General features: G+C 41.4%; 3 protein-coding genes and 3 long non-coding RNA genes across 15 annotated transcripts; 5 read left to right on the forward strand and 1 right to left on the reverse strand.

Moving 5' to 3' along the window:
• The first annotated feature begins 6,846 nt into the window (after positions 1 to 6,846).
• Positions 6,847 to 61,588, forward strand: LOC113526710 (NACHT, LRR and PYD domains-containing protein 12-like). 4 transcript variants are annotated; one of them, XM_053234327.1, is made up of 17 exons: positions 6,847 to 6,920; positions 8,577 to 8,693; positions 9,472 to 9,588; positions 9,833 to 9,872; positions 10,033 to 10,174; positions 10,426 to 12,199; positions 16,840 to 17,013; positions 20,483 to 20,656; positions 20,817 to 20,990; positions 35,969 to 36,142; positions 37,151 to 37,324; positions 37,923 to 38,096; positions 55,830 to 56,003; positions 59,757 to 59,930; positions 60,451 to 60,624; positions 60,745 to 60,921; positions 61,229 to 61,588. In XM_053234327.1, exons 2-17 carry the CDS (start codon positions 8,581 to 8,583, stop codon positions 61,239 to 61,241), a joined length of 3,942 nt encoding a protein of 1,313 aa, XP_053090302.1. In that variant the 5' UTR covers positions 6,847 to 6,920; positions 8,577 to 8,580; the 3' UTR covers positions 61,242 to 61,588. The 4 variants fall into 4 exon arrangements, with proteins under 4 accessions (XP_053090302.1, XP_053090314.1, XP_053090318.1 ...); XM_053234339.1 differs by lacking the exon at positions 16,840 to 17,013; XM_053234332.1 differs by lacking the exon at positions 8,577 to 8,693 and having other exon boundaries at positions 6,867 to 6,920.
• Positions 47,696 to 52,956, forward strand: LOC128318410 (uncharacterized). The gene is made up of 3 exons (XR_008301797.1): positions 47,696 to 47,786; positions 52,690 to 52,744; positions 52,915 to 52,956. It is a non-coding gene; the product is annotated as an uncharacterized LOC128318410 (long non-coding RNA).
• Positions 49,334 to 51,518, forward strand: LOC117595924 (uncharacterized). The gene is made up of 3 exons (XR_004577139.2): positions 49,334 to 49,347; positions 49,654 to 49,770; positions 50,630 to 51,518. It is a non-coding gene; the product is annotated as an uncharacterized LOC117595924 (long non-coding RNA).
• A 12,318-nt stretch (positions 61,589 to 73,906) lies between the features above and the next one.
• LOC128318405 (NACHT, LRR and PYD domains-containing protein 12-like) lies at positions 73,907 to 92,715 on the forward strand. The gene is made up of 13 exons (XM_053234345.1): positions 73,907 to 73,993; positions 74,873 to 74,992; positions 77,509 to 77,625; positions 77,878 to 77,932; positions 82,131 to 82,335; positions 82,535 to 84,311; positions 85,058 to 85,231; positions 89,793 to 89,966; positions 90,393 to 90,566; positions 90,893 to 91,066; positions 91,603 to 91,776; positions 91,897 to 92,073; positions 92,373 to 92,715. Exons 2-13 carry the CDS (start codon positions 74,874 to 74,876, stop codon positions 92,383 to 92,385), a joined length of 3,333 nt encoding a protein of 1,110 aa, XP_053090320.1. The 5' UTR covers positions 73,907 to 73,993; position 74,873; the 3' UTR covers positions 92,386 to 92,715.
• A 12,909-nt stretch (positions 92,716 to 105,624) lies between these two features.
• rbfox1l (RNA binding fox-1 homolog 1, like) lies at positions 105,625 to 124,542 on the forward strand. 6 transcript variants are annotated; one of them, XR_008301017.1, is made up of 13 exons: positions 105,625 to 105,758; positions 112,135 to 112,371; positions 116,202 to 116,381; positions 116,752 to 116,805; positions 116,999 to 117,091; positions 117,660 to 117,717; positions 117,838 to 117,897; positions 118,581 to 118,722; positions 118,841 to 118,880; positions 119,013 to 119,083; positions 119,213 to 119,332; positions 119,943 to 121,094; positions 121,218 to 124,542. XR_008301017.1 is itself a non-coding variant. In XM_026914008.3 (12 exons), the coding sequence occupies exons 1-12, from the start codon at positions 105,675 to 105,677 to the stop codon at positions 120,007 to 120,009; spliced, it is 1,206 nt and encodes a 401-aa protein (XP_026769809.2). In that variant the 5' UTR covers positions 105,625 to 105,674; the 3' UTR covers positions 120,010 to 124,542. The 6 variants fall into 6 exon arrangements, 5 of the variants coding, with proteins under 5 accessions (XP_026769809.2, XP_026769810.2, XP_053085703.1 ...); XM_026914008.3 differs by having other exon boundaries at positions 119,943 to 124,542; XM_026914009.3 differs by having other exon boundaries at positions 119,213 to 119,288; positions 119,943 to 124,542.
• LOC113526720 (uncharacterized) lies at positions 106,129 to 133,153 on the reverse strand. 2 transcript variants are annotated; one of them, XR_003402802.3, is made up of 3 exons: positions 132,220 to 133,153; positions 116,137 to 116,363; positions 106,129 to 107,191 (listed from the first exon to the last, which is right to left on the reverse strand). It is a non-coding gene; the product is annotated as an uncharacterized LOC113526720 (long non-coding RNA). The 2 variants fall into 2 exon arrangements; XR_008301041.1 differs by lacking the exon at positions 106,129 to 107,191 and having other exon boundaries at positions 113,811 to 116,363.
• Between the last annotated feature and the right edge of the window lie 11,026 nt (positions 133,154 to 144,179).

A 144,179-nucleotide genomic window follows, 5' to 3' on the forward strand; every position in this document is an offset into this window, starting at 1 on the left:
AATAAACATTAAAATCTGTAATAAACACTAAGATCTGTAATAAACATTAAAATCTGTAATAAACATTAAAATCTGTAATAAACAGTAAAATCTGTAATAAACACTAAAAGCTGTAATAAACATTAAAATCTGTAATAAACAGTAAAATCTGTAATAAACAGTAAAATCTGTAATACACTTTGACATTTGTAATAACACTGACATGAAACAGTGTCAGTATCAATATGAGTAAACTGCAGGTAAATATGAGCTCATTATCTGTTTACTTTCCTCTTCTGACTCGTCCTGATCTCACCAGAGAGAAAACCACAAGCAACAGGGTGATCTTTGGGTTTTTTTCGGTCTGCTGACTGTGGTGACCTTTACAGGTCTTTACAGATGACCCTCGAATCTAGAACCGTCTGTCTGGGTTCTGCAGGTGAAGTTTAGCTCCTGCAGTGCTGACTCTCAGGACAATTACATTTGGTTTGTTTTAAATTGAGTCATAAATGCTATAAAGCTGTTTCTTTAGCATGTGAGTTTTTCTTCCTCGTGTCGGTGAAAAACCACAGAAATCATAGACAGTTTCTACTCTCATACTGAGCACATTTAACGGCTTAATAATAATAATAATAACAACTTTTATTTATATAGCACCTTTCCAACACCCAAGGTCGCTTTACAAGTCAGATTTAAGGAATACACATAAACATCAATATCAAAGGACAGAACACATTTCAAGAGCTGAAAGTAATACACAGAGGTCGCTTACGAAGCTAGATTAGAGATGCACATACCAGCACATAACACATACCTGTACAGAGCCCACTGACAAAATAGGCTTAGAGATACAGAGAGAATTTAGATGAACGTCCATAACAGGGAACAATTTACAGACTGAGAACTGAAGAGTAATACTCAGAGAAAAAAATGTGTTTTTAAGAGGTTTTTGAAGGAGAGAAGGGAGGATGCTTGACGGATGTCTTGGGGAAGAGACAGATTGCACAATCTGGGAGCCACAACACTGAAAGATCTACAGTCACCAGACGAAACTTAGGAGTGACTAACAATCCCTCACTAGAAGATCGTAAGGAACCGGCAGGAATATAAGGCAGAAGTAAGTCATATAAATATGCAGGACGCAGGTTATGGAGAGCTTTATAAGTGAGGATTAGTATCTTGTAGTTTATGCGCAAGGAGACCGGAAGCCAGTGAAGGTGACAGAGGATTGGGGTAATGGGATCATTCTTTCTCGTGTGGGTGATCAAGCGAGCTGCAGAGTTTTGAACATATTGTAATCGATTGATTTTTTTTTTTTTTGCTTGATGATTGAACACATTCGAAATTATTCTATAAGTTCACAACATGGCTACCACTTTCTGCCATGACTAAAAATACACTTCTTACATGATAATCATAGTTACACAATTCAAACTGTTTTAGCTTTCATAAACTAAAATCGCGTCAGGGCTCCTCCCTACAGATCGCGCTCTAAAATACTTAACCAGTGCAATCAAAATATTCCACCTGAAACCTAATCAGTTAAAATCTGTTAAAGCCGGGCAGATACACCATACTGGTGATCTCAATATCCTGATGTGTCCTGAATGGACGGCAGTCTGTAGAAGAGTAGCTCAGGGGTATTCAGTCTGTGGGGCAGAGCAGCAGGGGGACGCTAATGGAGCTCAAGCTGCCACATGTTTGTTTCTAGATTAAATATGCATTAAGAATAATGTAGTCATAGCTGATGTTAAATGTTTGGTAAGGCAATGGTGTGTATTTAAACTAAAGCAACTATTTTTTCTAGCTAGTTTTTCTTCCCCAAACTTTTCCCACAAAGTCTGATGCACACAATTGTATAGAATGTTTCTGTATGCTGTAGCTTTACAGTTTCCCTTTATTGGAACTAAGAGACTCAAACCTGTTCCAGCATGACAATGCTCCTGTGCACAAAGCGAGCTCCATGAAGACATGGTGTGTGAAGGTTGGAGTGGAAGAACTCGAGTGTCCTGCACAGAGCCCTGACCTCAACCCCACTGAACACCTTTGGGATGAACTGGAACTGGAGACTCCTTACCCAACATCAGCGCCTGACCTCACTAATGCTCTTGTAGCTGAATGAACACAAATCCCCACAGCCACGCTCCAACATCTAGTGGAAAGCTTCCCAGAAGAGTGGAGCTCATTATAACAGCAAAAAGGAATAAATCTGGAATGAGATGTTCAACAAGCACATATGAGTGTGATGGTCAGGGGTGCACAAACTTTTGGCCATATAGAGTATAGATAGGCTAATGTGATTATAACTGATATCAAATAGTTGCTCATGTACTGTACTATATTTACACTAATGACATGATGACAATTATATGATTTTCTTTCTTCTTCCAGAAAAAAGCAAAGCTGCTATAACACAAAACAGCGGTTTGCAGAAAGATGCTATTAAATTTAAGTGGTTGATAATGTCAAAATTTACACACTTATCTTTTGAGCAACACAGAAACAGAAACTTAGAGAATATTTTACTAAGATCAAGAGTTCAAAACAGACAAAGAACTCTCTTTCTGTCTCTCTTTGTCATACTGATTTTCATTTACCAGAAAACCCAAATGTCTGAAGCTGAAACTAACTTTACTGCAGCAAGAAAGACACAAAATCCCCCCGCTTAACCAAATCAAACTTCTACATATCTTACACACTTAACAGCAGCATGGTCATGGAACAAAAGCCAGGATAAAGCTAATTTATCCTGTAATGTCATCAGGATATTCATCATATTTTGTTATTCAACATAATGACAATCAGCCAACTGACATCACAAAAGCCCATGTGACTGTACCTGTGTTCGTAACCCTCTTAAACCAATAAACCACATGACTGATGCACAACTAAACAAATCAAAGCACATATTTCAGCGAGGTGCTGAATGTGGTCTAGTCAGTGGCAATATTTCTGTGACAATGTTCTGATTGCTGGACTGAAAAGAGTTTTTCAGAGGTTGTGGTTATTCTGAGGGCCCTGAGCTACAGAACAGACGTGCTGTGCGTTCTGTAAGTTCAGCTCTGACACGCAGTACTGTTAGGTTTTTGATTAAGACGACGATCTGATCTCGAAGCAGGCGTTCGATTCTTCAGGGGATGTGTTAACTAAGTTGAACATTTTCCTGTGTTTTTGTAGAGTAGACTGTTGAATTTTAAGGTGTAATGCTTCCCCCTACAGCATTTAGAGGAGCTGCACCTCTGTAAATTCACAGTGCACTTCAGCATCAATAGAGTGAATCAGGCCACAACATTGACGTTATAGTTTTATATTTTGGCTCCCTGATTCAGCACCCGGTTTTTCCAAATTTTGCATCAGAAATTGCTATGAAATGTAAATGTTATATTACCTCTTGCTGGAGCACGTTATTTACATCCGTGCCACAGCAGGGCTGAACTCTCGAATCTGATCTCTCAGAATGTACTGATTAATTTCCTGTAACAGCACACCATGTTGTGATGTGTTGTGTTGTGTTGTGTTCCTCACTCATACTTATAAGTAACACATCATCATGCATATAATCAAAAACACACTAGTGAAAACACTTTTAGTTAAAACACACAAACAGGAACAAACAACAACTAAGCATATTAATGTAGCCTCAGTGTTGCAGTAAGATGTCTTTTTAATTGATAGTTAACATTTTTAACTGTTTGTTCTGTTTTTTAGTTTATCTGTGTACAGCACTTTGGTCAACGTTATGTTGTTTTAAATCGACATTGACATTTTAATATGCTCAGAGGTTTGCATGTCTAACTCACTTCCACCTCTCCAAAGCATGTCAGGTTTTCTCTTTTAATTTATTCTAATAAAGATCCAACTCTCTAAGTTTATAACATCTTTCTTTATGTTTTGATTGTTTTGTTGGGTTTTATTTGTATAGTGAGATGCTGTAGATTCCCAGTGGAGAAGAAGAACTTCTGTGATAAGGCCATAGCAACATCTTCCCTTTTGATTCAGTTTTCTTTGCTTTATTAAGTAGAACTTCATTCATCAGAATTTCCAGCTAGACCGTGTGAGGCTACTTCTCAGCACTCGAGCTGGGTGTCGCTATGATCCAGTCAGCATTAGGGGAGAAAAATCTCACTTATAATGAATTATACTCAATAAGAGTTGTCATGATTAACGTGCTAGATGTCTACACAGACCTCTTAATTTATGAGACTTTGTCACATTGTTAGTTTCATTTTTCACCTTTGTGAGACTTTATTCAGCTTAATTCTTTCATTTCTTTGAGTTTGCTGTCACAGTTGTTTTCACCATGGTTACACACTTGTGAATTGTCCTCTGGATATGATGGTTCAGTGAGAACTGCCATTTTACACGTGATTAGCTGATATATCTCCCAACTCATCTCCGGGAGAAAGCGATCAAAACAGCTACAGCTCATAAATATCATGGATGCATATCCAATATATCTGTTAATGTACATGCATTTATATACCTTACCAGATTTTTCTAGAGTCACTCATGATACACTTTTAGACATTGCTGTCAAGTTCAGCTCAGGTTATCAAATTGGACCGAATGTCTACAGAACATTACTTTAAAGGGTTAAAAAGCATCCAGCACATTTTTGCTCTAATGAAATATGAAACTATGCAATGTGTGCTCTGAAAGTGTGAATTTACAGCTGTCTAATGGAAGTGGATCAGTGTTTATCCACATGTTCATCCAATTGGAGCTGCAAGGAAAAGCTTTTTCATGCGGCTCTTCATAACCCCATGTTGCAGCATCTGGGACAGGATAAAACACTCGACTGTCTAATGGCTCGTTTCTATTGAAGTGAAGTGAAGTGAAGTGTGGCCAACTGTGGTGACCCATACTAGGAATTTGTGCTCTGCATTTAACCCATCCAAGTGCACGCACACACACACACACACACACACACACACACGAGAGCAGTGGGCAGCCTTTTTTTGCTGCAGTGCCCGGGGAGCAGTTGGGGGTTCGGTGCCTTGCTCAAGGGTCTCACCTCAGTGGTGGTATTGAGGGTGGGAGAGAGCGCTGGTCATTCACTCCCCCCACCTACAATCCCTGCCGGACCTGAGACTCGAACCCACAACCTTCAGGTTCACCTTCGGGTTGCAAGTCCGAGTCTCTATCCATTAGGCCACGACTGCCCCCAGGTATTGGGGCTATTGGTCGAGTCGTGGTGATGTACGCAGGTGCTTTGTGGCTTGCCGTAAATGTCAGCTGCTGAATCCACCAGCCACCTCAAAAACACCACTGTGCCCATTATCCTTAACCGGCCGTTAACCTTTACTAACCATTACTCTTAACCGACCTTAACCCCTTACTAACCATTATCCTTAACTGGCTGTTACCCTTTACTAACCATTACTCTTAACCGAACTTTAACCTTTACTAACCATTACTCTTAACCGAACTTTAACCTTTACTAACCATTATTCTTAACCGACCATTACTCTTAACTGACCGTAACCCTTTACTGACTGTTACCCTTTACCAACCATTACTCTTAACCGAACTTTAACCTTTACTAACCATTACTCTTAACCAGCCGTTACTGTTAACCAACTGTTACCCTTTACTAACGGTTACCCTTAACCGGCCATTACTCTTAATCAGCCGTTATACTTAATCGAGGTCTCCTTCAAAAGTATTGGCATTAGAAACTCACAATGGCAGATAAAGTGATCATATTATTACCCACACTGTGCTCAGGTGAATGGACAGAGGTGATGCACTGCAAATACACCACCTCAAGCTTTTAAACCATGGAGATGGTTCCTGTGAGTCTGGTGATGGTGGTTCCTGATGTAGAGGAGCTGGGACTGGAGGTGTTGAAAGCACAGGTTGCCAGGTTGCAGGAGGAATTTTCTGATGTGTTTTCACCTCTTCCCAATCTCACAAACCTCACAGAACACCCCATTAAGACTCCTATAGATGTGATGGTATGCGGACGGCCCTACCAGTTACCCGAACACAAGAAAAATGTAGTTCAGGAAGAGCCCAAGGCTATGCTCGACGTGGGAGTAAGCGAGGAGTCTCACAGTGAGTGGAGCAGCCCGGTGGTCTTGGTGTCCAAGGCTGACAGGTCGGTCCATTTTCGTATCGACTTTAGAAAAGTCGATGCGGTGTATAAATTTAATGCATACTCAAAGCCAAGCATTGATGAACTGCTTGATTGTTTAGCTGCGGCTCATCTTCTGACCAATCAGATTCAAGCATTCCACTACACTCTGGTGTAATCAGCATTAATCAGTGTTCTGGAGAAATGTTACACCATGAGCTGGAGTGTTGGAAGAAAATCTCAAAATTCCATTGAACTCATAGAGCAAACTCCAAGAGTCTCCAAAATAAAAATGATTTCATAAAATATATCAGAAAAGCATCAACATAAACCTTTATAACTGGTATTGATGAGCATTTTAGTTGATATCCGAAAACCCGATAAAGAAACGTACACACATGCGAATATGATCAATCTTATAGCAATAATGGATAAATTTCATATTAATAAATGTAAATATTTAGGTAAGATGCCATGTTTTATTTCATTTAAAAGAGAATAATTTTAAAAAGCCTACACTTTCTGATATGATCTAAAAACAGAACAGCGCCTCCTGCTGGACGATGCTGTTAAAACCTTGTGTATGGAGTATATTATAGTAAATACATCAAGTCGATATATTTTTAACACTTATTTACACTTTAAACTTTATTTTTTGTTAAACCTTCACACACGATTAAAGTCAGAGTTGTGACTCGATCAGTAGACTTTGTGTCTCCATAGTGTGTGTGTGTATGTGTGTGTGTGTGTGTGTGTGTGTGTGTCCTTTCCCCACCAAACCAGTCAGATGTTGTAAGTGAAAGTGAAACTCAGCAGCTCCGTTTTGTGTCGATGAGAAAAATAACTCTTCAGGAGTAAAAACACAGTAAGTATCTAAATCTAAAGCTTTAATACAAACCTCTGAAAGGATTGGAACACAAGGCCAGTTCTGTTGTTTCTGACACACTGAAGACATTTGGGTTTGAGATGAAAAGATAAATATGAGACAATAGATCAGAATTTCAGCTTCATTTCCTGGTATTTACATCTAGACGTGTTAAACAACTCAGAACATGGCAGCTTTGGTGGCGGAACAGCCAGTTTTTATTTGAGCAAAAGTATTGGAACAGATAGTCTTACAGTAAATTATATGAGAAAAACAAAAGTATTGGCCTTGCTGTTCTCATGCTTTGAGTTTGTCTGGAAAACTTGACTTACAGAAAGATTCTTTCACCAGCTATAAATACACAGTGTCTCAGGGAAACATGGCTGTGTCTCTGAAAAGTCACCAGTTAACAGGAAGTAAACTTTGGAGCTGTTAAATAATCATCAGAACTATGCCATTCGTTTGTGCTGGTTTGGTGTTTGAGATATTAAACATTATTTTTCTGGCTTGATTTGTGCCATTAAAAGTAAAAATGTGACTTTAATCCCTTCTTAAATGTAACAGAAGAATCATTCGGAGCAGCTGCGTCACTTTCCACTGCATGTGGTCTGAATCCAAACCGGTGCTGTTCGTCTGTGCTCGATGTGACATGGGGCTCTCAACATCCTGTCAACTGTCCTGACCTGCACACATGCTTTTAGTACTTTCTTTAAAGTATTTTATCTCAGAGCACATGCTTACTCTTTTCTCATGTTATTTCCTGTGTTGTTTTCCAGCTGTGCAGTGCTGGGGGTAAATAAAGGTTTTTTTTAGGAGCAGAAAGACTTTAGCTGTTAAAGTATTCAGAGAACTCAAGACACCACACAATTATATTGTTTTTTCATTTTTATTAGACAAAATCAAGTGTCAGTCCCACTACAGTATTAGTACAGCTAGAATAGTTCCAGTAGACTCCATTATTACAGGTAAGATCACATGCATTGATGATTATCTTTATTTATATAATCATTACATGTGATGATATGATAATATATAATATCTGGCACAAATCTAAAGCACAAAATTCCATATCTGAAAAAAACAATGACAGCAGCGGTAACAAACCATCACCACGCGAGCACAACGGAAAGAGACAGGTATTTGGACGAGATGGATGGAGAGCGGCTTGCGTGACGTCACTGCTCTGCCAGAGATATTGTAATGTCTAAGGAATAAGTTCTGATGTTTCTTTCTACGGCACAAATCAGCACAAACGCAGCACAAACGAATGGCATAGTTTTGGTGATTATTTCATTTCATGAGGTGAGGCCCCTGAGTTAGTTGTTGCTTAGAGCCCCAAAATGTTCAGAAATGGACCTGGAGCTACTGAATAAAACACCAAACACTGACTCAGTTAAAAGCAGTCATTGAGTTGCAGAGAACCCTGTGAATGTATTTGTCCACAGTACAACAAATATATTTTGCACATTTTAAACTGAGTTTTAAATGTCTGAGCCTTTGAAACATTTTGGACATAATATAGCTGGTTGAAATGCTAGGCCTTGCCTTTTATTTGTGTGTATTATTTAATTTGCTACAATCATCCATATACAGTCCATATTATATTAGCATGTACAATTCCCTTAATTTCTGGCTGTAATAATATGTGTGTTGTAGAGTGATGGAGGGAAAGAGATCAGACTCACCAGAACCCAGCTGTGTGTCCATGAAGAGTGATGCGTCAAAGAATCCCATAACTAACTTCAGAGACAGAGACAGTTCTACTGATCTGAGGTCAGTATAGTGAGGTGCTTTAGTTCTTTTCTCTCCAACAAAAACTGAATGGACAAATTTGCACTCAGTTACATTTACACAGATATTTACATTGATTGCATGAAATAGTCCACATTAAATATTTAAACAATATCACATGAACAAGAGTGCTGTAATACTGAATATCATCACGGCTGTGATTCAGCTGTAGACATGAAGCTGTAGGGAATCACAGGTAATCACGTCTAATGTTGATTCAGAAGCTCATCATGTGTTGTGCTGGCATAACCAGAAATTAATTATTTATATATAAAAAATAAAATAAAATCACAGTTAATAATAGGGTAATGTTACACCTTATATTATAAATCCTAATCTGTTTTTCTTATGCGGTGAACTCCAGCAGCTACTTCACCTGCTCTCACCTCCATATCTCTGTGTTTATAGTGTAGCTGTTCGGTTAGCAGCTTTCAAACAGAAACAGGAAAAATGCATCATCCTGATTGGTTAATGCTGTTTCTCATCACAGCAGCTTGTATCCAATAAAATGTGATTAAACAGAGGAATGAATTCATAAAAAAACTTTGATTATAATCAGTATAATACATGTTATTACATTTATTATATTGTTTTTACTTTTATTTGTCTGCATTATTTAAGTTGCTGCTTATAAGGCTAAGATTGTTTAAGAGGTTCTGTGCTAATTCAAACCCGATATACAATCATCCATAAACAGTCCATATTATATTAGCATGTACAATTCCCTTAATTTCTGGCTCTAATAATATGTGTGTTGTAGGATGATGGAGGGAAAGAGATCAGACTCACCAGAACCCAGCTGTGTGTCCATGAAGAGTGATGCGTCAAAGAATCCCATAACTAACTTCAGAGACAGAGACAGATCTACTGATCTGAGGTCAGTATAGTGAGCTGTTTTAGTTCTTTTCTCACCAACAAAAACCAGAATGGACAGATTTGTACTCAGTTACATTTACACAGATATTTACATTGATTGCATGAAATAGTCTACATTAATTTATTCATTAAAACAGTTGTTTCTAAACGTTAGTATCAGTTAGGAAATCCTGAAATCCTGTGTGTGTTGTGCAGCTATGAATACATATAGTCCATATTACATGATGTGTTTTATTTGTTCACAGACCACAAAAGAAGAAATCAAACATCAGCAGATGTTTCAAGGTGTGTGTATACAGTTTATCCATGTGCAGGAGGATTATGGGTAATCAGACAGAATATCAGTTGTAACTGTGGTAATAGAAAGAGAATTTTCTTCTTTTCATAAAATAAAAGCATCATATTATTATAATATTTAGATCTGTTCCTGTGTGTTTCTAATCAGGAGCTGGATTACCCAGCATGCACTGAGAGGGAGGTGGAGGATGAGGAGGATCTGCACAGTGTGAATGAGGGAGCGCTGAAGATCACACTGCACGTCCTGAAGAACATGAACCACACAGATCTCGCTAACACACTGCACAACAGTAAGAGCTCTGAGTCATGGCTTTATTTTATCAAGTTAAGTTTAGTTCATACTTAAACACATCATATTAAATTTATCAAACTGAATAAGTCAATGATATTAGTAATCTGAAATTTAATACTTCATAGTGTTTTATTTTGCAATGTGTATGTTTTTACTTCTAAATGTAATAAATTAATTAGGAATGTACATCAATATTTAATTTATATTGTGCTCAGTGATTTTAAAACATGTTATTACTTTGTTCTTTAGAATCAGTGGCCTCTGTGAATCAGCCAAAGCTGAAATCCAACCTGAGAGAGAAGTGTAAAAGAATTAATGAAGGAATCTCACAGCATGGAAGCTCAGCTCTTCTGAATGAGATCTACACAGATCTCTACATCACAGAGGGTTGGAGTGGAGACGTCAATAATGAACATGAGGTGAGACAGATTGAGACAGCATCCAGGAGACCAGCAACACAGGAGACACCCATCAAATGTAATGACCTCTTTAAAGACAAGTCCATCAGAACTGTGCTGACTAAAGGAGTTGCTGGAATTGGAAAAACAGTCTCTGTGCAGAAGTTCATTCTGGACTGGGCTGAAGGAAAAGCAAATCAGGACGTCACCTTCATGTTTCCTCTTCCCATTAGAGAGCTGAATCTGATGAAGCAGCAAAATCTCAGTCTGATGAATCTTCTTCATCACTTTTTCCCAGAAATGAGAAAGCTAGAATTATCAGACTGTAACTCCTATAAAGTCCTCTTTATCTTCGATGGTCTGGATGAGTGTCGACTTCCTCTAAATTTCCAGAAGAATGAGAGATTGTGTGATGTGACAGAGTCAGCCTCAGTGGATGTGCTGCTGACAAACCTCATCAAGGGGAATCTGCTTTCCTCTGCTCTCCTCTGGATAACCTCTCGACCAGGAGCAGCCAATCAGATCCCTTCTGAGTGTGTAGACCAGGTAACAGAGGTACGAGGCTTCAGTGATCCTCAGAAAGAGACGTACTTCAGGAAGAGGATCAGTGATCAGAGCCTGGCCAATAAAATCATCACACACATGAAGTCTTCAAGAAGCCTCTACATCATGTGCCACATCCCAGTCTTCTGCTGGATTTCAGCCACTGTTCTAGAGAGAATGTTGGGTGAAGCAGAGAGTGGAGAGATCCCCAAGACTATGACTCAAATGTTCACACACTTCCTGATCTTTCAGATCAAACACAAGGACCAAAAGTACCATCAGAAATGTGACCCTGATCCTCAGCAGACCAGAGAGAGTATCCTGGCACTGGGAAAACTGGCTTTCCAACAGCTGGAGAAAGGAAACCAGATCTTCTATGAGGAAGACCTGAGAGAGTGTGGTATTGATGTCAGAGAAGCTTCAGTGTACTCAGGAGAGTGTACCCAGATCTTCAGAGAGGAGTTTGGGCTTCACCTGAGGAAGGTGTTCAGCTTTGTACATCTGAGTGTTCAGGAGTTTCTGGCTGCTTTATACGTGTTTCTCTCCTTCATCAGCAGAAATGTAACAGAACAAAAAACGACTGATCTGTCTGATCTTTTCAACAAGTCCAACATATCTGATTTCCTCAGGAGTGCAGTGGACAAGGCCTTACAGAGTGAGAATGGACACCTGGACCTGTTCCTCCGCTTCCTTCTGGGTCTCTCACTGGAGTCCAATCAGACTCTCTTACGAGGCTTAATGCCCCAGACAGGAAGCAGCTCTCACAGCAAACAGGAAACAGTCGAGTACATCAAGAAGAAGATCAGGGAGAATCCATCTCCAGAGAAATCCATCAATCTGTTCCACTGTCTGAATGAACTGAATGATCATTCTCTAGTGCAGGAAGTACAAACTTACCTGAACAGAGGAGGTAACAGGGGTATCAAGGGAATCAGTCTCTCTCCTGCTCAGTGGTCAGCTCTGGTATTTGTGTTACTGAACTCAGAACAGCAGCTGGATGAGTTTAATTTGAATAAATATTACGCATCAGATGAATGTCTTCTGAGGCTGCTGCCAGTGGTCAAAGCCTCCAGAAAAGCTGAGTGAGTATTTTATTTATAAATGTTTTACTGTGTGTTTTGTTATTTTAATGTAACACTAAACTGCACTGATTGGATTAATGCTTGTTAATAGTTACTCTAATCATCTTTAAACAAACCTTTGATATTTTTACAGAAGATTGTTTCCTTTTTACACTAACATGTTTTTTGACATACGTGAACACACCACCTGTACTCGGGTCCACTCCACACACCCGGAAATCAGAGGTGTCTGTATGAGCAGAGAACGATGCACACCAACTGTTTAATTGTCTCTTTGAAATTCAACACATAAGTTTGTGTCAGTACTGAAAAATTTAAATCACTTAATACATTAATTAAATCTAAATCAAAATACATTAATTTCTAGAGCTCATAGATCAGTGCACATGAGACTTGTGAGATGGAGTGTAATATGCCATCGTCCTATCATTCCCCATAACTATCACTGATTGATGATAGTATCACCTGTAGCTCAGAGGAAGGAAAAGACCAAATATATGTAACACGTGTCGTGTACACGTCACTTCATTACAGCATAAAAATCCCCAAAAAACAGAAATAGTTGGCAGGTCAACTCCATCCGTGAACTCAGTTTCCCAGAACACACCTTGGCCTACAGACATGGCCGCCCCTGGACGCTTCCCAGAAACCACCACCGCTAATACGTTCCCAATCCCTAGAATTTTGATTACCCTCTCCTCTTCCCAAACACACACTATAAAAAGGACTCTAACAACACATTGCAAAGCAACGCTCAGTTCTGAGTAGTCTGAACTTACCGAGCCTTTTTGATCACATATCACTAATCTGGTTCTTGACTTCGATTGTTTCCTGGTTTATTCTGGTTTTTGCTGTTTATCACCTGATCTTTGCCTGTTTTTTAACTTCGAACTTGCTTTACGTTTTGGATTTATCTGTTGATTGTTTACTAAACTGCTATAACTGCATTTGCATCCATCTCCGCCTCTCATCTCTGACAATAATTATGAGTCGAGGCCAAAGGAAACACATATTACGAGACACAACACAATTTAGTTTTGTCTCTTAAAGCTGCAGACACCATGTTTTCCAAAAGACATTTAAATCATCCAACTTGAAAGCGGTTGTGATAGTTGGAATCTATTGGTGATTCTAGATACTGTCTTCAATCGTCTTGTGCCTAGTGCACATTGCACATGCATTTATTTTCCTTTAAAAGGAGTAGTTAAGGAATAGTTTAGCCCCATAGTTCTATAATAGTTCTGTTGGCCCAAAGACAGAAAGTGCTGGTAACATCTGCATGGTAATCAGATGTTTAAACATCTGCATGACTGTGTATAACATCAGAGAAATTGATTCATATGTACCTGTTGTTATCTGGTAACTTAGTCTTATAATTCTATATTTTCCTCTAATAAAACACATAAATATAATAATACAATAATGCAAACATATTTCCAAAATGTTGACCTACAGAAGTAAAACAACCCCAATAAGAAGCGTCCATCAAACCACACCCTGACAAATTCCTGACCAATCAGGGAAATCCTTCAGGTACAAACAGTTTGGTGCTCTGGAAAATCAGTGCAGTGTGAAACTAACCAAATCAAATGACAGTAATACAGTGTGTGTGAAAGAGAGAAAGAGAAACAGACAAATAGATAGAGAGAAGGAGAAAAAGACAGGTAGTCAAGTCAAGTGGAGTTTATTGTCATTTCAACCACATTCAGCTAGTTAGTACATAGTGAAATGAAACAAGGTTCCTCCAGGACCAAGGTGCTACATAAGACAAACACAGAACAACACAGAACTACAAGGGACTACATAAATTTATACATAAAGTGCACAAATGCAAACATGTGCAGACAGCACAAGACAGTACAATGACTACTGAGATAGACAATGGGCGCAGTAAGTCCCAGTGCAGCATCGACCAGTACACAGTTCTATTAGAAAGTGAATCCAGTGACAATAGTGCAAAGAGTACAATATAAGTTGCTGTAGGTGTAAACATAAGAAGTAGCAACCGAGTAGAGAGTATAAGATATATGCAGTATAATAAATACAACCCCAAATCAGGAAAAGTTGGGACAATATGGAAAACACAAATAAAAAATTATAATAAATATTTGTAGCAGCATGATGTAATGCGGGAATCTGCAAAGAAATTGCAAAGAGGATGGAGGATGTGCAGTTGTGTGTGTGTGTTTGTTCTTTCAGTCCAGTTTCTGAGTATTGAGGAGTCTGATGGCTTGGGGGAAGAAACTGTTGCACAGTCTGGTCGTGAGGCCCGAATGCTTCGGTACCAATGGCAGGAGGGTAAAGAGTGTGTGAAGGGTGTGTGGGGTCGTGGAGTGTGTGAGAGGGGTGTGTGGGGTCGTCCACAATGCTGGTGGCTTTGCGGATGCAGCATGTGGTGTAAATATCTGTGGTGGAGGGAAGAGAGACCCCGATGATCTTCTCAGCTGTCCTCACTATCCGCTGAAGGGTCTTACGATCCGAGACGGTGCAATTCCCAAACCAGACAGTGATGCAGCTGCTCAGGATGCTCTTGATAGTCCCTCAGTAGAAAATGGTGAGGATGGGGGGTGGGAGATGTGCTTTCCTCAGTCTTCTCAGAAAGTACAGGTGCTGCTGGGCTTTCTTTGTTATGGAGCTGGTGTTGAGAGACCAGGTGAAGTTCTCTGCCAGATGAACACCAAGAAATTTGGTGCTCTTGTCAATCTCCACGGAGAAGCCGCCATTGTTCAGCGGAGAGTGGTCATTCTGTGCTTTTCTGAAGTCAACAACCATCTCTTTAGTTTTGTCCACGTTCAGGGACAGGTTGTTGGCTTTGCACCAGTCCGTTAGCCGCTGCACCTCCTCTCCGTTTGCTGACTCGTCGTTCTTGCTGATGAGACTCACCACGTTTGTGTCATCGGCGAACTTGATGATGTGATTTGAGCTGTGCATTGCTAAACAGTCGTGAGTCAGCAGGGTGAACAGCAATGGGTTGAGCACACAGCCCTGTGGGGCCCCAGTGCACAGTGTGGTGGTGTTGGAGATGCTGTTCCCGATCCGGACTGACTGAGGTCTCCCGGTCAGGAAGTCCAGGATCCAGTTGCAGAGGGAGGTGTTCAGGCCCAGCAGGTTCAGCTTTCCGATCAAGTGCTGAGGAATGATCGAGTTGAATGCTGAACTGAAGTCTATGAACAGCATTCGAACATATGTGTCTTTTATTGTCCAGGTGGGTGAGGGCCAGATGGAGGGTGGTGGTGATGGCATCATCTGTTGAGCAGTTGGGACGATAAGCGAATTGCAGGGGGTCCAGTGAGGGGGGCAGCAGGGTCTTGATGTGCCTCATGACGAGCCTCTCGAAGCACTTCATGATGATGGGTGTAAGTGCAACGGGACGGTAGTCGTTGAGGCAGGACACTGGAGACTTCTTTGGCAAGGGGACGATGGTGGTGGCCTTGAAGCACGTCGAAACAACGGTGCTGCTCAGGGAGGTGTTGAAGATGTCAGTGAAAACATCTGCCAGCTGGTCTGCACATCCCCTGAGCACCCTGCCAGGAATGTTGTCTGGTCCAGCAGCCTTCTGCGGGTTGATTCTGTGTAGAGTCTTCCTCACATCGGCCGTGGTTAGACATGCAGCACCTGGTCATTGGGAGGAGGGGTGGTGGCTCCTCGTCGTCACGCCATTCTGTGCCTCGAACTGAGTGTAGAAGTTGTTCAGCGCATCTGGGAGGGAGGCATCACTCTCACAGGCAGGTGATGTCCTGTAGTTGGTGATGGCCTGGATGCCCTGCCACATGCGCCGCGTGTCTCTGCTGGCCTTAAAGTGGCTGTGGATTGTCTGAGCGTGTGCGCTTTGCCTCTCTGATGGCCCGAGACAGTTTGGCCCTCGCTGTTCTTAAGGCCACATTGTCTCCTGCTCTGAAGGCGGAGTCTCGGGTCCTCAGTAGCGCACGCATCTCTGCAGTCATCCACGGCTTCTGGTTGGAGTGTGTGGTGATGATCAATGCACTTGCTGATATAACTGGACACTGATGTTGCGTATTCCTCCAAGTTGGTGAAGTCGCCGTCAGTTGCCGCCTCCCTGAACATGTGCCAGTCAGTGTGTTCAAAACAGTCCTGAAGAGCAGAGATGGCTCCTGCTGGCCAGGTTTTCACCTGCTTCAGAACCGGTTTGGAGCGTCTGACTAGCGGTCTGTATGCTGGGATTAGCATAACAGAGATGTGGTCTGAGTAGCCGAGGTGGGGGCGGGGCTCCGCCTGGTACGTGCCAGGGATGTTTGTGTAAACAAGATCCAGTGCGTTCTCCCCTCTCGTTGCAAAGTCCACATGCTGATGGAATTTAGGGAGCACTGACTTGAGATTTGCAGCGTTGAAATCTCCACAGAGCGTGTCTTTAGCATTAGATAGAGAGAAAGAAAAATAAACAGACAGATAGATGGAGAGGGGGGATAGAGACTAATGGTGTTATAATAAATTGTAGCTGAGAGATTGTGGAGTGCAGAAAGACGTCGCTGCTCCTGTAAATGTGCTGATGTGGCGTCCTGTCCTCTGATTTCTGTGTGAGAGAAACACACTCATTTCTGTTACTTTCTAAAGTTTAGCTGTATTTTGGCTGTGTGTGTGTTTGAGATCAGTGTTCTGATATTTCATCATTTCTCTTCCAGTCTGTGTGGGTGTGATTTGACAGAGGAAAGCTGTAGAGTTCTGTCCTCAGTTCTCAGCTCAAACTCCTCCAGTCTGAGAGAACTGAACCTGAGTGGAAATAAACTGCAGGATTCAGGAGTGAAGCTGCTCTCTGCTGGACTGGAGAATCCACACTGTACACTGGAGAAACTGAGGTATATATATATATATATATATATACACACACACACACACACACACACTGGGGTCATATAATCACTTTAAAACTGAATTACAAACAGAATTGATTGTGTCTTTATATGTGACTTTTTATCACAGAAACATTATATCCAACGCCCAATCTTTCTTTCTCTCTACTCACTCATGTACCTGTATCATGTACCTTCTTCTACATAGTGAACTAAACTGATTTATGTTGTTTAAACTGTAATGTATTATTCTATAAGAAACTGAAATGTGTAAATGAGAAGCAGATTTACTTTCTGGATTAATTCCATATCATGAATAAATAAAAATTATACTTGTGAATTGTAATTGTGTGTAACAGTGTCCTTTACGTTGTTCTGTTTTGAATTTATTCTCTACTGGTAAAGTAGGATTCTGAAGTTTGTGTACTATCTACTTGACTCAGTTGGATCTAGATTCCTGCCACTTGCTTTTGAATTGATGTATAGTATTGATGATTCTGTAGTGTTGCTTGGAAGTGTCTGTTGGTCTATGCTAATTAGTTCTCTCAGGTTGAAGGTTATCCTCTACAGGCACTGTAGCAGTCAGAAGCATATTCTGCAACAGTTGGAAAAAGCATAAATTTAGATAGAAAGTGTCAAGTTTAGTAGTGTTTATTTCTTCTTGTTCAGTTAAGTGTGATCAGTTCCGTCACAATTAACTGAACAAGTGTGATCAATTCCCTATTTTGATTAACCCCACTCCTGACTAGGCTGCACACATGTGCCCCAAACCCATCTCTGTTGTCACCTCTTTCACATTTCATCTCCATTTCATTTCCATTACTCTCTTGATTTTCTGGCACTAACTGAGACCTGGATATCACCACAGAAATCAGCAACACTGGGTGCTCTATCTTCGGCTTATGCTTTCTCGCACACTCCATAAGAAGCTGGCAGGGGTGGTGGTACAAGTCTGCTGTTGTCTCGGAGATGGTGCTTCACACCACTCTCCTTGTCTCATCTCAACATCTCATCCTTTGAATTCCATGCAGTTACAGTTACCTTCCCGATCAACCTTCTCATCATTGTCATCTACCGCCCTCCTGGTCCCCTAGGAGACTTTCTTCAAGAAATGGACACGCTCCTCAGTCATTTCTCCAGCACCCCTCTTATTGTCCTCGGATGACTTCAGCCTCCCCTCTGACAAGCTCCAGTCCTCTTCCCTTCTCCCTCTTCTGCATTCCTTTTCCTTAACATTCAACAGCTGCCCTCCCACACACAAGGCAGAAAATGCCCTGGACTTGGTCTTCAGCTGCCCCTCTCCAGCTAGAGACATCAGTGCTACCCACTCCACATCTCTGATCGTCACTTGGTATCTTTCACCCTCATGCTCCCTATCCTACCTAAAACCATTTATCAATATTTCTCTCCTACTCATTGAAACCTCCACTTTATCTCCCCTTTCTCCATAGCTTCCTGAACCGTTTCATCCCTTCCAGACTGAATAGTTTTCCTCCCTACCACTGAAGTTAGCTTCAAACACTTTCCTCTCCTCACTTTCCTCATCCATGAACTCCCTCTGCCCTCTATCTTCTAAACCCAGGAAGATTTCTTGCCTTGTTCTGTGGCCATCAGATGTGTTACCCAGCAATCGGAGAGAATTAAGAACAGCAGAGAGAAAGTGAAAGAAATCACTACTTGACACAGATCTTTCCTTTAACCACACTCTCCTGTCCAAATTCAAATCTGAAGTGACTTCTGATAAGACTGCCTTCTACAAGGAAAAGCTGGAAACGTCTGCACAAGATCCTTGCAAACTCCACAACATCTTTTCATCACTACTTATCCCGCCGGCTCCTCCTGCTCTGTCCTCCCTGACTGCTGAAGACTTTGCCACCTTTTATGATGAGAAGATTGAAAAATCTGCCAGACCTTCACTCCTACCCTAACTCCTACACTACACACTGAGGATTCTCCTTCTCCTTCACTGGCACATTTTTCTCATCTAGCAACAGAAAAGATCCTGCAAGTCATCTTGTCCTGCAACCGTGCCACCTGCCCTTTTCCTTCTAAAATCCTCGAACACACTGTCTGCAATCAACTGTCTCTCTCCATCTCTCACAGAACTCTCTCCAAGATCGTACCTGGAAGGTCGGTCATATCAGATGGCATGGAGGGGATCCACATCTGCTCCCCGCAGACTCTCCACTGGTGTCCCACAAGGCTCAGGACTTTGTTCTCTTCTGTTTTCCCTCTATACTAAATCTCTTGGTGAGGTCATATCCTCACATGAGTTTTCATACCACTAGTATGCAGATAACACTCAGCACCTCCTCTCCTCCCCTCCCTCAGACACACATGTTTCTGCTCAGATCTCAGCATGTCTGGCAGACATCTCATCATGGATGGCAGCTCATCAGCTGAAACTTAATAGCAGCAAAACTGAACTGCTGTTCATTCCAGGTGATTCATCTCCATGTCAGGATCTTGCAATCTCCCTAGACAATTCTCTGATCTCGCCTTTGGTCACTGCACACAACCTTGGGGTAACCATGGACAATCAACTGTCCTTTTCCTCTCACATTGCTAATCTGACACACTCCTGTCGATGTCCATTTCTTTCCACAAAAGGCCATTCATGTGCTTGTTCAGTTCCTTGGCATTTCGAGACTGGACTACTGCAACTCACTCCTGGCAGGTCTGCTTCTGAGTGCCATTCATCCTCTGCAACTGATCGAGAATGCAGCTGCACAACTTGTTTTCAACCTTCCTAAGTTCTCCCACACCACCCCATTGCTGCGCTCCCTCCACTGGCTTCCTGTAGCTGCCCACATCAGATTTAAAACATTTATGCTTGCCTACAAAGCCATAAGGCACCACGCTCTCGCCGATCCTCTAGCACTGTTCGACTGGTCCCACCATCTCTCATGGTACAAGGTAGACATGCATCAAGACTCTTCTCTATTCTGGCACTTTGGAATGAACATCCCCTAGATGTCGAAACAGCTGAGTCACTAGCTATCTTCAGACCTACTTCTTCCTAAAGTACTTAAATTAGCACTCAAAAAAATGGGTTGTCTGTATGCTTCTCTTACTATATTACCTCCCAACAAAGTTTTTAGACTGATGGTATTCTTAGTCTGTAACCTAGTGAACCAGTATCAGGATGTATTTATTGATAGAGAATTCAAAGCACTTCTGTATGTCGCTCTGGATAAGGGTGTCTGCCAAATGCAATAAATGTAAATGTAATTATATCTGTTAGACCTTGTGTCTCCACCTCTATCCGTCTCTTTCCCTTTCTTGTTGTTAAATACATCGTCTCATATGAGCTGAGACACGTGGATCTGTCCAAGTACAAATACACAGTCTCTTTATTTTATATTTTTATTGTGACATCAGAACCTTGTGTTCAGGGAGACAGTTTATTTCCCAACTGATGGAACCCTCCTCATTTATCAATTAATTAACAAATAATTAATCATTTCTTTTCCAGTCTGTGCGTGTGTAACCTGACAGAGGAAAGCTGTAGAGTTCTGTCCTCAGTTCTCAGCTCAAACTCCTCCAGTCTGAGAGAACTGGACCTGAGTGACAATAATCTGCAGGATTCAGGAGTGAAGCTGCTCTCTGCTGGACTGGAGAATCCACACTGTACCCTGGAGATACTGAGGTACGTGGATCTGTCCAAGTACAAATACACAGTCTCTTTATTTTATATTTTTATTGTGACATCAGAACCTTGTGTTCAGGGAGACAGTTTATTTCCCAACTGATGGAACACACCTCATTTATCATTTAGATATTCACATATTTCATCATTTCTCTTCCAGGCTGTGTTGGTGTAATCTGACAGAGGAAAGCTGTAGAGTTCTGTCCTCAGTTCTCAGCTCAAACTCCTCCAGTCTGAGAGAACTGGACCTGAGTTACAATAACCTGCAGGAATCAGGAGTGAAGCTGCTCTCTGCTGGACTGGAGAATCCACACTGTACACTGGAGATACTGAGGTACACACACACACACACACACACACACAGAAAGTGTACTGTATATGAAGTTTGTGTATGTTGTGTAGTAAAGCTGAGTGATTTACGCTGTAACTGTGAGATGTTTTTCTCTCTGCAGCTTGTCTTCCTGCAGTATTACAGATGAAGGTTGTGCTGCTCTGGCTTCAGCTCTGAGGTCAAACTCCTCATCACACCTGAGAGAACTGAACCTGAACAACAATAATCCAGGAGAGTCAGGAGTGAAGCTGCTCTCTGATCTACTGAAGGATCCACACTGTACACTGGAGACACTACAGTGAGTTACTGACTTTCTGTCTACACACACACACACGCGCACACACACACACGCACACACACACACACATACTCTGAGTCTCTCAGACAGTTAGCCCTAATCTTACCTTCAGTAACCAAAAGGAAATATTTGGGATCCTTTTTGGTCCTCAAAAAACTGTTAATTATTCTATTATTCTATTAAATATTTAGCATTGTTTGGTGATGTTTGTACATGTGTGTGTGTGTGTGTGTGTGTGCTGGTGTGTGTAAGGACTCTGATGGTTGATGGTGTTTAACATTGTCATTCTGTTCTGTTCTCTGTCTTACAGCATTACGAGCTGAATCATTCACATTCAGATGTAGAAGTTCCACAACAATCACCGTGACTGATCACATCCTTTATCCACTCAGCTCATGCTACTTCAGACTGGAATAATATATTTTATCATGCAAAGTCCTTCACTATTTACACACAACACAATAACATCTTTTCTACTGCATTTTAAATGATAATGTAAACATGTAAAACTGCAACACGCTTCGACTATTAAAGTTATTTACATAATTTTAAAAGCAGAATTAAATTAATTCTTGTACATTTACTGTATGTAAACCTGTTATTCCATACAATTATGTATATATGCTGATATATTTATCTACAGTATGTGTAATACAAAATAAACGGTGACTGGGAACACACAACAATGCAGTGTGTATGTGTGTGTGTGAGAAGTCATTTGAGAATTGCACATGCACTGTAAAAACGAGGTGAAGGTGGTGAGGAAAAACTCCCCGAGACGACGTGAGGAAGAAATCTTTAGAGGAACCAGACTCATAAGGAACCCATCCTCTCCTGGGTGACACCGGATAGTGCGATTATAAATCATTCCTCATCTATAACTGTATACTGTAAAGTGAAACAGTACTGAGTTTGTTGAAAGGATCTTCGTCATGAGAATAAACACATAAAAATTACACACACTAATGTAAAATCATTAAAGATTCAACAGATAATCAGCCATTTCACCTGCTTTATAGCATGAGCTGATGTAAACCTGTACACATGTTTAATGCTTGAGACGTGTTATATGCCATGTGATTAATCAGTAAGAACTTTATGGATAAAAATGTACTTGATCTGGGGAATAGGAGCCACTCATTCACAGTTTAGTGCGAGTCATTTCATTACTGCTGGAATTTTTATTGTTAAACATTTCCATTCAGCTAATGTTAAAAACATGATAAAAATGAAAAATATCTTCATGTCAGTGATGTGTTGAGCCTTACTCTGGATCTGTATAATAAATTATTAGTCTGTAAATTTGTGTTTTGTTTTTACACTGAACTAAAACTTGGTATTTTTATGTCCTTTAAAGATTTTGGACTGAAATAAAATAAATATTAAAATCAAAATACAGTGTCATTAAAAACATCGGTGTCTGTCTGGTTTGTAATTATCCAGTGTATTTGGTTAGATATGTGTGTGTGGTAGAATGTAACAGGGAGGTCACCACATGTAGGGTTTGAACATATACTTATACTGAGAGCTTAGAGAGCTTGAGAGTTGGTTGGAGAAGCCAGAGACATTAGCAGGAAAATATTTACAGAGTTTAGCAGCTGAGACTTGAGCACCAGCACGTAGCGAGTTTGACTCAACACTGAGCAGTGAATGAGTGCAGAGCTCTCCTTAAACAGACCCAGGTACAGGTGGAGCTGATTATCACTGATTATAATGAACACAGTGCTCTCTGCCTCCCTCTAGTGATGGCACAAGGCTGAGCCAGATTCCCCTTACAGTAGAAATAACAGATTGATATGGCAGGGATGCATCACCCTTGCTTGGCCAACCATGCAGAGTCAGTTCATATACTTTAGACAGGATTGGGTCATGAGATGTTTCTCGCTTTATGTCATCACTGGTGACAGGTAACAGCTCTACCTGTGGAAAATGTCGACAGATCCATTTTCCTCTTTTGTAGGTACTAATTCCAGTGGAAGCCAGGAAAGGCTGCCAGCTATTTCAGTGCTGTTGTGTTCCCTTGAATTCAGTGCTGTATGAATGTGTCCTTAAGAACAAGGCCCAACTTTACAGTCTCACTTCTGCCATAGCTGGGACACCTTTTCTGGGGTTGAAAATTGAGAGCAAAAGCTGATGATCAGTAATCAGAGTGAAATTTCTGCCATATAAAAACTGATTGAATTTCTTGACCCCCTAGACCAGACTCAGTACTTCTCTATCTATCTGGGCATAATTTCTCTCAGCTGTAGTTCAGGATCTGGAGGCAAAGGCAATGGGGTGCACCGTTCTTTCTGGACATTCTTGAGACAACACTGCAGTGATCCCATTAGGGCATGCATCACACGCAAGATTTGGGAGGTAACTCAGGGTCATAGTTTTTGAGGACACTGTCTGAGGTTACAAATTGTTCTGCTTCTTGGAAAGCACTTTCACATTGTTTAGACCAGTGCCACTTCCTTCCAGCCTAGCAAACAATTTAGTTTACAGACAAGACAACAGTTTGCGTAGACATTTGAGGTAATAATTTTTCCAGACCCGAGAAAGATCACAATTGGGAGATATTCTGTGGCTTTGGTTCTTTCAGAACAGCATCAACTTTGAACTGTGGAAGCCATTTTTTTTTCTCAATTTTGTGACCACAGTATTCAGTTGAATCCTGAAAAATACACATTTGTCTGTCTTTGCTCTCAACCCAAAATTTTCCAACCTTGTGAGTGTTTTGTTCAGTCCTTTTTTTTTTTTTTTATAAAATACCTCTCAGTGCAGTCTTAGGATGTCTTTTTTTTTCTTTGCCTTGTGTCCAACACATAATATTTAACACAGTGCCATCTAGTGGCTTCCTAGAGTAACAGGCACAATCAACTGATATCATGACATCCCCCTTTCTTCAACCCCCTTTCTTCAAAGAAACATAAACAAGTAAACTTAGTATTATTTATAACACATCTTAACTTGCACTCAGTATAACATTTTAACTCAATGTTTATGTTTGCACTTTTATACAGTTAATACAAATGAACTACAAACATTAACATTTTCTCATTGCTACATTTTCAGCAGTTTCTTACAGATTTAATCTATCGGGTTTTTTAATGTCTTGTAGATCTTCTAAGTGTGAATGTATGACTGTCTGGTGTTTGTGTTTCGATGTTCGAATCAGTGTTGCAGTCATTTGTTGTGGGCAATGCAGTTAACTCAGACTACACATTGCATTGTTTCAGGTCTTTTACTTCTTTTTCAGTCTTTAACAGATCACGTCTGTTCTGTCTGAAGATTTGTCCGTCATTTGTTTTCACAGTATATGATCTTGGAGCTACTTCTTGCATAACTGTGGCCTTCTTGCTCCAGTTCTGATCACTTTTGAATCTGACAACATCATCCCTCACCGATGGCTGTAGATGCTTTGCAGCCCTTTCATAGTAGAACTTCTGTCTATCATTCAACTGCTTGAGTTTCTGCTTCATTTTCACATTTGCTTTTTGTTTGGAACAAGATGGCAATGTAGTGCGAAGCTTCCGATTCATCAGCATCTCAGCTGGGGCCATGCCACACTCTAACAGAGAGGTTCTGTAATTGAGCAGAGCAAGGTACAGATCAGACTTACTGTCAGCAGCCTTTTTTAGAAGTTGCTTGAGAATGTGAACTCCTTTCTCAGCTTTGCCATTTGACTGAGCATATTCTGGACTTGAAGTGACATGCTTGAAGTCATATTGCACCGAAAAGTCTTGCCACTCTTTACTGAGGCCAATTCAGGGTAATTTGAGTAGTAATCAATCACCACTAGATAGTCATTGCCTTTCAGATGGAAGAGATCCATTCCAACCTTCTCCCAGGGTGATGTAGGTAAGTCCAGTATTATCATTGGCTCCTTAGTTTGCTTATTTCTGAATTTTTGACATGTTTCACACTGTCTCATCATCTTTTCGATGTCTTTGTTGATTCCATGCCAAAAGACCGTCTCTCTCGCTCTCCTCTTACATTTTTCGATGCCGAGATGGCCTTCGTGAATTCTGTGTAGTATGTCTTGTCTCAAGCTTTGAGGAAAGACGATTCTGTTTTGTTTCAGAAGAATTCCATCCACCACACACAGATCACCTCTGAATTTTGGAGATGAACTCGTCGGCCATCCATTATACATGTTGTCAATGACAGCTTGCAACTCAGCGTCTTTTTTGGTTTCTTCAACTATTTGTTTTGCCTTTGCATCTGACACTGGAAACGCAGTGCACACCATATTCACATGAATCTCAACATCTCCTTCTGTTGTACTCTCACTATTTCTTGTGGGTGCTCGTGAGATGGTATCTGCCAGCACTAAGTATTTGCCAATACACCAAATTAAAATCGTACCTCTGCAATTTCATCATCAGTCTTTGAATCCTTGGTGTCATTTCATTTAAATTCTTTTTTATTATTGCAATTAATGGATGATTATCAGTTTCTGCAGTAAAGGTGTGAAGGCCATATATGTAGTTATGAAATTTCTCCAGGCCAAAGACTAATCCCAAGCACTCTTTCTCAGTTTGTGCATATCGACACTCAGAATCAGTCATGGATCTGCTTGCGTACGCTACTGGCTTCCAGATCTCATCATCAGCTTGCAATAAAACTGCACCAAAACCATTCTTGGAGGCATCTGTGGACCCTTTGGTTTTCTTAGTTGGATCAAAGAATTGCAATACAGGTGCAGAGGTCAATGCTATTTTCAACTATTGCCATTCACTCTCATGTTTGTCTGTCCATACAAAGTCTGTTGTCTTTTGCCGGAGTTCTCGTAGAAATGACGTTTTTGCAGAAAGATTTGGAATGAACTTTCCTATATAATTCACCATACCCATCATGCGCTGTACTCCTTTCCTCTCTGTTGGACATTTTTGGGCCACACACTGTTTCCCAAAAGCTGGACATTGCTTAGGCTGATGATCAGCACCACATCGTTTGCAACTGTAAACGCCATCCATCTGTTTTGCAGCTCTGGATGTGCGTCGCTTCTCTTTGAAGGATATAGCACCAGTTGCGGCATCTGCACTTGAAGACATGCTTTTTGGCATCATTTCACCAAATGTTTTCACATGAAGTTGAGCAAGTTCACTAGCTTGATTTTAAAATTTTAATTGCCTCTTGCAAAGTGAGCTCTGTTTCTCTCAGTAAATGTTGTCTGAGTTTTGCATCATAGATGCCAAAAACAATCTGATCTCTTATCATTGAATCATTCAGCTGGTCCAAATTGCATGTCTTAGCCTTTAGTCTCAGGTCAGTCAGGAAGTTATCAAATGTTTCCTGTGGCTGCTGCACACGTGAACGAAACACGTATCTTTCATAAGTTTCATTCTTTTTGGGCGAGCAATGAGCAGTAAATTTGGCCAGCATATCATCAAGCTTGTTTCTATCTTCATTCTCATTAAAGACGAAAGTATTATACACTTCAATAGCCTGTGGACCAGCAATCGTCAGTAGTAAAGCAACCTTATGTGCTTCTGGCTTTGTGTCCATCCCGATAGCGGCCATGTACAGCTCAAACTGCTGCTTGAAACTGCACCAGTTGCTGTCAACATTTCCCGTGAGCTTCAAGTTCTCCGGTGGTTTTAGAGTATCCATTATGTCGCTTTCACAACAGGCTGTTCTTAGTTTGATTTCACTCCTGGTACCATGTTTTGTTCAGTCCTTTTTTATGAAATACCTCTCAGTGCAGTCTTAGGATGTCTTTTTTTTTTTTTTTTTCTTTGCCTTGTGTCCAACATATAATATTTAACACAGTGCCATCTAGTGAAATCCTAGAGTAACAGGTGCAATCAGTTGATATCATGACAGTGAGGACTTTTACTAGATTTCCCAGATGCTCCTCATCATTTGATCTAGTGATTACAATATAATTTAAATTGAGCTGAGTATTGGGTGTGTCCTGCAAGACCTGGTACATGACCTCCTGTCATATAGCTGGATCTGATGCATTGCCGTAGACCAAGCGATTGTACTGGAAGAGACGCTTCTTGTGTTGTTAAGTGTTTCTTTGAAGATTTGAAGTCTGACCAGTCCACTTTGGACAAAGTGCCTCTTTTGTCCAGCTTGTGGTACATGATGTACGCAGGTGGTCTGCAGCAAGCATGTCAGCTGGTGACTCCGCCGGCCACCCCAAAAACACCATTGTGCCCATTACCCTTAACCGACCATTACCCTTAACCGGCCGTTACCCTTTACTGACCATTACCCTTAACCAACCTTTACCTTTAAACGGCTGTTACCCTTAACCAACCTTTACCTTTAAACTGCCGCTACCCTTAACCAACCTTTACCCTTAACTGACTGTTACTTTTAACTGACCGTTACCCTTTACTGACCTTTGCCCTTAACCAACCATTACCCTTAACCGGCCGAGAACAAACACTTGTCTAATGGCTCCTTTTTATTGGTTGGGTTGTGGTGATGTATGCAGGTGGTTTTCAGCATTCCATGAATTTCAGTTGGTGAGTCCGCCGGCCACACAAAAAACACTACTGTGCCCATTACCCTTTACTGTTACTGTATTTACCATTACCTTAACCGGCTGTTACCCTTCACTGACCATTACCCTTAACTGGCTGTGACCTGTTACTGACCGTTACCCGTGACCGGCCGTTACCCTTTAGTGACCATTACCTTTAACCGGCCATTACCCTTTACTGACCGTTACCTTTAATTGGCAGTTACCCTTTACTGACCGTTACCCTTAACCGGCCTTTACTCTTAACCGGCTGTGAAAAAACACTCGACTGTCTAATGGCTTGTTTTTATTGGCCAGGTCGTGGTGGTTTGCGGCGTTCCGTGAATGTCAATTGGTGAATCTGCTGGCCACCTCAAAAACACCACTGTGCTTATTACCCTTTACTGACCATTATACTTAACCGGCTGTTACCCTTCACTGACCGTTGCCCTTAATCGGCCGTTACCCTTTACTGTCCGTTACCCTTAACCTGCCATTACCTGTAACTGGCTGTTACCCTTAACCGGCAGATACCCTTAATCGGCCATTGCACTTTAGTGACTGTTACCCTTTACTGATTGTTACACTAAACTGACTGTTACCCTTAACTGGCCATTAAAGTTAACCAACCGTTACCCTTAATTGAGGTCTCTTTCAAAAGTATTGGCATTAGAAACTCACAGTGGGAGATAAAGTGATCGTATTATTACCCACACTGTGCTCAGGTGAATGGACAGACATGATGCACTGCAAATACACCACCTCAAGCTTTTTAAACCGTGGAGAGAGGTGGTTCCTGTGAGTCTGATGATGGTAGTTCCTGATATAGAGGAGCTGGGACCGGAGGTGTGGCCCTACCAGATACCTGAACACAAGAAAAATGTAGTTCAGGAAGAGCCCAAGGCTATGCTCGACGTGGGAGTAAGCGAGGAGTCTCACAGTGAGTGGAGCAGCCCGGTGGTCTTGGTGTCCAAGACTGACAGGTCGGTCCATTTTCGTGTCGATGCGGTGTATAAATTTAATGCATACTCAAAGCCGTGTATTGATGAACTGCTTGATCGCTTAGGTGCGGCTCACCTTCTGACCAATCAGATTCAAGCATTCCACTACACTCTGGTGTAATCAGCATTAATCAGTGTTCTGGAGAAATGTTACACCATGAGCTGGAGTGTAGGAAGAAAATCTCAAAATTCCTTTAAACTCATTGTGTCAGTCTCAAAAAGACATCAACTGCACCTTTTCCACCCAGCTAAAAATTATTTTATAAAATATATCAGAAAAGCATCAACATAAACCTTTATCACTGAAAATTTTGATGGGAATTTAGTTGTTTGAGCTCATAAAACCTGATAAAGAAATGTACACACATGCAAATATGGTGAATCTTATAGCAATAATGGATATATTTGATATTAATAAATGTAAATATTTAGGTAAGATGCCATGTTTTATTTAATTTAAAAGGGAGGTTACATCACGCACATTACACTGACTCAATAAAAACTAAATTAAACCTATAAAGATCTGTAATTTGTAATAATAATAATAATAATAATAATAATAATAACAAACCTACACTTTCTGATATGATCTAAAATTAGAACAGCGCCTCCTGCTGGACGATGCTGTTAAAACCTTGTGTATATTATACGTGGAGTAACGTGGAGTATATTATAGTAAATACATCAAGTCGATATATTTTTAACACTTATTTACACTTTAAACTTTATTTTTTGTTAAACCTTCACACACGATTAAAATCAGAGTTGTGACTCGATCAGTAGACTTTGTGTCTCCATAGTGCGTGTGTTTATGTATGTGTGCGTGTGTGTGTGTGTTTATGTGTGCGTGTGTGTGTGTGTGTTTGTGTGTGTGTGTATATCTGTGCCGTTCCCCACCAAACCAGTCAGACTGCATAACTGAAAGGAAAACTCAGCAGCTCCATTTTGTGTCGACGGTAAAAATAACTCTTCAGGAGTAAAAACACAGTAAGTATCTAAATCTAAAGCTTTAATACAAACCTCTGAAAGGATTGGAACACAAGGCCAGTTCTGTTGTTTCTGACACACTGAAGACATTTGGGTTTGAGAGGAAAAGATGAATATGAGACAATGGATCAGAATTTCAGCTTCATTTCCTGGTATTTACATGTAGATGTGTTAAACAACTCAGAACATGGCAGCTTTGGTGGCGGAACAGCCAATTTTTATTTGAGCAAAAGTATTGGAACAGATAGTCTTACAGTAAATTATATGAGAAAAACAAAAGTATTGGCCTTGCTGTTCTCATGCTTTGAGTTTGTCTGGAAAACTTGACTTACAGAAAGATTCTTTCACCAGCTATAAATACACAGTGTCTCAGGGAAACATGGCTGTGTCTCTGAAAAGTCACCAGTTAACAGGAAGTAAACTTTGAAGTTGTTGAATAATCATCAGAACTATGCCATTCGTTTGTGCTGGTTTGGTGTTTGAGATATTAAACATTATTTTTCTGGCTTGATTTGTGCCATTAAAAGTAAAAATGTGACTTTAATCCCTTCTTAAATATAACAGAAGAATCATTAGGAGCAGCTGCGTCACTTTCCACTGCATGTGGTCTGAATCCAAACCGGTGCTGTTCGTCTGTGCTCGATGTGACATGGGGCTCTCAACATCCTGTCAACTGTCCTGACCTGCACACATGCTTTTAGTACTTTCTTTAAAGTATTTTATCTCAGAGCACATGCTTAATCTTTTCTCATGTTATTTCCTGTGTTGTTTTCCAGCTGTGCAGTGCTGGGGGTAAATAAAGGTTTTTTAGGAGCAGAAAGACTTTAATCATCTCTTAGCTGTTAAAAGTAGTATGAGTAAAACTAATCAGATAATCTGAAACCAACTCACAAGACATTTAATGTCACTTTTTAATGTCACGAATTTTCCTTAGATTTGAATTGTTGACTTTTATAAGACATACACGTAATTCACTTTTAATGTAGTTTTTATGTTAATAAATAGTTTTTAACTTTCCTTTTCTCTCCCTCCATTATTTTTGAAACAGCACTTTTGTCTTGGCTTTGTTTATTTTATTATTATGCAGAAGTCTTATGTTACTTGCTGCTTGATAGAATAAGATTGTTTAAGAGATTCTGTGTGAATTCAAACTCGATATACAAGCAGCACAGCAGCTGATACCCAATAAAATCTGATTTAAAAAAGGAATGGATTCATAAAAAACATTTATCATCATCAGTATAATAAACGTTATTACGAGGGGCAGACTTAGCACTAGGCATGCTAATTATATAAATGCTAATTATATATATTTTTAATTATTAATGCTAAATAATGTTGCTGAAAATTTAAATATCGATGTTAAAACAATTGAATAGGGCCCCATTCCTATATTTTGCCTAGGTCTCCCAAATGCCTAAATCCGCCTCTGGTTATTACCTAATAGGAAGTACACTTCAACAGTTACTGTTAGATTTTCTTTTTCCGTTTTCTCACAAAAATGATGTGACTGATCTAGAGTTAGCTAGTGTCTAGTATCTCTTTCAAACTTTTTTCCCTTATCAAAGATAATGAAGTTTTAATTCTGTTCATTCTTGCATGGTACGTAATATGACTGGTGAGGGGCCCCTGAGTTAGTTGTCGCTTAGAGCCCCAAAATGTTCAGAAATGGCTCTAGAGCTACTGAATAAAACACCAAACACTGACTCAGTTAGAAGCAGCAGTTGAGCTGCAAAGAACCCTGTGAATGTATTTGTACACAGTACATTTTGTTTACGTTGAGGTTTTTTTTTGCACGTCTTCAATTGATTTTTAAATGTCTGAGCCTTTTAAACATTTTTGGACATAATATGTTTGGTTGAAGTGATAGACTTTTTATTTGTGTGTATTATTTAATTTGCTGCTTATTAGACTAAGATTGTTTAAGAGGTTCTGTGCAAATTCAAACCCGATGTACAATCATCCATAATCAAGCCATATTATATTAGCATGTACAATTCCCTTAATTTCTGGCTGTAATAATGTGTGTGTTGTAGAATGATGGAGGGAAAGAGATCAGACTCACCAGAACCCAGCTGTGTGTCCATGAAGAGTGACGCGTCAATGGAACCCATAACTGACTTCAGAGACAGAGACAGATCTACTGATCTGAGGTCAGTATAGTGAGGTGCTTTATGGCAGTGTTCCACCTGATCAAACTCACTCATGTCATAACATAACTATTTCATTCATTTATTTATTAAAACATTTGTTTCTAAACGTTAGTATCAGTTAGGAAATCCTGAAATCAGTGTATTGTGTTAAGAGGATAGTGTTAAATATCTGTCTCTGTATTCATTAGTGTGTGTTGTGCAGCTATGAATACATATAGTCCATATTACATGATGTGTTTTATTTGTTCACAGACCACAAAAGAAGAAATCAGTCATCAGCAGAAATCAGTTGGACTCCATATTCAAGGTGTGTGTATATAGTTGTATCCATGTGCAGGAGCATTATGGGTAATCAGACAGAATTCAGTTGTAACTGTGGTAATAGAAAGAGAATTTTCTTCTTTTCATAAAATAAAAGCATCTCTCCCTGTGTAACATTATAATATTTAGATCTGTTTCTGTGTGTTTCTAATCAGGAGCTGGAACACAAAGTCCTCACTCTGATAAAGAACGAGCTGAAGAGGTTTAGGAAGCTCCTGAGTCCAGATTACCCAGCATGCACTGAGAGGGAGGTGGAGGATGAGGAGGATCTGCACAGTGTCAGAGAGGGAGCGCTGAAGATCACACTGCACGTCCTGAAGAACATGAACCACACAGATCTCGCTCACACACTGCACAACAGTAAGAGCTCCGAGTCATGGCTTTATTTTATCAAGTTAAGTTTAGTTCATACTTAAACACATCATATTAAATTTATCAAGCTGAATAAGTCAATGATATTAGTAATCTGAAATTTAATACTTCATAGTGTTTATTTTGCAATGTGTATGTTTTTACTTCTAACTGTAATACATTAATCAGGACTGTACATGAATATTTAATTTATATAGTGCTCAGTGATTTTGCATTAAAACATGTTATTACTTTGTTCTTTAGAATCAGTGGCCTCTGTGAATCAGCCAAAGCTGAAATCCAACCTGAGAGAGAAGTGTAAAAGAATTAATGAAGGAATCTCACAGCATGGAAGCTCAGCTCTTCTGAATGAGATCTACACAGAGCTCTACATCACAGAGGGTTGGAGTGGAGACGTCAATAATGAACATGAGGTGAGACAGATTGAGACAGCGTCCAGGAGACCAGCAACACAGGAGACACCCATCAAATGTAATGATCTCTTTAAAGACAAGTCCATCAGAACTGTGCTGACTAAAGGAGTTGCTGGAATTGGAAAAACTGTCTCTGTGCAGAAGTTTATTCTGGACTGGGCTGAAGGAAAAGCGAATCAGGACATCACCTTCATGTTTCCACTTCCCTTTAGAGAGCTGAATCTGATGAAGCAGAAAAATCTCAGTCTGATGAATCTTCTTCATCACTTCTTCCCAGAAATAACAGAATTACAATTAATAGACTGTAATGTTCACAAAATCCTCTTTATCTTTGATGGTCTGGATGAGTGTCGACTTCCTCTAAATTTCCAGAAGAATGAGAGATTGTGTGATGTGACAGAGTCAGCCTCAGTGGATGTGCTGCTGACAAACCTCATCAAGGGGAACCTGCTTCCCTCTGCTCTCCTCTGGATAACCTCTCGACCAGGAGCAGCCAATCAGATCCCTCCTGAGTGTGTAGACCAGGTAACAGAGGTACGAGGGTTCAGTGATCCTCAGAAAGAGGAGTACTTCAGGAAGAGGATCAGTGATCAGAGCCTGGCCAATAAAATCATCACACACATGAAGTCTTCAAGAAGCCTCTACATCATGTGCCACATCCCAGTCTTCTGCTGGATCTCAGCCACTGTTTTAGAGAGAATGTTGGGTGAAGCAGAGAGTGGAGAGATCCCCAAGACTCTGACTCAAATGTTTACACACTTCCTGATCTATCAGATCAAACACAAGGACCAAAAGTACCATCAGAAATGTGACCCTGATCCTCAGCAGACCAGAGAGAGTATCCTGGCACTGGGAAAACTGGCTTTCCACCAGCTGGAGAAAGGAAACCTGATCTTCTATGAGGAAGACCTGAGAGAGTGTGGCATTGATGTCACAGAAGCTTCCGTGTACTCAGGAGTGTGTACCCAGATCTTCAGAGAGGAGTTTGGGCTTCACCTGGGGAAGGTGTTCAGCTTTGTGCATCTGAGTGTTCAGGAGTTTCTGGCTGCTTTATATGCATTTCTCTCCTTCATCAGCAGAAATGTAACACAACAACAAACTACTGATCTGTCTGATCTTTTCACCAAGTCCAACATGTCTGATTTCCTCAGGAGTGCAGTGGACAAGGCCTTACAGAGTGAGAATGGACATCTGGACCTGTTCCTCCGCTTCCTTCTGGGTCTCTCACTGGAGTCCAATCAGACTCTCTTACGAGGCTTAATGCCACAGACAGGAAGCAGATCTCACAGCAAACAGGAAACAGTCAAGTACATCAAGGAGAAGATCAGGGAGAATCCATCTCCAGAGAAATCCATCAATCTGTTCCACTGTCTGAATGAACTGAATGATCATTCTCTAGTGCAGGAAGTACAAACTTACCTGAACAGAGGATGTAACAGGTATCTCAGTGGAACCAGCCTCTCTCCTGCTCAGTGGTCAGCTCTGGTGTTTGTGTTACTGAACTCAGAACAGGAGCTGGATGTGTTTGAATTGAATAAATATGACCCATCAGAGGAATGTCTTCTGAGGCTGCTGACAGTGGTCAAAGCCTCCAGAAAAGCTGAGTGAGTATTTTATTTATAAATGTGTTACTGTGTGGTTTGTTATTTTAATGTAACACTAAACTGCACTGATTGGATTAATGCTTGTTAATAGTTACTCTAATCACCTTTAAACAAACCTCTGGTACTTTTACAGAAGATTGTTTCACTTTTACAGTAACATGTTATTAAACCAACCTTTTGACATACGTGAACACACCACCTGTACTCGGGTCCACTCCACACACCCGGAAATCAGAGGTGTCTGTATGAGCAGAGAACGATGCACACCAACTGTGTTATTGTCTCTTTGAAATTCAACACACAAGTTTGTGTCAATACTGAAAAATCTAAATCACTTCTCACTTTGGATCAAAATACATTTATTTCTAGAGCTCATAGATCAGTGCACATGAGGCTTGTGAGATGGAGTGTAATATGGCATCGTCCTATCATTCCCCATAACTATCACTGATTGATGATAGTATCACCTGTAGCTCAGAGGAAGGAAAAGAACAAATATATGTAACACGTGTCGTGTACACGTCACTTCATTACAGCAAAAACACAGAAAATATTTATGAGTCAAGGCCAAAGGAAACACTTATTACGAGACACAAAACAATTTATTTTTGTCTCTTAAAGCTGCAGACACCATGTTTTCCAAAAGACATTTTTAAATCATTATATCCCGTTGTGATAGTTGGAATCTATTGTTGATTCTCGATACTGTCCTTAATCGTCCCGTGCCTAGTGCACATTGCACATGCATTTATTTTCCTTTAAAAGGAGTAGTTAAGGAATAGTTTAGCCCCATAGTTCTATAATAGTTCTGTTGGTCCAAAGAACAGAAAGTACAGAAAGTGCCGGTAACATCTCCATGGTAACATCTCCATGGTAACATCTCCTGACAGTGTATAACATCAGAGAAACTGAGCAATAAATTATGCCCATTAAGAAGTGTCCATCAAACCACACCCTGACAAACTCCTAACCAATCAGGGAAATCCCTCATGTACAAACAGTTTGGTGCTCTGGAAAATCAGTGCAGTGTGAAACTAACCAAACCAAATGACAATAATACACAGAGAAAGAGAAACAGTTAGGTAGATAGAGAGAGAAAGAGGGAGAATTAGACAGAGAGGCTGCTCGCTCTCACATGTGTGTGTTATGTACATGAGCTAATGGTGTTATAATAAATTGTAGCTGAGAGATTGTGGAGTGCAGAAAGACGTTGCTGCTCCTGTAAATGTGCTGATGTGGTGTCCGGTCCTCTGATTTCTGTGTGAGAGAAACACACTGACATTTCTGTTACATGTTAAAGTTTAGCTGTATTTTGGCTGTGTTTGTGTGTGTTTGAGATCAGTGTTCTGATATTTCATTATTTCTCTTCCAGTCTGTGTTTGTGTAACCTGAAAGAGGAAAGCTGTAGAGTTCTGTCCTCAGTTCTCAGCTCAAACTCCTCCAGACTGAGAGAACTGAACCTGAGTCACAATAACCTGCAGGATTCAGGAGTGAAGCTGCTCTCTGCTGGACTGGAGAATCCACACTGTACACTGGAGATACTGAGGTACACACACACACACACACACACACACACACACACACACTCTCTGAACTCAGAACAGGAGCTGGATGAGTTTAATTTGAATAAATATGACCCATCAGTGGAATGTCTTCTGAGGCTGCTGCCAGTGGTCAAAGCCTCCAGAAAAGCTGAGTGAGTATTTTTATTTAGAAATGTGTTACTGTGTGGTTTGTTATTTTAATGGAACACTAAAGTGCACTGATTGGATTAATGCTCGTTAATAGTTACTCTAATCACCTTTAAACAAACCTCTGGTACTTTTACAGAAGATTGTTTCACTTTTTACAGTAACATGTTATTAAACCAACCTTTTAACATACGTGAACACACCACCTGTACTCAGGTCCACTCCAAACCCCCGGAAATCAGAGGTGTCTGTATGAGCAGAGAACGATGCACACCAACTGTTTTATTGTCTCTTTGAAATTCAACACTTAACTTTGTGTCAATACTGAAAAATCTAAATCACTTCTCACTTTGGATCAAAATATATTTATTTCTAGAGCTCATAGATCAGTGCTCATTACACTTGTGAGATGGAGTGTAATATGCCATTGTCCCATCATTCCCCATAACTATCACTCTGGAAAATCAGTGCAGCGTGAAACTACCCAAACTGAATGACAGTAATACTGTATGTGTGTCTGTGTGTGTGAGAGAGAGAGAGAAACAGACAGACAGCAATAGAGAGAGAGGGAGAAATAGACATATAGATAGAGGGCGGGAAAGAGACAGATAGAGAGGCTGCTCGCTCTCACGTGTGTGTTATGTACATGAGCTAATGGTGTTATAATAAATTGTAGCCCGAGAGATTGTGGAGTGCAGAAAGACGTTGCTGCTCCTGTAAATGTGCTGATGTGGTGTCCTGTCCTCTGATTTCTGTGTGTGAGAGAAACACACTCACATTTCTGTTACATGGTGAAGTTTAGCTGTATTATGGCTGTGTGTGTTTGAGATCAGTGCTCTGATATTTCATCATTTCTCTTCCAGTCTGTGTTTGTGTAACCTGACAGAGGAAAGCTGTAGAGTTCTGTCCTCAGTTCTCAGCTCAAACTCCTCCAGACTGAGAGAACTGGACCTGAGTAACAATAACCTGCAGGATTCAGGAGTGAAGCTGCTCTCTGCTGGACTGGAGAATCCACACTGTACCCTGGAGATACTGAGGTACACACACACACACACACACACACACACACACACACACACACACACACACACACACAGGGATCAGATCATCACTTTATAACCACAGACTACAGACAGAAATGATTGTGCCTTCATATTTGACTTTTATCACAGTAAAATTATATCCAACACACACTCTTACTTTCTCTCTACACACTCATGTACCTGTATCATGTTCCTTCTTCTACATAGTGAACTAAACTGATTTAATGGTGTTTAAACTGTGATGTATTATTCTATAAGAAACTGAAATGTGTACATGAGAATCAGATTTACTTTGTAGATTAATTTTGTATCATGAAAAAATAAAAATTATACTTGTGAATTGTAATTATATCTGTTTAGATCTTGTGTCTCCACCTCTATCCGTCTCTTTCCCTTTCTTGTTGTTAAATACATCGTCTCATATGAGCTGAGACACGTGGATCTGTCCAAGTACAAATACACAGTCTCTTTATTTTATATTTTTATTCTGACATCAGAACCTTGTGTTCAGGGAGACAGTTTATTTCCCAACTGATGGAACACTCCTCATCTATCAATCAGATATTCACATATTTCATCATTTCTCTTCCAGTCTGTGTTGGTGTAACCTGACAGAGGAAAGCTGTAGAGTTCTGTCCTCAGTTCTCAGCTCAAACTCCTCCAGACTGAGAGAACTGAACCTGAGTTACAATAAACTGCAGGATTCAGGAGTGAAGCTGCTCTCTGCTGGACTGGAGAATCCACACTGTACACTGGAGATACTGAGGTACACACACACACACACACACACACACAGTAAGTGTACTGTATATGAAGATTGTGTATGTTGTGTAGTAAAGCTGAGTGATTTATGCTGTAACTGTGAGATGGTTTTCTCTCTGCAGGTTGTATAACTGCAGGATTACAGATGAAGGTTTTGCTGCTCTGGCTTCAGTTCTGAGGTCAAACTCCTCATCACACCTGAGAGAACTGAACCTGAAGTACAATATGCCAGGAGAGTCAGGAGTGAAGCTGCTCTCTGATCTACTGAAGGATCCACACTGTACACTGGAGACACTACAGTGAGTTACTGACTTTCTGTCCACACACACACACACACACCCTGAGTCTCTCAGACCCCTAGCCTTAATCTTACCTTCAGTAACCAAAAGGAAATATTTGGCCCATTCATTCACTGATTGATTTATTTATTTTAAATGATTTTAAATTCAGAATTTTAAATTAAGACATTCAACCCTGTCATTTTGAGGATATTTGATCCTTTTTGGTCCTCAAGAAATTGTTAATTATTCTATTATTCTGTTCTGTTAAATATTTAGCATTGTTTGGTTATGTGTGTGTGTGTGTGTGTGTGTGTGCTGGTGTGTGTAAGGACTCTGATGGTTGATGGTGTTTAACATTGTCATTCTGTCCTGTTCTCTGTCTTACAGCATTACGAGCTGAATCATTCACATTCAGATGTAGAAGTTCCACAGCAATCACCGTGACTGATCACATCCTTTATCCACTCAGCTCACGCTTCTTCAGACTGTAATAATATATTTTATCGTACATTTATTCTATTTGTCCTGGGTGTTCAGCTGTTCAACATGGTTTCATTCAGTTTGTTAGGTGGTGACAGTGAAACATTTATTTTAATGAGTCACAGTTGTGATATTGATTCAGTCGTTTTGTCTTCAAAAATTAACAGTGAAAATCAAAATGATCTTCAAATCTCTGTTCACTGTTTGCTAATCTGTTTATTTTTATGGTAACCTTGTTAACTACTGTTTTGCTTGATTTGTTGTCATGGTGATAAAATGTCCTCACCTCTATCTGCTCACATCACTGCGTGCTGGAGTCCAGACCAGTGGAGTTCTTGTGCCAGACTTCCTGAACACGTGGCTGCAACATTGATCTCAGAAATCTAGAAGCAGCTGAAATGTTATGATATCAGACTGTGTTGGTCTTGCAGCACAGAGATGCTCCTCAAGAAGATCACAAGTGTGAACTAAAACTCTGCGTTCCTTCCAGCTAATGGCAGTATGAAATTAACAGATTAAAACATGGTTATCAAGTCACAACATGCCATGTATATGAGTGTAAGGAAGCTCAGACTATAACACCAGTCAGAAAGCTAAACTCAAGTTACATCTTTTCTACTGCACTTTAAATGATAAACATGTAGAACTGCGACATGTTTTGTCTACTTTTTAAAAACAGCAGTTGAAATCCTTTACATTTACTGTAAAGTCATTCCATACAATTTTGTAAATATATTATGCTGATATATTACATATCTACAATATGTGTAATACAAAATAAACAGTGACTGGGAACACACAACAATGCAGTGTGTGTACAGACCACATTTAATATTGTGTCTATGATGTATTAAAGTCTTCACAAAGCCAGTGTCTGATCTATGTCCCCATAACGACATATTGTGTGTGTGCGTGTGCGTGTGTGAAGTTGTTTCAGAGCTGCAGATGCACTGTAAAAAAAAAAAATAAATCTTCATATAATTTTCCACTAATTATTTCTTGTTTACTCAACTTCTGTAAATAAATAGTTACACTGACTGACATACTGAAATATTTAGTTGAACTAACATAATAATTATTGTACTATAAAGTGCAACTAATTTAGAACAAATGACTTAATTTTTTGTTGAGCAGATAGGAAATCTGAATTTGAATCTGAAGCTGAGTTTATAAATGTTGTTACTGAAAATAAGTACTAAGAAATACTAGGGTTTTGTCATAGAACTTGGTGTTAAGGTCGACAACAAAACAGTGGATCTGCTCTGTAATAAATAGACGAGACATTACAAGAAAAATGAGCTTAATTCCATTCTGCTGGAATTTTTATTGTTAAACATTTCCATCCAGCTAATGTTAAAAACATAAAAAAGTCTTCATACGGTCACATTTACACATTTGTTCCTTGTGTCAGTGACATGCTGAGCCCTGCTCTGGATCTGTATAATAAATTATTACTCTGTAAATGTAAACTGAACTAAAACTTGGTATTTTTATGTCTTTCAGAGTTTTCAGGCTGAAATAAAGAAACAAATAAAAATGCAGTGTCATTAACAATATTGGTGTCTGTCTGGTTTGTAATTATCCAGTGTATTTGGTTAGATACGTGTGTGTGGTAGAATGTAACAGGGAGGCCACCCCATGCAGGGTTTGAATCCAGGGACTGTAGGTGAGATCTCATCCCAGTGATCCTCCTACAGAGACAGGGATGGACCCAAGTGTAGAGCAAGTCAAAGACTTGAGGATAAACTAAGAGTTTAGGCCTAGACTACAGAATAAAATATATATTTCTTTTTTAATATATATGCTGAGAGCTTGAGAGCTGGCTGTCAAAGCCAGAGACATTAGCAGGAGAATATTTCTAGAGTTTAACAGCTGAGACTTGAGCACCAGCACTTAGCAATTTTGACTCAACACTGAGCAGTGAATGAGTGCAGAGCTCTCCTTAAACAGACCCAGGTACAGGTGGAGCTGATTATCACTGATTATAATGAACACAGTGCTCTCTGCCTCCCTCTAGTGATGGCACAAGGCTGAGCCAGATTCCCCTTACAGTAGAAATAACAGATTGATATGGCAGTGATGGATCACCCTTGCTTGGCCAACCATGCAGAGTCAGTTCATATACTTTAGACAGGATTGGGTCATGAGATGTTTCTCGCTTTATGTCATCACTGGTGACAGGTAACAGCTCTACCTGTGGAAAATGTCGACAGATCCATTTTCCTCTTTTGTGGGTGCTAATTCCAGTGGAAGCCAGGAAAGGCTTTCAGCATTTTCAATGTTGTTGTGTGAACAAGGCCCATCTCTGCAGTCACACTGCCACCATAGCTGGGACACGTTTTCTGGGGTTGAAAATTGAGAGCAAAAGCTGATGATCAGTAATCAGAGTGAAATGTCTGCCATATAAAAACTGATTGAATTTCTTGACCCCCTAGATCAGACTCAGTACTTCTCTATCTATCTGGGAATAATTTTTCCCAGCTGTAGTTCAAGATCTGGAGGCAAAGGAAATGGGGTGCACCGTCCTTTCTGGATATTCTTGAGAAGACACTGCACCAAACCCATTAGGGCATGCATCACATGCAAGTTTTGAGAGCTAAATTAGGGTCATAGTTTTTGAGGACCCTGTCTGAGGTTACAAATTGTTCTGCTTCTTGGAAAGCACTTTCACATTGTTTGGACCAGTGCCACTTCCTTCCAGCCTGTAGCACACAATTTAGTGAATACAGACAAGACGACAGTTTGGGAAGAAATTTGCGGTAATAATTTTTCCAGACCTGAGAAAGATTGCAACTGGGAGATATTCTGTGGCTTTGGTCCTTTCAGAACAGCATCAACTTTGCATTTGTGCAGCCCATGTTTGTCAACTTTGTGACCACAGTATTTCAATCCTGAAAAACACACATCTCTGGAGGATCTTTAACAGGCTGATGTAGCAGTGTGACAGCTTCCTGCACCCTTGGGTGATATGGAGGTCTTTGGTGGACAGCCACACCTGATCATCCAGTTCGTAATGGGGAGTCAGTGAATTCCTTAGTTAATTGGGCAGTGTGTTTGAGGTGCTGGTGTGCCATTTCCCACACCTTCTCACACTGCCTGGACTAGTTGTCTGCAGCCAGTGAGTCATTTGGGTAGATCTTCCATGGGAACAGAGGTGACTGATAGCCGAAGACACATTGGAGTGGGGTGAGCTTAGTAGCAGAGTGCTGGGGATAGGTTTGGGCGTACTCTGATCATGGAAGGAATCAGGCATAGTCATCCTGATTATTGGCACAGTATGTCCTTAGCAATCGGCCAAACTACTGAATACCTCTCTCTCACTTGGCTAGTGGCTTGGGGTGGTACAATTTTTCCATGAATTCTCCCCACACTCGGGATGTGAATTGGGGTCCCTGTTCACTCACATTGTCTTCCAGGATGCCAAACTACCTGAAAACGTGGTTAAAGATAAGCTCTGAATTTTCAGAGGTGAAAGGAAGTCCAGGGAGGGAGAGCAGGTGGAGGGTCTTGGAAAAACTGTCTACTATCACTGTAATGACTGTGTTGTTCTGAGACATGGGGAGGTCAGTGACAAAGTCACTGTATGTGGCTACAGATGTGGCCTTTAAGAATGTGCGTTTTTTCATGTGGTTTTATGCGATTCGTCATGCGTGATCACGCAGCATCCCGCAGGCATGCTTGTTAGAATTTAAATTCATTTGTTGTGCTTCACACAATATCCACCAGGTGGCGCATGGCACAACATACTGTAGCTCAACACACAGCACACTGAAAAAATGGAATGTGTGTTCAGTTAGATTTAAGAGAAAATAATAGGTATGGTTTGCGCAAAAATATTACATTTCTCATCAAAATGTGATTTCATTGCTTATGCTAATCTTAATTTAAACAAGTTTCTAATTACAAGATTGAATTATGTAATGTGAGCGTGATCAGTTCACATAGTACAGGTACTATAACTATAATATTTAAATTAACATGGCTAAAATGTGTGGTAGAATAGTGCAGCAGTAATGTGGTTGCTGTTGAATGCCAGCAACCCAAGTTTCATCCTCTGCTCAGGTTAGAGTGTGGATTCAATGAGCTTTAAAGTCAATTGGTGTTTGCACGTGTAAATATGAATATCCTTCCTTAAAGTAGCATTGAATTAATTCCATTTTCTCTTTTCTTACCAATGGAAACTTTTATTCTTTTCTTAGATTTAAAGTTTCACTATTGAAAAAGCTGGTTTAAAGTGAACACATAAGTCCACGGGCCTGCTATACGCCTGCCTAGCCTACAGTATCTACAGCTCATTCTCACTTATTGTCCACTTCCCCAATGACACCTTGACATCTGTATGGATAAATGTTTCAAAGCAGTCCTGCAGGGCCATACTGGCCTCCTGAGTCCACCTCCTCACAATCCTTGTGGAGACAGGCTGCCTTTAACTGTAGGAGCATACTTAGGTAGGTTGCTGTAACTCAGCAACAGTGGTGTGTATAACATTGCATGCCGCTTCCTTGTCAGCTGATGGTGGTTTTGGTGATTATGGTGTCATTGTGGTAAATTCTGCATAAGTCAAGGAGTGTGTGAACTTGTTTTACCTTCCTGGTCGTTGTCTTTAGTACATTACACCATGTTAATCATTTAGATTGGCCTGATAGATAAGCCTAGCCTACAGGATCTACAACTCATTCTCACTTAATGTTCACGCCTCCAATGACACCTTGACATCTGTGTGGATAAATGCAGTCCATCCACATGCAAAGACCAAGATCAGCAAACTGCATTCCCAAGACATCAGGATGAGGTCTGCTGGAAGTTCCACTCGAGCAATACACCACCATCTGAGTTCCAATGGTGTACATGCTACATTAAGCACCATCAGAAGATATTACAAAGAAGAAACTTGACGCATATGTAATCCTCACAAAATTAATAAGGTACCCACTTCATACAGTATTACACTATCACAAACATAAATATGTTGCAACAATGTGTTGGTTGTGCCTAAAGTGTCAAATATTTATTTAGTGTTTTGCCCTTGATTTTAGGGACATTGTCACAGCCATAGACAACATTTATTAGCCATAATGATGACCTGCTGGCAAGTTCAGTGAAAAAACAGCTCTGGGGTGACAATGGAGTGGACATCAGTGAGTGTTCGATTCAGAGGATCAGGAAAAAACTTGGGGGGGTGTAGGTGAAAATTCAACAGTGTCCCATGATCAGAGACAAAAATAAAGAGATACATCTCCAACAAGCCCAGATATGGATCGATTTGAAGGATACGTTTCACAACGTCATTTTCACTGATGAAACAATGGTGGCTTTGGATCACTTTGCCACCATGTCATTTCGTAAGAATGGCAGATGTGTGCCCAAACCAAAGTCGAAACACCTACTGAAAGTTCATATTTGGGGACTGGGACCGGGACCGATTGCAGTCTTTGAAGGGATAATGGACCGGTCTTTCTTTGAAGCTGCTATCATAAAAGAAACTGCCGCTTCCTACATTACACTGAAAAATAATGAATTGTGCAGTCAGTTAAATTTAAGAAAAAATATTACGTATAGGTTTACATAAAAATATTACATTTCTCATCAAAACATGATTGCATTGCTTATGCTAAACCTAATTTAAACAAGTTTCTAATTACAAGATTGAATTATGTAGTGAGCGTGATCAATTCACATAGTACAGGTACTATAACTATAGTATTTAAATTAACATGGCTAAAACGTATGGTAGAATAGCGCAGCAGTAATGTGGTTGTTGTAGAATGCCAGGAAGTTGGGATTGATCCTCAGCGCAGGTGAGTGTGTGGGTTCAGTGAGCTTTTTTTTCAGTGTAGAGAGTTGATTTGTGTGTGCACATGTAAATATGAATATCTTTCCTCAAAGTAGCATTCAATAAATTCCATTTTCTCCTTTCTTGCCAATGGAAACTTTTGTACTTTTCTTAGATTTAAAGTATCACTATTGAAAAAATTGGTTTAAAGTGAACACAGAAGTCCATTGCTTGTTGCAAAATGGTTCTGAAAGAGGTTCACAGATCCTGTAGCCAAGCACAAGCAGATCATGGGCTTCAGTACAAGAAACAGCACCATTTGCCTGGAAAAATAGTATATGCTGTATACAGTATTTGTCCTGGCAGAACTACTGAATCTACTAGCAAGCTGTGTTTGTTCAAATGAAACATGATTTCCCCCTATTGATCTTGTCTTTCCTGCACCCGCAGGATGCGTTTGATCCTGCGTGATACCACATGAAATCACAGAATCCCTTTTCCTTTGACGTTCTCAACGGCCACATCTGTAGCAAACTGGGGGCTGCAATTGGAAACCAAATCCTGGGGTATCCCATGGATCCTCACCACATGCTGCAGCTCAGCATTTAGTTTGGCTGATGGGAAAGGCATGAACCAGCAGGCTTTAGAAAAGCGATCAACCACTACTAGGATCACAGAGTTGCCTCGACAGATCAGAAGACCAGTAATAAAATCGAGGAATAGGTGGGACCATGGACATAAGGATATAGGAAGGTAGTAGAGGAGGCCTGCTGCTGGTGGTGCCCTAGAATTCTTGTTTTGGGTGCACACGTGACATGCTGCTACATAGGAGCAGACATCCTGCTTCATGGTGGGCCACCAAAAGCACTTGGGGTGCAGATACTTCCCACTGCCTGGAGAGGGCATCAGGTTTCATGTTCTTGGTCCTGGGATGGAAGGATAACACAAAATCAAGTCAGTTAAAGAGCAGTGCTAACCTGGCCTGCCGGGGGTTCAAACGCTTAGCACCCTGGATGTGTGGTAGGCTTTGTGATCAGCCCAGACCACAAAGGGATGTCTAGGTCTTTCCACCCAGTGCCTCCATTCCTCGAGAGCAAGCAGCTCACAATTCCTGAGATTATAATTGGACTCTGCTGTTAACTTCCCCGGTTCTTTTTGGTAAGATCCATTAGAGGCTTGGGCACAGACCCAAAAATCCTCACAAAGCGGCAGAAAAAGTTGTCAAATCCGAAGAATTGCTGGACCAATTTAACAGAGGTGAGTCATGGTCAATCAACCATCTTTGTGGGGTCCTTCTGGAGACTGCCCTTGGATACCATAAATCTCTGGAATGATACAGATGGTGCATGAAACAAGTTTTTTTTTTTCCAAGCTTCATGTACAGATGGTTATCCAAGAGCAGCTGAAGCACTCGTCAGACATGCCCAACATGCTCGTCCTGAGTTTTACTAAAGATGAGGATGTCATCCAAGTAATCAAATGCATAACGGTTCAGTGTCTCCCTCAGGACCTCATCACTGAACCGCTGGAAGACCACTTTGGCATTCATGAGCCTGAAAGGCATAATGAGGTTCTCGTAATACCTAGAGGGTGTTATGAAAGCAGTCTTCCATTCATCCCCTTGCCTAACCTGGATCAAGTTGTATGTGCAGCTCTCCCATCTTTCTTGCCCATAAAGGAGACCCCTGGAACCACAGGGGAAGACAATGGCCATAGGAAACCTGTTGCTAATGCCTCCTAAGCTTCCATAGCTTCCCATTCAGGGCCAGAGAGGGAGAAGCGTCTACCATTAGGAGGACATGTGCCTGGCAGAACGTTTATTCAATTCAATTCAATTTTATTTGTATAGCACTTTAAACAATGGACATTGTCACAAAGCAGCTTTACAGAAATATAGAAATTCCAGATATAAATTTAAAATTTATAAATTTATCCCAAATGAGCAAGCCAGAGGCGATAGTGGCAAGGAAAAACTCCCTGAGAGGACAAGAGTAAGAAACCTTGAAATGAACCAGACCCAAAGGGAACACATTCTCATCAGGATGACACCGGCTATTGTGATTATAAATAATTTTTTATGTTTTAGGACTTAAAGTACCTTTACGTCCGTGAGCTAGTCGAGGCTGGACTTTCTACTGAGGTGCTTGATTACTGCAAGAGCATCACTAAAACGGTCTTCACATTCCCTCACTGCTTCAAAACTGTCTTTATGGAGCAGGTTATAAGAGTAAAGAAGTTGACTCGTATTTGTGAAGTGGCTCCCAGAATTCAAATGCAAAGTCTTCATCACCAGTTTACTTTCCCTGTGTGTCTTGTAACTCCGTGAGGCCTCGAGAGAAGGAAGGAAAAACCTGAGTGGCTGCTGAAATTTTACCAACGGCACAGAGAGAAAGCAGCTCTTGCTAACCCTTTTGCTGAATTGGTGCAGTCCAGAGCATGTGCATCTAAGACTCAGGACTCAAAACGTGAGCTCATAAATGATCCCTAGGAGTTCCTCACTTCCCCAGACCATACGTTACAATCCACAGAAACTATTTTAAATGTATCAGAATCACTTCGCAAAGTGTGTATAGTGTTGTGTAGCTAGAAAACACATAACTCAGTAAAAATTAGCTGAATAGAGAGAGAGAGAGAGAGAGAGAGAGAGAGAGAAAGACCCTGGATGCGATGTGATGGTGTTGTGATGTGGTCATTTAATTTGTGTCGAAAAAATTCTAATAGACTAGATTTCTATCTTTGCACCATGTAATGGTATATTATAAGGTTACATACATACAGCCTAGTGTTAGTCTCTAGATAAAAGACAGAAATGAGCGGAGCTTAGGTAGCTGCAAATATCATTTTTAATCAATTATACAAAAGGATTGTAAAGTTTTGAGAAGTTCCATATGCAGAGTGTGTAAGCTGTAAATATACAGTATACATCAAGTCTATATATTTTTAGCTCTTATTTGCACTTTAAACTTGTGTGTGTGTGTGTGTTTATGTGTGTGTGTGTGTGTGTGTGTGTGTTTGTGTGTGTTTATGTGTGTGTTTGTGTGTGTACAGTATATCTGTGCCGTTCCCCACCAAACCAGTCAGACTGCATAAGTGAAAGGAAAACTCAGGAGCTTCGTTTTGTGTCGAGGGGAAAATAAATCTTTTCAGGAGTAAAAACACAGTAAGTATCTAAATCTAAAGCTTTAATACAAACCTCTGAAAGTATTGGAACACAAGGCCAATTCTATTGTTTCTGACACACTGAAGACATTTGGGTTTGAGATCAAAAGATGAATATGAGACAATAGACCAGAATTTCAGCTTCATTTCCTGGTATTTACATCTAGACGTGTTAAACAATGGCAGCTTTGGTGGCAGAACAGCCAATTTTAAGTTGTGCAAAAGTATAGGAACAGATAGTCTTAAAGTAAATTAAATTAGAAAAACAAAAGAATTGACCTTGCTGTTCCAGTGCTTTCAAAAGGGACTGTATAAACACTCTGAATTTACATTAGAGAAAGAACAATGATAAAATAAAAATAAAGTTTAAAGTGTAAATAAGAGGAACAAATGTATAGAATTCATGTATTTACTGCAATATACTCCATACACAATGTTTTAACAGCATCGTTATCAGCAGGAGGCGCTGTTCTGTTTTGTAGATCATATAAAAAAGTGCAGTATTATTTGGTTTTTTTTTGTATTATTATTATTATTATTATCTCATCAAGTACAAACGAGTGTACACATCTTTACACTATCAGGGTTCAGAATTCCACACACAGATTTTAAATAAATTACAGATTTATAATTTTAATTTGACTTTTATTGAGCCAGTGTAATGTGTTTTATTGTTTTATTTCTTTTAAAAGAAATAAAACAATGAGTTTTTACTGAAGTTTTAAAGTACTCCATTAGTTTTAAGACATGATAATGACGTGTTCCTGTAAGTGAACTCTGAGTTATAGAGATTATAATCAGTGAACTAATCAGGCTTTGAGCTCCAGGTGAGTCAGTTACCTGTGATTTGGACATGATGAGTAAAACTAATCAGATAATCTGAAACCAACTCACAAGCCATTTAATGTCACTTTTCACAAATGTTCTTTAGTTTTCAATTGTTGGCTTTTTATAGGACAAACACATATTTCACTGTTAACATGGAATTTATGTTTTGTCAATAAATAGTAAAATAGATGTTAACCTTTGTTTTTTTCTCCCTCCATTATTTTTTCCACAGCACTTTAGTATTGGCTTTGTTGTTTTATTATTATATTTTATTATTATACAGAATTATTGTTTCATTTTTATACAGAAGTGGCTGATTTACAGTCTCTGGATAAAAGACAGAAATGAGCGGAGCTTAGGTAGCTGCAAAGATCATTGTGAATCGATTATACAAAAGGATTGTAAAGTTTTGAGAAGTTCCATATGCAGAGAGTGTAAGCTGTAAATATACAGTACACATCAAGTCTTTATATTTATCAAGTCTATATATTTTTAGCTCTTATTTGAACTTTAAACTTTGTTTTTGTGAAACTTTGACACAAGATTAAAATCAGTTATGACTCTGTGTCTCTATAATGTCTTGTGTGTTTGTGTGTGTGTGTGTGTGTGTGTGTGTGTGTGTGTGTATCTGTGCCCTTCCCACCAAACCAGTCAGACTGCATAAGTGAAAGGAAAACTCAGCAGCTCCGTTTTGTATCGAGGGGAAAATAAATCTTTTCAGGAGTAAAAACACAGTAAGTATCTAAATCTAAATGTTTACTACAAACCTCTGAAAGTATTGGAACACAAGGCCAATTCTATTGTTTCTGACACACTGAAGACATTTGGGTTTGAGATCAAAAGATGAGTATGAGACGATAGATCAGAATTTCAGCTTCAGCTTCATTTTTTCTTATGTTACTTGCTGCTTAGATTGTTAAGATTGTTTAAGAGGTTCTGTGTGAATTCAAACTCGGTATACAATCATCCGTATACAGTCCATATTATATTAGCATGTACAATTCCCTTAATTTCTGGCTGTAATAATATGTGTGTTGTAGGATGATGGAGGGAAAGAATTCAGAATCACCAGAACCCAGCTGTGTGTCCATGAAGAGTGACCGGTCAACGGACCGTCCAATTAATTTCAGAGACAGAGACAGTTCTACTGATCAGAGGTCAGTATAGTGAGGTGGTTTAGTTCTTTTCTCTCCAACAAAAAACTGAATGGACAAATTTACATAGATATTTACCTTGATTGCATTAAATAGTCTACATTAAATATTTAAGCAATATCACATGAGCAAGAGTGTTTTTATACTGAATATCAGCACGGCCGTGATTCAGCTGTAGGCCCAAGACTGTAGGTAATCACAGTTATTCACAGGTAATCACAGGTAGTCACAGGTAATCACAATTAATCACAGGTAATCAGAGCCGTGCTGATATTCAGTACAACAGCATGATTGCAAGTGTGATATTGCTTTTATATAACAGTTCTATAAACAAGATATTACAAGATATTATATTACCAACTTGAATTTTGGCCAAACAGTTAATCTCACCTCCAAAACTTGCTCAAACCACCAAAAAACTTCATACATGTCTCACAATAAGCTCGTTCCACCATAACACTGGCAACTTCTCACTCAGAAAGCACACATTGTCACTCATAACACACGGACCTAAAAAACACTAACAACAGGGAGCATTTCAGAAATGATGAACTTTTATCTTTGAAGTTTGAATGATTTTTCACATAAATCAGTATTTCATTATAGAATAAGAATAACACCTTTTCACTTTATTGACTGTATTAAAGTATATGTAACAAGAATGAATCAGAAATGCTGCAATTTGTTTCAATATCCTTTATTTTTCTATGTATTTGCATATTTTAATTTACTTGTGAAAAATAAAAAGTTGAAAAAGAAAAAAAACAATTACTGAAATTCCAGGGCTGCAGCAATAACTACAAAAAAACCCATCAATATGTATAGTATAATTATAGTATAATCACTCATACTTTATATACAGCACTGTCAGGGTTCTAGTCCTCCCTCTCTCCTGCATTTGGCCACAAGTTTTCATCAACATCACATCTTGTATCTTCTCTGGCGATGCACCTTGGAAAGTATCTTCTGGAATGTCTACTCCAACCCTGGCAGTCTTCAGGAGAAATGTCTCCACACCCCGCATTCATTGTGTCCAGTAAACACAACTGATCATGTGGATGGTGGTCATAAACTGCTCTTGGTCTTCCTCTCCTTTGTCCTTCATGCATTCTCCTTCTCTCTACCTGCCTCTCTCTCACCAACCTGTCTTCCTTGATCCATGTTTCCAAACAGAATCATTCCGAAGCTGTCTCCTTTTACTAAAAGAAGTTTGGAATGATTATTTATTTCATTGTATTGTAAATATTCTGCTAAGATTTTCTGTATATTTCAATATGGCTACTGCAGAAATGCACGAAATTTGCCATCATTCTGTTTTGAATGTGTTTTTAAACATTTTTGAAAGCAGTGTGTTTGCATTTGATAAACATGCTGCAAATATATAGTGTTTTGCAGGTGGTGGAGTATGAATGAAAAAAGGGTTCATGGATTTTGGAAAATGTGGTCACTGAATGCATTTTGGGTGAAAGCAATGAAAAATTATTCACAGTTTGGTCCATATATACTTCTGTTTCACTAACTGTGTGAAGAGTTTTGATATTGTGACTTCAGTTTTGACCAATGCATGTTAGCAATAGAAAAAAAAAAAAACTGTAATATGGAGTAACTAACATTTAAGACAAAATATGGCCAAATATTTTGCTTATTTTTGCTCAGTGCTGTTATATTAAATATCAGATCTCTTGGAATGCTGTTTGTCTGATTAATGGACTGGAACTAACTGCTGAATAAACACAGATAGATTTTGTGCATTACTGAGTGACTCAGGGCCGTTTCTGGCTATAAGCGGCATAAACAGTCGCCTGGGGCCCCGGAGAATCAGGGGGCCCTGTGATTTTTAAAATAGTTTTTTAAAAAAGCACATTTTACTATCATCTGACCAAGAGGTTTGTGTATCATGCAGTGGCAGGGAGCCCCCTTGTGGTGTGAAAGGAATAAGTAACTAAAGTAACATCAGAATATCATGAAGAAGCAGCGATAATTATTTGTTCATAACACAAAAAAGAAAAAAATGAGAAGAGGAGAAATGAACCAAAAATAATGATAGGAAATGAATTCTATTTAACTGGATTTAGTAAATTTGTCTGCTTTTGTAGCTTCTGCTTGTTGATGTAATCGAAATTGGAGAAAATTGTGGTTAACTATTTATCTACTATCCAGAGCACACACAAGTCCTGTGGGCCAAATCCGGCCTGCAGCCTCCTTTCATTTGGTCCACGTGAATGTGGAAATAGTAATACTGAAACTGTACACTACTGCTCTACATTTTCACACGATCCAGCCTTTTCCCCATCTGAAGAGTAGCTACTGTAAAACACCGTGTATATGTGCTCTCCGACTTAAACATTTCTAGACATAATATAGCTGGTTGAAATGCTAGGCCTTGCCTTTTATTCGTCTGCATTATTTAATTTGCTGTTTATTAGACTAAGATTGTTTAAGAGGTTCTGTGTGAATTCAAAGTTGATGTACAATCATCCATAATGAAGCCATATTATATTAGCATGTACAATTCCCTTAATTTCTGGCTGTAATAATGTGTGTGTTGTAGGATGATGGAGGGAAAGAGATCAGACTCACCAGAACCCAGCTGTGTGTCCATGAAGAGTGACGCGTCAATGGAACCCATAACTGACTTCAGAGACAGAGACAGTTCTACTGATCTGAGGTCAGTGTAGTGAGGTGCTTTATGGCAGTGTTCCACCTGATCAAACTCACTCATGTCATAATATAACTATTTTATTAATTCATTTATGAAAACACTTGTTTCTAAATATGTTAGTATCAGTTAGGAAATCCTGAAATCAGTGTATTGTGTTAAGAGGATAGTGTTAAATATCTGTCTCTGTATTTATTAGTGTGTGTTGTGCAGCTATGAATACATATAGTCCATATTACATGATGTGTTTTATTTGTTCACAGACCACAAAAGAAGAAATCAAACATCAGCAGAAATCAGTTGGACTCCATATTCAAGGTGTGTGTATATAGTTGTATCCATGTGCAGGAGCATTATGGGTAATCAGACAGAATTTCATTTGTAACTGTGGTAATAGAAAGAGAATTTTCTTCTTTTCATAAAATAAAAGCTTCTCTCACTGTGTAACATTATAATATTTAGATCTGTTACTGTGTGTTTCTAATCAGGAGCTGGAACACAAAGTCATCACTCTGATAAAGAACGAGCTGAAGAGGTTTAGGAAGCTCCTGAGTCCAGATTACCCAGCATGCACTGAGAGGGAGGTGGAGGATGAGGAGGATCTGCACAGTGTGAGAGAGGGAGCGCTGAAGATCACACTGCACGTCCTGAAGAACATGAACCACACAGATCTCGCTCACACACTGCACAGCAGTAAGAGCTCTGAGACATGACTTTATTTTATCAAGTTAAGTTTAGTTCATACTTAAACACATCATATTAAATTTATCAAGCTGAATAAGTCAATGATATTAGTAATCTGAAACTGGTTATGTATATATTTTTACTTCTAAGTTTTATACATTAACCATATTGCATATTTGCATTAAAATGTTATTACATTGTTTATTAGAACTCACCTCTGTGAATCAGCCAAAGCTGAAATCCAACCTGAGAGAGAAGTTTAAAAGAATTAATGAAGGAATCTCACAGCATGGAAGCTCAGCACTTCTGAATGAGATCTACACAGAGCTCTACATCACAGAGAGTTGGAGTGGAGATGTGAATAATGAACATGAGGTGAGACAGATTGAGACAGCGTCCAGGAGACCAGCAACACAGGAGACACCCATCAAATGTAATGATCTCTTTAAAGACAAGTCCATCAGAACTGTGCTGACTAAAGGAGTTGCTGGAATTGGAAAAACAGTCTCTGTGCAGAAGTTCATTCAGGACTGGGCTGAAAGAAAAGCAAATCAGGACGTCACCTTCATGTTTCCACTTCCCTTTAGAGAGATGAATCTGATGAAGCAGCAAAATCTCAGTCTGATGAATCTTCTTCATCACTTTTTCCCAGAAATGAGAAAACTAGAATTAACAGACTGTAACTCCTACAAAGTCCTCTTTATCTTCGATGATCTGGATGAGTGTCGACTTCCTCTAAATTTCCAGAAGAATGAGAGATTGTGTGATGTGACAGAGTCAGCCTCAGTGGATGTGCTGCTGACAAACCTCATCAAGGGGAATCTGCTTCCCTCTGCTCTCCTCTGGATAACCTCTCGACCAGGAGCAGCCAATCAGATCCCTTCTGAGTGTGTAGACCAGGTAACAGAGGTACGAGGCTTCAGTGATCCTCAGAAAGAGGAGTACTTCAGGAAGAGGATCAGTGATCAGAGCCTGGCCAATAAAATCATCACACACATGAAGTCTTCAAGAAGCCTCTACATTATGTGCCACATCCCAGTCTTCTGCTGGATCTCAGCCACTGTTCTAGAGAGAATGTTGGGTGAAGCAGAGAGTGGAGAGATCCCCAAGACTCTGACTCAAATGTTCTCACACTTCCTGATCTTTCAGATCAAACACAAGGACCAAAAGTACCATCAGAAATGTGACCCTGATCCTCAACAGACCAGAGAGAGTATCCTGGCACTGGGAAAACTGGCTTTCCAACAGCTGGAGAAAGGAAACCTGATGTTCTATGAGGAAGACCTGAGAGAGTGTGGCATTGATGTCAGAGAAGCTTCAGTGTACTCAGGAGTGTGTACCCAAATCTTCAGAGAGGAGTTTGGACTTCACCTGGGGAAGGTGTTCAGCTTTGTACATCTGAGTGTTCAGGAGTTTCTGGCTGCTTTATACGCATTTCTCTCCTTCATCAGCAGAAATGTAACAGAACAACAAACCACTGATCTGTCTGATCTTTTCAGCAAGTCCAACATGTCTGATTTCCTCAGGAGTGCAGTGGACAAGGCCTTACAGAGTGAGAATGGACACCTGGACCTGTTCCTCCGCTTCCTTCTGGGTCTCTCACTGGAGTCCAATCAGACTCTCTTACGAGGCTTAATACCCCAGACAGGAAGCAGATCTCACAGCAAACAGGAAACAGTCGAGTACATCAAGGAGAAGATCAGGGAGAATCCATCTCCAGAGAAATCCATCAATCTGTTCCACTGTCTGAATGAACTGAATGATCATTCTCTAGTGCAGGAAGTACAAACTTACCTGAACAGAGGAGGTGACGAGTGTCTCAGTGGAATCAGTCTCTCTCCTGCTCAGTGGTCAGCTCTGGTATTTGTGTTACTGACCTCAGAACAGCAGCTGGATGTGTTTGAATTGAATAAATTTGACCCATCAGAGGAATGTCTTCTGAGGCTGCTGCCAGTGGTCAAAGCCTCCAGAAAAGCTGAGTGAGTGTTTTTATTTATAAATGTGTTACTGTGTGGTTTGTTATTTTAATGTAACACTAAACTGCACTGATTGGATTAATGCTTGTTAATAGTTACTCTAATCATCTTTAAACAATTGTCTGGTACTTTTACAGAAGATTGTTTCACTTTTTACAGTAACATGTTATTAAACCAACCTTCTGACGTACGTGAACACACCACCTGTACTCGGGTCCACTCCAAACCCCCGGAAATCAGAGGTGTCTGTATGAGCAGAGAACGATGCACACCAACTGTTTTATTGTCTCTTTGAAATTCAACACACAAGTTTGTGTCAATACTGAAAAATCAAAATCACTTCTCACTTTGGATCAAAATACATTTATTTCTAGAGCTCATAGATCAGTGCACATTGGACTTGTGAGATGGAGTGTAATATGCCATCGTCCCATCATTCCCCATAACTATCACTGATTGATGATAGAATCACCTGTAGCTCAGAGGAAGGAAAAGACCAAATATATTTAACACGTGTCGTGTACAAGTTACTTCATTACAGCAAAAACACAGAAAATATTTATGAGTCGAGGCCAAAGGAAACACATATTACGAGACACAACACAGTTTATTTTTGTCTCTTAAAGCTGCAGACACCAAGTTTTCCAACAGACATTTAAACCATCCAACTTGAAAGCCATTGTGATAGAAACACACCTCATTTATTAATCAGATATTCACAAATTTCATCATTTCTCTTCCAGTCTGTGTGAGTGTAACCTGACAGAGGAAAGCTGTAGAGTTCTGTCCTCAGTTCTCAGCTCAAACTCCTGCAGACTGAGAGAACTGAACCTGAGTAACAATAAACTGCAGGATTCAGGAGTGAAGCTGCTCTCTGCTGGACTGGAGAATCCACACTGTACACTGGAGATACTGAGGTATATACACACACACACACACACACACACACAGTGTTTTTATTTAGAAATGTGTTACTGTGTGGTTTGTTATTTTAATGTAGATTGGATTAATGCTTGTTAATAGTTACTCTAATCATCTTTAAACAAACCTCTGAAATTTTAACAGAAGATTGTTTCACTTTTTACAGTAAGATGTTATTAAACAAACCTTTTGACATACGTGAACACACCACCTGTACTCGGGTCCACTCCAAACGCCTGGAAATCAGAGGTGTCTGTATGAGCAGAGAACGATGCACACCAACTGTTTTATTGTCTCTTTGAAATACATCACATAAGTTTGTGTCAATACTGAAAATTCTAAATCACTTCTCACTTTGGATCAAAATATATTTATTTCTAGAGCTCCTAGATCAGTGCACATCAGACTTGTGAGATCAAGTGTAATATGCCATTTATATTTACATTTACGGCATTTGGCAGACGCCCTTATCCCGAGCGACTTACAAAACTGCTTTGAAGTCTATCAAAAATACATTCTGATACTGGCTCACTAGGTCACAAACTAGGAATACCATCAGTCAAAAACTCTGTTGGTAAGTAATAGACAAGCACTCAGACAATACATTTTGTTTTTTGGTTTTGTAAGTGCTAATTTAAGTACTTTATGAAGAGGTAAGTCTTTAGACGTCGTTTGAAGACTGCCAGTGACTCGGCTGTTCGGACATCTAGGGGAAGTTCATTCCACCACCTTGGTGCCAGAACAGAGAAGAGTCTCGATGCAGGTCTTCCTTGTACCCTGAGAGCTGGAGGGAGCAGTTTAGCAGTGCTAGAGGATCGGAGGGAGTGTCGTGCGAGGTGTGATAAGTGCTTTGAGATAAGTGGGTGCTCGTCCGTTTTTGGATTTGTAGGCAAGCATCAATGTTTTAAATCTGATGCGTGGAGCTGCAGGAAGCCAGTGGAGGGAGCATAGCAATGGGGTGGTGTGGGAAAACTTAGGAAGGTTGAAAACCAGTTGTGCAGCTGCATTCTGGATCAGTTGCAGAGGACGAATGGCGCTCAGAGGCAGACCTGCCAGGAGTTAGTTGCAGTAGTCCAGTCTCAAAATGACAAGGGACTGATCGAGCACCTGAGTGGCCTGTGTGGAAAGAAATGGGGGGAGGGAAGGAGAGGATGAGTTGAGTGTCATCCACATAGCAGTGATATGAAAACCCATGTGATGATATGACCACACCAAGAGATTGAGTATAGAGGGAGAACAGGAGAGGACCAAGTACTGAGCCTTGTGGGACACCAGTGGAGAGTCTGCGAGGAGCAGATGTGGATCCCCTCCATGTCACCTGATATGACTGACCTTCCAGGTAGGAAGCAAACCATTGCCATGTTGCACCACAAATTCCTAGGCTCATGAGGGTGGATAGGAGAGTCTTGTGGTTCACCGTGTCAAACGCTGCTGAAAGGTCAAGGAGGATGAGGACTCAAGATCAGAAGTTTGGCTGATCTAGTGGCATGTAGCTTCTCAGTGACGGCCAAAAGGGCAGTCTCTGTGGAGTGTGCCGGTTTGAAGACAGACTGGTTGGGATCTTGGAGGTTGTCCTGTGAGAGATGGAGAGACAGTTGATTGTAGACAGTTCTTTCAAGGGTTTTAGAAATAAAAGAGAGAAGTGAAATTGATCGGTTGTTGCTGATGTCAGAGAGATCCAGAGTGGGATTCTTCAGGATGGGAATAACCCTTGACCAGATGTTATGGAGTCATTGATGATAGTGGTGATGAAGGGGGGGGAGGTCTTGAGAGAAGGTCTGGAGCATTGTGGAAGGGATTGGATCCAATGGGCAGGTGGTAGGGTTGCAGGATCTCTTCTGTTGTTAGTTTAGAAAACTGTGCCAGTGAATGAAAAGGAGATTCCTCAGTGTGTAGTGTAGGAGTCGGGGTAGAAGTGAATGACTGGCAGATTTTTTCAATCTTCTCATCATAAAAAGTGGCAAAGTCTTCAGCAGTCAGGGAGGATGGAGCAGGAGGAGCCGGTGGGTTGAGTAGTGAAGAAAAGATGTTGTGGAGCTGCGAGGATCTTGTGCAGAGAATTCCAGCTTTTCCTTGTAGAAGCCAGTCTTAGCAGAAGTCACTTCAGATGAGAAATTGGACAGGAGAGCACAGTAAGAGGCAAGATCTGTGTCGAGATGCAATTTCTTCCACTTTCTTAGCTCTCTCCGATTGCTGGGTAAAACATTTGATGGCCGCAGAACAAGGCAAGAAATCTTCCTGGGTTTAGAAGATAGAGGACAGAGGAGGTCCAAGGATGAGGAAAGTGAGGAGAGGAAAGTGTCAGTGGCTAGCTCCAATGGTAGGGAGGAAAAGCAGTCAGGGTCAGGAAGAGATGATAGGGTGCAGGAAGCTAAGGAGGAAGGGGAGATAGAGTGGAGGTTTCTACAAGTGGGAGAGAAGTATTGATGGCTGGTGGTTTTAGGCAGGAGGGGGAGGGTGATGGTGAAGGATACCAAGAGATGATCAGAGATGTGGAGTGGGGTAGCACTGATGTCTGTAGCAGGAAAGGGGCAGCTGAAGACAAGGTCCAGGGTGTTTCCTCCATTATGTGTAGGAGAACAGCTGTTGAATGTTAAGGAGAAGGAATGCAGAAGAGGGAGAAGGCAAGAGGACTAGAGCTTGTTGGCAGGCAGGTTGAAGTCTCTGAGGACAGTAAGAGGGGTGCTGGAGAAAGGACTGAGGAGCATTTTCATTTCTTCAAGGAAGGCCCCTAGGGGACCAGGAGGGCGGTAGATGACAATGATGAGAAAGCTGATCGGGAAGGTAACTGTAACTGCATGGAATTCAAAGGATGAGATGTTGAGATGAGACAGGGAGAATGGTGTGAAGCACCATCTCAGAGACAACAGCAAACCTGTATCACCACCCCTGCCAGCTTCTCGTGGAGTGTGTGAGAAAGCATAAGCAGAGGATAAGGCAGCCGGTGTTGCTGAGGTCTGTGGAGAGATCCAGGTCTCAATTAGTGCCAAAAAGTCAAGAGAGTAATGGGAAGCTAAAGCTGATATGAAATCAGCTTTCTTTACAGCACACTGGCAGTTCCAGAGCCCACCTACCACCACTATTTGAGACCGAGAAAACAGAGGAGGGTAGATGAGGTTAGATGAGGTTAGATGCGGCCTCTGGTTTGTGGATGAGAGCTTCTGGGTCTGTGAGAGGCAACACCAGAGATGGGTTTGAGGCAAATGTCTGCAGCCTAGTCAGGAGTGGTTAGTGAAAATAAGACTGAGAGGGAACTTGTAGCACTTAACTAAGCAAGAAGAATATACACTACTAAACTTGACGCTTTCTAAATTTGTGTCTAACTGTTGCAAACTATGCTTCTACCATCATCCTGTGTGTGAGACAGAGAGAGAGAGAGACATACAGACAGACAGATAGAGGGGGGAATAGAGACATAGATGGGGGGATAGAGACAGACAGATAGATAGAGGGGGGGATAGAGACAGGTAGAGAGAGAGGGGGATAGAGACAGAGAGAGAGGCTGCTCACTCTCACGTGTGTGTTATGTACATGAGCTAATGGTGTTATAATAAATTGTAGCTGAGAGATTGTGGAGTGCAGAAAGACGTCGCTGCTCCTGTAAATGTGCTGATGTGGCGTCCTGTCCTCTGATTTCTGTGTGTGAGAGAAACACACTCACATTTCTGTTACATGGTGAAGTTTAGCTGTGTTATGGCTGTGTGTGTGTTTGAGATCAGTGTTCTGATATTTCATCATTTCTCTTCCAGTCTGTGTGGGTGTGATTTGACAGAGGAAAGCTGTAGAGTTCTGTCCTCAGTTCTCAGCTCAAACTCCTCCAGACTGAGAGAACTGTACCTGAGTTTCAATAAACTGCAGGATTCAGGAGTGAAGCTGCTCTCTGCTGGACTGGAGAATCCACACTGTACACTGGAGAAACTGAGGTATACACACACACACACTGGGGTTAGATCATCACTTTATAGCTGAAAATTACAAACAGAAATGATTATATCCAACACACACTCTTACTTTCTCTCTACACACTCATGTACCTGCATCATGTTCCTTCTTCTACATAGTGAACTAAACTGATTTGTTGTTTAAACTGTAATGTATTATTCTATAAGAAATTGAAAGACGAACCTGTGAATCAGATTTACTTTGTAGATTAATTCCGTATCATGAATAAATAAAAATTATACTTGTGAATTGTAATTATATCTGTTTAGATCTTGTGTCTCCACCTCTATCCGTCTCTTTCCCTTTCTTGTTGTTAAATACATCGTCTCATATGAGCTGAGACACGTGGATCTGTCCAAGTACAAATACACAGTCTCTTTATTTTATATTTTTATTCTGACATCAGAACCTTGTGTTCAGGGAGACAGTTTATTTCCCAACTGATGGAACACTCCTCATTTATCAATCAGATATTCACATATTTCATTATTTCTCTTCCAGTCTGTGTGACTGTAACCTGACAGAGGAAAGCTGTAGAGTTCTGTCCTCAGTTCTCAGCTCAAACTCCTCCAGTCTGAGGGAACTGAACCTGAGTGACAATAAACTGCAGGATTCAGGAGTGAAGCTGCTCTCTGCTGGACTGGAGAATCCACACTGTACACTGGAGATACTGAGGTATACACACACACACACACACACACACACTGTAAGTGTACTGTATATGAAGATTGTGTATGTTGTGTAGTAAAGCTGAGTGATTTACGCTGTAACTGTGAGATGGTTTTCTCTCTGCAGGTTGTATAAATGCAGGATTACAGATGAAGGTTGTGCCGCTTTGGCTTCAGCTCTGAGGTCAAACTCCTCATCACACCTGAGAGAACTGAACCTGAACAACAATAATCCAGGAGAGTCAGGAGTGAAGCTGCTCTCTGATCTACTGAAGGATCCACACTGTACACTGGAGACACTACAGTGAGTTACTGAATTACTGTCTACACACACACACACACACACACACGCACACACACGCACCCACACCCTGAGTCTCTCAGACCCCTAGCCTTAATCTTACCTTCAGTAACCAAAAGGAAATATTTGGCATCCTTTTTGGTCCTCAAAAAACTGTTGATTATTCTATTATTCTCTTAAACATGTAGCGTTTGGTGATGTTTGTAGGGGTGTGTGTGTGTGTGTGTGTGTGTGTGTGCTGGTGTTTGTAAGGACTCTGATGGTTGATGGTGTTTAACATTGTCATTCTGTCCTGTTCTCTGTCTTACAGCATTACGAGCTGAATCATTCACATTCAGATGTAGAAGTTCATGACCGTGACTGATCGCATCCTTTATCCACTCAGCTCACGCTTCTTCAGACTGTAATAATATATTTTATCATGCAAAGTCCTTCACTATTTACACACAACACAATAACATCTTTTCTACTGCATTTTAAACTATAATGTAAACATGTAGAACTGCAACACGCTTCGACTATTAAAGATATTTACATAATTTTAAAAGCAGAATTAAAAACCTTCTTGTATATTTACTGTATGTAAACCTGTTATTCCATACAATTATGTATATATGGTGATATATTTATCTACATTATGTGTAATACAAAATAAACGGTGACTGGGAACACACAACAATGCAGTGTGTGTGTGTGTGTGTGTGTAATCATTGTGTAATCAGTGTGTATATAAACCACATTTAATGTTGTGTCCATGATGTCCTAAATTATTAGAGAAAGAAATGAGTTTCATCTCGTACAGCTCGTCTTCAAGAAGCTCTCTGTGCTGTCACAGCAACACACAGTCCTGTATCAGGACTTTAAGCTGCTTCCAGTGTTGTGGTTCAATTAATTTCTGCCTGATGCGTGCAGGAAGTGATGTCATGGGGAGACCATATGGCCTACTGTTTGTCCCAACATACACACCCCTTATTTCCCCAGACTCTCCATGACCAACAGTGCCAACACCAATATCAAACAGAACAAAACTGAGAAAATTACAGAGTTACCAGAAACGTCCCTAGGTTACGTCTGTAACCATGGTTCCCCGAGGGAACAAGACACTGTTTCGACAATGCTTTGGGAACACCTCTGCATGACCACACTCTGAATCACGTGTAATCCGTCCAATGAAATCGCATGACGTCACCGGCAGGATGACGTAGCAACCCGGAAGTATAAAAGCGCATGCGGTGGAGCCGGCGCCAGCTTCAGGAGAGTGAAAGAAGCGCTCGCAGGGTTGCAGGAAGTATGGCACCGAGACGCAGCGTCTCGTTCCCTTGGGGAACCATGGTTACAGACGTAACCTAGGGACGTTCCCCTTCGGGAACTCGAGCTGCATCGACAATGCTTTGGGACCAAGTATCCAATGCCACCAGACGGACAAATCCCTGCCTAGTGTGGAAGGGCACAACTAGGTCTAGAGAACTGAGGAGCCAGGAGTGGCATTGAGGTCAAGACTGTAAAACCTGACGAAAGTCAGAGGGGTGGACCATCCCGCAGCAATGCAGATATCCTGGAGAGAAACACCAGAGAAGAAGGAATTGGAGGCCACCATACTTCGGGTAGAATGAGCTTTGCCCCCCAACGGAGTGGGGAGGAAGGAGTAGTGATAGCATCCACTATCCACCTGCTGAGGGTCTGCTTGTTTGCAGGAAGACCCTTCTTATAAGGATCGTAGCAGACAAATAGCTGGTCCAACTTCCTCCACAGGTCAGCTCTGTGGTCGTATGCGTCCAGTGCTCGCACTGGACACACACAATTAAACTTTTTCTGGTCATGGTCCCACAGAAGGCACCTTAGGGACAAACCCTGGTCTGGGGTAAAGAAAGGCTCTGGCCATGCCACGGGCAAACTCTAGAAAAAATGGGGGCACAGAAAGAGCCTGAAGGTCACCGACTCTCTTCAGGGAAGAGATGGCTAATAGAAATACAGTCTTGACTGTAAGAAATCTCAAAGACACCTCCTCCAAAGGTTCAAAGGGAGGTTTAGAAAGGGCCTCTAAAACCACAGCCAAATCCCAAGAAGGCACTCTAGGTCGTACCGGGGGCCTCAGCCTCCTGGTACCACGGAGGAAACGTGTCACTAATGGGTTTCTCCCCAGAGATTGCCCACCCAGCGGAGCATGATATGCAGCAATAGCAGCCACATGAACTTGTAAAGTGGAGGGAGATAACCCTGTGGCAAACCGCTCTCGCAGAAATTCCAACACTGAACAAACCGGGCAGTTAACTGATTCTAACTGACAGTTTTCACACCATGACGTGAACAGATGCCACTAAGCAGCGTACGATTTCCTCGTGGAGGGAGCTCTGGATTGAAGTATGGTCTCCACAACCTCGGTTAAGAGACCAGAGGCTACAAGCTGTGCCCCCTCAGGGGCCACAGCCACAGCCTCCATAACTCCGGACAGAGGGTGAAATAGGGTACCCCCCGCCTGAGAGAGGAGATCCCACCTGATGGGAATCTCCCAAGGAGAGTCCTCGAGAAGGGCTAACGGGTTCGCAAACCATGGCCGGCTACTAATAGAAGATGAAGACGTACTCCGTCTCGGCGGACCCCCTCCAGAACTCCCGGGAGCAGAGCGATAGGGAGGAAAGCATACAGGTGCAGCTTCGGCCACGTCTGTGCCATAGTGTCCAGTCCAAGAGGAGCTGGGTGAGTGAGGGAAAACCAGAGGGGACAGTGCGAAGTCTCTTGATCAAACAAATCAACTTGTGCTATGTAAAACATCCTCCATATCTGCTCCACCACCCGGGCCTCAGCCCCTGCCTTGTCAGGATGTCTGCTCCCTGATTGAGGTGCCCCGGGATGTATACTGCCCTCAGTGAGAGCAGCTTCCCTTGGGCCCACAGAAGGATCTGGCGCGCCAGCCTGTAAAGGGGGCGTGAGCGCAGACCCCCCTGCCGGTTTAGGTAGGAGACCACTGAAGTGTTGTCCGTGTGGACAAACACATGATGGCCCCTTAGGTCTGGGAGAAAATGTTCCACTGCTCGAAACACGGCCAGCATCTCCAGGCAGTTTATGTGCCACTTGTGCCCCAATTCTCTCATATGGGCGAGAATGATATCTCGATGTCGAACCACCATCTGCTCTGATTGAGCTAAAATCAACCAATCGTCGATGTAATTGAGTATGCGGAAGCCCTGGAGTCGCAGTGGAGCCAGAGCAGCATCTACACACTTGATGAAAGTGCAGGGTGAGAGTGCAAGACCGAAGGGAAGAACCCGATATTGGTAAGCTTTGCCCCCAAAAGCAATCCTCAGGTACCTCCCGTGCTGAGGAAGAATGGAAATGTGGAAGTACGCATCTTTCAGATCTATCGTGACAAACCAGTCCTCGGACCTGATTTGAGACACGACTTGTTTGAGTGTGAGCATTTTGAATTTGAGTCTCATGACTGAGCGGTTCAGCAGACACAGATATAAAATAGGACGCAACCCTCCATCCTTCTTCGGAACTATGAAGTACCAGCTGTAGAACCCAGACTCTCTGTTGAGAGGAGGGACCACCTTCGATGGCCTCCTTCCTCAAGAGAGTATCTACTTCTTGTTCCATGACCAGAGCCTGCTCGGGGCCCACCAGAGTGGAAAAACCCTATTGAATAGAGGAGGACAAGACTCGAACTGAATCTTGTTCAGCCTTTTTCTACAGTATGCAGGCCCCATTCAGACACATTTGGCAGAAGCTTCCACGCTGCCAGAAAGTCTACTAAGGGAATCAGTCTCCCAAGACCGACCTCTGTCGTACTTAGAACGACTAGATCGGTGCCCTGAAGCAGAGGACCTGCAGGGAACAGCCGATTTAGCTGTTCTAGAGACCTCCGTTGGACGGATTACACATGTGATTCAGAGCGTGGTCACGCAGAGGTGTTCCCAAAGCATTGTCGAAGCAGCTCGAGTTCCCTCGGGGAACTAGTACTATTCAGAGGGGATTCATTTTTCCAGATGTTGTAAGTAATGTTGTCAGAGGATGTCTGATGTCTAATTATGAAAAATTAAAGCAGAATAGGTGATCTCTGTATAAATGACAGAGATGGGCGTGCCTTCACTCATCACAATAAAAAATTTCATGTGTTTTACACACATCTCTTTAATACAAATTAATATTATTATAAGCACTTGTTTTAGGAGGAGTGGCTTGAAGTAGGTCACATGATTATAATATGCTAACTCCAGACCCACATAACATACCTAAAACCCCTGGAAGTGTCGCTTCTCTGACATGTCCTTTTAAATCAATTTCTGTAGTAATGAAATCACCTCTAACAATGTCTTTCAAGTGAAGCACTATTTTAAACACCTAAAACAAATAATATATATTATATATAGATAGATGTAGACAGTTTATATATATATATATATATATATTTCTCAACACTTGGAAATCACTCGCTGTTTCTGAGGATGGCCCACACAGACAGCCTAAAGATCCATGTGATTACTGTGGATGGTACCATTTAGAAACCATCAAGATGTCTTTGGACTTCCATTGATCTGAACAGTTTTGCTACAAATATATATATATATATATATTTCTTTTTTAATATATATGCTGAGAGCTTGAGAGCTGGCTGTCGAAGCCACAGACATTAGCAGGAGAATATTTCTAGAGTTTAGCAGCTGCGACTTGAGCACCAGCACGTAGCAATTTTGACTCAACACTGAGCAGTGAATGAGTGCAGAGCTCTCCTTAAACAGACCCAGGTACAGGTGGAGCTGATTATCACTGATTATAATGAACACAGTGCTCTCTGCCTCCCTCTAGTGATGGCACAAGGCTGAGCCAGATTCCCCTTACAGTAGAAATAACAGATTGATATGGCAGTGATGCATCACCCTTGCTTGGCCAACCATGCAGAGTCAGTTCATATACTGTAGACAGGATTGGGTCATGAGATGTTTCTTGCTTGATTTCATCACTGGTGACAGGTAACAGCTCTACCTGTGGAAAATGTTGACAGATCCATTTGCCTTTTTGCAGGTGCTAATTCCAGTGGAAGCCAGGAAAGGCTGTCAGCATTTTCAGTGCTGTTGTGTTCCCTTGAATTCAGTGCTGTATGAATGTTCCCCTAAGAATACGGCCCATCTTTACAGTCTAACTTCTGCCATAGCTGGGACACCTTTTCTGGGGTTGAAAATTAAGAGCAAACGCTGATGATCAGTAATCAGAGTGAAATGTCTGCCATATAAAAACTGAATTTCTTGACCCCCTAGATCAGACTCAGTACTTCTCTATATATCTGGGCATTTTTCTCAGCTGTAGTTCAGGATCTGGAGGCAAAGGAAATGAGGTGCGCCGTTCTTTCTGGATATTCTTGAGAAGACACTGCACCAAACCCATTAGGGCATGCATCACATGCAAGTTTTGAGAGCTAAATTAGGGTCATAGTTTTTGAGGACACTGTCTGAGGTTACAAATTGTTCTGCTTCTTGGAAAGCACTTTCACATTGTTTGGACCAGTGCCACTTCCTTCCAGCCTGTAGCACACAATTTAGTGGATACAGACAAGACGACAATTTGAGAAGAAATTTGCGGTAATAATTTTTCCAGACCTGAGAAAGATTGCAACTGGGAGATATTCTGTGGCTTTGGTCCTTTCAGAACAGCATCAACTTTGCATTTGTGCAGCCCATGTTTGTCAATTTTGTGACCACAGTATTCAATTGAATCCTGAAAAATACACATCTCTGGAGGATCTTTAACAGGCTGATGTAGCAGTGTGACAGCTTCCTGCACCCTTGGGTGATATGGAGGTCTTTGGTGGACAGCCACACCTGATCATCCAGTTCCTACTGGGGAGTGTCCCCCCAGCATCGGTCAGTGAATTCCTTAGTTAATTGGGCAGTGTGTTTGAGGTGCTGGTGTGCCATTTCCCACACCTTCTCACACTGCCTGGACCAGTTGTCTGCAGCCAGTGAGTCATTTGGGTAGATCTTCCATGGGAACAGAGGTGACTGATAGCCAAAGACACATTGGAATGGGGTGAGCTTAGTAGCAGAGTGCTGGGGATAGGTTTGGGTGTACTCTGATCATGGAAGGAATCATAGGCATAGTCATCCTGATTATTGGCACAGTATGTCCTTAGCAATTGGCCAAACTACTGAATACCTCTCTCTCACTTGGCTAGTGGCTTGGGGTGGTACAATTTTTCCATGAATTCTCCCCACACTCGGGATGTGAATTGGGGTCCCTGTTCACTCACATTTTCTTCCAGGATGCCAAACTACCTGAAAACGTGGTTAAAGATAAGCTCTGAATTTTCAAAGGTGAAAGAAAGTCCAGGGAGGGAGAGCAGGTGGAGGGTCTTGGAAAAACTGTCTACTATCACCATAATGACTGTGTTGTTCTGAGACATGGGAGGTCAGTGACAAAGTCACTGTATGTGGCTACAGATGTGGCCTTTAAGAATGTGCATTTTTTCATGTGGTTTCACGCGATTCATCACGCGTGATCACGCAGCACCCTGCAGGCATGCTTGTTAGAATTTAAATTCATTTGTTGTGCTTCACACAATATCCACCAGGTGGCGCGTGGCACAACATACTGTAGCTCAACACACAGCACACTGAAAAAATGGAACGTGTGTTCAGTTAGATTTAAGAGAAAATATTAGGTATGGTTTGTACAAAAATATTACATTTCTCATCAAAATGTGATTTCATTGCTTATGCTAATCTTAATTTAAACAAATTTCTAATTACAAGATTGAATTACGTAATGTTAGCGTGATCAGTTCACATAGTACAGGTACTATAACTATAATATTTAAATTAACATGGCTAAAATGTGTGGTAGAATAGTGCAGCAGTAATGTGGTTGCTGTTGAATGCCAGCAACCCAAGTTTCATCCTCTGCTCAGGTTAGAGTGTGGATTCAATGAGCTTTAACGTCAATTGGTGTTTGCATGTGTAAATATGAATATCCTTCCTTAAAGTAGTGTTGAATTGATTCCATTTTCTCTTTTCTTACCAATGGAAACTTTTATTCTTTTCTTAGATTTAAAGTTTCACTATTGAAAAAGCTGGTTTAAAGTGAACACAGAAGTCCACGGGCCTGCTATAGGCCTGCCTAGCCTACAGTATCTACAGCTCATTCTCACTTATTGTCCACTTCCCCAATGACACCTTGACATCTGTATGGATAAATGTTTCAAAGCAGTCCTGCAGGGCCATACTGGCCTCCTGAGTCTACCTCCTCACAATCCTTGTGGAGACAGGCTGCCTTTAACTGTAGGAGCATACTTAGGTAGGTTGCTGTAACTCAGCAACAGTGGTGTGTATAACATTGCATGCCGCTTCCTTGTCAGCTGACGGTGGTTTTGGTGATTATGGTGTCATTGTGGTAAATTCTGCATAAGTCAAGGAGTGTGTGAACTTGTTTTACCTTCCTGGTCATTGTCTTTAGTACATTACACCATGTTAATCATTTAGATTGGCCTGATAGATAGGCCTAGCCTACAGGATCTACAACTCATTCTCACTTAATGTTCACGCCTCCAATGACACCTTGACATCTGTGTGGATAAATGCAGTCCATCCACATGTAAAGACCAAGATCAGCAAACTGGATTCCCAAGACATCAGGATGAGGTCTGCTGGAAGTTCCACTCGAGCAATACACCACCATCAGAGTTCCAATGGTGTACATGCTACATTAAGCACCATCAGAAGACATTACAAAGAACAAACATGACGCATATGTAATCCTCACAAAATTAATAAGGTACCCACTTCATACAGTATTACACTATCACAAACATAAATATGTTGCAACAATGTGTTGGTTGTGCCTAAAGTGTCAAATATTTATTTAGTGTTTTGCCCTTGATTTTAGGGACATTGTCACAGCCATAGACAACATTTACTAGCCATAATGATGACCTGCTGGCAAGTTCAGTGAAAAAACAGCTCTGGGGTGACAATGGAGTGGACATCAGTGAGTGTTCCATTCAGAGGATCAGGCAAAAACTTGGGTGGATGTAGGTGAAAATTCAACAGTGTCCCATGATCAGAAACAAAAATAAAGAGATACATCTTCAACAAGCCCAGGTATGGATCGATCAGAAGGATACGTTTCACAACGTCATTTTCACTGATGAAACAATGGTGGCTTTGGATCACTTTACCACCATGTCATTTCGTAAGAGTGGCAGACATGTGCCCAAACCAAAGTCGAAACACCTACTGAAAGTTCATATTTGGGGAGCAATATCTAGACTGGGATCTGGAACTTTTGCAGTCTTTGAAGGGATAATGGACCAGTCTTTCTTTGAAGCTGCTATCATAAAAGAAACCACCACTTCCTACATTACACTGAAAAATAATGAATTGTGCAGTCAGTTAAATTTAAGAAAAAATATTACATATGGGTTTACATAAAAATATTACATTTATCATCAAAACGTGATTGCATTGCTTATGCTAAACCTAATTTAAACAAGTTCCTAATTACAAGATTGAATTATGTAGTGAGCGTGATCAATTCACATAGTACAATTACTATAACTATAGTATTTAAATTAACATGGCTAAAATGTGTGTGGTAGAATAGCGCAGCAGTAATGTGGTGGTTGTAGAATGCCAGGAAATTGGGGTTGATCCTCAGCGCAGGTGAGTGTGTGGGTTCAGTGAGCTTTTTTTTCAGTGTAGAGAGTTGATTTGTGTGTGCACATGTAAATATGAATATCTTTCCTCAAAGTAGCATTCAATAAATTCCATTTTCTCCTTTCTTGCCAATGGAAACTTTTGTTCTTTTTCTTAGATTTAAAGTTTCACTATTGAAACATTGATTTAAAGTGAACACAGAAGTCCACTGCTTGTTGCAAAATGGTTCTGAAAGAGGTTCACAGATCCTGTAGCCAAGCACAAGCAGATCATGGGCTTCAGTACAAGAAACAGCACCGTTTGGTTGGAAAAAGAGTATATGCTGTATACAGTATTTGTCCTGGCAGAACTACTGAATCTACTAGCAAGCTGTGTTTGTTCAAATGAAACATGATTTCCCCCTAGTGGTCTTGTCTTTCCTGTGCCCGCAGGATGTGTTTGATCCTGCGTGATACCGCATGAAATCACAGGATCCCGTTTCCTTTGACCTGCATTCTCAATGGCCACATCTGTAGTAAACTGGGGGCTGCAATCGGAGACCAAATCCTGGGGTATCCCATGGATCCTCACCACATGCTGCAGCTCAGCATTTAGTTTGGCCGATGGCAGAACTGGCAGAGGTATGAACCAGAAGGCTTTAGAAAAGCAATCGACCACTACTAGGATCACAGAGTTGCCTCGACAGATCAGAAGACCAGTAATAAAATCGAGGAACAGGTGGGACCATGGACATAAGGATATAGGAAGGTAGTAGACGAGGCCTGCTGCTGGTACCCTAGAATTCTTGTTTTGGGTGCACAGCTGGCATGCTACTACATAGGAGCAGACATCCTGATTCATGGTGGGCCACCAAAAGCACTTGGGGTGCAGAGACTTCCCACTGCCTGGAGAGGGCATCAGGCTTCATGTTCTTGGTCCTGGGATGGAAGGATAACACAAAATCAAGTCAGTTAAAGAGCAGTGCTAACCTGGCCTGCCGAGGGTTCAAACACTTAGCACCCTGGATGTGTGGCAGGCTTTGTGATCAGCCCAGACCACAAAGGGATGTTTAGGTCCTTCCACCCTGTGCCTCCATTCCTCAAGAGCAAGATTGACCACAAGCAGCTCACAATTCCTGAGATTATAATTGGACTCTGCTGTTAACTTCCCTGGTTCTTTTTGGTAAGAGCCATTAGAGGCTTGGGCACAGACCCAAAATTCCTCACAAAGCGGCAGAAAAAGTTGTCAAATCCAAAGAATCGCTGGACCAATTTAACGGAGGTGAGTCGTGGTCAATCAACCACTGCCATGATTTTTGTGGGGTTCTTCTGGAGACTGCCCTCAAATCCCTGGAATGATACAGATGGTGCATGAAACAAGTTTTTTTTTCCAAGCTTCATGTACAGATGGTTATCCAAGAGCAGCTGAAGCACTCATCAGACATGCCCAACATGCTCTTCCTGAGTTTTACTAAAGATGAGGATGTCATCCAAGTAATCAAATACATAACGGTTCAATGTCTCCCTCAGGACCTCATCACTGAACCGCTGGAAGAGCACTTTGGCATTCATGAGCCTGAAAGGCATGATGAGGTTCTCGTAATACCCAGAGGGTATTATGAAAGCAGTCTTCCATTCACCCCCTTGCCTAACCTGGATCAAGTTGTATGTGCAGCTCTCCCATCTTTCTTGCCCACAAAGGAGACCCCTGGAACCACAGGGGAAGACAATGGCCATAGGAAGCCTGTTGCTAACGCCTCCTGGATGTAAGCTTCCATAGCTTCCCATTCAGGGCCAGAGAGGGAGAAGCGTCTACCATGAGGAGGACATGTGCCTGGCAGAAGGTTTATTCAATTCAGTTAAATTTTATTTGTATAGCACTTTAAACAATGGACATTGTCACAAAGCAGCTTTACAGAAATATATAAATTCCAGATATAAATTTAAAATTTATAAATTTATCCCAAATGAGCAAGCCATAGGCAATAGTGGCAAGGAAAAACTCCCTGAGAGGACAAGCGGAAGAAACCTTGAAAGGAACCAGACCCAAAGGGAACCTATTCTCATCAGGATGACACCGGCTATTGTGATTATAAATAATTTTTCTTCCATAACTGCATACTATGTAGTCAAAAGTGCAATTGTGTTAACAGGAACTCATGAGCTTATGAGCAACTTATGAGTGATTTTTGAATTGTTTATAGTTTTAACTTAAAGTCCATTGTATTGAGCTGAAGTTATTGATGGTTCACTAATGGGGTGCAAACTGTCCTAAATGTAATTGCAGTCCTAAGGCTTTCCAAGGAAGAACATCCACAGCCATCTTTATGGCTTCACTGTGGTACAGAATGATGAAAATTCAGGAGTAGGGCATCAGGCTGGATCAGGCAGGTCCAGGGAGCAGAAGGATTCAGGATCACTGGTAACTCTGGAATAAAATGTGTAGTGTGAGAGAGAGAGAGAGAGAGAGAGGGAGAAGAAAGATGGAGGGGAAGAGAGAGAAAACACAGATTATGCTCTTGTTCTGTAATGGTTTAAGAAAATGTACATTGTTTACAAGACTAGCTATGACAGCATAACAAAAGGGGGACAAACCTGAGTGAACATGTGAGAGTGTGTGTATGTGTGAGTGTGTGTGTAGGGGGATGGGGGTGTCGAGCTCGGCTGTTAGGCAACGTCATCCAAACATCCCAGTTTACCAAAACACTCTAAGTCCATGAACCCTTTAGATCTGTGCTTTTACCTAAGAAAAAAACTACTAACAAAGGGCTTGATTAAACAAATATGTTTTCAGCATCGACTTAAACACTGAGACTGTATCTGCATCCTGAACACTAAGTGGAAGGCTGTTCCACAGATGTGGGGCTTTGTAAGAGAAAGCTCTGCCCCCTGCTGCTGCCTTCATTATTCAAAGTACCAACAAAGAGCCTGCAGCTTTTGATCGAAGTAGCCATGACGGATTATAAATTTGACCAGAAGTTTGCTCAGGTACTGCGGCGCGAGACCACTCAGTGCTTTATCGGTCAATAGTAGTATTTTACAATGAATGCGAAATTTTACTGGGAGCCACTGCAGTGTGGATAAGATAGGGGTGATGTGGCCATATTTTCTGGTTCTAGCAAGGACTCTGGTGCATTTCATCTTCAGGCTCGAGATGATGGCTCTATGCAGCACATATCTGCTACATGGTGGCGCAAGTGGAACTTGGATCACACAGACTATTTATACTTAATGGATGTGATGGTGTGTTTGTGTGTGTGTGTGTGTGATTATTTTCCTTATGTAAAATATCAAATCAAATCAAATCTTACAAGGAACCATCATACTGAAAATGAACGGTTCTCTATCTTTTTAGGAGTTAAAATATCTTTACGTCTGTTAGCTAGTTGAGGCTGGACTTTCTGCTGAGGTGCTTGATTACTGCAAGAGCATCACTAAAACGGTCTTCACATTCCCTCACTGCTTCAAAACTGTCTTTATGGAGCAGGTTATAAGGGTAAAGAAGTTGACTCATATTTGTGAAGTGGCTCCCAGAATTCAAATGCAAAGTCTTCATCACCGGTTTACTTTCCCTGTGTGTCTTGTAAGTCTGTGAGGCCTCCAGGCTTCGAGAGAAGGAGTGACTGCTGAAATTTTACCAACGGCACAGAGAGAAAGCAGCTCTTGCTAACCCTTTTGCTGAATTGGTGCAGTCCAGAGCATGTTCATCTAATACTCAACACGTGAGCTCATAAATGATCCCTAGGAGTTCCTCACTTCCCCAGACCATACATTAATATCCACAGAAACTATTTTAAATGTATCTGAATCACTTCGCAAAGTATGTATAGTGTTGTGTAGCTAGAAAACACATAACTCGGTAAAAATTAGCTGAATAGAGAGAGAGAGAGAGAGAGAGAGAGAGAGAGAAAGACCCTGGATGTGATGTTATATGATGGTGTTGTGATGTGGTTATTCGAGTTGGGTTGAAAAAATTCTGATAGACTAGATTTCTATATTTGCACCATGTAATGGTATATTATAAGGTTACATACATATAGCCTAGTGTTAGTCTCTAGATAAAAGACAGAAATAAGCAGAGCTTAGGTAGCTGCAAATATCATTTTTAATCAATGATACAAAAGGATTGTAAAGTTTTGAGAAGTTCCATATGCAGAGAGTGTAAGCTGTAAATATACAGTATACATCAAGTCTATATATTTTTAGTTCTTATTTGCACTTTAAACTTTATTTTTGTGAAACTTTCACACACAATTAAAATCAGAGTTATGACTCGGTGTCTCTATAATGTCTTGTGTGTGTGTGTGTGTGTGTGTGTTTATGTGTGTGTTTGTGTACAGTATATCTGTGCCGTTCCCCACCAAACCAGTCAGACTGCATAAGTGAAAGGAAAACTCAGCAGCTCCGTTTTGTGTCGAGGGGAAAATAAATCTTTTCAGGAGTAAAAACACAGTAAGTGTCTAAATCTAAAGCTTTAATACAAACCTCTGAAAGTATTTGAACACAAGGTCAGTTCTATTGTTTCTGACACACTGAAGACATTTGGGTTTGAGAGGAAAAGATGAATATGAGACGATAGATCAGAATTTCAGCTTCATTTCCTGGTATTTACATCTAGATGTGTTAAACAACTTAGAACATGGCAGCTTTGGTGGCAGAACAGCCAATTTTTATTTGAGCAAAAGTATAGGAACAGATAGTCTTAAAGTAAATTAAATTAGAAAAACAAAAGAATTCACCTTGCTGTTCCAATGCTTTCAAAGGGGATTGTATAAACACTCTGAATTTACATTAGAGGAAGAACAACGATAAAATAAAAATAAAGTTTAAAGTGTATATAAGAGGTACAAATGTATAGAATTCATGTATTTACTGCAATATACTCCATACACAATGTTTTAACAGCATCGTTATCAGCAGGAGGCGCTGTTCTGTTTTGTAGATCATATCAAAAAGTGCAGTATTATGTTTTTTTTTCCGTAGTATTGTTATCATTGTTATTATTATTTTCTCATGAAGTACAAATGAGTGTACACATCTTTACACCATCAGGGTTCAGAATTCCACACACAGATTTTAAATAAATTACAGATCTTTATAGTTTTAATTTGATTTTTATTGAGCCAGTGTAATGTGTTTTATTGTTAAGCAGCTAAATTTAAATCTTTTATCTTCATTTTTTCTTATGTTACTTGCTGCTTATTAGGCTAAGTTTGTTTAAGAGGTTCTGTGCGAATTCAAACCCGATATACAATCATCCATATACAGTTCATATTATATTAGCATGTACAATTCCCTTAATTTCTGGCTCTAATAATATGTTTGTTGTAGAATGATGGAGGGAAAGAGATCAGACTCACCAGAACCCAGCTGTGTGTCCATGAAGAGTGACCGGTCAAAAGAGGATCCCATAACTAACTTCAGAGACAGAGACAGTTCTACTGATCTGAGGTCAGTATAGTGAGGTGGTTTAGTTCTTTTCTCTCCAACAAAAACCAGAATGGTCAGATTTGCACTCAGTTACATTTACACAGATATTTACCTTGATTGCATTAAACAGTCTATATTAAATATTTAAGCAATATCACATGAGCAAGAGTGTTTTTATACTGAATATCAGCACGGCCGTGATTCAGCTGTAGGCCCAAGACTGTAGGTAATCACAGTTATTCACAGGTAATCAGAGCCGTGCTGATATTCAGTACAACAGCATGATTGCAAGTGTGATATTGCTTTTATATAACAGTTCTATAAACAAGATATTACAAGATATTATATTACCAACTTGAATTTTGGCCAAACAGTTAATCTCACCTCCAAAACTTGCTCAAACCACCAAAAAACTTCATACATGTCTCACAATAAGCTCGTTCCACCATAACACTGGCAACTTCTCACTCAGAAAGCACACATTGTCACTCATAACACACGGACCTAAAAAACACTAACAACAGGGAGCATTTCAGAAATTATGAACTTTTATCTTTGAAGTTTGAACGATTTTTCACATAAATCAGTATTTCATTATAGAATAAGAATAACACCTTTTCACTTTATTGACTGTATTAAAGTATATGTAACAAGAATGAATCAGAAATGCTGCAATTTGTTTCAATATCCTTTATTTTTCTATGTATTTGCATATTTTAATTTACTTGTGAAAAATAAAAAGTTGAAAAAGAAAAAAAACAAAATTACTGAAATTCCAGGGCTGCAGCAATAACTACAAAAAAACCCATCAATATGTATAGTATAATCACTCATACTTTATATACAGCACTGTCAGGGTTCTAGTCCTCCCTCTCTCCTGCATTTGGCCACAAGTTTTCATCAACATCACATCTTGTATCTTCTCTGGCGATGCACCTTGGAAAATATCTTCTGGAATGTCTACTCCAACCCTGGCAGTCTTCAGGAGAAATGTCTCCACACCCCGCATTCATTGTGTCCAGTAAACACAACTGATCATGTGGATGGTGGTCATAAACTGCTCTTGGTCTTCCTCTCCTTTGTCCTTCATGCATTCTCCTTCTCTCTACCTGCCTCTCTCTCACCAACCTGTCTTCCTTGATCCATGTTTCCAAACAGAATCATTCCGAAGCTGTCTCCTTTTACTAAAAGAAGTTTGGAATGATTATTTATTTCATTGTATTGTAAATATTCTGCTAAGATTTTCTGTATATTTCAATATGGCTACTGCAGAAATGCACGAAATTTGCCATCATTCTGTTTTGAATGTGTTTTTTAAACATTTTTGAAAGCAGTGTGTTTGCATTTGATAAACATGCTGCAAATATATAGTGTTTTGCAGGTGGTGGAGTATGAATGAAAAAAGAGTTCATGGATTTTGGAAAATGTGGTCACTGAATGCATTTTGGGTGAAAGCAATGAAAAATTATTCACAGTTTGGTCCGTTTATACTTTTGTTTCACTAACTGTGTGAAGAGTTTTGATATTGTGACTTCAGTTTTGACCAATGCATGTTAGCAATAGAAAAAAAAAAAAACTGTAATATGGAGTAACTAACATTTAAGACAAAATATGGCCAAATATTTTGCTTATTTTTGCTCAGTGCTGTTATATTAAATATCAGATCTCTTGGAATGCCGCTTGTCTGATTAACGGACTGGAACTAACTGCTGAATAGACACCAATAGATTTTGTGCATTACTTAGTGACTCAGGGTCGTTTCTGGCTATAAGCGGTGTAAACGGTCACTTAGGACCCCGGAGAATCAGGGGGCCCTGTGATTTTTAAAATAGTTATGCAAAAAAGCACATTTTACTATCATCTGACCAAGAGGTTTGTGTATCATGCAGTAGCAGGGAGCCCCCTTGTGGTGTGAAAGGAATAAGTAACTAAAGTAACGTCAGAAGATCATGAAGAAGCAGCGATAATTATTTGTTCATAACACAAAAAAGAAAAAAATGAGAAGAGGAGAAATGAACCAAAAACAAAAACAGGAAATGAATTCTATTTAACTGGATTTAGTAAATTTGTCTGCTTTTGTAGCTTCTGCTTGTTGATATAATCGATATGTAAGAAAATTGTGGTTAACTATTTATCTACTATCTAGAGCACACACAAGTCCTGTGGGCCAAATCCGGCCTGCAGCCTCCTTTCATTTGGTCCACGTGAATGTGGAAATAGTAATACTGAAACTGTACACTACTGCTCTACATTTTCACACGATCCAGCCTTTTCCCCATCTGAAGGGTAGCTACTGTAAAACACAGTGTATATGTGCTCTCTGACTTAAACATTTCTAGACATAATATGGTTGGTTGAAATGCTAGGCCTTGCCTTTTATTCGTCTGCATTATTTAATTTGCTGCTTATTAGACTAAGATTGTTTAAGAGGTTCTGTGCTAATTCAAAGTTGATATACAATCATCCATAATGAAGCCATATTATATTAGCATGTACAATTCCCTTAATTTCTGGCTGTAATAATATGTGTGTTGTAGAATGATGGAGGGAAAGAGATCAGACTCACCAGAACCCAGCTGTGTGTCCATGAAGAGTGACGCGTCAATGGATCCCATAACTAACTTCAGAGACAGAGACAGTTCTACTGATCTGAGGTCAGTGTAGTGAGCTGTTTTATGGCAGTGTTCCACTTGATCAAACTCACTCATGTCATAATATAACTATTTTATTAATTCATTTATTAAAACATTTGTTTCTAAACATGTTAGTGTCAGTTAGGAAATCCTGAAATCAGTGTATTGTGTTAAGAGGAGAGTGTTAATTATCTGTCTCTGTATTTATTAGCGTGTTGTGCAGCTATGAATACATATAGTCCATATTACATGATGTGTTTTATTCGTTCACAGACCACAAAAGAAGAAATCAAACATCAGCAGGAATCAGTTGGACTCCATATTCAAGGTGTGTGTATACAGTTCCCCTTCAGGAACTCGAGCTGCGTCGAAACGCTATGGGAACGCCTTCAGCGTGACCACGCTCTGAATAACGTGTAATCAGTCCAATGGATGGGCGAGACGTCACGGGCGGGGTGACGTAGCGACCCGGAAGCATAAAAGCCCGAGCGGCAAACGCCGCGCTAGCTTTCTGTCATTCAGCAAGTGCTCTGTGTGATATTGTCTGTCTATTGTTTGTTTTTCTGTGTTGTCTGTGGCGTGCCTAAGGCCAAGGACAAAGCGAAACTGAAACAGGGCGAGAGCAGACAGTGTTTTAGGCTGTGTGTTCCTCCCTGCCCGCGTTATATTACCGGCGGGGATACACACAGTCTTTGCGTTGTCTGCTTGGGAGCGGAGTACGCAGAGTCGGCTCTCGAGGGAGCCGGCTGCTCGCATTGCGAGCGTTTGCCAAAAAAACAAAGTCTGCGCGCGCTTCACTCCCGGAAGGCTCTCTTTGAGGAGGGATCCTTCACTCGCGTGCCTCGCGGTGCCGGCCCTGCTTCTGCCGAGGCAGAGTGGCGGTTGCGCTCGTGGGGCTCGCAGATGGATCTGGCGGAGGGAATGGAGACGAATGAGTCCCTTTCTCCTTCCTCACCCTCCAGAGCCACTGTCCGCTCTCTGGGTTCGGAAGCCCGGCGCTCCGCCTGTCTTCCTCCGAGGAGGTTTGACGTGGAGGGCGCCGACTCTGATTTGCCGCAGTCTCCTCAATATGAGGAGCTGCTGGAGGTAGTTTCGCGGGCTGTTGCTAAACTTAGCATTGACTGGCCCGCTGAAACGCGGGTTGAACCGCAGGGGTCTAAGCTAGATGAGCGCTTCCTGCGCAGTAAACCGCCACCTCCACGCCAGAGCCTGCCTTTTTTCCCCAACCTCCACACCGAGGTGTCAAGGTCATGGAGGAGGCCTTTTTCGGCCCGTTTATTCAGTTCCGCCTCGTCTTACTTTGCTAACATGGCAGGGCTGGACCATACTGGCTACAGGGCGATGCCCAGGGTTGAACAGACGCTAGCTAGCTATCTGTCCCCTGGTGCGGCTTCATCCCTGAAGGCTCCGGCGCTGCCCACCAAGCCGCTGCGGACCACCTCAGCGCTGGTGGGCAAGGCGTACACGGCAGCGGGTCAGGCTGGTGCGTGTCTGCACACCATGGTGGTGTTACAGGCGTACCAGGCCGACCTGCTCAAGGAGCTGGATGAGCACGGGGAGATGCGTCATCAGAGCGTCGCCTCCCATGCTCCCCCGCAGCGGGACCGGGAGTCTCAGCGGCGCTCTGGGCCCGGTCCCTCTGACACGAAGACAGATCTGAGGACCGTTCTTTTGGCGAGGAGGGCCGCGGCTAAGAAGCCCTGACGCCTTGGGCCCAGGGCTTCCGAGGGCGGGCCCCTCTGGGGCGGGACGGTGTACACCTCATTATACGGTGCCCGTCTCGCCTCAGTGCCCTCGGGAGGTCGGTCTGCCAACCCTGCCACCTATGGTGCTTCAGGGCGCAGCGGTCTCCGGCGAGCATTTCTCCCAGTTCTCACCCAGAAATGTAGCAGGTCTGGGAGGCTGGTGGCCTCTTTGGAGGCCTTCGGAGCAGCTAGTTCGGTCGTTCCCTGTCAGTTCTCCGCTCCAGGGCACCAAGCTAGCCGCTCTCGCCGTACCAGAGGTCAGTCTCGAGAGGCTGATCCCCTTAGTGAGCTATTTGGCAGCGTGGAAACTTCTGCCGAATGTGTCTCAATGGGTCCTACATACTGTAGAGAGAGGCTACCGAATTCAGTTCGGCTCTGGTAATGGAACAGGAAGTACACACTCTCCTGAGGAAGGAGGCCATCGAGGTGGTCCCTCCTCACGACAGAGTCCGGGCTCTACAGCCGGTACTTCATTGTTCCCAAGAAGGGTGGAGGGCTGCGTCCTGTTTTGGGACTTGCGGCAGTTGAACCTCTCAGTCGCATGACTGAAGTTCAGGATGCTCCCGGTAACACAGGTCGTGTCTCAGATCAGCTCCGAGGACTGGTTTGTCACGATCGACCTAAGGGATGCATATTTCCATATCTCCATCCTTCCTCAACACAGGAAGTTCCTGAGGTTCGTTTTTGGGGGCGAAGCTTACCAATATCGGGTTCTTCTGTTCGGCCTAGCACTCTCACCCCGCTGGGGTTAAGACTGAACGCCGAGAAAAGTGTGCTTCCTTCAGTACAGAGAATCACTTATCTGGGCGCGGTGTGGGATTAGACCGCGATGCAGGCACGCCTGTCTCCTGCTCGGATCGAGTCGATCCTCACAGCAGTCGCGAGAGTGAGAGAAGGCCGGTCACTCACTGTGAAGCAGTTTCAGAGACTGCTGGGTCTGTTGGCAGCTGCTTCCAACGTAATACCTTTTGGCCTGCTGTACATGAGACCCCTACAGTGGTGGCTCAAGACCAGGGGGTTCTCCCTGAGGGGAAACCCGCTCTGCATGATCAAGGTCACGCGGCGGTGCCTACGTGCCTTAGACATCTCTCAGCCGAGGTTGTTGAGACCATCCTCCAGCCCAGAGCTCCCTCAACGAGGAAACTGTACGCCCTGAAGTAGAAACTTTTCACTTCCTGGTGCGGAGACCGCCGGCTCGACTCTGTTCACTGCCCAGTTGGTACAGTGCTGGAGTTCCTGCAGGCCTGTCTCTCCGCAGGGCTGACCCACTCCACCCTGAAGGTCTACGTGGCGGCTATTGCGGCCTGCCACGCCCCCCTCAGTTGTCAGTCAGTGGGCAGGCACCCCCTGGTTACACGTTTCCTCCGCGGTGCGCTGAGGCTCAGACCTCCAGTGCGATCTCGGGTCCCTCCTTGGGACCTGGCTGTGGCTTTAGAGGCTCTCTGTAAACCCCCCTTCAAGCCCATAGAGGAGATTTCGGACCGTCTTTTGACGTTGAAAACTGCCTTTCTCTTGGCGATTTCCTCTCTTAGGAGAGTGGGGGATCTTCAGGCCCTCTCTGCGGCCCCTTCTACTTTGCGCCCAGTCTGGCCAAAGCGTTCTTGTACCCCCGAGCGGGGTACGTACCAAAAGTTCCCTCCTCGGCACCACGGCCGGTCGTGCTGCAGGCCTTCTGTCCTCCTCCCTTTCGGGAGCCCAACCGTCGGAAGCTTAACTGTACGTGTCCAGTGCGAGCACTGGATGTGTACATCCACAGAGCTGCCCTGTGGAGGTGGGCAGACCAATTGCTTGTATGCTTTGGTCCCCTGAAGAGGGGTCTTTCTGCTACCAAGCAGACCCTCAGCCAGTGGATTGTGGAGGCCATTTCCCTGGCTTATGAGTCCTCTGGTCTCCCCTCACCCTTGGGGCTCACTCTACCCGAGGTGTGGCAGCCTCGAAGGCCTTTCTCGCAGGTGTGTACATAAAGGACATCTGCAACGCAGGGGCGTGGACCAATGTCAGGGGTTGGTCCACGCCCCTGACATTTGCCAGGTTCTACGGCCTGGGGATGTGAGCCACTCCCGGCTCTTCTGTCCTTTTGCCTTGAGCTGTGCCCTTTCCACACTAGGCAGGGATTTGTAAGTCTGGCGGCGTGGGCATACTCGTTCCCATAGCGTTTCGATGCAGCTCGAGTTCCTGAAGGGGGACGTCTCCAGGTTACGCATGTAACCATGGTTCCCTGAGGGAACAAGACGCTGCGTCTCAGTGCCACACTTCCGGCATCCCTGCTGAGCTTGCCTCATTTCTTAGAAGCTAGCGCGGTGTTTGCATTGGACTGATTACACATGTTATTCAGAGCGCGGTCACACTGAAGGCGTTCCCATTTACATTACATTTACGGCATTTGGCAGACGCCCTTATCCAGAGCAACTTACAATTATCTGATTTTATACACCTGAGCAGTTGAGGGTTAAGGGCCTTGCTCAAGGGCCCAGTGGTGGCAGCTTGGTGGTGCTGGGATTTGAACTCTCAACCTTCTGAGCAGAAGTCCAACATCTTAACCACTGAGCTACCACTTCCCATAGCGTTTTGACGCAGCGTCTCTTTCCCTCGGGGAACCATGGTTACATGCATAACCTGGAGACGTTTTATCCATGTGAAGGAGCATTATGGGTAATCAAACAGAATTTCAGTTGTAACTGTGGTAATAGAAAGAGAATTTTCTTCTTTTCATAAAATAAAAGCATCTCTTCCTGTGTAACATTATAATATTTAGATCTGTTCCTGTGTGTTTCTAATCAGGAGCTGGAACACAAAGTCATCACTCTGATAAAGAACGAGCTGAAGAGGTTTAAGAAGCTCCTGATCCCAGATTACCCAGCATGCACTGAGAGGGAGGTGGAGGATGAGGAGGTTCTGCACAGTGTGAGAGAGGGAGCACTGAAGATCACACTGCACGTCCTGAAGAACATGAACCACACAGATCTCGCTCACACACTGCACAACAGTAAGAGCTCTGAGTCATGGCTTTATTTTAACAAGTTAAGTTTAGTTCATACTTAAACACATCATATTAAATTTATCAAGCTGAATAAGTCAATGATATTAGTAATCTGAAACTGGTTATGTATATATTTTTACTTCTAAGTTTTATACATTAATCATATTGCATATTTGCATTAAAATGTTATTATATTTTTTATTAGAGCTGGTATCTGTGTATCAACAAAAGCTGAAATCCAACCTGAGGGAGAAGTTTAAAAGAATTAATGAAGGAATCTCACAGCATAGAAGCTCAGCTCTTCTGAATGAGATCTACACAGAGCTCTACATCACAGAGGGCTGGAGTGGAGACGTCAATAATGAACATGAGGTGAGACAGATTGAGACAGCGTCCAGGAGACCAGCAACACAGGAGACACCCATCAAATGTAATGATCTCTTTAAAGACAAGTCCATCAGAAGTGTGCTGACTAAAGGAGTTGCTGGAATTGGAAAAACAGTCTCTGTGCAGAAGTTCATTCTGGACTGGGCTGAAGGAAAAGCAAATCAGGACGTCACCTTCATGTTTCCACTTCCCTTTAGAGAGCTGAATCTGATGAAGCAGAAAAATCTCAGTCTGATGAATCTTCTTCATCACTTTTTCCCAGAAATGAGAAAACTAGAATTATCAGACTGTAACTCCTACAAAGTCCTCTTTATCTTTGATGGTCTGGATGAGTATCGACTTCCTCTAAATTTCCAGAACAATGAGAGATTGTGTGATGTGACAGAGTCAGCCTCAGTGGATGTGCTGCTGACAAACCTCATCAAGGGGAATCTGCTTCCCTCTGCTCTCCTCTGGATAACCTCTCGACCAGGAGCAGCCAATCAGATCCCTCCTGAGTGCGTAGACCAGGTAACAGAGGTACGAGGGTTCAGTGATCCTCAGAAAGAGGAGTACTTCAGGAAGAGGATCAGTGATCAGAGCCTGGCCAATAAAATCATCACACACACAAAGTCTTCAAGAAGCCTCTACATCATGTGCCACATCCCAGTCTTCTGCTGGATTTCAGCCACTGTTCTAGAGAGAATGTTGGGTGAAGCAGAGAGTGGAGAGATCCCCAAGACTCTGACGCAAATGTTCACACACTTCCTGATCTTTCAGATCAAACACAAGGACCAAAAGTACCATCAGAAATGTGACCCTGATCCTCAGCAGACCAGAGAGAGTATCCTGGCATTGGGAAAACTGGCTTTCCAACAGCTGGAGAAAGGAAACCTGATCTTCTATGAGGAAGACCTGAGAGAGTGTGGCATTGATGTCAGAGAAGCTTCAGTGTACTCAGGAATGTGTACCCAGATCTTCAGAGAGGAGTCTGGGCTTCACCTGGGGAAGGTGTTCAGCTTTGTACATCTGAGTGTTCAGGAGTTTCTGGCTGCTTTATACGCATTTCTCTCCTTTATCATTAAAAAGAGAAATGTGCTACTGGAGCAAAGCACTGGAGTTTTTAATCTCTTCAGGAATCCAAACATGTCTGATTTCCTCAGGAGTGCAGTGGACAAGGCCTTACAGAGTGAGAATGGACACCTGGACCTGTTCCTCCGCTTCCTTCTGGGTCTCTCACTGGAGTCCAATCAGACTCTCTTACGAGGCTTAATGCCACAGACAGGAAGCAGCTCTCACAGCAAACAGGAAACAGTTGAGTACATCAAGGAGAAGATCAGGGAGAATCCATCTCCAGAGAAATCCATCAATCTGTTCCACTGTCTGAATGAACTGAATGATCATTCTCTAGTGCAGGAAGTACAAACTTACCTGAACAGGGTTGTTTATAGTCGTCTCAGTGGAATCAGACTCTCTCCTGCTCAGTGGTCAGCTCTGTTGTTTATTTTACTGAACTCAGAACAGGAGCTGGATGTGTTTGATTTGGGCAAATATGACCCATCAGAGGAATTTCTTCTGAGGGTGCTGACAGTGGTCAAAGCCTCTAGAAAAGCTCTGTGAGTATTTTTGTTTATAAATGTGTTACTGTGTAGTTTGTTATTTTAATGTAACACTAAACTGCACTAGTTGGATTAATGCTTGTTAATAGTTACTCTAATCATCTTTAAACAAACCTCTGGTACCTTTACAGAAGATTGTTTCACTTTTTACAGTAAGATGTTATTAAACCAACCTTTTGACATACGTGAACACACCACCTGTACTCGGGTCCACTCCAAACCCCCGGAAATCAGAGGTGTCTGTATGAGCAGAGAACGATGCACACCAACTGTTTTATTGTCTCTTTGAAATTCAACACATAACTTTGTGTCAATACTGAAAAATCAAAATCACTTCTCACTTTGGATCAAAATACATTTATTTCTAGAGCTCATAGATCAGTGCACATGAGGCTTGTGAGATGGAGTGTAATATGCCATCGTCCTATCATTCCCCATAACTATCACTGATTGATGATAGTAATCACCTGTAGCTCAGAGGAAGGAAAAGAACAAATATATGTAACACGTGTCGTGGACGCCTTACTTCATTACAGCAAAAAAAAAAAACAGAAAATAGTTGAGTCAAGGCCAAAGGAAACACATATTACGAGACACAACACAGTATATTTTTGGTCTCTTCAAGCTGCAGACACCATGTTTTCCGACAGACATTTAAATCATTACAACTTGAAAGCCCTTGTGATTGAAACACACCTCATTTATCAATCAGATATTCACAGAATTCATCATTTCTCTTCCAGGCTGTGTGTGTGTCACCTGACAGAGGAAAGCTGTAGAGTTCTGTCCTCAATTCTCAGCTCAAACTCCTCCAGACTGAGAGAACTGAACCTGAGTCACAATAACGTGCAGGATTCAGGAGTGAAGCTGCTCTCTGCTGGTCTGGAGAATCCACACTGTACACTGGAAATACTGAGGTATATATACACACACACTTCACATATATTCACTTCACTTCACTTCACTTCACACACACACACACACACACACACACACAGAACTCAGAACAGGAGCTGGATGAGTTTAGTTTTAATAAAATATGACCCATCAGAGGAAGGTCTTCTGAGTCACTTCTCACTTTGGATCAAAATACATTTATTTCTAGAGCTCATGGATCAGTGCACATGAGACTTGTGAGATGGAGTGTAATGTGCTATTTACATTTACGGCATTTGGCAGACGCCTTTATCCAGATCGACTTACAAAAGTGCTTTGAAGTCTATCAAAAATTAATTCTGACTCACTAGGTCACAAACTAGGAATACCATCAGTCCAACATTCTGTTGGGAGGTAACAGACAAGCGCTCAGACAATACATTTTTTTTTTTTTTTTTGGTTTTGTAAATGCTAATTTAAGTACTTTATGAAGAGGAAAGTCTTTAGACGTCATATGAAGACTGCCAGTGACTCAGCTGTTTGGACATCTAGGGGAAGTTCATTCCACCACCTTGGATCGGAGGGAGTGTCGTGGCGCTCGAGGTGTGATAAGTTCTTTGAGATAAGTGGGTGTTGGTCCGTTTTTGCTTTGTAGGAAAACATCAGTGTTTTAAATCTGATGCAGCAGCTACAGGAAGCCAGTGGAGGGAGCGCAGCAATGGGGTGGTGTGGGAAAATTTAGGAAGGTTGAAAACTATTCATGCAGAGGCAGACCTGCCAGGAGTGAGTTGCAGTAGTCCAGTCTTGAAATGACAAGGGACTGAACAAGCACCTGAGTGGCCTGTGTGGAAAGAAATGGACGAATTCTTCTGATGTTATAAATGAGAAATCGACATGAGCATGTCAGATTAGTAGTGTGAGAGTAGAAGGACAGTTGATTGTCTACAGTTACACCAAGGTTGTGTGTACTGACCAAAAGCGAGATAAGAGAATTGTCTAGGGAGACTGCAAGATCCTGAGATGGGGATGAATCACCTGGGATGAACAGCAGTTCAGTTTTGCTGGGATTAAATTTCAACTGATGAGTTGTAATCCATGATGAGATGTCTGCCAGACATGCTGATATCCGAGCAGAAACATGAGTGTGTGAGGGAGGGAAGGAGAGGATGAGTTGAGTGTCATCGGCATAGCAGTGGTATGAAAACCCATGTGAGGATATGACCACACAAAGAGATTGAGTATAGAGGGAGAACAGGAGAGGACCAAGTACTGAGCCTTGTGGAACACCAGTGGAGAGTCTGCGAGGAGCAGATGTGGATCCCCTCCATGTCAGCTGATATGACTGACCTTCCAGGTAGGAAGCAAACCATTGCCATGCTGCACCACAAATTCCTAGACTCATGAGGGTGGACAAGAGAGTCTTGTGGTTCACTGTGTCAAACGCTGCTGAAAGGTCAAGGAGGATGAGGACTCAAGATCAGAAGTTTGGCTGATCTAGCGGCATGTAGCTTCTCAGTGACGGCCAAAAGGGCAGTCTCTGTGGAGTGTGCCGGTTTGAAGCCAGACTGGTTGGGGTCATGGAGGTTGTTCTGTGAGAGATGGAGAGACAGTTGATTGTAGACAGTTCTTTCAAGGGTTTTAGAAAGAAAAGAGAGAAGTGATATTGAGCGGTTGTTGCTGATGTCAGAGAGATCCAGAGTGGGATTCTTCAGGATGGGAATAACCCTTGCTCTCTTGGATGAGGTTGGTACATGACCAGATGTTAGTCAGCCATTGATGATAGTGGTGATGAAGGGGGGGGGGAGGTCTTGAGAGATGGTCTGGACCATTGTGGAAGGGATTGGATCCAATGGGCAGGTGGTACGTTTGCAGGACAAGATGATTTGCAGGATCTCTTCTGTTGCTAGTTTAGAAAACTGTGCCAGTGAATGAGAAGGAGAATTCTCAGTGTGTAGTGTAGGAGTCGGGGTAGAAGTGAATGTCTGGCAGATTTTTTCAATCTTTTCATCATAAAAAGTGGTAAAGTCTTCAGCAGTCAGGGAGGATGGAGCAGGAGGAGCCGGTGGGTTGAGTAGTGAAGAAAAGATGTTGTGGAGATTGCGAGGATCTTGTGCAGAGGATTCCAGCTTTTCCTTGTAGAAGGCAGTCTTAGCAGAAGTCACTTCAGATGAGAATTTGGACAGGAGAGCGCAGTAAGAGGCAAGATCTGTGTCGAGTTGCGATTTCTTCCACTTTCTCTCTGCTGTTCTTAATTCTCTCAGATTACTGTGTAACACATCCAATAGCCAAGGAGCAGGGCAGGAAATCTTCCTGGGTTTAGAAGATAGAGGGCAGAGGAGGTCCAAGGATGAGGAAAGTGAGGAGAGGAAAGTGTCAGTGGCTAGCTCCAATGGTAGGGAGGAAAAGGAGTCAGGGTAAGGAAGGGATGTTTCTACGAGTGGGAGAGAAGTATTGATGGCTGGTGGTTTTAGGCAGGATAGGGAGGGTGATTGTGAAGGATACCAAGAGATGATCAGAGATGTGGAGTGGGGTAGCACTGATGAATGTAGCAGGAAAGGGGCGGCTGAAGACAAGGTCCAGGGTGTTTCCTCCTTTATGTGTAGGAGGACAGCTGTTGAATGTTAAGGAAAAGGAATGCAGAAGAGGGAGAAGGCAAAAGGAATGGAGCTTTTCAGCAGGGAGGTTGAAGTCTCAGAGGACAGTAAGAGGGGTGCTGTCAGTAGGGAAAAGACTGAGGAGCATGTCCATTTCTTCAAGGAAGTCTCCTAGGGGACCAGGAGGGCGGTAGATGACAACGATGAGAAGGTTGATTGGAGAGGTAACTGTAACTACATGGAATTCAAAGGATGAGATGTTGAGATGAGACAGGGAGAGCAGTGTGAAGCACCATCTCAGAGACAACAGCAGACCTGTACCACCACCCCTGCCAGCTTCTCGTGGAGTGTATGAGAAAGCATAAGCAGAAGATAGAGCAGCCAGTGTTGCTGAGTTCTGTGGAAAGATCCAAGTCTCAGTTAGTGCCAAAAAGTCAAGAGAGTAATGGGAAGCTAAAGCTGAGATGAAATCAGCTTTCTTTACTGCAGACTGGCAGTTCCAGAGCCCACCTACCACCGATGTGTGAGACCAAGACTACAGAGGAGGGTAGATGAGGTTACTAGTAGTGCGGCCTCTGGTTTGTGGATGAGAGTTTCTGGGTCTGTGAGAAGCAACAACAGAGATGGGATGCATGTCTGCAGCCTAGGCAGGAGTGGGTTTAGTGAAAATAAGACTGAGAGGGAACTTGTAGCACTTAACTATGGACTCTTATAAGTACCTGGGTGTTCACCTAAACCACAAACTGGACTGGACTCACAACACAGACGCACTGTACAGGAAGGGTCAGAGCAGGCTCTACCTCCTGAGGAGACTGCGGTCCTTTGGTGTGCAGGGGGCGCTCCTAAAGACTTTTTATCTGTGGTGGCATCAACCATCCTGTATGGTGTGGTCTGTTGGAGCAGCAGCAGGAAAGGAAAAAGCTGGACAAGGTCATCAAGAGGTCCAGCTCTGTCCTGGGCTGTCCTCTGGACTCAGTGCGGGAGGTTGGTGACAGACGGGTCCTGACAAAACTGACTGGACTCTATGCTGGACCACGAGTCCCACCCCCTGCGGGACGTCCTGTCAGCTCTGGAGAGCAGCTTCAGTGACAGACTACTCCACCCTCATTGTGTAAAGGAGAGATTTCGTCGGTCTTTCCTTCTTGCTGCTGTAAGACTTTATAATGAACACTGCTGATTTATTTATTTATAAACTCTCATTGCAGTATTTACACTCACATTTATGTGCAATATCAGTGTGAAATATTTTAATGTGCAATACCATCACACTACTGGCAAGCTACACTATTCTCAACCGGCCTGTACTTATGTGTATACACCCCTCTCCTTTTTTGTTTTGTGTTAGGATTTTTGCTTTAGCACTATTTAAGCCATTATACTCTTTCTGTACTGTACCCCTGCTGTTGCTAAATGCAATTTCCCCACTGCGGGACAAATAAAGGAATATCTTTATTTATCAAGAAGAATATACACTACTAAACTTGACACTTTCTAAATTTGTGTGTCTAACTGTTGCAAATTATGCTTCTGCCATCGTCCTATCGTGCCCCATAACTATCACTCTGGAAAATCAGTGCAGTGTGAAACTAACCAAACCAAACAGACAATAATACTGTCTGTGTGTGTGTGTGTGTGTGTGAGAGAGAGAGACATGGAGAGAGAGAGAGAGACACAGACAGACAGAAAGACAGACAGATAGATAGAGGGGGGATAGAGACAGACATATAGATAGAGGGCAGGAAAGAGACAGATAGAGAGGCTGCTCGCTCTCTCATGTGTGTGTTATGTACATGAGCTAATGGTGTTATAATAAATTGTAGCCGAGAGATTGTGGAGTGCAGAAAGATGTCGCTGCTCCTGTAAATGTGCTGATGTGGCGTCCGGTCCTCTGATTTCTGTGTGTGAGAGAAACACACTCACATTTCTGTTACATGGTAAAGTTTAGCTGTATTATGGCTGTGTGTGTGTTTGAGATCAGTGTTCTGATATTTCATCGTTTCTCTTCCAGTCTGTGTTATTGTAATCTGACAGAGGAAAGCTGTAGAGTTCTGTCCTCAGTTTTCAGCTCAAACTCCTCCAGTCTGAGAGAACTGAACCTGCGTGGAAATAACCTGCAGGATTCAGGAGTGAAGCTGCTCTCTGCTGGACTGGAGAATCCACACTGTACACTGGAGATACTGAGGTATACACACACAAACACACACACACACACACACACTGAGGTCAGCTCATAACTTTATAGCTGAAGATCACAAACGGAATTGATTGTGTCTTTATATGTGACTTTTATCACAGTTAAATTATATCCGACACACACTCTTACTTTCTCTCTACACACTTATGTACCTGTATCATGTTCATGTATCATGTTAGATCTTGTGTCTCCACTTCTATCCGTCTCTTTCCCTTTCTTGTTGTTAAATACATCGTCTCATATGAGCTGAGACACGTGGATCTGTCCAAGTACAAATACACAGTCTCTTTATTTTACATTTTTATTCTGACATCAGAACCTCGTGTTCAGGGAGACAGTTTATTTCCCAACTGATGGAAAAGCTGACCACATTTATCATTTAGATATTCACATATTTCATTATTTCTTTTCCAGTCTGCGTTGGTGTAACCTGACAGAGGAAAGCTGTAGAGAACTGTCCTCAGTTCTCAGCTCAAACTCCTCCAGTCTGAGAGAACTGGATCTGAGTCACAATAACCTGCAGGATTCAGGAGTGAAGCTGCTCTCTGCTGGACTGGAGAATCCACACTGTACACTGGAGATACTGAGGTACACACACACACACACAGAACAGCAGCTAGATGAGTTTAATTTGAGGAAATATTACCCATCAGAAGAATGTCTTCTGAGGCTGCTGCCAGTGGTCAAAGCTAGATTATGAGCTAATGGTGTTATAATAAATTGTAGCTGAGAGATTGTGGAGTGCAGAAAGACGTCGCTGCTCCTGTAAATGTGCTGATGTGGTGTCCTGTCCTCTGATTTCTGTGTGTGAGAGAAACACACTCACATTTCTGTTACATGGTAAAGTTTAGCTGTATTATGGCTGCGTGTGTGTTTGAGATCAGTGTTCTGATATTTCATTATTTCTCTTCCAGTCTGTGTGGGTGTAATGTGACAGAGGAAAGCTGTAGAGTTCTGTCCTCAGTTCTCAACTCAAACTCCTCCAGTCTGAGAGAACTGGACCTGTGTGGAAATAACCTGCAGGATTCAGGAGTGAAGCTGCTCTCTGCTGGACTGGAGAATCCACACTGTACACTCGAGAAACTGAGGTATACACACACACACACAAACACACACACGCAGGGGTCAGATCATCACTTTATAATGGAAAATTACAAACAGAAATGATTATATCCTACACACACTCTTACTTTCTCTCTACACACTCATGTACCTGCATCATGTACCTTCTTCTACATAGTGAACTAAACTGATTTGTTGTTTAAACTGTAATGTATTATTCTATAAGAAACTGAAATGTGTACTTGTAAATTAGATTTACTTTGTAGATTAATTCCATATGATGAAAAAATAAAAATTATACTTTGTGATTTGCAATTATATCTGTTTAGATCTTGTGTCTCCACCTCTATCCGTCTCTTTCCCTTTCTTGTTGTTAAATACATCGTCTCATATGAGCTGAGACGATGTGGATCTGTCCAAGTACAAATACACAGTCTCTTTATTTTATATTTTTATTCTGACATCAGAACCTTGTGTTCAGGGAGACAGTTTATTTCCCAACTGATGGAACACACATCATTAATCACGCAGATATTCACATATTTCATCATTTCTCTTCCAGTCTGATTGTGTGTAACCTGACAGAGGAAAGCTGTAGAGTTCTGTCCTCAGTTCTCAGCTCAAACTCCTCCAGTCTGAGAGAACTGAACCTGAGTGACAATAAACTGCAGGATTCAGGAGTGAAGCTGCTCTCTGCTGGACTGGAGAATCCACACTGTACACTGGAGATACTGAGGTACACACACACACACACACACACACACACAGAAAGTGTACTGTATATGAAGTTTGTGTATGTTGTGTAGTAAAGCTGAGTGATTTACGCTGTAACTGTGAGATGGTTTTCTCTCTGCAGGTTGTATAACTGCAGTATCACAGATGAAGGTTGTGCTGCTTTGGCTTCAGCTCTGAGGTCAAACTCCTCATCACACCTGAGAGAACTGAACATGAACAACAATAATCCAGGAGAGTCAGGAGTGAAGCTGCTCTCTGATCTACTGAAGGATCCACACTGTACACTGGAGACACTACAGTGAGTTACTGACTTTCTGTCTACACACACACACACACACACACACACTCTGAGTCACTCAGACACTTAGCCCTAATCTTACCTTCAGTAACCAAAAGGAAATATTTGGGATCCTTTTTGGTCCTCAAAAAACTGTTGATTATTCTATTATTCTCTTAAACATTTAGCGTTTGGTGATGTTTGTAGGGGTGTGTGTGTGTGTGTGTGTGTGTGTGTGTGTGTGTGTGCTGGTGTTTGTAAGGACTCTGATGGTTGATGGTGTTTAACATTGTCATTCTGTCCTGTTCTCTGTCTTACAGCATTACGAGCTGAATCACTCACATTCAGATGTAGAAGTTCCACAACAATCACCGTGACTGATCACATCCTTTATCCACTCAGCTCACGCTTCTTCAGACTGTAATATTATATTTTATCATGCAAAGTCCTTCACTATTTACACACAACACAATAACATCTTTTCTACTGCATTTTAAATGATAATGTAAACATGTAGACCTGCAACACGCTTCAACTATTAAAGATATTTACATAATTCTAAAAACAGCAGTTGAAAACCTTCTTGTATATTTACTGTATATAAACCTGTTATTCCATACAATTTTGTCTAGTATATAACAGTATATGTAATATGAAATAAACAGTGACTGGGAACACACAACAATGCAGTGTGTGTGTGTGTGTGTGTGTGTGTGTGTGTGTGTGTGATCAGTGTGTATGTAAACCACATTTAATGTTGTGTCCATGATGTCCTAAAGTCCTCACAAAGCCGATGTCTGATTTGAAAGGATCTTCATCATGAGCATAAACACATAATTACACACATTAATGTAAAATAATTAAAGATTCAACAGATAATCAGCCATTTCACCTGCTTTATAGCATGAGCTAACGTAAACCTGTGTACATGTGTAATGCTTGAGACGTGTTATATGCCATGTGATTATTCAGTAAGAAACTTTATGATAAGAAACAGTTTAAAGCTCCACAAACACCTGAAACTTTACATGAGTGATTATTAGACAAAGAAATGAGTTTCATCTTGTACAGCTCGTCTTCAAGAAGCTCTCTGTGCTGTCACAGCAACACACAGTCCTGTATCAGGACTTTAAGCTGCTTCCAGTGTTGTTTCAATTAATTTCTGCCTAATGCGGGCAGGAAGTGATGTCATGGGGAGACCATATGGCCTACTGTTTGTCCCAACATACACACCCCTTATTTCCCCAGACTCTCCATGACCACCAATGCCAACACCAACATCAAACAGAACAAAACTGAGAAAATTACAGAGTTACCAGGAACGTCCCTAGGTTACGTCTGTAACCATGGTTTCCAGAGGGAACGAGACGCTGTGTCGACAATGCTTTGGGAACACCTCTGCATGACCACGCTCTGAATCACACGTGTAATCCGTCCAACGGAATCGCATGAGGTCACCGGCTGGATGACGTAGCGACCCGGAAGTATAAAAGTGCATGCGGTGGAGCCGGCGCCAGCTTCATGAGAGTGAAGGAAGCGCTCGCAGGGTTGCAGGAAGTATGGCACCGAGACGCAGCGTCTCGTTCCCTCGGGGAACCATGGTTACAGATGTAACCTAGGGGTGTTCCCCTTCGGGAACTTGAGCTGCGTCGACAATGCTTTGGGAACGAGTATCCAACGCCACCAGACTCACAAATCCCTGCCTAGTGTGGAAGGGCACAACTAGGTCGAGAAAACTGAGCAGCCAGGAGTGGCATTGAGGTCAAGACTGTAAAACCTGATGAAAGTCAGAGGGGTGGACCATCCTGCAGCAATGCAGATATCCTGGAGAGAAACACCAGAGAAGAAGGAATTGGAGGCCACCATACTTCGAGTAGAATGAGCCTTGACCCCCAACGGAGGGGGGAGGAAGGAGTAGTGATAGCATCCACTATCCACCTGCTGAGGGTCTGCTTGTTTGCAGGAAGACCCTTCTTATAAGGACCGTAGCAGACAAATAGCTGGTCCGACGTCCTCCACAGGGCAGCTCTGTGGGCATATGCGTCCAGTGCTCGCACTGGACACACACAAACTTTTTCTGGTCATGGCCCCGAAAGGGAGGTGGACAGAATGCCTGAAGCATGACTGGCCATGGAACCACAGAAGGCACCTTAGGAACAAACCCTGGTCTGGGGTAAAGAAAGGCTCTGGCCATGCCAGGGGCAAACTCTAGAAAAGAGGGGGGCACAGAAAGAGCCTGAAGGTCACAGACTCTCTTCAGGGAAGAGATGGCTAATAGAAATACAGTCTTGACTGTAAGAAATCTCAAAGACACCTCCTCCAAAGGTTCAAAGGGAGGTTTAGAAAGGGCCTCTAAAACCACAGCCAAATCCCAAGAAGGCACTCTAGGTCTTAGCGGGGGCCTCAGCCTCCTGGTACCATGGAGGAAACATGTCACTAACGAGTTTCTCCCCAGAGATTGCCCACCCAGCAGAGCATGATATGCAGCAATAGCAGCCACATGAACTTGTAAAGTGGATGGAGATAACCCTGTGGCAAACCGCTCTCACAGCACTGAACAAACCGGGCAGTTAACTGGTTCTAACTGACAGTTTTCACACCATGACATGAACAGATGCCACTTAGCAGCGTACGATTTCCTCGTGGAGGGAGCTCTGGTTTGCAGTATGGTCTCCACAACCTCGGTTAAGAGACCAGAGGCTACGAGCTGTGCCCCCTCAGGGGCCACAGCCACAGCCTCCATAACTCCGGACAAGGGTGAAATAGGGTACCCCCCGCCTGAGAGAGGAGATCCCACCTGATGGGAATCTCCCAAGGAGAGTCCTCAAGAAGGGCTAACAGGTTCGCAAACCATGGCCGGTCCAGCCAGTAAGGGGCTACTAATAGAAGACGTACTCCGTCTCAGTGGACCCCCTCCAGAACTCCCATGAGGAAAGCATACAGGTGCAGCTTCGGCCATGTCTGTGCTATAGCGTCCAGTCCAAGAGGAGTTGGGTGAGTGAGGGAAAACCAGAGGGGACAGTGCGAAGTCTCTTGAGTCGCAAAGAAATTAACTTGTGCTCTGTAAAACATCCTCCATATCTGCTCCACCACCTCTGGGTGGAGTATCCGTTCCCCGGGCCTCAGCCCCCGCCTTGTCAGGATGTCTGCTCCCTGATTGAGGTACCCTGGGATATATACTGCCCTCAGTGAGAGCAGCTTCCCTTGGGCCCACAGAAGGATCTGGAGCGCCAGCCTGTAAAGGGGGCGCAAGCGCAGACCCCCCTGCCGGTTTAGGTAGGAGACCACTGAAGTGTTGTCCGTGCGGACAAACACATGATGGCCCCTTAGGTCTGGGAGAAAATGTTCCACTGCTCGAAACACGGCCAGCATCTCCAGGCAGTTTATGTGCCACTTGTGCCCCAATTCTCTCATATGGGCGAGAATGATATCTCGATGTCGAACCACCATCTGCTCTGATTGAGCTAAAATCAACCAATCGTCGATGTAATGGAGTATGCGGAAGCCCTGGAGTCGCAGTGGAGCCAGAGCAGCATCTACACACTTGGTTAAAGTGCAGGGTGAGAGTGCAAGACCGAAGGGAAGAACCGATATTGGTAAGCTTTGCCCCCAAAAGCAATCCTCAGGTACCTCCCGTGCTGAGGAAGAATGGAAATGTGGAAGTACGCATCTTTCAGATCTATCGTGATGACGCAGTCCTCGGACCTGATTTGAGACACGACTTGTTTGAGTGTGAGCATTTTGAATCTGAGTCTCATGACTGAGCGGTTCAGCAGACACAGATATAAAATAGGACGAAACCCTCCATCCTTCTTCGGAACTATGAAGTACCAGCTGTAGAACCCAGACTCTCTGTCGAGAGGAAGGACCACCTCGATGGCCTCCTTCCTCAAGAGAGTATTTACTTCTTGTTCCATGACCAGAGCTTGCTCGGGGCCCACCAGAGTGGAAAAAACCCAGTTGAATAGAGGAGGACGAAACCTAAACTGAATCTTGTTCAGCCTTTTTCTACAGTATGCAGGCCCCATTCAGACACATTTGGCAGAAGCTTCCACGCTGCCAGAAAGTCTACTAAGGGAATCAGTCTCTCAAGACCGACCTCTGTCGTACTTAGAACGACTAGATCGGTGCCCTGAAGCGGAGGACCTGCAGGGAACGGCCGATTTAGCTGTTCCAGGCGGAAGCTGAGAGAAGGGCTTGCTGGAGACCACTGTGCCCTGAGGCACCGGGGGTGGCAGGGTTGACCAAACGATTTCCTGAGGGCACTGAGAAGAGACAGGCACCGTACGATGAGGTTTACGCCTCCATTCCCCAGAGGGGTCTGCCCTCAGAGGTCCCAACTTGTCAGGACCTTTTTGTTGAAGCCCTCTTATTGACGATGACAGTCCTCAGATCCGTCATCTCCCTTGGCCTCGACCTGGAGCACCACCCTGACTCCCTCTTTTGAGGGGGATTGCAAGTGGCGATGCTCCGTTTCTGGACCTCGCGGTGTGAGGAGCTGGTACACGGCTGGGGCTGCTCCCGCCGAGCAGCCCCGTGAGAGCGGCGAGGGAGAAATCGCTGGAATGCCGCCGACTGTTTCTTGGCCTCCTGGAACCTGTCGACGACTGTATTTACAGCATCACCGAACAGGCCAGTCGGCAGTATCGGGGTGTCCAGGAGAAAGATATATCTCCGTAGCCACCAGGGCTGCCATAGACTGCCCAATTGCCCTGGCAGTCTCCTTAGTGGCCCGGAGTGACAAGTCTGTAGCACAACGCAGTTCTGTAATGTCATCATTATTTATATCATCTCCCTCATCCAACTCTTTAAGCAGGTCAGCCTGGTATGCCTGCAACACTGTCATGGTGTGAAAGCAAGCACCAGCCTGACCCGCTGCCGTGTACGCTTTGCCCACCAAAGCCGAGGAGGTCCGAAGCAGCTCCTTCAGTCCCACCACATTAGAGTAGTGAGAGACATTGGGACTGAAGAGGCGGGCCGAATATGTATTATTCCACGATCTGGACACCTCGATGTGCAAATCAGGAAAGAAAGGCAGGCCCCGGCGTGGAGGCAGTGACTTAGATCGCAGAAAATGCTCATCTAATTTGCTGCGCAGATGTGCTTCCTGCTTTTCAGTTGGCCAGTCAATATTTAATTTAGCCACAGCTCGAGTCACCACCTCCAATAACTCCTCAAACTGGACAGACTGTGGTGGCAAGTCCACAGACTCGTCCTCAGCGGCGCTCCCCTCACCTCCCTCCTCGGTGGAAGACAAGAGAAGCGTCGAGCCCTCTCCTGGGGGAAAGAAAGCGTTTCAAACCATGCTTCCGGTCCCTGAGAGTGAGCACTGGATCTGGCAGGTGAGGAAGAAGAAAGGGCTCTGCCTGTCTCCATTCCCTCTGCCAAATCCATATGCGAACCCCACGATCTGAGTCACCGCTCTGCCTCAGCAGAAGCGGGACCCAAACCTCCTCAAAGAGCGCCCTCCGGGAGCGGAGCGTATGCATCGAAAGCCAGACGCAATGCGGGCAATCAGCTCCCTCAAGAGCTGATCGAGCGTGCTCCGCTCCCAAACAAGCCACACACAGACTGTGAGTATCCCCACCTGTAATGAAACGCGGGCAGGGAGAAACACACAGTCTAAACGATTGTTTGCCTTTGCTTGCCATATTTTATGATACAATATTGAGACATACAACAATAAATAAGATGAACACACATAGAGCGCTTACTGAACAACAGAAGCTGGCGCCGGCTTCACCGCATGTGCTTTTATACTTCCGGGTCACTACGTCATCCCCCCGGTGATGTCACGCAATTCCGTTGGACGGATTACACATGTGATTTAGAACGTGGTCACGCAGAGGCGTTCCGAAAGCATTGTCGAAGCAGCTCGAGTTCCCGAAGGGGAACTAGTACTATTCAGGGGGGATGCATTTTTCCAGATGTTGTAAGTAATGTTGTCAGAGGATGTCTGATGTCTGATGTCTCTTCACTCATCACAATTAAAATTTCATGTGTTTTACACACATCTCTTTAATACAAATTAATATTATTATAAGCACTTGTTTTAGGAGGAGTGGCTTGAAATAGGTCACATGATTATAATATGCTAACTCCAGACCCACATAACATACCTAAAACGCCTGGAAGTGCCGCTTTTCTGACATGTCCTTTTAAATGAATTTCTGTAGTTATGAAATCAACTCTAACAATGTCTTTCAAGTGAAGCACTATTTTAAACACCTAAAACAAATAATATATATTATATATATAGATAGATATAGACAGTTATAGATATACACACATACACATATACATTATATATATATATATATTTCTCAACACTTGGAAATCACTCGCTGTTTCTGAGGATGGCCCACACAGACAGCCTAAAGATCCATGAGATTACTGCGGATGGTACCATTTAGAAACCATCAAGATATCTTTGGACTTCCATTGATATGAACAGTTTTGCTACAATGGCTTTGGACTACAATTGCTTTAATAGCTTTAAGACTGCAATTCCCATGAACAGTTTTACACTCAAGTCTCCATCAGTGAACAGTTGATAACATCAATAAAACTGACTTCATGTGAAAAATATAATGAACTTTTGTGATTACACAATTACACTATTTGTCCATGTAGTACACAGTTATAGAAGGGAATGATTTATAATCGCACTATCCGGTGTCACCTAGATGAGGATGAGTTTCCTAATAAAAAATGTCTTCATACAGTCTTTACACGTTTGTTCCTTGTGTCAGTGACATGCTGAGCCCTGCTCTGGATCTGTATAATAAATTATTACTCTGTAAATGTGTATTTTGTTTATACACTGAATTAAAACTTGGTATTTTTATGTCCTTCTGAGTTTTCTGACTGAAATAAGGAAACAATAAAAATGCAGTGTCATTAACAATATTGGTGTCTGTCTGGTTTGTAATTATCCAGTGTATTTGGTTAGATACGTCTGTGTGGTAGAATGTAACAGGGAGGCCACCACATACAGGGTTTGAATCCAGGGAATAGAGATCTCATCCCAGTGATCCTCCTACAGAGACAGGGATGGACCCAAGTGCAGAGCAAGTCAAAGGCTTGAGGATAAACTAAGAGTTTAGGCCTAGACTAGAGAATATATATATATATATATATATATATATATATATACACATTTCTTTTTTAATATATATGCTGAGAGCTTGAGAGCTGGCTGTAGAAGCCACAGACATTAGCAGGAAAATATTTACAGAGTGTAGCAGCTGAGACTTGAGCACCAGCACGTAGCAAGTTTGACTCAACACTGAGCAGTGAATGAGTGCAGAGCTCTCCTTAAACAGACCCAGGTACAGGTGGAGCTGATTATCACTGATTATAATGAACACAGTGCTCTCTGCCTCCCTCTAGTGATGGCACAAGGCTGAGCCAGATTCCCCTTACAGTAGAAATAACAGATTGATATGGCAGTGATGCATCACCCTTGCTTGGCCAACCATGCAGAGTCAGTTCATATACTTTAGACAGGATTGGGTCATGAGGATTGGGTCATCACTGGTGACAGGTAACAGCTCTACCTGTGGAAAATGTCGACAGACCCATTTTCCTCTTTTGTAGGTGCTAATTCCAGTGAAAGCCAGGAAAGGCTGTCAGCATTTTCAATGCTGTTGTGTTCCCTTGAATTCAGTGCTGTATGAATGTGCCCTTAAGAACAAGGCCCATCATCACAGTCTCACTTCTGCCATAGCTGAGACACCTTTTCTGGGGTTGAAAATTGAGAACAAAAGCTGATGATCAGTATCAAAGTGAAATGTCTGCCATATAAAAACTGATTGAATTTCTTGACCTGAAGAACAGAGTCAGTGCTTCTCTATCTAAATGGGCATAATTTCTCTCAGCTGTAGTTCAGGCTCACCTTCAGAGGTGTTGTGGAGTCCATTCCTTACTGTTTTGGTGGCAGAAGGGGGACCTACACAATATTAGGCAGGTGGTATTAATGTTTTGATCAGAGTATATAGTGAAACATGGCATATTTTATACCATAATTAATAACACTTCCATTTTCACATCATCTAATTCTTTTTGTGGTAGACCACATCATACATTGGCAATATGCATTTGAAATATAGGTTCAAAATAATTAGTTTCATTTTTAACACCTCATAAATCAGAACATTTGCATTCTTTCAAACAAACAAATAGTTTTACTGTATCAGAATTAATTAACTAATTATTATTATTATTATTATTATTATTATTATTATTATTATTATTATTTGAACTAAACCTCCTTTTCTTGGAGCAGCAGCAGCAGCTTGAGATGGTCAGCACCATGTGCAGTTGGTTTGCTGCACAGCTTTACCACTGATGAATTCATCCCCCCTCCAACCCTGCCCTACTGGAGCATCACTCCGCCACCCTGCCCTACTGGAGCATCACTCTGCCACCCTGCCCGGCTGGGGATGTCGCAGGGGACATCACTCCGTGTGATGAGGCATATTGGTGAAGGCTCTCAGCACAAAAATTTTGGCTCAGCTGTAATAGCTCGTCTGTGCAAGGAGGTTTATTTAAAGAAAGATTTCCCTTTTCTTCCCCAGACACATAAACACTTAAGAGAGTCCAGTCCCAGGGGAAATTGCACATGCGCAGCGTGGGAAAACCTCCCATTTAAGGACTCGCGAACTGCCGCCTGCGTTTAGCCCCTTGTGCTTGCCATACCCTTGGTGGACTAGACCTGGAAGATGCGACATGACAGACAATCCACAACACAAAGACAAAGACTAACAAATATGCAGATAAGTAATAAAGATGTTGTGATTAAACTTATCTGGTGTGTGCATGTGGTTATTGAGATGGCGATTAGTGGGGAAAAGCGATGTATAATGAGAATGTATGTGTGTGAGAATAGAGCAGTAGTGCAGTCCCAAGTATGCATTAGAGGGAATGTTAAACAACTGTAAGTGTGTGAGGAGATGACATGTAGTGAACTAGAAGAGGGCAGGAGTATGAGGGCTGTCCCGGCAGGTGACAGAGTCCTCTGTCACATTACCTCCCTCCTCTCCTGGATTGACGAGGCTCGGCAATCAGGACAGAAAGTCCCCTCTGATGTTACACCAGCGAGTCACCCGGGCATTATGGTATTTCATGGTGTGTATCCACATAAGTGCTTGGTGATCTGTCTCAAGGTCAAATTCCCTTCCCAACAGGTAGTACCGGAGGCTGTCCAGGGCCCACTTGATGGCTAAGTACTCCTTCTCGATAGCGGAATAATGGGTCTCTCTGGGCAGAAGCTTACGGCTGAGGTAAAGAATGGGTTGCTCTTGGCCAATGTCCCCTTGGGCCAACACATCCATCTGAACCAAGAACCTTTTAGTGAAATCAGTGCTCTGCAGGACTGGAGACATCCACAGATGATGTTTTAACTGTGTGAAGGCCCGCTCACAGTCCTCCATCCAGGTCACTGGATTCTTGACAGCTTTATTAGTCACGTTAGTCACGGGTACAGCTATGCTGGAGAAGTGTGGTATGAAGTGCTGGTACCACCCAACTAACCCTAGGAAAGAGTGAACCTCCTTCTTGTTGAGGGGCCGATTTGGGGTCTCACTTTGCTGTTTCCTAGCTGAAACCCCAGGTAACAGGTCTCTTGCCTCACCTACTCACACTTAGACACGTTCAGCGTCAGGCCAGCCTCATCGATCTTGCTCAGGACTCGGTGCAAATGCTGGAGCTGATCATCCCAGGTGTTGTTGTAGATGACAAGATCATACAGGCAGGCAGCACAGCCTTCCTCACAGTCTCGGAGAACATGCGCTGTAAACTGCTGGAACATCGCTGGTGCCCCATGAAATCCAAACCGCTTAATTGTGAACTGGAATAGGCCTAGAGGTGTACTGAATGTGGTGTATTCTCTGGACTTCTTCTCCAGCGGAACCTGCTAGTAACCCATGCAGGGGTCCAATGTGGTGATGTACCTGGCTCTTCCATTTCTCTGAACTAGCTCGTCAATTCTGGGCATCAAACTGAGATACAATGTTGAGTTTTCTGAAGTCCATGCAGAGCCTCGGCAATCCGTCTTTCTTAAGGACCAGGACAATTGGACTACTCCATGCTCTGGACTTTCATCACAGGAACCTCCTTTTTCAGTGATGCTACAAGGCTATCTAGTAGCGGTACAGCCTCTGTTGAATAGGAGTTGGGTCAGTCAGGTGGATGGTGTGCTCTAACACATTGGTTCTCCCAGGCTCAGGTCTGAAGAGTTCAGGGTAATCAGCAAAGTTTTTTAGAAGCTTCTCCCTTTGGTCACTCTCCAGATGGTTCAGGCTTACTGCAGACTGGTGACGCTTCACAGCCTCGTCATCCACTCTGTCATCATCTTTCTCATCCTCAGGGACCACATTGCAAGCGATCAAGGCCTTCTTCCCCTCAGGTGTCCTCTCTCGCCACTCCTTGATGAGGTTGAAATGGTAGACCTGGCTCTCTTTTCCTTTATCTGAGTGACACACCTAATACGTGACCGGTCCCATCTTCCTGAGGATGGTGTAGGGTCCTTGCCACTTCACCGACAACTTGCTCGTAGATGATGGCAGCAACATCAGCACCTTCTGTCCAAGCTGGTACCTGCGGTGTCTGGCATACTGACTGATTTCCACAACAGCCAATAGTGTTCAAGATACGCCACACCTCACGCCAAATCTAAACTCAACAGAGGCTTGGCAAAACTGGATTTCTGTAAAGCTGTTTTGTGACAATATCAGCATTTATTAAACATCTATATCTATATCAATAAAATTAAATCGAATTGAACTGAATAAACAACACAGTCGTGAGTTTAAAAAGAGCTTGTTTTCAGCTGTGGATTATTTCTCACTGACAGTTTTTCCATTGAGATTTTGTCGTGTTCAGTATCCTGGTGCTCAGACGCACAAATCCCAGATGTTTCAAAAACACAAACAGATAAATATATAATGTAAACAACTATATGGTGGATAATTATAAAGAAGGTTATGTATATGTATGGAAATATAATGTTTTGGTTTGAACATTAGAATTTTCTGATGCTCATTTTCATGGTCATACAGAGACCTCATTCATACAGAGGCTCTATTTTCCCACTCACTGTTGATTTTAAATGAGTTCTCATCAGTGATTCATGCACTGTAGTAATTTGTCTAAAAAAGACCATTTGTGAATGAAACCACCAGAAAACAGACATGGATAAAGATAATGAATCTGATGAGCCTCCTGATTGTATCTCAGGGAAGTGTTTCATTTGGAATGCTTTATAATTCCTTTACTGAGTTAATTAGTGCTAATTAACTTTACATGTGCAGACTTATTACCTTTTTCCCATCCTCTTCACACACTCCAGCGAGTACTGTGCCGAAGCCTCCTTTCCCCAGCAGCTCTCCCACAGCGTACTGTGAATCTAACTCCTCTGTTGCACTCAGAAATTCTCAATGTAAAGAAATATATTTCAAGTACACTCCTGAGCAAAAAGAAAAAAGAAAGCAAAAAGGACCAAACCCAAAATGGCAAAATATTAATCTTATAATGATCTTAACAACAAATCATTGGCCAGGAAATGAGTAAGAATGAAACAAATGGATAAAGGAGTTTAATATGGGAGCTTTTCTCTTTGATTTCTTTAAACGTTTAAACCTTGTGGCTCTTGATGAGCTGCGTCAGGTGCGGCAGATAACCAAATAATTAATGTGGCAGATAATCAAATAAATAATGATTCTTTTAAGAATAAAATACATCCTAGAAGATATTTTTGGAATAGTTTGTACACCCAGACATGTTAATCAAACATTTTGATCATTATCATGATTTTACATAGAAGAAGACTATAGAAGTGAATTTCCCTGTTTCTAGCTTTTCCCCAAACAGCGGAAGGAAACCAGCGAATGGAGGCACAGGAGCTCTCAGGAGTGCATCTGTTTCATTCCTGCTCATTTTCTCACCAATGATTTGTTCTTAAGAACATTAAAAGCTTCATATTTTCACACTTTACAATGTGAAACATCACTTTCATGTCACATTTAGTTTTTCAGTAAAAACAAAAACAAAAAATACGGCTATGTCTTTCATCCAAACAAGCAAAGTAAGTGGAGGCCTATTCATTGGTTTAAGCTAACTCATCTGTCTGTGTGCCACACCTGAAATAAAATTAATCACGTCTGCTGCCATAATAAAACTACTCATCAGAACACTGTCCCCATCGACTGGTGAAAGTGTAAAATTGTAGTTTAGGTGAAATATACTGAAGAAAAGCAGTAATGCACACAGAAAACATCAACAAAACAGACTTCATGTTAAACTGTGATGAATTTCCTGGTTACACAATTGCACTATTTGTCCGTGTAGTACACAGTTATAGAGGGAATGATTTATAATCGCACTATTGGGTGTCACCCAGATGAGGATGGGTTCCTTCTGAGCCTGGTTCCTCTCAAGGTTTCTTCCTCATATCGTCTCAGGGAGTTTTTCTTCACCACCGTCACCTCTGACTCGCTCATTAGGGATAAATTTATACATTTTAAAAAATTATATCCATGTTTGAGATGTGGGTAAGGGGTGTCTCCTGAGTGTGGATGTGAAGGTTCTGGATTGTGGATGTGAAGGTTCTGGATGTGAAGGTTCTGGAGTGTTCAGATTATTTTATAAAATATATCAGAAAAGCATCAACATAAACTGGACCTTTTGTAATAACTGTCCAGAAACTGCTGCTCGTTTATTTCAGTGCTGCACATCTGTACAACTTTTCTGAATATTAATGAGTATTTTAACTGTTTGTTCTCCTAAAACCCAATAAAGAAATGTACACACATGCGAATATGATAAATCTTATAGCAATAACGGATATATTTCATATTAATAAATATACATTTTTATGTAAAATGCCATGTTTTATTTCTTTTAAAAGGAAAATGACATGACACATTACACTGACTCAATAAAAACAAAATTAAAAATATAAAAATCTGTAATTTATTTAAAATCTGTGTGGAATTCTAAACCCTGATAGTGTAAAGATGTGTAACTTTTTTTCACTTGATAAGATTAATAAAAATATATTTTTTAAATTCTACACTTTTATATGATCTATAAAGCAGAACAGCGCCTCCTGCTGGTGTGTGTTATAGTCTATACATAAACTCTATAGATTTTTAGCTCTTATTTGCACTTTAATCTTTATTTTGTGAAACTTTCACACAGGATTAAAATCAGTAACTGTTCTGAGATCAGCTCAGTGTGGAGCAGAAACTCAGCAGCTATTTATAACAGCAGTGTAACGTGATTCTAGACATGTGTTTCTATCTGTCAGAGCTGCTCACACACACACACACACACACACACACACACACACACACACACACTCTAATGAACACATGTTGTACTCCTCAGAGCCCAGCGCAGGTTTGCTCTCGACACACACTCAGCTTTTCACTTTCTTTCTTTCTTTTATTTTTGAGGCTTTTCCTCTGTTCTTTTTGGGACCGTCTTGATTTCTCTCCCCGAGTTTGTGGACTCGGTTCTCTCTCTCTCTCTTCTGGGTTCTGTCGTCTTTCTTTAGAGAACTTTTCCACACTTTTCTGTCTGTCTCTCCTGCGTGGTGTCTCTCCTCCTGGCTATGCACCATGTTGTCCTCTCCTGCGGTCATCCTGCAGCCGTACGGTCTCCCCGTGTACCCACAAACCTCCTGCTACCCCAGCCTAGTGCAGGTAACCCCACAACTCTCTCTCTCTCTCTCTCTCTCTCTCTTTTTTTACCTGTCTGTCTCTCACTTTACTCTTTAACACGTCTCTCACTCTGTCTGTCTCACTCTCTTTATCTCTCTATGTCTTTTCTCTGTACATTGAGAAAATGTATTTCTCAATCTGTTCTCTCTCTCTCTCTCTCTCTCTCTCTTCTATTTCTGTCTTTCTACATCTGTCTTGCTCTTTCTGTCGGCTCTGTCTTTCTCTCTCTCTCTTTACCTGTCTGTCTCTCACTTTACTGTTTAACACGTCTCTTGCTCTTTCTGTTGTCTCTCTCTCTTTGACTTTTTCTATCCCTCCATATCTCTCACTCTTTTTCTCTATATTTGTCTCACTCTCACTCTCTCTCTCTCTCTTTCTAATGTGCTTTAATTTTATTCTCTCTCTCTCTCTCTCTCTCTCTCTCCAAGCTGTTATTTTAAACCTGCCTGATGTCTCTCATGTCCATTAGAAGACACTTTACCTGTGTATTGCGTAAGAATAAAACACTCCGTGTCATGCTGTTATAGAAAAATAATCAACCCTTATGTGGTGTAATGCAGTAATGCAGCCAGACGCAAAGCGCGTCCACAAGTGTTTTATTCCTCTCATTCCACGGCAACCTGACGATGATAACAATTTTAAAATTTATTAAATATCTCATATGTTTTATCCATTTATGGTTACATTTAATGTTAGTTCCTGTTCTCGTGTATGTTATAGCAGCTATAAACAGTCATGAGTTAAAACACACAAAATTGCAGCTTGTCTTTATTTCGTAGCGAGAAACTGCAAAGAAGCGTAAACTCATCTGTCCTGAAGATGTCGGAAAACTTAAAGTTACAGATTTACCTCTGACTGTTACAAAGCGCTGACACTGGAGACTCCTTCCATAATCTGTTTCTGTGAATGAGCTGTTACTATAGAAACGATAACGTATTAGAACGAGTGCATTAATATAAACCTATACTACTGTCAGAGCTGCTGTTCTAGAGAATTAATCAACACCTTCTGACCAGCTGTGGTGTAAATAAGATCATCAGTATGATGTGATGATGGTGAGGATGAGTATGAAATGGAGTGATGAAATGATGAAGGCTTTATCAGACTGAGCTCCAGTAAACGAACGCTACTGCTTTTTTGTGCTTCCTGCTGTTTTGTAGTATTTTAACTTGCTCAGATGCCTCTGTTCAGCTTTCCTGCTTTACACACACACACACACACACACACACACACATACACACACACACACACTAATGAGTGTGCCACTAACAGTCTTGTGATTTATTGTATATAATATTTTATAGACATTTTGTGAAAAAAATAGTGATTTGTCCAACAGTATGCTGTTAAATACTCACAACAAACACACACGTGTAACGGAGCGAGTTATCCCACTCCACACACCATACACACTCCTGTACCGCAAAAAAGAGAAAAAAAAAACAGAAACAAAAATATATATTAAAACAGAAAACTGAAATCTCATCACACACGGCAAAAATGATTTCTTAGCAAGAGAAAATATCTCGAATATGGACACATTTATTTAATATTTCTTATTAGGAGATTATTATAAATAGAATTTGTGACCATTCAGATGGTTTTTAGAGGCTTTTACACATTTCAAACTTTATATTTTCTTCTGAAAATCATCATAAGACTGAAATTAGTAAAAAAAAAAAGTAATATAAGTCAGATATTAGATAAATTCAAGAATATATTCAAGATATTTTCACTCAGTAAAGCGTCACTTTTAATACAGTTTTAAAGACACAAACAGAAATAACGAAAGATAATGTCGGTGTTTGACTCTGTGCAGTAACACACACTGAACTGTTCCTAATTTAACCCGTGTATGTGTGTGTGTGTGTGTGTGTGTGTGTGCTGTATTTTTAGTCTTTACCTATCAATGCAGATACACACACACACACACTTAGGTCTGGTATTTCAGTTTGTGTGTGAGAGATAACCAAAGTCAACGTATATCAGAATTATTAGTATATCAGAATTTATTTAGATTCATGTGTAAAGACGTAGTGAACTAAAGTATCGGACCAGTTGTAAGTGTGTGTGTGTGTGTGTGTGTGTGCGTGTGTGTGATCCTTCAGCTGTTTCTGTTGCTGATCTTTAACCCCAACAGCGACAGCTGAAAGAGGGGGTGGGGTTTAAAGTGACACTAGTGAAGGGGTGTGTGTGCGTACGTGTGTGTGTGTGTGTGTGTGTGTGTGTGTGTGTGTGTGTGTGATTGGAGTGACACTATCCCCTATCTAACACCTCACTTGTGTGTAAATGGAGGATAAAGGAAGAGTTAAAACAGGAAGAAGTGACATTATGTGTGTGATATTATCACACGTTTGTGCTGAGTGATGCGTTAGGTCTCATTGATGACAACAATAATAATAATAATAATAATAATAATAATAATAATAATAATTACACACACACACACACACACACACACACAGCTGTAAACTCTTTCATTCAAGCCAAAATACACCAAACTTTTCATTCTGTCTTCCGTTCTTTTGTGTGATTAGTACTTTGATTAGACAATGTGTGCTCAGTCTGTTTACTTTTGTAAAAACTAATGAGATGAGAGTAAATAATCTATGATGACGCAATAAAAACAGCACACAGGAATGACTCATTACTCTGAGTGAGCAGGTTCACTGCGTACAGTCACGTACGTTAATAAACCGTGATTATTGTGTTGTTTCTCAAAACTGGAGTGTGTGTATCTACAGGGATTTACGGTAAAAAAGCTGCAGCTCAACATCTGTTTCAGTTACGACAAGAAAAGATGCACACTTTATTATTCATTACTGTACAGAACTGTTTTTTCTACAAGAGAATGTTTACTTTGTGCTTTGTTTTTAAATTGTGTTGTTTTTTATGTAAATATAACTGAGGATTAACACACAACGCTCTGGAGTGTGTTATTGCGCTTGTACCACAGTGCTCATATCTGCTAAAGATTACACTCTTCACTTTATTAATGAACGACACGTCGTGCGTTTTAACGGTTTATAATCAGATTTAATGTTGAGGAACATCTGAGAGACGAGTTAGTTCCTGTTCTCACTTACTTACACTTACAGCTGCGATTAACAATCATTCTTCACCTCTCTCTCACTCTCTCTCTCTCTCACACTCCCTCTCTCTCACACTCCCTCTCTCTCTGTCTCTGTCTCTCTCTCTCTCTCTCTCTCTCTCTCACAAAGCGTAAACTCCTCTGTCCTGAAGATATCTGGGAAACTTTACAAAGCGTGTGACTGTTACAGAACGCTCACACCCGCGACTCCTTCCACAAATATTAAATAAACATCTCCTAACAAACAAAACCCACATCACCATATTTCTGTTAAACAAAAATCAGTTTATTATTAGTGTTAGATTATGTGGAACATCTTCCGAACACGTCCCTGTGGATGAGCTGTTGCTATGGAAACGATAACGTATTAGAACCAGTGTGTTAAAATAAACCTGTCGTTGACGTTACAGTCAGAACCACTGTCCGAGCCGCGAGCCACAAATAGTGTACAACTTCTGACCAATCAGATTCGAGCATTCCACCGCACTGTCGTGTAATAATAATGTTATAATAATATTATAAAAAATAATATCCAAAATAATGAACATCTCGGTGGTATAATTTATAATAACTAGATTCTAACCTGAAGTATTTGATGTGTTGATGGTCAGATCTCGCTCTGTTGTTCTTTAATATCTTACTGAAATTTTTTTAATCACTTTTTGATGTTTTTTCGCTGCATCATTTTCAGAACTGTCAGAGTGAACTGGTTTCATGTGGAGCTCTCACCATGAACACATCGAGTCATTTATCCACTTATTGTAAATTATACAGCTGAGATTTTGTGTGTTTCAGATATTAGACACGATTTACATAAAAAAATTGAAAGTTTTAGTTGAACAATGTAACGCAGAATGAACATAATGCTCTAGGAAAAAGATGCTGCGTACAGATGTTGTGTAATTAATAAGAAAGTGTGTGTGTGTGTGTGTGTGTGAGTGTGTAAACTTCTCTAGTGTTTGCATTGTATTTAAAACAGATGAGCAGTAACTATTTGTTTATTCTTAAACTCCGTATACACACACACACACACACACACACACACACACACGCACTCCAGTTTGGGGAGTGCCTCTGATTGGCTGAATTTCCAGTCTGGGTGAGAAGTCAGGACAGCTGAAACCATTCAGCCAAATGGCAGGTGTGTGTGTGTGTGTATGTGTGTGTGTGTGTGTGTGTGTGTGTGTGTGTGTATGTGTGTGTGTGTGTGTGTGTGTGTGTGTCTGTAAATAAGATCTGGAGGAAATGGGACATCATTAACATCACTTTCCTGCTTCACATTCACACCAAATCATCCACAACCTTTGTTCCAGAACCTTCTTCCTGTTCTACAATTTATTATAAAGTTACTGCAGAGTATAAAAATATCTTTACACCCTGCTGCTGCTGAGTGCTGCACTCTGATTGGTCAGAAGGTGTTGATTAATTCTCTATAACAGCAGCTCTGACAGTAGCGCAGGTTTATATTTGTTCTGATACGTTATCGTTTCTATAGTAACAGCTCATTCACAGGGACGTGTGCAGCGGACAGACTGAAAAACGTGTGTAATCTTTGACATGGTGAAGTTTCCTGTAAAATTTCACATGTATGGAAGGAGTCTCCAGTGTCAGCGCTTTGTAACAGTCAGAGGTAAAGCTGTAACTGTAAGTTTTGCGACGTCTTCAGGACAGAGGAGTTTACGCTTCTTTGCGGTTTCTCAGTAACATGCGGAACAAGCTGCGTTTTTTTTGTCTTATTAACGTGAAGAGAGAGAATAAAGAGACGCTGGTGAGGAAACGAGTGTTTATAGCTGCTATAACGTAAGTGACAACATTACATGTAACTATAAACGGATAAAAAGTGTGATTGTTAAATTGCTGTGGTGTAAGAGGAATAAAACGTGGGAACGTGCTGTTATAGGAAAATAATCATCAGGGAGCAGGGAGACTCTGTATACACACACACACGCTCTCTCTCACACACACACATGCACACACACACACTCTCTCGCACACACACTCGCTCACACACACACACACACACACACACACACATACACGCTCTCTCTCTCTCTCTCTCTCACACACACACACACACACACACTCACTCTCACACACACACACACACACACACACTCTCTCTCTCTCTCTCTCACACACACACACACACACACACACACTTACACTTTTATCCCCCATTTGTGACACGGTGAGATTGTAGGTATATTTTGGGTTTTATTATCTTATCACCACACACACACTCACACACACACACTCACACACGTGCTTCTGTTCAGTGTCAGGACAGGACAGGACAGGTGGGAGGGGGCAGGAGGATGATTGACAGGGGCAGATGGGGTATGCTGTGCTGTGATTGGTGAGTGTGTATGGAGGGTGTAAGAGTGGGCGGGGCTAATGCACGATCATTAAAGCATGCGAGTGTGTGTGTCGTGAGAGAAGAGAAGATGCACTGAGATGGTAAGAGATCACTTTCTACTTTCATTTATTTTCATTTTTGAGACTTTTTTGGGGTCTGAAGTCATGTTTGTTAGCATTTAATAAACTCAGATTTATTTGGAGATCTGACTTTATTTAGTAATAAATTATTTTTAAAGGTAACAATTCGCATTTTTGGGTTTTAAATGTTGTCTTTTGGACACTTTTGTTTTTTGTTTAGTCACAATTCACATTTTTAGGAATACAGAGAGAGTTTCTGGGGTCGTATTTGTCATTTCTGAATATTTAAAAAAAAACAGCTGAAAGCATCATATCGTTCATTTTTAGTTTAAATACACGTTTTTGGGGTTTAATAGAGTTTTGAGATCACATGTCATATTTCTGCTGTTTTGGTGAACGGTGTCCGGTTTCTCACTGGCTGTATTACATGCAGAATGTTGGATCATGTTTATATATTTTTACTTGAATTGTTAGAAGTCATATTTTGCAGGTTTATGGTGATGTGGACATGTTCTGGGTGCGCTGTAAACTCTACACTGAGCTTCTTTCACACTTTAGTTTTTCTGAATTTAATACTAATTATTACTAATAAATGTGGACTGTAATCTTTTTTTTTTAAATGTGTCTCTTTTAGTGAAATATTTATATAATTAGTTACCAGATATTTAACTTTCATAAATATGAAATAATTATTATGCTAAACAATATTTAATGATTATTAAATATTTAATTAATAGATAATATTAGTAGTGTAATTTTTGATAAATAATTATTCATTAATTACAGGATCTGTGTCCTCTCTCTCTCTCTCTCTCTCTCTCTCTCCTATAGGGTGCTCCTGCTCAGGAGGCGGGGCCAGGCAGCAGTGACCCCGCCCTTCCACAGGTCTACGCCGCACCCCCTTCGTATCCACCACCTGGACAAGCCCCGCCCACACCTGCACCCAGACTCCCACCTCTTGACTTTAGCTCCGCCCACTCCGGCTCTGATTACCCAGACCACCATCAGCTCAGAGTGTATCAGAGCGCTCAGCATGAGGGGGCGGAGCCTATACCTGCCAATAACACGGTAAGAGAAAGACGATTGGCTCGTGGACTGGAGGTAAATATTCACTCGTGACGTGTTAAACGCCGTTTAACAGCGTGAGACTTCTAGTCATATACATTTAATCTGAAGAGTGTTTAATCTGTTCGAAGCGTGACGTGTCACTCTGAATGAAATGAACTTCCTGTTTTTACAGACATTCCTGATGTTCAGGGTGTTTAAACGTTAAATAATTTATCTTTACTTCAGCACAACAACAACGCATCTGCACCTTTTAGACATTTATAAGTAATAACTGTGACTCAGCGTTATAACACTGTTATAACACACGGTTATGTTTATAGGATAAGAAATATAGTTCATTTTTAAATATCATGCTAGTTTCACACATTAGCATGTTTACTGTTCGTAAACAGTTTGTTTTTAATTTGTTATTTAACTATAATTCTATAATGTACTGTCTGTATATTATGTAAAATGTGTAGAATTTTATATTTTTAATCCGATGGTGCAAAGTGAATTCTTTGTAAACAGCAGTCTGAGTGAGATATTCGTGGTGTTTGTAAAATAATAATTTGAATGATTAAGAATTAATAAATATATTTAGTAATAATACTGAAAATACTGAACAGCAGTAAATCAGAGACGGTGATCTGATTTCCACTTTTCCATTCAGGATCAGATTTTAATCATTTCATTTTAGCTATTAATTATTTTAAATTACGCAGGTGTGATAAGTGTGTAATCAAGTCAAACACTTGAGATATGTGTGTGTGTGTCTGTGTGTGTGTGTGTGTGTCAGCTGCATTACCATACATGGTCAGAGCTGAGAGCTGTGTGTGTGTGTGTGTGTGTGTGTGAGAGAGATATGTATAGCAGCACACACACGCACACACACACACACACACACACACAGATCTGTCTGTCTGTCAGTGTTTCAGTTTAATGTGGTTCATTGTCATGACTTTAAATTTGAGGAGTTTCCTCACATGCACTCAATCTAGGGGAAGTGGATGAGGGTGCATTGATAAGGTGGATAGGGACGCGGCCTGTCTCTAATCTACGGTATATATATCCTGCCACTAGGGAGCGCCAGCGTCACACACTGGAGGTTTCAGAGCGGACGAGCTCCTCCTCCCTCCTCTTTCAGCCAGGTTCACACCTCTGCATCGTGACATCATAGCACCTAAACCCCGCCCCCTGAACACACACACACACATACACACTCATTACACCCCCCCTCCCCCACACACCCTGCTCTGTCTGTGTGCTGCGACTGAGGATGATGATGATGATGATGATGATGATGATACACTTCTTTATCCCCTCCTAATTAATATTTGCCCTTTTACATGGAATCGTGGGTAATGACCTTTAACCTCATTCGCCTTATTGCAGCACCGTGACGTCTTACACTTCCTGCATCTCTCTATCCCTCTCTCCATCTTTCTCAACTCCTTGTCTTCTTTCTTTCTTTCTTTCTTTCTTTCTCTGTCACTGTCTTTCCCATTGTTTTCTTTCTCTATCCTCTCACTCCCTTTCCTTCATTACTCTCTCTCTCTCTCTCTCTCTCTCTCTCTCTCTCTCTCTCTGTGTGCCGTGTTCAGATTTCAGTTCAGCGCTCAGTGAGGATTTAATACTGAAATTCCAGACATCAGGATTCAGAACTCAGTTGTAACTACAGACTTAAGCGCTATTCAGAAGTTTTGTGAGAGTCACGCACGTGGGGACAGGGGCGTGTCTCAGTTGTGTGGGGGCGGAGTTTGTCTAAAACGGGTGTGTGTCTCAGTTAAGCAGGGGCGGGGTTTATATAAAACAGGGGTGTATCTCTCTTATGCAAGGGCGGGGTTTGTCTAAAACGGGTCAGAATGAAGGGTCTGGGTGTAGAACTCATCTGTGAGACCTGATTCTCCTGTGAAAGCTCTCTGAGGTCCCAGAGAAGACCTTGTTACTACTACACTATAAAGCGAGGTCATTTCCTGTGCTTGTGGAGGAGGCAGGTCTCTCAGGAGAGGTGGAGAGGTGGAGCGAGCGAGGAGAGATGGAGAGCGAGTGAGGAGAGGTGGAGAGTGAGGGAGGAGAGGTGGAGAGTGAGGGAGGAGAGATGGAGCGAGCGAGGAGAGATGGAGCGAGCGAGGAGAGGTGGAGAGTGAGGGAGGAGAGGTGGAGAGTGAGGGAGGAGAGATGGAGCTTCAGTCATGTAAATCTAACCTGTAAATTTAGACCTGAAGCTGTTGACTCTGAATACGACCCAGTGCGTTCTTTCTTTCTTTCTTTCTTTCTTTCTTTCTTTCTTTCCCTCTCTCTCCTTTTCTCCACAGCTGCAGCTAATCTGTTATTCCCTGCTTTTCTGGGCCCCTGTGCTTTATTTTTCAGTCTTTATCCCTTCATTTTTATTTTCCTCTTTTTTTTGCTCCAGCAGTTTTTATCTTTAATCTGCTGTCAGTAACACAAACGTCTTGATGATGATGATGATGATGATAACAGCGTAACAGTGTAATGGCATTTTGGTGAGACAGGCTCACACACACGCACACACACACACACACAAACACACACACACACACAGTGGCATCGTGGTGCATTGTGGGTAGTGGATGTGGGTGTGACGCACTGTTAGCTGTAGTGCTGAACTGCATGGGGTCTTTTATCCACACTGATGATGTAATCAGACATGTGATGATGCAATACAAAGTGATGATGTCATATGACGTGGTTAATATGTTGTTCCGTGTAAGTGCATCAGGAACGGCTGATTATTCATCTTATTGATGATACTGAGATTTTTTAACATGTACAGTTCGTCATACTGATCTGTCTCTCTCTATCTCTCTCTCTCCTTCTCTCTATCTCTCTCTCTATCTCAGTCTCACTCTCTATCTGTCTCTCAGTCTCATTCTCTCTCTCTCCCTCTTTTTCTCCCTCTCCCTCTCTCTTTCTCTTTCTCTCAGTCTCATTCTCTCTCTGTCTGTCAGTCTCTCTCTCTTTCTCTCTGTCTCTCTCTCTCTCCCTGTATCTCTCTCTATCTCAGTCTCACTCTGTCTGTCTGTCTCTCTCTCTTTCTCTCTCTGTGTCTCTCTCTGTCTCATTCTCTCTCTCTCCCTCTTTTTCTCTCTCTCCCTCTCTCTCAGTCTCATTCTCTGTGTCTGTCTGTCTCTCTTTCTCCCTCTCTCTCTCTTTCTCTCTGTCTCTCTCTCTCTCTCTCCCTCTCTCTCAGTCTCATTCTCTGTGTCTGTCTGTCTCTCTCTCCCTCTCTCTCTCTTTCTCTCTGTCTCTCTCTTTCTCTCTGTCTCTCTCTCTCTCTCTCTCTCTATCTCAGTCTCTCTGTCTCTCTCTCTTTCTCTCTCTCTGTGGTGTATAGTTGAGTAGTGTGTCTAACGGGCATGTGTGATCATGTGATCAGAGAGCTGTGGATTAACCCCCACTGGGTGGCGCTCTGTCACTGGATGGAGAATGCTCATATGCTTCTGTGTTCACTTTATTTCCTCTTTATTTTACATTCATTTTGTTTTGTTTTGATCCTCCATGAAAATGACAGCGTGCTGTAAATTTCTGAAATGAACTGAATTTATAAAAAAGTACGCTAAGTGCTATACTGCATATGACTGGCTTACTACTGGTCACATGACTTGTTATATTTAGGCTCCACCCCAAATGCTAGCACTCAGTGTAGCTGTAACTCCAACAGCCGCCATTTTGGCTCTCGTATTAATGACTAGTTAGCATTGCACTTGCTTAGCTACTGTTTGGGACATGGCTTTTTGTAAAAGAATATTCTGCCTAGTGTACCTTTACACCACTCCACAGTCTTTACTTTAATCTTCTCTCTCTCTGTCGCGTTGTCCGTCGCTCAGGATGAAGGTCTGGCCCCCGTGACCTCCGACCCCCAGTCCCTGAACGTCCCCGTGGCGACAGGGGGCGGAGCAGGAAGCGGCAGCGAGGAGGAGGGGTCTGGGAAAGCCCAACCCAAACGCCTTCATGTCTCCAATATTCCCTTCAGGTTCCGTGATCCTGACCTGAGACAGATGTTCGGGGTAAAATTACAAAAAAATATAAAAATAAAACTCCTCAATTAGCAAGCACAGTTTTAATAACTGAATAAATTAAACACACTCCCATGTTATTATTATGACAATTATAATAAATTAATTATCAAGTGTCAACAACATTAAAAGTTTAACTGAATCTTTACTGATTCAAACAAATGAATCAATTTGAAAAAACTGAATCAAGTGAATCAGCTTATTTCCACATCATCTTTCTTATGCTAAACACACACACATACACATAGCAACACTGTTAGCTTATTGCTAGCTTTATTAGCCTATGCTAATAAACAAATCATGTTTGATCCGGGTGTCAATAATAAAAAAAAAAAATAAAAAACTTTCTTTTGTCTTTCAGCAATTTGGCAAAATCCTGGACGTAGAGATCATCTTCAATGAGAGAGGGTCAAAGGTCAGTGATTATCTGTATCTCACAGCTTCTTACATCACTTCCTGTCTTCCAGATTAAGCTGTTTTTCCATAATACGCCCTTGACAACTTTTCTCGGGTGAAGCTACCTTCCCTGCTAACTCTGTTAGCGAGCTAATTTATATTCACTCTGAAGCGGTTGGAGGTTGTGACTCTCAGCTCCTGTTGTTCTTCAGGGTTTTGGCTTTGTGACGTTTGAGAACGCGTCAGAAGCCGATCGAGCGCGAGAGAAGCTCAACGGGACGATCGTGGAGGGGAGAAAGATCGAGGTGCGAACGCTATAAACGTGTTTATATTCATTGTTGTTACCGTGAACCCTGTGTATATGTGCTGTTTGGGTTACACATGTTCTGTCTTAACCATGAAGACTGATGATGTCATACTAGCAGTCCTGCCTTCTCCCAAGATTCTGGCAAATTAGCGTTGTGTATGCTAGCTAGTAGCCTTGCTAACTTGCAAACACTCATAACTTAGTAAGGTAGCATTACTAAATTAGCATTCCACCTTTAACTACAAATCAAACGTCTCACTATGACACTAAAATTGCGTCTAAGTTTGCATTACGTTACGTCCGTACTGGATTGGCGTTTATTTTCCAGCGCAAACACGGAGCACGAGTACGGTGGCCCGGTGATGACCTCACATGACATCACTGTGTATACAGTGACATCATCAGCGATCTAGGGCAGTGAATCAATTGAATCAGACTCGCAGTGTTTGATTCAGATGATTCAGATCCATTTTGAAGGAATCGAGTCAGTAAAGTCAGTAGTAGTGACTACTGAGTTTGGAGTTTTAAGGAAAACGCAGGAATGATTTGTGTATTTTATTGTGAAGGTGAACAACGCCACGGCCAGAGTGGTGACGAAGAAGCCGCAGACTCCGCTCGTTAACGGTGAGCTCGTTATCGTCACACGCTCACATTCATCAGCTCCACGGAGAACCTGCACCACCGTCTCGCTGTGACCCGTCAGAACTATAACTCCGTTAATCCTGTTTTTGTGTTTGTTTGAAGCTGCAGGATGGAAGATTAACCCCGTGATGGGAGCGATGTACGCTCCGGAGCTCTACACCGGTACGCCATCTCTCTCTCTCTCCATCTCTCTCTCCATCTCTTTCAATCTCTCTCTCCATCTCTCTCACTCTCTCCATCTCTCTCTCCATCTCTCCATCTCTTTCAATCTCTCTCTCCATCTCTCTCTCTATCTCTTTCAATCTCTCTCTCAATCTCTCTCTCCATCCCTCCATCTCTTTCAATCTCTCTCTCCATCTCTCTCTCCATCTCTTTCAATCTCTCTCTCAATCTCTCTCTCCATCTCTCAATCTCTCTCTCCATCTCTTTCAATCTCTCTCTCTATCTCTCTCTCCATCTCTCTCACTCTCTCAATCTCTCTCTCCATCTCTCTGTCTCACTCACTCTCTCCATCTCTCTCTCAATCTCTCTCTCTCTCTCCATCTCTCTCTCAATCTCTCTCTCCATCTCTCTCTCTATCTCTCAATCTCTCTCTCCATCTCTCTCTCTCTCTCTCCATCTCTCTCTCACCCCCTCCTCCACTTTTTATGACATGCTCATTAGCTGAATGGTTACAGCATAATCCAACTTACGAGTGCATTATGGGTAACACACACACACACACACACACACATATACACACACACACACACACACACACACACACTCTAGTGTTTGGGGGCGGAGCCTAAATGAATCTTCAGTGAATCCTCTCTGAGATTAACTCATTTCTTCCTCTTTTATAGTGGCCAGCTTTCCTTATCCCGTTCCCACGGCAACGCTGGCTTACAGAGGCTCCGCCCTGAGGGGGCGTGGCCGTGCCGTGTATAATACAATCCGCTCAGCGGCTGCAGCGGCCACGCCCACTGCTGTTCCCGCCTATCCAGGGTCAGTCTTACTCTCAGACAGACGAAACATTATCTGTCTCACTGTCAGTGTATAACGAATAGTGTGTGTGTGTGTGCGCGCGCGTGTGTGTGTGTGTGTGTGTGTGTGTGTTGTACAGGGTGGTCTATCAGGATGGATTATATGGAACTGAAGTCTATGTAAGTTTAAAAACAAGTTATTTTGTATAAGATATTTAAATAAACTTTGTGCTGATACAATATGAAAGTGTGTTTGTGTGTGTGTGTGTGTGTGTGTATGTGTGTGTGTGTGTGTGTGTGTGTGTGTGTTAGGGAGGATACCCTGCTGCATACAGAGTGGCTCAATCTCCTTCAGCCACAGCTACAGCAGCGTACAGTGATGGGTAAAAACAATCTAATCCAATCTAATCTAATCTAATCTGATCTAATCTAATCTAATCTCTATTCATCATTTAATCAGCTTTTATACAATTCATCTGTATAAATGTGTGTGTGTGTGTGTGTGTGTGTAGGTACGGGAGAGTGTATGCCACTGACCCCTATCATCACTCTGTAGGTCCGACCACCACATACGGAGTCGGCACTATGGTGATTCACACACACACTTCTTCAGTGACCTTCAATGATTCAATGTGTGTGTATGTGTATAAAGTGTGTGTATGTGTATAAAGTGTGTATGGAGTGTGTGTATAGAGTGTGTGTGAGTGTGTGTATGTGTATGGAGTGTGTGTGTGTATGTGTATGGAGTGTGTGTGTGTATGTGTGTGTGTGTATGGAGTGTGTGTGTGTATGGAGTGTGTGTGTGTGTGTATGTGTGTGTGTGTATGGAGTGTGTGTGTATGGAGTGTGTGTGTGTATGGAGTGTGTGTGTATAGAGTGTGTGTGTGTATGGAGTGTGTGTTTATAGAGTGTGTGTGTGTATGGAGTGTGTGTGTATAGAGTGTGTGTGTGTGTGTGCATGGAGTGTGTGTGTATGGAGTGTGTGTGTATAGAGTGTGTGTGTGTGTGTGTGTGCATGGAGTGTGTGTGTATAGAGTGTGTGTGTGTATGGAGTGTGTGTGTATAGAGTGTGTGTGCATGGAGTGTGTGTGTATAGAGTGTGTGTGTGTATGGAGTGTGTGTGTGTGTGTTAATGAGTGTATTGTGTGTGTATGGAGTGTGTGTGTGTGTATGGAGTGTGTGTGTGTGTGTATGGAGTGTGTGTGTGTGTGTTAATGAGTGTATTGTGTGTGTTTCCCGCAGGCGAGTCTGTATCGAGGAGGCTACAATCGCTTCACCCCATACTGACCTCCGTACTGACCCCCGGTGACCCCTGGTGACCCCACACTGACCTCCTGCCCCCTCCCCCTCCTCCTCCTGGATGATACACTGGGTGGAGCTTCAATCAGCCAATGAACTGAAGAGCCTGGGAGAAGCCACACCCACACTGACCTCATACATGGTGCTCACAACGCTCACACTGTCGTAGTTAGCATTACGCTAATAATAAACTACTGAAGGAGAAGAGTTAAATACTGCTAGCAGTTTAGTTTCACCTTTTTATCATTTTTATCATTATTATCATTATTATTATTATTATTATTATTATTATTATTACTACTTTTCTTACGATTAGCAACACCAGTGGTACGCTAACATGCTAATTATCCCGTCAAACAGAGCGGCTGTAACCCGAGCGTGATCAGGAAAGACAGTGTGTGTGTGATTACGATGTGCTGTTAGCAGGTACGTGCTGACGTGTTTGTACGCTAATCTACGATATTATTATTATTATTATTAATAGTTAAATCACAACATTCGCTTTTAGCTTGCTGAGCAACAGAATTACAACGTTGTTTTTTTTTTTTACAAGCTGCTAATTTTCTCAGCTAGCGTAAACCAAATTCAGGAAATTTTGAACAGTGACAGACAGACGTCTTTGTTTCAAAGGGGCGGAGCTTAAGTACAATTGAAAAGTTAAATCAGCCAATCAAACGTGTTCAGATGACATCAGCACACCAGTCTGTGTAATGCTAGCTCTCTTTGCTAGCAAAAATGTCTGTTGCTAAAATGTTTAATTACGCAATATAGCACTATACCTAACGTTAGCACGCTAGACAACATGTCTGGTTACATAAAAGATAGCTAGTTAGCTAGCTAACATTAGCTCAGTGCTGGACTATAACACTGTGTAATTAATGTTAATGTCAAGCGTTCTGATTGGCTGGTCAAGTTTGAGTTAAGCTCCGCCCTCCGCAGTATCGCACGCTAAATATCGCAGAATATCGTAGAAGCGATGATCAGCACGTACCGAGCGCTTAGTGAACATATGAATTATTTTTGTAGATTATTGTAATATTGATGTGCAGTGCAGTGTGTGTGTATAGAGTGTGTGTGTGTATAGAGTGTGTGTGTGTATAGAGTGTGTGTGGAGTGTGTGTGGAGTGTGTGTGTATAGAGTGTGTGTGTTTGTGGCACAGGTGCAGGTAACTCTGTTTTTTCCTCCTCCTCACTTTGTGTGTATGTGTGTGTGTATAGAGTGTGTGTGTATAGAGTGTGTGTATAGAGTGTGTGTGTGTGTGTGTGTGTGTGTGTGTGTGTGTGTGTGTGTATCTACCTCTGCGCTGATGTTCCTCAGGGGTGTGACGATATAAATCAGTATCACGATACGCTGATACGTTTCACACACATGATGACGCTGAACGCGCCACACTGAGCAGGAAGTGTGATAGTGTGATATTGATATCGTGTGTTGGAAGTTTACTGTGATGTGAAAAGTATCGTATCGTATCGTATCGTATCGTATCGTATCGTATCGTCGCAGCCCTGAACTCTGTTCATGTTTTAGAGAAACTCTTCTGCTGTTTGTTTTCTGACTAAATCTCACTGAGACACTTCTGATTCTCTCACACTTTACACACGCTATATACACACACACACTCTATACACACGCTATACACACACACACACTCTATACACACGCTATACACACACTTTACACACGCTACACACACACCTTACACACGCTATACACACACACACACTCTATACACACGCTATACACACACTTTACACACGCTATACACACACACACACTCTATACACACACCTTACACACGCTATACACACACACACACCTTACACACGCTATACACACACCTTACACACGCTATACACACACACACACACACACACGCTATACACACACACCTTACACACTATACACACACACACACACCTTACACAATCTATACACACACACACGCTATACACACACACACGCTATACACACACACACACACACACTCTATACACACACACACGCTATACACACACACTATACACACACACACACGCTATACACACACACACTATACACACACACACACACTCTATACACACTCTATACACACACACACTCCACGCACTCCATACACACTCTATACACACACACTCTATACACACTCTATACACACACACACACTCTATACACACACACACACACTCCACGCACTCCATACACACTCACTCCATACACACTCTATACACACACACACACACTCCACACACTCCATACAAACACACACACACACACACTCAGTGAATAAGTGCACTTTGAACTTTGAACACTATTTAAGACGTCTCTTAACTGAGTTATTATTATTATTATTATTATTATTTATTCACACACAGTGTAATGACTTTAAAAATCCTGAGCCCCAAAACAGCATTAAGAGTGTGTATGGAGTGTGTGTGTGTGTATGGAGTGTGTGTGTGTATGGAGTGTGTGTGTGTGTGTATGGAGTGTGTATATGGAGTGTGTGTGTGTGTCTTTTCTTTCATTTCTATCTCTTCTTTCTTCCACATATGTACCTTTGACCTTTGACCTCATGCTCTTGTGTCTCTTTTTTAAAGCCATTGTTACATTAATTAATTTATTTATCACTTTTTCCTGTTTTTTTCTGTCATTTGTGCTGAAATAAACTCTCTCTCTCTCTCTCCATTCCTCCGTCTGTCTTTCCTTTTCTTCTCTTTTCCCTCTTATTGATTATTACGCATTATAGCAGGTTATAAGCAGCTGCATCTCCATCAGCTTTTTACATGCAGATTATTATTATATTATTCTTCCTTCTCTCCTTTATTTCTATCATTAGAAATATATTCTGTTTCTTTCTTCCTCTTTTTCTCTGTTCATTTTTATTTTTATTTTTCCTTTCTTTATTTAATTCATTTTTTTCCTTCTTTTTGTCTTCTCCTTTCTTTCGTCCATTACCTTTCATTATTCTGACTGCTAATAAATGTTTTTTCTTCTCTCTTTTTCTTCACACTTCAGTTATTTCACTTCATTATTATATTCCTTCATCTCTCTCTCTCTCTCTCTCTCTCTCTCTCGTTTCTTTCGTATTTTCTTCCTCTCTCAATCTACCAGTTTTTCAGTTTTCCTCCTTTACTCTGTCCATCGTTCTTTCTGTCGTTCTGTTTGTATTCTGTCCATTTTTCCTTTCTCTCTTCCAATCTCTCTGTATCACTCACTCCACACCTCTTTATTCTCTTCTGTAAATTTGTGCATCTCTTTTTGTTCACTCTAAATTCTTTACTTCTCTCTCTCTCTCTCTCATTTCTTTCTCTTCTGTTCTTCCTGTCATTTTCCTGCTTTTTTTTCCTTTTAAAATTCTCTCTTGCTAAATAAACTTTTAAACTTTTATCATCCTCACTTTACTACTCTGACCACAATCTTTCTTTCTTTCTTTCTGCTACTTTAGCGGTCACTCCATTTTTCTTTGCATGATTTGACATTTACATCTATCTCTGTCCTCTTTTTCCTTGTCATTCTTTTGTTCTTCTTTTCTTTCTTTAAATTTTTTTCTTTTCTTCTCTTTCCTTGTCACCAAAATGCTTTAGCTATCGCTCTATTCCTTTTTTTAAACTATTTATATTTCTTTTTTTATCTTTGCATGATTTGATCTGTACATCTATCTGCTCTCTGTCCTCTTCTTCTTTTTTTCTTCTATCCTTTCTTCTTTCTTTATTCCACTTCTTTCCTGTAAGCTGATTTAGCAATCGCTCTCGTGTTTTCTCTCTCTCCCAGCATGCACTTCTTTCTTCTTTCCATTGCTGCGGTGTGTTTTCTCTCTGCCACATAATCCCTCTCTCTTTCTTTATTCTGTCTTTCCTTCTTTCTTTTCTGTGTTTGATTCTGTTGTTTTTCTCTTTTTTACTCCTCTCAGGCCTGTTTTCTCTTTGCATGCACTGATCTGTTCATCTGTCTACTCTGTCCTTTCTTTTTCTTTCTTTCTTTCTTTCTTTCTTGTGTGTTATGCTTTAGACACCACTTTCTCAATTCTTTTTTTTTTTCTTAATTCTTTCTCTCTGCTCAGGCTGCTCTGTTTTTTCCCCCTACATATTCTTTCTATCTTTTTTCTGTGAACTGAAGAATGTTTTCTTTCCTCTTTCATTTCTTCATTGCTTACTTTAACATGTTTTCTTTTTATCTTTCAAATCTGTGCATCTCTCCATCTCTTCTCCTCCTCCTTCTGTTTATTCTCTGTTTAATCTTTTCTTTCTTTCTCTTTATAATCACAGAGTGTTTATCTCACTGTCTAGAAAGTCTTGATTACTTTTTCACATCCTGCTGCTGTTGTACCCGAGTCACCTGTGTCCTGTGTGTGTGTGTGTCCTGTGTGTGTGTCCTGTGTGTGTGTGTGTGTCCTGTGTGTGTGTGTGTGTGTGTGTATCACAGTGTGTATTATACAGTGAATAAAGGGATTATTGTTCACATGCAGTCAGTGTGATGAATAAAGCAAATATAATTCGGGTTAGATTAATTCTGTTCTGTCAGCAAATAAATCACCTCAAACATAAACTGTGTTGTTTTTAACAGAGCAGCTGCAGCTGCAGCTGCAGCTGTGATGTGATGTGATGTGATGTGACGTGGTGTGATGTGGTGTGGTGTGTTACTGTTAAGGCTTTCACTGTTTCACAATCTGCAAAAGGGGATTTTGGTTGATGGATAAGAAATAAAAACATATGTGGGCAGGCGGAGGACAAATAACAGGATACGAGTCAGCAGATTTATGAGGCCTTTACAATAAGTGCTTCAGTCTGGAATATTTTAATGCTCTTGGAGTTCAAATCATTCCAACTTACTGAGAAGTTAAAGAAAAAATAAATGAGATATTCTTCATGCTAAAATCCTCTCAGATGGATTAATCTGTAAATCAGCAGCAGAGAAATTCAGACTGTGTGTCTGGGATATAATGCTGATAACTCAAACACAGCAACACACACACACACACACACACACACACACACACACACACACACACACACACACACACATGGAACTGAGAGACTTCTGCCATTCCTCTTACCCTCGAGAGAAAGGGGGGGGTGGACTCAGGCCTAAAATAGGCCTAGTGGAATAGGGAAGTGTTAGCTCAGTGGTTAAGACGTTGGCCTTCTGATCAGACGGTCAAGAGCTCAAATCCCAGCACCACCAAGCTGCCGCTGCTGAGCCCTTGTGCAAGATCCTTAACTGCTCAGTTGTATAAATGAGACAATTGTAAGTCACACTGGAGGTAAAAGCTTCTTGAAGGTTGATGCTAAACACTGACAAGATTTAGCCAGTCAGTCATATTTATCTATAAAGCACATTTAAAAACAACAGCTGTTGGCCAAAGTGCTGTACCAAATTTAAGCATATACCAAAAATACAAAAGTAAACATAGAACACAGCAACAGATACACTATAGTACACTACAGTCATGCCACTGCGCTTACTTATGACCATGTGCAACAGTAAATAAATACGTTTTAAGAAGAGACTTAAAATCAGCGCACGTTGGTGCAGTTCTTATATAGAGTGGCAAATTATTCCAAAGCTGTGGAGCGGCCACTGAAAAGGCACGATCTCCTTCTGATTTCAAGCGTTTCCTTGGAACAGTCAACTGAAGACTACCAACTGATCCAAGTTCCCTGGAGGCATTACAGTGTAATTTATTGTAAAACAGCTGCAACACCTCTGCTGGGGGAGGGAGGGGGAGAGAGAGAGGGAGAGAGAGAGAGAGAGGGAGGGAGAGAGAGAGAGAGGGAGAGAGAGAGAGAGAGGGAGGGAGAGAGAGGGAGAGAGAGAGAGAGGGAGGGAGAGAGAGAGAGAGAGAGAGAGGGAGGGAGAGAAAGAGAGAGAGAGGGAGGGAGAGAGAGAGGGAGGGAGAGAGAGAGAGGGAGGGAGAGAGAGAGAGGGGGGGAGAGAGAGAGAGAGAGAGAAATTAAATATACTAGATAGATAGTTTGGTTGCTGCCAAGTTTCACAAAGAAATAAAAGGTCTACATTTTTCTTCACAAATAATTTCTTCTTTTTTTTGTAAGCAACCGACACTTAAAGAGCAGAATGTTCACTTTTTTTATCACTTTATTTGAGCTTATTTTTGGTAGCTGGTGCAAGTGTTGTGTGTTTATCCCTCTCTTTATCAGGGGCTGATGCTAGTTTATTCCTTCATCAGACCAGACTGAAGTCATAGATCCAACCTCATGAGCATTACTCACAAGTCCACCAAGTTTACTGCGAGAGCTCAAGTGGATATAGCGAGAGGAGAGCTGGGAGGAAGGGTAGAGACGTGACAGTTCAGATGATGAATAGAAGTTAGCCGTAGCACAGTGGCTGTACGTGGAATCGCCAAGTTTGTCAATGGAGTCCAAAAACGTTAACTAGCTGACCGCAATCCAGCTGGGAGACAGCATGTAATGGTCCCAAACCTGAGAAGCAGAAACTTCCTCACCGCTTACCAGCTTTCAGAGCGCGGAACGGAGAAACGAGGGCTCGTGTTATAACACGATGTATATATAGGCTGGAGCGGTCAGAGACACACAGGATACTGAGACTCATCTGAAGAAGGAAAGGTTCAGAGATCCACAGTTTGGTGATCCAGTTTATTGGTTATTTAACTAGGAGTTGAAACATCCTGAAACATCAGCAGACAGATGAACGACAAGCAGCGAGCAGCGACAGACAAACGGAGCAGCATTCAATCAACCCAGAAGCATACAGAAATTCCTATTTAAAAAAAAAACAGGATGTAAACTGCGCTGATTATGTTTCTGGATTTGGGAAAGTGTACAATTAAAAGACAACTAAAACTTCTACACAGAACCCCACAACATTCCTGTTTCTGGAAGCTAAAAAATAAAAAATTTTACATGTACATGTACGGTAAAGTGTAGCTCTTTTCGAGTTTACGTTTTGTGGTTTCATGGTAACAAGACAAGCTGCGTGTTTATTATTGACATGTACCAGCATGGAGAAACGCTCGAGGGATAAACAACTGTTCACTGAACAGAAGGTGTGGATTTTTATGATAGGCTGAGTAAGAGGTGGACAATAAAAGCATCTACATTCCATCAGAGACAGCAACAGAGTCAGAACGAGTGTCCGAGGTACGATTACATCCATCCAGCTGCAAGGCTACGTTCACTCCAGGCCTCAAAACTCGCAATTTTTTTTTTCTTGCGCAACACGACGTCTGCGTCATCAGCCTGTCCACTGTTTCACTTTCACTCAAAAACAGGAAGCGAGTTTCACGAACTCAATCACAGATATCTGCATATCGTGCGCGTTTTATCATCTCAACGTTTTTCCTTCTACATCATTCATTCCATCTCGAGTTGCATCATGCGTACGATTCAAACTCCCTTCATCCTCGGTAAGTAATTAATATTTCCTCTATACGTTAGATCACGTCCTTCTCTGCTCCGCCATTTCGTGGTGCGGGCAGTGGTCGGTGTCGGCCATATTAGCAGCTCTGCTTTGTGCTTTAGTGCTTTAGTGAACTTTAAACACTTCAGCTTGCACAATGGGATGTTTAATGACTCCGGGGTTAGAGTTTTACTAGTTTAAGCTCAGATTGTTGTGGAGTGACTCTTTACACGCAGCGTTACGGAGGGATGAGACTCAAATAAACACGGTGTGTAAACACATTTCTGCTGTCTGATGTTGTGCCGTTAAGTGACATCATTTAAAATGTCAGTTATGGAGATTAATGTCGGATTTATTCTGAGTTCTCCGGGTCAAACCCGCGCGGTTATGCTACATCAGTAGGGTAGCTAATACACTGTAACACGAGTATACTGTGTGTGCATATTTCTGATGCATGTTTTTTTCTGCTTGTGAAATGAGAATCAGTTTTTATAAAACCTGATACATTAAATGATTAGAAATATTATATTATAATTAATGAGGAGATTAGTGTGAGTGTGTTCTGTGGAATAGATGTACTGTGCAGTAAAGTCAATTCTTAATTAATCATTATTTCACAAAGCAATGAGGTTTGAGGTCTGAGTGTAGAACTGTTCTGTAGAAACGCACACGCAAACGTTCTAATCCCAGTCTAATCACACAGAATCCCAGGCTAATCCCAGTCTAATCCCAGTCTAAGCCCAGTTCTCAGATGAATGATACCTGAACAAGGCTTTTAACCCCAATAAGCTAAGCCAGTGATATCAGTCCTGTTACATATCCGCACTTCTCTTAGCGACATCACTACCGTCAGCTTTAACACTCCGCTGTTATAACTATAAACAGATAAAAAGCACGATGTGTCCTTCTTTAATAAATAAGTGAGTAGAATTTGATGTCAACAGCAATGACATTTCAGACACAGTTTGGCCAAATGTTTTGTTTATTTTTGCTCAGTCGATGGAAATCGTTCCCAAAGAATGTGTTGGATAACGTGTTGCGTGTCGCCGTGGTAACGCACAGACTGACTGACAGTAACTGTAGTAACGGTTTCAGTGTAATGAACTACTGCTAGAATTGGAATTTTATGTCATGAACACAGATGAGTGGAGTGATGCACGCAGTGACACGTCCCAGTGCTGTTATATTAAATATCAGCGCCCTAGTTACTGTATCTGGAGCTGTCAATCATGCTAAACACGATACTGTGTCTTTATAGAAGAACTTAATATCTACTTAATATCTTAAAGATCTTTTGGACTATTAATTAAATATTCTTCCTCCTTGCTGTGTGATCCTGATGTGCGGTGGGATAAAACACTGACTTACAAACAAACAAACAAACAAACAAATAAATAAATATCAGCGCCCTCAGTACGCCACTCGTCCAATCAGATTAGTGGATCAGAACTGCTGTATAAAATACAGTAGCTTCATATTACTGTAATAAAGTTGCTTGTGTATACAACACGTGTGTAATTACACACCATAACATATCATTTCAAGGTAAAATAAACTGTGTGTGTGTGTGTGTGTGTGTTGAGGGTAAATACTAGTATTTAAAAATGTAAGAAAGCTATTAGTTCTTGTTATTATCTTATAATTCAGTAAATTGCATTGCCTGAAACACTGTGCTGGTACGTTCTGCTTTCTCCGAGTCACATGTCTCTGTACAGTGGTGTCAAGTTACTCTGAATCTGAAATCCCCTCGTCCCTGTGAGCAGCAAGCTGACGCATGAAGAAGATCTTTTTTTGGCATTTAGTGGTGGTGAATTTCTTGTTCTGTAACAACGGTGTCTAAACAACAAAACACAGCTTGTCATGTTAAAGTTACAGCTACAAAGCGCTGACACTGGAGACTCCTTCCGTGAATGCAACATAAACATTTCTCCTTACAGTAAACAATTTTTTAAAATCTGCTTATTATCAGCGTCCGCTGTACGAGTCCCTGTGAATCAGCTGTTACTATAGACAAACCTGCGCTACTGTCAGAACACCTTCTGACCAATCACAATCCAGAATCTCTGTTCTGAATGGAAAAATGTGAATTTAGCAACAGTCACGTCCAGTTTAATAGAAACACCTGCTCATTCATGCAGTTATATCATGTTACAGTCTGTTAAAGATGGTTGTGGCATTTTAATGTGATTTGAATGACATCATTTCTCCAAATGTCAATATTGGTTGAGTGAAACTGCTGTGGCCTGTTTATCCAGAAGAGCTTCATTTTTTATTGAAAGTGATTCTGCCTTTTCGAGTTGCTGCCAATAATTTTTCACAGTGCGATGTCTAGGAAAAGTCCCAGCTCGCCCCAGAGGCGTTGTCAGAGGCGTTATATTTTGCAGCTTTTAGTGTGAAACCATTTAATGTGGTTTGAATCACGTTCTAGCAGCAGAAGAAGACTCAATACACACACACACACACACACACACACATACACACACACACACACACACAGACACACATACACACACACACACACACACATACACACACACACACACACACACAGACACACATACACACACACACACACACACACACACATACATACACACACAGGCTACGTCTACAATAATCCAGATAAATTTGAAAATGCATCTTTTTCTCTACATTTCGGCCTTCTGTTTTTGTCCAGCGAAAAAGGAACCTTTCGAAAACGCTTTCCCAAGCAGATAAATTTGAAAACGCTGTTTTTTCACGTTATAAGGTGGAATGAGAAAATGGAGATATTCAAAAACGATGATGTATTTTTAGTCATGTGACCCATTCAACTCAAAACAAACAAGATGGTGGAGGATGCTGTACTGCAGTTGTTGTGCCTGCTGTCCAGTTTGATAGCATTGTTAAAGATTAATGTCACTTTGTAAAACCTTCAGACTGCATTTTTTAAATAAACGCCTGACAGAAATGACGCAGGCCAAAGCGTCTTACGTTTTTACACACGCGCAGTATAGGGATGTGAGCGTTTTCAGACGTTTCAGTGTAGACGAGCAATTTTTGGAAAACATTCGAAAACGCAGGTGTAGATGGAGAGTATTTTAAGCTTAAAATGCAGTTTTCAGATTTATCCGGATTAAAGTGGACGAAGCCTGAGTGTGGACGGAAGGCCAAAACGTAGAGAAAAAGATGCATTTTCAAATTTATCCAAAATTATGACGTAGCCACAGACACATAGGCATTAATAAATCCAATCAAACCCCATAAATCCAGGATGGTTTTCATAAAAAGTCAGATAACTGAACACCACTGCTGAACCGGAACTGTACACAGTGACGTATAAATAATTCATTCCACTAGAGATGCTATATATCCAAGAAGACAAGGGATCAGCTCTGAGACTAAAAACAGCTGCTACACTTTTCCTTTTTCCTTACACAATCTTACACAAGAAGTCAGTGAAGTCATTAGCATGATAACCAGCCTTTTAAAAAGAGGAGAGGCCACACAGTGACTCCTGCACCATTCACATGGTTTGGATTCAAGCTGAAGATCATATTCATTATTTAATCTCCAATACAGTTATCCAGACAGATAAAATAACAATAACGTTGGTGATCTCCAAATACTGATGGACCTGAGTGTAACTCTGCTTGTTAAGCTGGAGACGGAGGACAAGCATTAAAGGATCACATGAAACCATGAATACAGGATTTACTTTCACGAGTGTGTGCAAAATATTATCAATGTTTGCTTTTATCCAGATTTTCCTGGTCATAAATATTTGACATAATCGACAGCTGCAGTCTGTAACAAGACGGGGAATTTCCAGGGTGTGTGTGTGTGTGCGTGTCTGTGTGTGTGTGTGTGTGTCTGTGTGTCTGTGCTCTGTTCCAGACATTGGGCAGGTCCAGTATTGTGCCTGCTTGGCTGTGACCTAAATACCAATAAAGGCAAAGGGTAAAGTCACGTATACAGTTATGTGCAAAAGTTTGCACACCCTGAGACAAAATGAAGAGGAAAAAAACTGACTGTCAGCAACAGGCTGTACATGTTGTGTATATTTATCACACATGTCCATCATCTAGCACACAAATATTCCAAATAGCAGCATATTTACTTTAATTTCTCATGACAGATGTGTGTAATCTCAGTGCTGTGTTTATGAGAATCAATATCAACACCCAGGGCAGGGGACAAAACACAGGCAGGAAAAAACTCATAAAGAGGAAACACAAGTGAGAGTCATAGCAAGGAAACATAGGGCTTAGGAAGCAAGGAAACTCGAGATACTGTGAAAAAAGAAAACAATAGCTAGGACATAATGGAGATAAAGGCATGGAAAGACTTCCGCCTCGAGACACTGACACAATAAGCTTTAAATAACTAAACTAATCAGTAATTATAATACAAAACAGAACATCAGGAAGAGATTAAAACTCAATCTACAGCCACTAAGAGCTCAGATAAGAGCAATATATATATATATATATATATATATATATATATATATATATATAATACTAAATAAACATCACTGCTTTAATTATTGTACTGTAGACTCATTTACAACATGAACAGAGCATTGATAGAGATTTAATTACTTATAGTTTAACAGTGTTTCAAAGCAATTAATTAATTTTGATATGTGAGAAACCCTGCTGCTTCTTTCCTCTGTGATCTCAGAGATAATCAGAGATAATATAAACACTTGAGCTGAAAGAACGGCTCAGTTTACACTTCGAGAGTCAAGTGGAGTCTCACTGAGTCATTAACAGTAAAATTACTTCCACTTACACACACACACACACACACACAGAGACACACACACACACAGAGAGAGACACACCCTGCATATTTCACTCTCACCTGCTTACAGGTCCGTTTATCTTTTCACCTTTCTTTCCATTCGTAGTCTTTTGTCTTTAGCAAATACTTTTTCCACTTTTCCACTTCCCTGTTTCACTTCTCTCGCTTTTACTGGCACATGTCACCTCCTCCCTCTGTCCCTTCTCCCTCTCACATCTTATTCATGTGATTTTATCGTCATGCCAGTAAAACACGAGAGTGTGTTTCATTTTTTTAATTACCTATAACATCTGCCTACACAGCCTGCGCTCCATTCCAGCTCAGAGTCACTTTATTCTGAAAAACAGAACTTTTTTACCTGAATATATTTAATGCTTAAACTGATGAGATGGTGAGATTTTAATGTCATTTCACTTATTTATCCAGAAGACCTTCATATTTTATTGAACGTGCTTCGACTTGATTGAAGTGTTGCCAATATTTTAAGGTGTTTCTGTCCACAATGATCTAAAAATCCTGGCTGTTTGGTTTTTAGCCCAGTTTTTCTGATCCTAATTCTGGGATTCTGGGATATCTTGCTTTAAGGCTTAAACTTTGCAATGAGCTGAGTTTAATAATGAGGTATGTGTAGTGTAGTGATTAAAGTCTTTAAAACTTAAAGTCCTCTTAAACTTAAACTCACATTCTTGCAATCTCTCTCTCTCTCTCTGTCACTCACTCACTTGCTGTTTACATTCATACTTTCCATTTAGTTTTCCCCAACACCACGCCCAGGCTTACTGCCGCTACACGTTATCTAATCCAGTGTCTACACATTTAAAGCTGATAACATCACCGTAATCATTAAATCATGCTAATGTGATGCACACGCTCAGAAAAAATTTACACAGATTGAGGCTTTCGATTAAAGGAACCTGAGAGATTGAGGCTCATTCACAGGATATCAGTGGAGGTTAAGGATCTGAGGGAAACCTGTAGAGATAACACACAACTGTTACACACCACCAATCACTTCAGAAAGATCTCCAACCCTCGTCTGGGCTGTTACGTAAATCAGGCGTCTGTAAACCTCTCTCTCTCTTGCTCTCTCTCTCTCTTGCTCTCTCTCTCTCTCTTGCTCTCTCTCTCTCTCTTGCTCTCTCTCTCTCTCTTGCTCTCTCTCTCTCTCCTTGTCTCACGGATTGCGTCACGTGTATCTGAGAGCGCACTGAGCATGAATAACACGCTGAAGAAAAGCCTGAGGTCAAAAAAAGACAAACGAGAGGAAAAAAAAACAGTGAACATGATTCAGTGATTCGCTTAAACCAAATCACATGTCTAAATGAATCAAGAACTTTGTGATTCATTTGAATCAACACTCAGAAGCCAGAAGCAAGGCTGGAAGTTATTACTGTATTATTCACAAAATGGGCTAAGACTCTAGGTGACAAAAAACATCCAGTTTGCTGTGCTCTAATGGTTTTTATATATCTATCTATATATATATATATATATATTTTTACATTTAACGTATGAACCACAGATTCAAATAATAATAATAATAATAATAATAATAATAATAATAATAATAATGCATTTTATTTAATGGCGCCTTTCAAAACACTCAAGGTCACCTCACAAGCAGGCAAAATAAAAGATAAAAATACAAATCACTACACAAGACGAAAGCACACAACAAACACTCAGCATATGCAAATAAAATACAGTAAAGACTCAATAAAACATATTATAAAAAAGCCTGAATAAAAAGATTTGTCTTAAGACGCTTTTTAAAAGTCTGCAGGCAGTCGCTGTTATGAATTTCAAGGGGAAGGGAAATGAGTCAAATGACCTGAAGGCTCATTCACACTTCCTGCGAACGATTCATTCAATTCACTCCTTGGTCGCGTGCCCGTCGGTAGTACGCTTAACTGAGAGCTTTACTGTTTGCCTAGATTGACTCTGAGCATCCAGTCATGCAGATTTTAAACCCCTTCCTGATTGCCGGTGAGTGTTTATGCCTTTTATTCAACTTTATAAAACACCTGGAGCACATTCTACATTATAGCTTTATTCTATTCAGGACAAGTGAGACATCTGAGAAACTCAAGTGTGTACCAAAGTGTGTTTCCGGACACCGTACCTCATTAAAAACTCATTATCAGTTCATCTTACGGAGCCTTAAGGACAGCGGAGAGATAATAATAATGATAATAATAATAATAATAATAATAATAATAATAATAATAAGGTGATTATTATTGTGAGGAAGTGAGTTGCTGTGTTATAGTTTACTCTTTTATATAATATTAATATCAAATTTATAAACTTAATACAGATTTTTTTTATTTAGAAAAAATTATTATTATTATTATTATTATTATTATTTGAATTTTTCACCTCGATATGCGCTGCAGTTGAAGAAGGCTTTTAAATGAAACTTGAACATTTGAAGACTTTTATTTACTTTAATTAATCATGTGATAAAATGTCGGGGGGAAAGAAAGAGCACTTCTGCTTTCACGCTACACGCGTTAGTTCATTATGTTATTACTAATTAATTCATTAATTATACACATTATAGCCTCGTTATCTCTCCTGCTGCAGTCTGTCTTACCGACTCCAACTTCTACTGAACGCAAACACTAAGCTAGCTTCTCAACAGCTGTACGCTAGCTAGCTAGTAGGCTAATTAGCTAGCTAGTTAGCTAAGGCGGCTACGTAATTTTCCATCGCTTATTTTTTGATTAATTCACGAACAATAAACTCATTTACTATGTAGCAACCAATTCTGTGACTAAATAAAATATTTTTCATAACCAATCCGTAGATTTCGGAACGACGGCAGTTCCGTTTTGTTTGTTTCTTTGTGAATCGGATCATTGAATCAGTGAGTTTCTGGTATCAAATGCCTTACTGTCGTTTTATTCTAATATTCTGACCAGTGTTTGTTCTTCTGTGCAGAACGATGTCTAACGCTGTTCCCATAGAAGCACTTCATTAAATTATATTGCAAGAAAACAAGCTCCTCTATGGGAGTCGACTCTCACTGTTGACTAAGAGAACCGATTCAAAGAGTCGGCTCATTCTCGAAGTATAACTACGTAGGCTAGCTAGCTAGCTAGCTAACAATCGGCTACACAAACACTAACTATTACTTTCTAAATTCTAGAGAAAATGCTTTCTAAAAATAAATTTAAAAAAAAATACGTACTTACTTCATAACCGATCTGTGGCTTGTTTTTTATCGAATGTAAGGTATAAAAGAATACAGCACAGAAGCTATGCTAGCTAGCTAAACTCCTACTAACTAGCCGACTAGCTAACAAGAACCGAAACGCCGTCTTAAGCTAACAGTTCGTTTTCTAATTGTATAAAATTAATATAAAATACGTTTTATTTTCAAGATGCGGCTTCCTTTGAACAGGACCATTTGCTGTCGAATAAAGCAAGCAGGTTTTGTCTATGCTAGCTAACTTAGCTAAAGGGCAAAGGGCCAAAACATACAGAAAAAAAGAGAAACCTGAGAGGAAAAGTGTGTGCTAACTTCTGAGTGACCACTTTATTACACAAACCTCCGTATAACCACACACATTACCCTTTCTTCCAGGTAAACATACCACCCAGTTCACTCTGCAGGTGTATAATTCACCGCTGAAGTACACCTGTTGCTGTGTCTAAAGTATTGGCACCCCTCTCCCCCTTCCGTCAGTGAAAAGGGACGACCCCTGAGCAGATAGAAAGCAGTGTTGATGACTAGCTTCAGGAGAAAGTCGCTAGTTACTGCTCAAAACGTCTCTAAAATCGGCAGGTCACCTATTCAATAAATTAAATAAAGTATATTTATTGATGTCATGATTATGATTTGCATATCAAAATCTACATGAAGAAGTAAGTTTTCTGAGGTTTTCAGACTGGAATCTAGCTTATTTCTTACAGAAAGTAGCCAGCTTTAATCACTGTACCACAAACTATTTACATTTTTACAAAATTCTATCAATTCTATCAAGAACGCAGGCAAAATGAAGCAGTGGTAGTGAGGAGTCAGGAAACAGACACGGAGGAAACGGTTACAGGTGGAACAGCTCGCTTTTATTACTATGAAGAGTTTAAAACCAAGAACAAAGAAGAGCAAAGTGGAAAACAGTGAACATTGGTGATCGGTGATTGGTCGTCGGGAACAATGGTGATCAGTGATTGGTCGTCAGAAACAATGGTGATCAGTGATTGGTCTTTATGAACATTGGTGATCGGTGATTGGTCGTCAGGAACAATGGTGATCGGTGATTGGTCTTTATGAACATTGGTGATCGGTGATTGGTCGTCAGGAACAATGGTGATCGGTGATTGGTCTTTATGAACATTGGTGATCGGTGATTGGTCGTCAGGAACATTGGTGATCGGTGATTGGTCTTTATGAACAGTGGTGATCAGTGATTGGTCGTTAGGAACAATGGTGATCAGTGATTGGTCGTCAGAAACAATGGTGATCAGTGATTGGTCTTTATGAACATTGGTGATCGGTGATTGGTCGTCAGGAACAATGGTGATCGGTGATTGGTCATCAGAAACAATGGTGTTCGGTGATTGGTCATTATGAACATTGGTGATCGGTGATTGGTCGTCGGGAACAATGGTGATCGGTGATTGGTCTTTATGAACAATGGTGATCAGTGATTGGTCGTCAGAAACAATGGTGATCAATGATTGGTTTTTATGAACAGTGGTGAACAGTGATTGGTCATCGGGAACAATGGTGATCAGTGATTGGTCGTCGGGAACAATGGTGATCGGTGATTGGTCGTCAGAAATAATGGTGATCGGTGATTGGTCATTATGAACAGTGGTGATCGGTGATTGGTCGTCGGGAACAATGGTGATCAGTGATTGGTCGTCGGGAACAATGGTGATCAGTGATTGGTCATCGGGAACAATGGTGATCGGTGATTGGTCGTCAGAAATAATGGTGATCGGTGATTGGTCATTATGAACAGTGGTGATCGGTGATTGGTCGTCGGGAACAATGGTGATCGGTGATTGGTCGTCAGAAATAATGGTGATCGGTGATTGGTCATTATGAACAGTGGTGATCGGTGATTGGTCTTTATGAACAATGGTGATCAGTGATTGGTCGTCAGGAACAATGGTGATCGGTGATTGGTCGTCAGAAACAATGGTGATCGGTGATTGGTCTTTATGAACAATGGTGATCAGTGATTGGTCGTCAGGAACAATGGTGATCGGTGATTGGTCGTCAGAAACAATGGTGATCGGTGATTGGTCTTTATGAACAATGGTGATCAGTGATTGGTCGTCAGAAACAATGGTGATCAATGATTGGTTTTTATGAACATTGGTGATCGGTGATTGGTCATCGGGAACAATGGTGATCAGTGATTGGTCATCGGGAACAATGGTGATCGGTGATTGGTCGTCAGAAATAATGGTGATCGGTGATTGGTCATTATGAACAGTGGTGATCGGTGATTGGTCGTCGGGAACAATGGTGATCAGTGATTGGTCGTCGGGAACAGTGGTGATCAGTGATTGGTCGTCGAGAACAGTGGTGACCAGTGACTGGTCGTCGGGAACAAAGGTGATCGGTTATTGGTCGTCGGGAACAATGGTGATCAGTGATTGGGCGTTGGCTTCACACACTGGTGTTGAGTCGAGTGAATCTGCTCTCTGAACTCGTATAACAGGAAGCTGTGGTTTGAGCTGGAGAGCCGTATCAAGCACAGGATAGTCTCTAACGTCTGCTCAAAAAGTTGCTAGACTTGGTGCTAGACTCTTTTTGAAATAAAGTTGCTAATGGAGTCTAAAAATCACACATTTTCAGTGACAAAATTGTTAAGAGGGCAACACTGCTCACAAGTTCCACTGTTATGAGCTCCAGGTTGTAAATCAGGCATGATATCCACTTCAGCAGCCACCATGACGTTTTTATTGGCCTCCATCTTGTAAAGTTACAGAAACATCCGAGTTTCCAACTAATCCTGCGCAGTATTTCTGACAGGACTTATTATTACGCAGTGATAGCCAAACAGCGCGATAATGTAAGCTTGTAAAACACTGATGCAAACTGTAATATCTCACTAAAACACTTCACTACTGCATTTACTGCACCAAATATAGTGCTGTTAACTCATTAACGTTTTAATTTACACTGTAAAACAGCGTGAGGTTGTTAGATCAGAGAGTAATCGGTGCATGAACAGGGCTAACAAAACAAGCAACTGCAGACTGACTCTGAAACAACTCTTTGTTGTTTTTGGCAAAACGTTTGTTGATGAAATATTTCACATGGTAGCTTAAAACAAATAAACCGTAGTAACAAGATGGGTGATTACTAAATATTTCTCTGGTATGTAATGATGTAATGTCCTGAGATAATTAATTACACAGTACATGAGTTATATGTGTATTTTGTATATATATATATGTTGATACATCAAACACTTCAGGAAATAAAATACACTCAGATTAGTTTACACTATCTCTTATGTGTTATGTGTTATCTCTTCCCTAGAGGAATTAATCCTGCATGTTCCTCTGTGCAGGTGTGTTTCTATTCAACCTGGTGCTGTCTGAGCTCCAGAATCAGCCCCAGTGTTGTATGAAGGTGTTCGCTAATGGCTCGGTGTCCTACACGCTGGACCAAGCCACTCCCGAGCAATGGATCAGCAGCTGGACCAAAGACGTACGTGAGCCGCGACACGTTTGTTAAACTGTGGTTTCTGCAGAGTGTAATTACAATTATAATAATAATATTAGTGCTGTTTGTTTATCCACACTGCGGAAGGAAACGCATGACGTATACGCGTCTTAATATAACTCAGATATCATAACATTCTTTGCTCTTTACGCAAATATTCCTTTGTGTGTGTTTGTGTGTAAAGTCATGTGGCTTAGCAAGCAGCAAATCAGCCTGTGAACAATTTGGAAGTGATTAGCACTTATGTGATCTCAGTTAGCGTCTTGTGTAATGCTAAATGACTCACGGCTCATGCTACTAGCTGTCCACACACACACACACACACACACACACACACACACACACACACACACACAGAGGTTTTCGTTCTCCCTACATTAAAGCATATGATGAGTCATTAACCTTACATCGAGGAGGCCCCTAATTTTTATTCCATATCAGAAGTTTAGTCCACTGTGTTAATGTCACACAGATGATCCAGGGTTAGAGTTACAGCAGCAGCTTCACACCAACTTCCTGTCAGTCTGAAATATTAAATAGAAGGAAACTGTAGGAGTTTTTTGACTTTTTGAAATGTAGATCGTAAACACATATTTAAGGCTTCAAATACAAGGCAAACAAACATGTTCACTTTGTGTGTGTGTGTGTGTAGAATTTGGTCATTGTGGGTGAGGATGGAGACATTCACGGAGACTATGTCGAGTCTCAGATAGAGAACGGATATATCCTGAGGCAAAGATACTCCAACGTTGTCTGCAAGTTGGAGAGTCCGGAGAACGGGGTGTGTCTGTCAGCTTTCTACTTTAATCATATTTTACCATGCTGACAATTTTTACACGCTCATATTAACACTTTTCTCTGTTTTTTTTTTTATTAAAACAGGTGTCCGAGGCAATTAATTGTACAGGTACGTCACTATCATTTATCTCCACATCATTTATGATTCATCTCCACTTTCTTAAAAAATGTTTTACACACCTGGCATCACGTCACTTGTTTATCTTCAACGGTCTAAGTCCAGCTAATCCCTCAGGGGTTTCCCCCAAACCCACATTAATGAAACCAGACCGCACACACCAGTGCCTACAAGAAAACTACTTAAATAAGTAGATATAAATGAGTCACTACACAGATTAGTGCAAATGTTTGTATACTCTTTAGGGAAGAAAGATTTTGACTTAGAAGTTTAAATAAACAACACAATTTTCAGGTTTTCTGATACAAAAATCCAATCTTGTTTCAAATCAGTGGCCCTAGATCAGATCCATATCTGATACGTGGCCACGTGACATGAATGAGAACGCTCAGATCAGAATCATCATCATCCAATAGAGAGAGTGTGTCTAAAAATAATCTACAGAAGCGTAACAAAGCGGTTTAAGACGAAAAGACTCAAATTAATGTTGCGCTCCTGTTTGTGTCCCTTTTACAAACACGTCCACCTGATCACATGCAGGTGACGAGCTACTGCTCGAGTTCCAGAGCTAAAGTAACTGCGCACACTCGGGCTGCTGCCACATTCATGAGTTACTTCTGTGGTGATTTGGCATTATCTCAGAAATATCACTTTTTTTTCCGCTTACAGTTATGAAGGTGAACCGTCTAGATCTGATCTGAGCAACAAAAAAATGATCAGAATGTGTGTGGTGAAACTCGTAATGTGAACATAGCCATTAAGATGTAGTGATGAAGTGGACCCCTCCGTACTACGGGATGCACTTAAGGCAGTGATTCGAGGAAAATTAATAGCTATTACAAGTTCTAGCTCATTATGAAAAACTTACTTCAGCATTAAAACAATTGGAGCTTAAACATAAACATAATGCGAATAAAGAGGTGATGGCTCAAATTGGAGAACTGAGAAAGGAAATTAATGGCTTATTAACGTTAGAAGTAGAGAAAAAGGCAAGATTTTAAAACAAACTCATTACGAAGCAGGACCAAGAGCAGTTAAATTATTGGCAAGGCGAATGAGAAAGCAACAAATTAATAATTTAATCTCTAAATTATGCAATCCCAAAACATAATAAGATATAGTGATGCAATCAAACATTTGACATTTTTTAGTTAACTTTTATATTTATTATTTTCTTTTAAAACTATTTATCTATTAATGTACATTTTGCTTTAGGGTTTACATTTCACACCCAGAAAAAAATGGGGGATGCAAACTTTTGCACTGCTTCTATATAGAGTGGTGTGATCAGGACCTGATTCCTGTTTCGCAATAAAATAAACCAACACTGGTGTTTTTGCTGAGAGGATTAAAATGAGCTCACTGAGGTTTAATTTAAAATACTGAAACTGTTTTTAAAAAAAATCTCTATATATTTAATAATACTAATAATAATAAGTGTATTTAATATAATTAAGTGTGTATTTGTTCCCGCAGATGACTGTAACTCTGCCCAAGGAATCATCGCTTCAGGTATACTTACACACTTGTGTCTTTTCTCAGTGTTTAAAGTGTTAGATAAGCTAAATCTAAAGCTAAAGTTAGATAAAGTGAAGATAAACACACGTAATAACGATATTCTCGTTTTAACGAGACACATATCTGACTCTCTCGTCCCGCTCTGCGTAACACACACCAGCGTAAAGACTCAAAATAACTGCAGAAGCTTCAGGTCACACATTTTGAGATATTTATAGTTTGTAGTTCTGCCAAATTTCCTCTTTCTAGTGAGCGGATTACATAACGTTACTCCTGAATAACGACTGAATTGCGTAAATGAAACCTTTTAGAAGAACTCGGGCGTGACCAGCAGCGGTGCTTTTTAAAAAAAAAAAAAAAATTGTTTTCCTTCCTCTAGCAGAGCATACTGATAAATCACTTTGTTCATTCGGAATAAAGAATTACGCCAGACGGTGCCAAGTTCTGCTTCTTTTTTATTTTTAATTGAAGACTAAACCATCACTGGCCAATTTTCTTTATTTAATAGCTTTTTACACTCGTTACCATAGCAACAACCTCATAAATAATACTTACATGTTGCTTTTATAATGAATTATTCTCTGCATTCGAATTCTTGAATCTCTCAAAAACCCACAGTGACTTGGTTTTGCTGACTAAAAGTTTTTTTTTTTTTAATTTTCCATTAAACGATATGAATATAATGAGATAATTAAATCACTTTCCATTGCTGAGGTTGAAAGATCACATTAATGAATGATAATAAATTTATATTTGAATTTGAAATGGAGTAAAATAAAAAAAAAAATAAGGAGCATTTTTATTTACATGCTTAATGTGATAAATCCTGAACTTTATTGTCCATATTTTGTGTAAAACTGCAGTTTATTTCAAATTTTTCAAAAATAAAAGTACTTTCAGTGGTTTGAGGTTTTATTTCGTTCTCACTCACACTTTCCCCCTGCGAGTTCTCAGTGGAGTATGAAAGTATAAAATGTAGAAGTATGAGAAACACTGTACGCTGCTGATGTACTCAGATGAAACAGACAGAAGCATATCACAGTCCCGTACCCACACGGCTGTGGTTTAGCTGTGAGTAAGCCATATGGACTGATTTCTCAGAAACACCTCCAGATGACCTGTCACTCACTCTATCACGTTTCACCACCAGCACGCCTTCTCTGGTCACGGGTTAGTGAGCGTTAGTGAGCGTTAGTGAGCATTAGTGTGCGTTAGTGAGCATTAGTGTTTGTTAGTGAGCGTTAGTGTGTGTTAGTGAGCGTTAGTGAGCGTTAGTGTGTGTTAGTGTGCGTTAGTGAGCATTAGTGAGCGTTAGTGAGCATTAGTGTGCGTTAGTGAGCATTAGTGAGCATTAGTGAGCGTTAGTGAGCATTAGTGTTTGTTAGTGAGCGTTAGTGTGTGTTAGTGAGCGTTAGTGAGCGTTAGTGTGTGTTAGTGTGCGTTAGTGAGCATTAGTGAGCGTTAGTGAGCGTTAGTGAGCGTTAGTGAGCGTTAGTGAGCGTTAGTTATCGTTACTGAGTGTTGGTGTGTGTTAGTGAGCGTTAGTGAGAGTTAGTGAGCATTAGTGAGCGTTAGTGAGCATTAGTGTTTGTTAGTGAGCGTTAGTGAGCATTAGTGTGTGTTAGTGAGCGTTAGTGAGCATTAGTGTGTGTTAGTGAGCGTTAGTGAGCATTAGTGTGTGTTAGTGAGCGTTACTGAGCATTGGTGAGTGTTAGTGAGCATTAGTGAGCGTTAGTTATCGTTACTGAGTGTTGGTGTGTGTTAGTGAGCGTTAGTGAGCGTTAGTGAGCATTAGTGAGCGTTAGTGAGCATTAGTGTGTGTTAGTGAGAGTTAGTGAGCGTTAGTGAGCATTAGTGTGCGTTAGTGAGCATTAGTGTTTGTTAGTGAGCGTTAGTGAGCATTAGTGTGTGTTAGTGAGCGTTAGTTATAGTTACTGAGTGTTGGTGTGTGTTGGTGAGTGTTGGTGAGTGATAGTGAGTGTTAGTGAGTGTTAGTGAGTGTTGGTGAGTGTTGGTGAGTGTTAGTGAGTGTTGGTGAGTGTTAGTTATCGTTACTGAGTGTTAGCAGGGCCTGAAATTCGTTTTTTTAAACTGGGGGAATTTCCCCCCTTACATGGGTCACATGGGGGCGGGTTTAAAGATTAAGGGGGGAGAATAAATTTTGACAAATCGAGCTAAATTAATAATCTTCATTTATTTATGTCTACAGATTTTAATGTACGGTGGTTTTCAAAACAGCTTAATAACAAAATGTGTCATGCTCTCCTCCTCCAAACTGACATTAAGAACTGTATTAAAGCTATATATTAATGCGGTTGAAACGTGGCTCATTACGTGAGAGAGGATGAATATCAGTAAGCAGGAGACTAGTTTTACATACTGTCTTATGTTCATTCATGTTAACTTTCGATAAAAGGCGCATTTTAAGACAGAGAGATGATGATTTCCTCGTGCTTCGTTGCTGCGGTGTTGAGTCGGCAGGCGCGCTCTATCCACTCACACACTATAAAGAGCAAAACAGCATTTAATATTTGAATTTCGGGATTAAAATAATATCATTCGTAAGCCGATACTATCTTCACAAGCAGCTCATTATGACTCAGAATATTCGAGCGCGTCACACGGCCTTGTGTGAATAAGATGAGTGTGACGCAGGCCACGGAGAGAGACAGTCAGAGATGGCCGGCTGTGTGCAGCGCTGTTTGTGGAATTAAACTCTAAAATAAAGACAGACTGTTTGAACCGGTGATTTCTTTTTTCGCGTCTGTTGATGTATTTCATAATTTGATCTGAGATGGAATTTCTCGCATCATAAAAGTTAAACTTGCGGGAATGGTTTAAATTATGTGCAATCCCCGCAATCCCGCGCCGAAATTCAAGCCCTAGTTAGTG

The sequence above is a fragment of the Pangasianodon hypophthalmus genome, chromosome 1, assembly GCF_027358585.1.
Source record: "Pangasianodon hypophthalmus isolate fPanHyp1 chromosome 1, fPanHyp1.pri, whole genome shotgun sequence".
NCBI classification, from domain to species: Eukaryota; Metazoa; Chordata; class Actinopteri; order Siluriformes; family Pangasiidae; genus Pangasianodon; species Pangasianodon hypophthalmus.

Bases quoted from the DNA above. Each gene is read 5' to 3' on its own strand.
- rbfox1l (XM_026914008.3), top strand. From the start codon at position 105,675: ATGTTGTCCTCTCCTGCGGTCATCCTGCAGCCGTACGGTCTCCCCGTG. The intron at 117,718-117,837 runs GTGAGCTCGTTA...GTTTGTTTGAAG, and splicing joins GCAGACTCCGCTCGTTAACG to CTGCAGGATGGAAGATTAAC. The intron at 119,084-119,212 runs GTAAAAACAATC...GTGTGTGTGTAG, and splicing joins ACAGCAGCGTACAGTGATGG to GTACGGGAGAGTGTATGCCA.
- LOC128318405 (XM_053234345.1), top strand. From the start codon at position 74,874: ATGATGGAGGGAAAGAGATCAGACTCACCAGAACCCAGCTGTGTGTCC. The intron at 74,993-77,508 runs GTCAGTATAGTG...TGTGTGTTGTAG, and splicing joins GACAGTTCTACTGATCTGAG to AATGATGGAGGGAAAGAGAT. The intron at 77,933-82,130 runs GTGTGTGTATAC...GTTTCTAATCAG, and splicing joins AGTTGGACTCCATATTCAAG to GAGCTGGAACACAAAGTCAT.
- LOC113526710 (XM_053234327.1), top strand. From the start codon at position 8,581: ATGGAGGGAAAGAGATCAGACTCACCAGAACCCAGCTGTGTGTCCATG. The intron at 9,873-10,032 runs GTGTGTGTATAC...GTTTCTAATCAG, and splicing joins ACATCAGCAGATGTTTCAAG to GAGCTGGATTACCCAGCATG. The intron at 59,931-60,450 runs GTATACACACAC...TTTCTCTTCCAG, and splicing joins TGTACACTGGAGAAACTGAG to TCTGTGTGACTGTAACCTGA.